This window comes from Ceratotherium simum, chromosome 1 (assembly GCF_057802395.1).
Source record: "Ceratotherium simum simum isolate JZ-2026a chromosome 1, ASM5780239v1, whole genome shotgun sequence".
NCBI lineage: Eukaryota > Metazoa > Chordata > Mammalia > Perissodactyla > Rhinocerotidae > Ceratotherium > Ceratotherium simum.
The window spans coordinates 62,259,516-62,400,011 of record NC_141900.1 but is presented as its reverse complement, the minus strand read 5'-3'; the positions used below and the strand labels follow the sequence as shown (position 1 = coordinate 62,400,011).

The following is a 140,496-nucleotide window of genomic DNA, read 5'->3' as shown; positions in this document are numbered from 1 at the left end:
GCACAGATCTCCCTTCTTACACGCAGCACCTTCTGCACACATCTCCTGCCCACTGCCCATCTCCACTGCCCACCTTTTGCACATGTCTCCCTCTGCACATGGCACCCCATCGCCAGCTTGGATCTTCCTGGTTTGGCTCGGTTCTGTGGTTTGCCATCTGACAACGTTCTGTCTCAATGTGTCACCTTAGTTCCTATAAGCAAGCATAACTTCAAAACAAAGTGCTAGGTATGGAAAGTTGTTTTAAGGACTTCCCAACTACTTTGGCGAACTATTAACTGCTAATGGGAATTTTGTTTTTTAAGCAACTCTTTAAGTAACTCTTTAAGCAACTCGGGGCAGTTAGCTGGTACAGTTTCTGGGAAGGAAAGCTTATCTTCAAAGGAGTACTGGTGTTGACGTCAGAGGAAGGGAGGCATTCATCCCTGTCTTCAAAGAGTGCATTCCTTGCTTTGGGATAGTGTGTAAAACCAATGTACAATGCGTGTTTGACAGGCCATAAATTAGGCTACTCTGGAAAAAACAAGTTCAGGCCAAATCAGGTGTAAACCAAAATGGCTTGCCCACATACCTCAATATGTGAAAATTTTCTTATTATTTTCATTACTAATGAAGGTTTAAGTGAGCTTCAGGACCCCTCATTTCGATGGGCTCTTTCAAGGCCCGGCAAGAGGCCCTAGCATTGTACACATATGGTCATATGTTTTTCTTTCTTTCTTTATTAAAGTTCTTTATTTGAGGAAATAAAATTTGCATTCACTGAAATGCACAGATCTTAAGTGTACAGTTCAATGGGTTTTGACAAAGGAGTACCCTCTTATAACCCATACCCCAATCAAGATAAAGATAAAGAACACCCCACCAAGTTCCCTCCTGTCTCTTCTTGGTTATCCCACCCCCCACAACCAGGCAACCACTATTCTGATTTCTTTCCTCTTAGATTAGTTTCTTCTCTTCTAGACCATGGTATAAATGGAATAATATAGTATGTACTCTGTGTCTGACTTCTTTCGTTGAGCATAATGTCTGTGAGATTAATCCATGTTGTTTGATGTATAAGTAATCCATTCTTTCTATTGCTTAGCAGTATCCCATTGTATGAATATGCCATAACTTGTTAATCTACTCACTAATTGATGAATATTTGAGTTGTTTCCTGTTCTGGGCTATTATGAATAAAGCTGCTGTAAATATTCCTATACATCTTTTTTTGTGGACATATGTTTTCATTTCCCTTGAGTAAATACCTAGGAGGGAATTGCTGGATCAAAAGGTAGATGTATATTTAGTTTTATTAGAAATTGCCACAGCTTTTTCCAATGTGGTTATACCATTTGCAATATATGAGATTCTAGTTGCTGCACACCCTTGTCAACATTTGAGGTTGCCAGTCTTTCAGATTTTAGCTATTCCAGTGGATGTAGTGGTATCTCATTGTGGTTTGTTTGTTTGTTTGTTTTTTGTGAGGAAGATCGGCCCTGAGCTAACATCCATGTGCATCTTCCTCCACTTTATATGGGACGTCGCCACAGCATGGCTTGACAAGCGGTGCGTCGGTGCGCGCCCAGGATCGGAACCTGCGAACCCCGGGCCGCCAAACAGAGCGCGCACACTTAACCACTTGCGCCACCGGGCCGGACCCATCATTATGGTTTTAAATTGCCTTTTACTGGATGACTAATGGTGTTGCATGTGTTTTTGTGGGATTACTGGCCATTTGTAAAACTTTTGTGAAGTGTGCGTTCAACTTTTTGGTTCATTTTTCATTGGGTTCTTCACTTTTAATATTGAGTTGTAGGAGTTTTACAAATTCTGGATACAAGTCCTTTGCCAGATATATGTTTCATGAATATTTTCTTCCAGTCTGTGGCTTGCTCATTCACTTTGTTAATCATTATTTTTGATAAGCAGAAAGTTTTTATTTTGATGAAGTCTAATTTATCAATTGATTTCTTCTGGGTCCTAAAAAATCTTTGCCTACACTCAGATCACAAAGATATCCTCCCACATTTTTGTGTTTGGTCTGTGATCCATCCTGAATTAATATTTGTGTACAGTTTGAAGTCAAAGTTCATATTTTTCCCACATAGATATCCAGTTGCTCCAGTACTATTCGTTGAAAAGAAGAAAGGCTTAAGATAAATTATTGATTTCACCATTGATCAAGTATGGTGCTTTTGTTGAAAATAAATTGACTATGTAAGTGTGGGTCTATTTCTGTGATCCCTATTCTGTCCCACTGATCCGTGTGTCTGTCAGTCTTTCTGCCAGTATCCCACTTCCTTGATTACTACTGCTTTATAGTAAGTCTTAAAGTCACGTAACGTACATTTTCCACCTTTTCTTCTTTTTCAAAATTGTTTTTGCCTATTTTAGGTCCTTTCCATTTCCACATAAATTTTAGAATTGACTTGTCAATTAAAAAAAAATACCTGTTGGGATTGTGAGTCTATAGAACAATTTGGGGAGAATTCATAGCTTAACAACACAGGCCTTGGATGTCTTTCGTTAAATTTATTCCTAAGTATTTTATTCTTTGACTCTGAGGGGTTTTTTTGTTTTCTTTTTTTTTACCACACACCTTGCCCAACTGACTCTGAGTTTTATTTTGTTTTTATTTTTATTTTGTTTTATTTATTTTTATTTTATTTTTTTCCCAATGGTTTGTTTCTAATGTATATAATTGATTTAGTATAGTGATCGTGAGTCCTGAGAGTTTCACTTATTAATTTTAGTAGTTGGTTTTTGTTGTTGTTGTAGATTCCTTGGGGTTTTCTACCTTAATAATCATGTCATTTGTATAGAGAATATTTTACTTTCACCTTTTTAATCTTTATGTTTTTTTTTACTTGCCTAGTTGTGTAGTCTAGGTCATCTTGCACAATACTGAATAGAAGTGGTGAGAGTGAACATCTTGCCTTGTTCCTGATCTTAGAGGGAAAGTGTTCACTGTTTCTCCATTGAGTATCATGTTAGATGTAGAATTTTTAGCAGATGCTTTTATCATGTTAAGGAAGTTCCTGCCTATGCCTAATTTGCTTAAAGATTTTGTCATGAATGGGTGTTGAACTTTGTAAAAATGCTCTGTATGCATCTATTAAGATTACCATAGGGTTTTTCTCCTTTATTCTCTCAATGTGGTGAATTAAATTGTTGGATTTTCAAATGTGATGTCAACCTTGCGTTGCTGGGACAAACCCCACTTGGTTTTATCCTTCTTATATTTTGTTGTATTTATTTGCTGATATTTTGATAAGGATTTTTGCCTCTATGTTCATGAGCAATATTAGCCTATAATTTTCTTTTCTCGCAATATCTTTGTAAGATCTTGGTATCAAGGTTAGGCTGGCTTTATAAAATGAGTTGGAAGAGTTTCTTTGTCCTCCATTTCCTGAAATACCAATCTTTGTAGGATTGGTATTATTTCTTCCATAACTGTTTGATAGAATTCACCTGTGAGTTTGTGACTAGGTCCTTTCATAGAAATAGAACTATCCATGCTTTCTATGTCATCTTTTGTCACTTTTGGTAAGTTTTGTTTTTCAAGGAATCTGGCCATTTTATATAAGTTATCAAACTTATTGGCATAAAGTTGTTCATAACATTCCAATATTATCCTTTAAATATATGTAAGATCTGGAGTAAAATCTCCTCTTTCATTCCTGATACCAGTAATTGGTTTTTTTCTCTTCCTCTTTTTTCTTGATCAGTCTTGCTAAACATTTATCAACTTATCAGTTTTTTCAAACATCCAACTTTTGGCTTTGTTAATATTCCCTATTGTTTTGTCCATTTTCTATTCCATTGATTTCTACTTTTATCTTTATAATTTTTTCTTTTTCCTTAATTTGGAGTTAGATTGCTCTTCTTTTTCTAGCTTCTCAAGGTAGAAACTTAGATAATTTACTGTAAGCCTTTCTTCTTTTCTAAAACAGACATTTAAATCTATAGATTTGCTGCTAAGTTCTGCTTTAGTTGAATCCCAACATTTTGGGTACATTATGTTTTCATTTAGTTCAAAATACTTTCTAATTTCCCTTATGATTTCTTCCTTGACCTATTAGTTATCTAGAAGAGTGTTGTTTAATTTCCAAATATTTGGGGCTTTTAAACTTATCCTGTTATTTTTATTATTGCTTTCTAGTTTAATTCCCATGTGGTCTGAGAAAAACTTTTGAAATTTATTGACTCATTTTATGACCCAACATATGGCATATTTTGGTGAATGTTCCACATGTACTCAAAAAGAAGGTGCATTATGCAGTTGTGGTGTGTAGTGTTTTATAAGTGTCAGTTAGACAAGGTGGTTGATAGCGTTGTTCAGATCTTCTATATGATTACTAATGTTTTGTCTAGTTGTTCTATCAATAACTGAGAGAGGATGTTAAAATCTCTATGATTGTGAATTTGTCAATTTCTCCCTTTAGTTCTGTCCCATTTGCTTCATGTATTTTGAATTTATTAGTCATATACACATTTATAATCGTTACATCTTCCTGATGAATGACATTTTTATTATTATGAAATGATCTTCTTCATCTCTAAATATCTTCTGTTCATTTCCATTGCTAAAATCCATGTTCAAGCATCATCATTTTTTCACAGAGACTACCGTAATAGCTACCTAACTGATTTCCAGCTTCTATCCCCCCATGTATTTTCTGCTGAACAGCTAGAGAATTTTTTTTCTCAAAAAAAAAGTTTTGCCTCAACTTCCAGCCTCCCTTAGCAAAGATTTGTTTCAGCCTCTGTCCTCCAAAAACAAAGAGGCAAGGTCCCTTGAAACCTGAGTGATAATGTCAATGGCTGAGGCAGGATAACTTATTATAACATTAATTTCTGTTGTGATTTTGCTGGTGTGGAAGCATCAGGAAGAAAGAGAAATGCTTTCCTTCCCTTCCACCCTTGATTCCCAGGGCATAGTTAGGAGAAGATTTTATCTTCTAAAACTGATAAATTAGGGGTTGAGGGGGAAGATGCCCACTCAGGGGCTTAGAAAGTGAGATGCAGAAGTGGCTGCAGAGGCAGGGTTTTCTCTGAGACAAGCAGTGGAGGTCTGTGGATCCTTGAAGAAATGGAGACCAGCAACTATTCTCAAACACCGTCTTGGCCACAATGCCAGGGTCTCAGTGAGGAAGGGTCATGTGGTCCCCTAGGGAGGCTGGATCTGAGGGCTGGGACTCCTAGCCTTTGGCAAGATTCCCGTGTTCCAAGTTGGCCACACAAGTGACCGTACTGTTGGCCTTCAAGGGACCTCTTAGGATTTGAACAGTGAATGTCACAGCAGTGAGGTAGTGTCCTCCCTGAATCTTCTGTGCTGCATAAAAGCCCTGGCACCAGTCACATAGTCATTCAATAAACATTTACCAAACACCTACTATGTGTCAGGCATTGTTGTAGGCACTGCAGGGACAGCAATCAACAAAACAGACAAACTTCCTGTTCACAAGGAGCTTACATTCTTTGGGACAAGACTGGTAATATAAAAATAAGCTAATTAATACATAGTTTCAGATAGTGATAAAGACTTGAAAATAATAGGACAGAGAAATTTGATAGAGTGTGGATGAGGGTGGTCTTTAGATAGGTGGTCAGGCCTCTCTGAGGAGGCAACATTTGACCTAGACGTGAAGATAGCAAGAAATCAGCCATGAGATCTTGGGTAATAGCATGTGAAAAGGTCCTGAGATACGAACCTACTTAGCCTATGTAAAGAACAATAAGAAAACCCACGTGCCTGGAATGTTGTGAGTGAAGAGGACAGAAGAATGAAATAACATCAGAGAGGTAAACAGAGTCCTGATCATAGGCTGTGGTAAAAATTTTTACATTTATTTTCAGTGCAATGGGAAGTCACTGAGGCATTTTAAGCCAGAGAGTGAATGGTCTGATGTCTGTTTTAAGATGATCATTCTGCCTGTGTGTGGAGATTGGGCTGGAATGAAACAAGAGTAGAGGTGGGGAGACCAGTTAAGAGGTTATTATAGCTACCCGTTAGATTGCCTGGATCAGAGTGGGAACAGTGGAGATCCTGAGAGGGGTAGGATTTAGGAACTATTTTCAAGGTAAAGCAAATCAGACATGCTGATGGATTAGTCGTTTTGGAGAGTCAGGAAAAGAAAATAATAAAGATTGACTCGTAGATATTGTGAGCCTGAGCAAATGGGTAGATTGTGGCGTCATTTCCTGATATGCAGAAAACTGAGCGAGGAGCAGGATCCCTGCCTCAGAGGGAAGGGATCCAAAAAAACATGGGATACAGATTAGACCTGAGGAAGAACATGGCGACGGAGGGCAGGAGGAGCTGGAGGAAGTGAGAGGCAGACGCTGCGTGAAGTAAAGGGACTTCCCTCCTTTCGGCGTCTGTTGTTCTGTGAAGGAGGAGGTAAAGTCGTTGGTGAATGTGAGGGGGAAGGTTGCAGGGCTGTAATGTTGAGGAGGGCGGAGAAGGTTTGGAAAAGCCCGTGTGAAGAACAGCTGAGCAAATCCACATTGGAGAAATGTGGAAAGGAGTCAGGTCATGCTGGAGGCCCAGCCGAGGGCGGAGACTGTTGTGGGTTGAATTGTGTCCCCCCAAAAGGCATGTTGAAATCCTAATCCCTGGTACCTCTAGACGAAATTAGCGAGTTCTGGGTTTACCCAGAGCATCTTTTGTTCAAACGAGTCTTGTCCATCCTCACCACCTGCACTAGGTGACTCCCACCAGAGCTGAAGTGGTCAGAACGCCAGGGAGTCGTCTCCTGTGTTGGCTGGGTCCCCAAGATGCAGACACCAAGACAGGATTAAGTGTGCAAGGATTTTCTTAGGAGAAACACCTGTGTGAAAGGATAGGTAGGGAGGAAGCCAGGGAGGCCAGGAGAACCACTGGACCACGATGCTAGTCTGACCCCGAGTGAAGGAGAGAGGGAGCGACAACTGGCTGAAGCAGCCTAGCGTGCCACATAGTCTAAGGAAGGTTCAGCAAAGCCACTGGGGAGTTCTGGCACCAAAGCTGGCAACATAAGAGTCCCCTGTCCTCGCAGGAACCACCCACCTTAGGATGTCAGCTGCACTCAGTCATTGCAGGGAGCAGCCTGTGGGGGGCGGGCTTTGGCACAAGCTGTCACAGATTTCAAAGACCAGTGGCTGGGGCCCCAGGGTCCATGACGCCCCCTGTAGTAGCAGGGCAGTGAGGTATATTCTTATGGTGCCACCATCAGATCAACATCTAACCCAGGTTTGGACTTAGTTTTTCCTGTCCTGTCTGGATCCTTTGAGTTCTGGCCAAAGGAACATCACGGAATTTGCTGTCCACCACTTCCTAGCCTGGCCTAGAAGAACTCCCACGTTCCATCCACCATGCACTTCCTTTTTCTGTGGACACGAGCAAAAAGTAAATTTCCATTGCGTTTGAGCCATGATACCTTCTGGTCTCTGTGTTAGAGCAGGAAGCTTGCCCTAACTACCATACCACTACTGGCCACATATGAGAACGATGGGAAGGGCATCTGGGACACAGGAGAAGGAGAGAGAGGGTAAAAAGAGCGTTTGATTTACAAAAGTTCTGTTTATATTTGCCTTTTTAGGAGTATGGGGTTAGGCAAAGCTGGGATCCTCGCACAGGCTGATGGGGCATTATCCAGAGTGAGTGGACTGTCTGGTGGTCCTGGGACTCTTGTCTGGGTCAGTATCTCTCCAGCTTTCTGATACTGCTACATGAAGTAAGGTACTCACCCCTTCTCCTTTGCCTCCTCCCTCTCCTGCTGTTTGTCCTCCAAGCTAAGGTGTGCGTAGATGCAGGAGCCCCACCTGGTTTTCTTCCAGCCCCCACCTTCGGGATCCTAAGGGTGCATCCCAGACTTAGTGGGGGAGGGAGATGGCACATGTCTAGTCCCAGCTCCTCCTCAACTCTCTGGGTGGTCTTAAGCAAGGCCTTTCCCCTCTCAGGCCTCAGTTTCCCCCTCTGAACAATGAGGGGGACTGGACCCGCTGACCTCTGGCCCCTTCCTGCTCTTACTCTGAGTTTGTGAACTTGTGATTTAGGGAAACAGAATCCCTAAGGAATGGAAGGAGAGCAGGTTTCCCTCTGTCCACCAGGGGGGAGCAGCTCCCCACAAACCAGCACAGAGGCAGAGAGGGCTGTGACAGGCATGGGCAGGCCCTGCCTTCCAGGGCCTTCGTGCAGGAAGTAGCCTCTGAGCCAGAGTTCCGAGCACAGGAGACCCTGGGCCAGAGGGTGAGCACAGGGAAGCCCCGCAAGCCCCTCTGAGCCTTTACCTAAGGCCCCCCCGCCCCCACCACCTCTCCTGCAGAGAGAGGGTGGGTCAGTCAGTAAACAACGGTGGGGCTCTGGCTTTGCCAGTGGTGGGAAGGAGGAAGCTTATGCAAGCTGGGAAGACAAGACACGCGAAAACAGACAGGTAAACCAAAGGCTCACCAAAGGTGGGTGTTACTCCCAGGTTGACAAGTCCCCAGCAGGAAGGGACCTCAGACTCCTGGTTAGGGTTTGAATTGTGTCCCCCTCACCTCAGAATGGGACTTTATTTGGAAATACTATCTTTGCAGATGTAAGTACTGTAATGAAGTTGAGTTTGTAATGGAGAAGGTGGACCTTTAATCCAATATGACTGGTGTCCTTATGTGAAGAGGGAAATCTGGACACAGCCATGCGAAGATGGAGGCAGAGACTAGAGTTGTGCTGCCGGAAGCTGAGTAACACCTGGGGCTGGAAGGACCCTCTCCTAGAGGCTTCAGAGAGAGCAGGGCCCTGCCAACACTTTGATCTTGGACTTCCAGCCTCCAGAGCTGGGAGACAATACATTTCTGTTGTTTAAGCCCCCCAGTTTGGGGCACTTTGTTATGGCAGCTCTAGCAAACTAATACATTTCGCTCCCACCTTCCTGGCAGGGTTTGCATGGACTCAACCCCACCTCTGCCGCAGGCTTTGTTCCAATTGCGCAGGGTTTGTTGCTGCTGCTGGTTTTAGTCTTGAATTTGCGTGCCTTTGGCTGGACAGCACCTGCTCATGCCTTCCTGCCTCCTGTGGGCGTTTGAGCTGTGGTCTCTGCTCCACACTTTCCCAGGGAGCTGGGAGGAGGAACCCCTCAGCATCCTCCCAAACTCCTCTCAGGATAGACTGTTTCATTCCCTCCCTGGGCTTCCTGTCCACACAGGGTAGGTCTGACCCAGAGAAAGTTCTTTATATTGGACAAAAATCTGCTTCCCTGCAGCTCCAGCCCGCCAGTCCTTGCTCTGTGCCAGAGGGCCACACAGAGCCCTCTGCTCCCTCTGCCTTTGGACGTTTGCACGCAGGAGTCTTATCCCCTAAAAAATTGCCTATCCCCAGGTCCCTCAGAACTTCCTCACCGGTATGTTTCCTGATGGTCACTTACCTGGACAAGCTCCATTTGTTAAACTCCCCCTTGTCGTCAGGGACCAAGACTGGACATGATACACCTGGGGTATGTTCTAACAAGAGTCAAGAGCATCACCTCCCTAGTTCTGAACTCAGTACCTTTGATTATGCAACCTGAGACCATCTGAAAAACTGTGACCATTGTGACTCCAGGAGAGGGATGAAAGGTGACAGGTTCTTCGGCCACTGGGAACACTTCCATGGGTACAGGGGTGTGATGAGGGGATGATAAACTGCCTGCTGGAGGAAGGAGTGGTATCCATCCAGGTGCTCAAGCCAGAATTCTTGATTCTGAACTTGACGTCTTTCTCTCCTTTACCCACCAAGTGCAGTTCTTGCCTATTTTATTTATCTCCAAGCCTCTGTAAAATCTGTTTCTCCTTTCCCCACTGCCTCCATCATTCCCTTATCTGGATTCCTGCAACAAGTTTCCTGTCTTCAGACTGGTTCCCTGCAATCCTTTCTCCTTGCTACATTAGTGTGAGCTTCCCCATTTGGAAATGGGATCATGTGACACACACACACACACATAAAACCTACCCACGACTCCCCAGATCCTTCGGGATAAAGTCCAGTCTCCTTGTGGCGATCTCTCGGCCTCACTCTAGCCAACCCCCCTCACACTCTATGATCCGCCTCTCTAACCTACAGGAAGTGTGGCCTCTGCACACACTCGTGCCTCTACCTGGAACGTTTTCTCTCATCTCCACCACCCCTTCTCCCCCATCGCACCCCTAATCTCAGTCCCTCCCACCCGGCTTATGCCTTATATGGGGGAGGGTTCTCGGAGACAAACAAGATCCCATTCAGGGTAGCCCAAGTGACAGGTCATCTATTGCAGGGACAGCAGGGAGGCCCCCAGAGTCAATGGGAGTCTGAACTCTGGCCAAGAAGCAGAGAGCGGTGTATTAGTTAGGAATTGCATTTGGTTGCAAGTAACAGAGACATGAAAAACAGAGGCCTAACAACGCAATGCTCTATTTCTCTCTCCTCTAGAAAGAAGCACAAAGTCGAGAAGTCCAGTGTGGGGACAAGGCTTAAGGATATTAGCCCTGAGTTCTTTGAGCTTCTCTCGGCTTTTCCCTCAAGGCTGGTTCAAGATGGCTGAGGAAGTGCCAACCACTAGGCTAACTTCTCAGGCAGGGAGGATGAGGAAGAAAGAATAGGACATGGACCAGCATAGCTGCCTCTCTCCTCAGAAGCCCTCCCAGAAGCCCCACTTGACAACTTCTGCCCACGTCTCACTGACCAGAACTGGGTCATGCAGGGTGATGATTAATTTTGTGTGTCACCTTGCCTAGGCCATGGTATTCAGATATTTGGTCAAACATGTCTAGATGTTGCTGTGAAGGAATTTTTTAGATGAGATTAACATTTAAATCAGTAGACTTGGAGTAAAGTAAACCTCCATAATGTGGGTGGCCCTCATCCAATCAGTTGAAGGCCTTAAGAAAAAGACTGAGGTCTCGGAGGATTTGGTCCCCAGGCTATGGTTTGGAAGCTCTTGTCTTAGGTTAGCAGCAGACAAGGAGGTAGGATAGCGCAGGAGGGGAGCAAAACTGAGAACTAAGGGGATACTGGAAAAATAGGAGCCCTTTAAATCTTCTAGGGACAAAAAGAAAGAAATTCTTTGATGTTATTCAACAGTTGACCTGCCTGTGAGTAAAGGGTGAAAATGTCTATGTGGCTAGAAAGGTGTCTCAGCCATCTCAGAGCTGGCCCGGCATCCATCCTGCAGGATTCTGCACGTCCTGCTGGCCAGATGCCAAAATGCAATCAGCTCAATGTTATTAGTTCCTCCTGAAGACAGCAGGTGGATAAATCGCTCTCTCAGTGCCATGGCAACCAGATTACATTCTCCTGTAACAAGAGGACCAGCGAGCGCACCCCTGCAGGGATTGATCCGTTAGTGTGCACTGAGCTCCTTTCAAGGCCAGGCTCTGTGCCAAGTGCTCGGAATACAAAGATGTGTAAACCCAAGTGCCTGCTTGAAAAGAGGCCACAGGCAGGAGGAGGAGACAAGCGTGCAAAGGCAACAGTGTAAGAAGTGACCCAAGGACAGAACACACCCAGTGCTTCGGGAGTGGCTCCTCCTCGCTGGGATCAAGGAGCTGACCTGCTGGGCCTCTCTGCAGAGCTGAGCTCGAGCTGAATTTTGCAGAATTGGTCAGAGTTGGTCAAGAGGATGAGCTGGGGAAGCTTGAGAGCTGTGGCACCTTCCGGGAAGGGCACGTCTGGCCGGAGCCCGGGGCTCTCCAGGGTGCTGGAGACGGACAGGGAGAGGCGCATGGGAGCTAACTCAGAGCCCTCTGCTGACACTGCTCTCACTGGGTCCCCACAACCTAGTGCCCAATCCAGGGGCTATTTCCCAGACCATTTTTTACCCCCTCCCTTCTCTTCAAACGTCCTCTCCTCATATCAGGATGATTGTGAGAGCTGATACCACCGTCTCCTGATGTTTCTGCTGCCGTCTGGCTGCCCTTTCTCCCCCTTCTGATTTACTCGCTCGCTTCCTTAAGTTCTAACCTTCTTCTCAGGCTGTGCTGCCTCTAGGTAGATTAGGAATTAGAAACCTCCCCATTTCTCATTTCCATCTCCATTTCTCTTCACATATTGGTCTCAGTTTCTCCTACCACAAGATAAGCCTCCTACACGTGTCTGGGAATGTGGCTGCAAGAACCCCAGCATAGCGATCTCCATGGAAAGATGTTTTCCCCATATCGATCTATCAATTGGGAAAGGATTCTGATTGGCATTGGTTGGGTCATGTGCCTGCCCCGGGGCCCATCACTATTACTAGATTGATGGGGGAATATGATTTATCATGAAGGAAATGAGGTTCCACACACGATTGGCCGGATTAAAGTCACATGGAGTGAGAGAAGATTCCCAAAGGCAGGTGTGTCAGTCAGGGCCCCAATCAGGAGATGGGAACTACACAATGGTAACAGGGAGTGTGGAATACAAATAATTACTAACTGATAACAGAGGGTTAACCACTAAGGGGTAAAGAGAACTCTACAGAATACAGGAACAGATGAATGGTTAACCAAAATGTATCTACATACCATGTAATATCATTCCACCACAAAAAGGAAGGAAATCCTGACACATGCAACAACGTGGATGAACCTTGAAAAAAGTATGTTAAGTAAAATAAAAAAGACACAAGAGGACAAATATTATACGATTCCACTTGTATGAGGTACCTGGAAAAGGCAAATTCATGGAGACAGAAAGCAGAATAGAGGTTACCAGGGGTTGGAGGAGGGGGGAATGGGAGTTACTGTTTAATGGGTATGGAGTTTCAGTTTGGGTGATGGAAAATTCTGGAAATAGATAGTGGTAATAGTTACCCAACATTGTGAATGTACTTAATGCCACTGAATTGTACACTTAAAAATGGTTAAAATGGTATGTATAGTTTACCACAATAGAAAAAAAGAATACAGGAATGGTGGATACGGGGAGCAGGCATGAGCTCCAGGACTGAAGCAGAAACCACCCAACAAAGAAACCACCTTGGAAAAGGCCTTCCCAAGGCTGAGATTCAGACCCCACTGGAGAGACATTCTGTGGCCCCTCCTCCCTCACACACAAAGACACAATCCAAGGGGCATAGGTCATTCCAGCTTGGGATTTGTTGTGAGATTTGGTTTGGCTCACCCTCACATTGGTTTGGTTAGGGAACATGAAAGATCACAGAGTCCTTGCAGCCTTGATTGCCATACATGCGTAGCCCAAGACGACTTGGGCATGGGGAAGCATGTGACTCTGTATCAGTCAGACAGAAACAGCTGCACCAGTCTGGTGTTTGAACAGTATGCGGGGTGCTACTGGCAGCATCAGGCATGGAAGAATACTTCAGAAGCGGCCATGTCGATGTGAATTTTCCTGTTTTCATAGCATGCGGGCCCGGATGACAAACCCCACAGAAGGGCAGGTTGTAGCAAGAGCTGCTGCCTGAGCCAGGCAGACTGTGTGACCGTGCCAGGTGTAGTGGGCAAGGAAGCATTCATTGCACCCCTGACCCCAAAACTCAATGCCTCCAGGGTCCCAGGTGTGCCTTCCCTAGCTGCTGGCGTTTTTGGTCTCCCTCCACTACCACACAATTGCACGTCTCCTTCCAGTTCCTGTACCTTCCTCTTTCCTTCAGTCATCCCCACAGCGTCCACAAGGGTCAAGCATGAGAGTGACAAGGGCATTTTTACAAACCTTCTAGAGACCCATCACGGTGCCATGGGGCCACTGCAGGCATGAGGTGGAAGATTTCAGTGAGCACGGCTCTCAACCAAGTAGCCATTCCCTTTGTGATCTAGGACCATCTCAAGCCAACAAGAAAATCCAGGCAGCTGAAACAGAATTAAGTTTGGGTTCCCTGGGTCTCTTTTTGGCTGGGCTGCCACCTAGAGGGTACACCCCAGCCTGGCCTGGTGTTGCTTTTAGGGGAAAGAAAGACACTTCATGCCCAGGAATGGTCAGGGTCAAATCCTAAATTTTCAGAAGAGGCTTTACATCGCTCACCACCCCTTTTGTCTTGATCATTACTCAGGAAGCACCAAGCAAAGATGATCCCTTTCTAGGCAGGGCCACATTCAGTGACTGTACTAGTCGGCTCCAGCTGCCATAACAAAATACCACAGGCTGGGGGGCTTAAACAACAGACATTTTCTCTCTCACAGTTCTGGAGGCTGGAAGTCCACGATCAAGGTGCTGTCAAGTTTGGTTTCAGATGACGTCCTCTTCCTGGCGTGTAGGCAGCCACCTTCTCACCGTGTGCTCACACGGCCTTTCTTTTGTGCGCGAGCACTTCTGGTGTCTCTTCCTCTTCTTATAAGGACACCAGTTCTATCGGCTCAGGGCCCCACCCTATGACCTCATTTAACCTTAATTACCTCCCTAAATGCCCTATCTCCTACTACGGTCATATTGGGGGTTAGGGCTTCAACCTACAAATTTGGGGTGAGGGGGCACAATTCAGTCCATAACAGTGACCACGCTAAGGAGGAGGCGACAGGGGCAACGTTAGAAGTCTTCGTAGGTTAAGTTTTGAGGATGCTGTTTAAATGCTGGATAACACCAGATGCCTGCAGATGGGCGGGAGCGTGAGAGGTCCACGGAAGACCTTGACTATGGGCCCTTTGTTGGGTGGCCTTTGCATTATTGACACTAGATTGTCTGGAAAGCTGAAAACAAGACAGCATTTGTTTCAAGGGCTGTAAGGGCCTGGCCGAGGTTGGTTATGGAGCTGCTGTATTCCTAGTTCCAGAACAGTGCCTGGCACATCAGAGGTGCTCAATAAATTAATAAATGTTGCCCATCTTTTGCCTATCTAATTCTTTTAAACTCTTTTATTTCCATTTGTTTTGCTGAGTTTTTGTCCTTTCTGCCCTCTATCTTCTTCAATATTTGCAGCAGTGTTTTTTCTCCCTTGGGCTAATTTCCATTTTCCTTTATTTTATTTTCTTTTTCCACTTTTTTCCAGTACTCTTTCTTCTTAGAGGCAATCCTTTCATTAAATTTTTTAAACGCCTGGTAATTGTTTGGTTACAGCTCTTGTCTGCTCTCGGGCAGCGTTTTCCCGGTGAGGGTTCCCCACCTGCCTCCAGCGTTTCCTGTCCCTTTCCTCTGCTGGGAGAGACCCTGCACAGCTTCCTGCTTGATGCCTCATCTTTGAATGAGTGGAGCTCTTCCCGGACCAGCTCTTTGCTGGAGCGCCATGTGGGAGGGGGCAGGGCAATATTCCCTGTTAGCTGGAAGTTTCCTTATGACCCAGGGTTTTAAATGTGAGCCTCCCAGCCCTCACTCCTCAGCTTAGCACATCTGGGCGTGTTTGGCAACCCAGAGATACTGGCCACTGCCAAGGAGCTTTGCGTGATTTGCTCTTCACTTATTTACTCACTTGTTGCCTGAATGATAAGAGGGGAAGTTTATGTCCCTGTGCCTGGGGGCAGAGACAGAGGGTGGGAAGATAGACTGTCTGCACCTCAGGCTCACACGGAGCAGGTCTGAGCAGTCTGCAGGGAGGAGCTGCAGGCAGCAGCAGACAGAGGTCTTCTGCTTCAGGGGCCAGATGCCTAGGTGAGATGCCAGAGCATGGCAGAGAGGACGAGAGCTTCTCCCCACTCCTGCCAGGATTGGGGGGCTCAGGAGCAGGGGTCAAAGGGAACACAACCCTGCATTGGCATCATGTCAACTGAAATCTTAGGTTACTGGGGACGGAAACCAGCCTGACCAACTGTGCAAGCAGCCAGCTTTCCTTTCTCCTTTCACCCTCCACATGCTCCTGATGTAACAGTCAGTGACAGGGCCACATCGTCACGTCTCACCACCCCTCACCACCTCCACCTGGGGCCTGGACCCAAGCTTGGCCTAGAAGCTTTTAAGACCCAGTTAGGAGTCTAATTGTTTGGACATGTTAATCAAAGAAGAATAATCTAGTGTAGATCACAGTGTCAAAGGAGAAATTGAATACCAGACTCTTTGTTGATGGGCCACTCTGGAGTTTCCATGTCTCTCAGGGGCCCTGCCTCAGTGTGGCTCAGCTGGAATCATCTTTGGACTCCCCTTCAGATTCAAATTCCCTGGAAAGAGAGAGTCTCATGTTTATCAACAACTTGAGGAAAGAACTAACATATATCAGCTGCCAAGGGCTAATGTCATCTATTTTGCTTTTGCTTTTATGGAAGAAACACGGGTGCAGTATCCATGCTTGGGCCTTTCCTCCCTAGAGGTTGTCTGACCATTTCATTGGTTCAAAGTTAAGGTCAGAGGAACCAAATGATAGCGAGAGTCAAGTTTAATCATCAATAGCCCTACCTCTTTACTGTGGGTAAAACCAACCACCCTCTTCACCACGGGTTTCAAGTTAAATATGATGCATCTCTGGAAACGTATATTTCCCTTTATAATCTCTGTATGTAATCTAGGTTACCATGGCCCTTGGGTCTTGGTTTAGCTCCTAAAAAGATCTGATCTCACCTGATAAATAAATGAAAAGCAATAGGATATATTGGAGTATATGAGGAAGCCATTCGGTGTAAAACTAATTTGGCCTGACCTTGTTTTTCCAAAAGGGCCTGACGTGGCCTGTTGAGCATTCATTGCACATCTGCTTTAAATATTTACTATGTCCCAAAGACAAGAATGATGCCCTTAAAGATAGGGATGTAACTTCCCCCCATATCAACATTTCCTTAAGAATAAGCATCTCTTCCTGGGAACTAAGGATTGATCACTGACCTGCTGTGCTCCCTTGTGACCACTGACCTGCTGATCACTGACCTGCTGTGCCAGCTAAGCATCTTGTCACAGTAGTAAAAGAGACATTCCTGTCATATGTGATATATGCTCTTTGTTCCAAGACGGTATATAACCACTCTGTACACCCCACTTCTTTGGTGCCCTTCCTTCCTTGGGGAAGGAAGGCCCTGGGCTATATAGTCCTCAAATTTGGCTCATAATAAACTTACCCCAGTTTTGACTTATAGATTGGTTATGGATTATTTCTGTCGACACACCTCAATGATCCCGTCCATATCCCCTCCTGGCATGAGTTATGTGGAGCTCACAACGTTTTCTGGAAACCTGCCTAAAACCAACTCAATAGTTCAAGAGGAATTCTGATGGGGAGAATTTGGAGAGGACTAAAGTTGGAGGGGATTCAGTTAAATTGGTAAACGGATTAGAAATTGGACCTGAGTAAGAAAAAAGAATTCATGGAGAAGAAAAAGATGTTTCATTACACTCAGCAATTAAAACCTGAAGCAATTAGCATTGGGATTTTCTTTAGGAAATGAGTATTGACTGACTACTGGGAGTCAAATGATGTATTTAATGTTAAAGACCCCAAAGTAGATAAGACAGAGGCCCAGACCTCCAGAGCACATTGAGCAGTGGAGAAAATATCTGAATGTTTCAAAGGAATCATCAGGAACTGGTGTCAACAATCTATTATATTTTAATTGCCTTTTTTTTTCCTGATTATAAAAACAATGCATGCTTACTGAAGAGAATTTGGAAAAAAAAGAAGAAATTAAAAATCATCTCTGATCCTGCCACCAGAAGTAATCATTATTGTTAATTTTATCTTTTTTTGTAGGTATATATGGTTATAATAAGCACTACCATTGATTAAATGCATTCCATGTGCCAGGGACTATGCTGGACTCTCATTTAATCTGCACATCAGCCCTGTGAAGTGGGTACCATCATCGTCCCCATTTTACAGATGACGAAAACACATTTTGAGGTTAATCTACTCAAAATCTCATAGTTAGGGATTGGCCGAGGTAGGACTCATCCGAGATCTGTCTTATTCCCAAGCTCTCAACCAGCCCAGGGACCAGAAGGACCCAGCAGCCAAGCCTTCCTCACCAGAGGGACGAGTCAACTCTGAATCAGCCCTGGGCTGTGACTCAGATGTGGCTTTCAGGGGATTAATGTCTGATTCCTATGGAGAGACAGGGGCTGAATGAGCCTCTAAAAATAAAAACAAAACAAAACAACTTGGTCTCTTTGGAAACTCTTTAATAGTAATGCAAGGGGCAGAAAAGGATTCTTTGTCACACTGGGAGGTGGGTTCTGTGCATCTTAGGCTGTGCCTGTTAATGTAGTGCTGCCACCTGGTGGAAGTGATGGTATAGGACACTGTGTCCAGCAAGACCAGCCCGGAGAGACAGACACGTCCTGGGATGGAGGAGAAATATCTGGAGAGAAATTTACAAGAAATTGGAAGTCTTGCTTTAGCAGGGAGAAGCAAGAGTTATGACAGCTACTGTGACCCCCTAATTCTTCCCACATCCTGACAAGGCTTGGAGAAACTCAGATTATGTCTATTTTCCTGTAATCATAAAAAAAGTTTTCTTCTATACTTTTTAATAGTAAAATTATCTCTGATGTTCACACACCTTAAATACTTAGTAGATATACTAGGTCATTTTCAGGAGCTGGTTGACTAGCATCTAACATCAAGAACAGGGCACAGAGTAAGTGATCAAAAAGTGTTATCTGTTGAGTGTGTCCACTTCACTCTCCCTAGGACAAGAGGATCTCAATTAATGCAGACCTCATGACAGCAAAAGTGCTCTCCTGCCCATGCACCCACATATGCGGATGACTTGACTCAATTGTCCTTGTTACTCCCTTTCTAACATAACTTAGAGAATTGTGATCATTGTTTTATATCTCTATTAATTAGACAAAATAATTTTTAAAAGATTTATGTCGAAAACTATAAAGTTTTTGTTATGTGGATCTTGTGTCAAAGACAGATGATAAGTCCTGCTCAGGATGTCTGTGGGACTAGATAGATGCTTAGGACACAGGTATTTAATCTTGAGTTCAGGGGCCACTTCAAGGAGTCTATATACTCCCTGAAATATTAGGCAAGATGCAATTTGTCTGAAAATGTGTGTCTTTTTCCTGGGGAAAGGATCAAGAGCTTTCATCGGCTTCTGAAAATGATACGTACCCAAAGAGAAGGTTCAAAATCATTGCCTGGGACCTCAGAGAGTCCTTCACATCATGGGGTCCTCTAATGTTGATCAGCGTCACATGCACTACTATTATAAATTATTATCAAGATAATTAGCTTTAAAACTAATTTGAAATACCTTGTTTTTATTTTATTTATTTTATTTTTTATAATTTTAATTGTTTATTTCTTTTCCCCCCAAAGTCCCAGTAGATAGTTGTATGTCATAGCTGCACATCCTTCTAGTTGCTGTATGTGGGACACGGCCATGAGGCCGGAGAAGCGGTGCGTCGGTGCGCGCCCGGGATCCGAACCCGGGCCGCCAGAAGCAGAGTGCGCGCACTTAACCGCTAAGCCACGGGGCCAGCCCCTGAAATACCTTGTTTTTAAATCAATGTTTTGATTTACACGACTTTGACTGAGGAATCACACTAGTGATGAAGATTTCACCCTGGATGCCTGTCCGGCCGGCTTTCCTCCTTTAGACCTGGGGGCCCAACTAAAGGTAATTAGAGGATGTGTGAGAGGGCGCTGGGCAGCAATAAGGGGATCCCCCATTCTGAGCTTGGCTCTGCCTATGAAAAGTTGGTGTCTTTGGGTACTTAATCCCCCTTGCCCACCTTACCTCAATAGTAAAAGTGTTTGATGATATAATTTTTAAGTTTTTTCCCATTATTAAAACTCAATGATTTAGGAGAATGGTTTTCAAACTTTTCAGCTTTAAACCCTGTTGTAGGTTTCTGAAGATCCCGTGGGGCTGCTCCAAGGATTTGATTTAAATTTGAAGTCCTAGGGGTTCTGAGGAGCACAGTGTGAATATTATTGTTTCAGGATAATCATGTTAAGTCATTGAATTGATACATGAAAAGGTAACTAACACTCTTAAAATAAAGTTTTGCCAAAAATTTGTGTTTAAATTGAATTTGGATGACCTAGTAAGATTTCCTACTGATTTAAATTAAATCTAAAATTAGAACTTCCTGTGTATTTCCTTTCTGACTGAATTTCTGATGGATAATCAATTAGCAGAGGCTTCTCACTTAGCATTTTGCATTTTTTGCTGTCCGGACCCACGTATCTAATGAAAGAAAATATTTAAAGATTATTGGGTTTAAATGAAATTCTAGAAAAAGCAAAATTAATCTACAGTGGAAAAATCAGAAGAATGGTGGTTGCCTCTGGGAAGAAGAGTGAGAGTGAGGATCAGTTGGGAAGGGGCATACTGGAACATTTGGGGATTATTTTGGATTATAAATTTGTCAAAACTTAGTGGATGTGCACTTGAGTTTCTTTTTCATTTCATTGAATTTAAATTTCACATTAAAAATTTTTGAATACATACAATGGAATATTATTCAGCCTTAAAAAGGAAGAAAATCTTGTCACTTGCTATAAAGGGGATGATCCTAGAGAATATTATGCTAAATGAAATAAGCCAGTCACAGGAGGACAAATACTGTATGATTCTACTTATATGAGGTTCCTAGAGTAGTCAAATTCATAGAGACAGAAACTAAAATGGTGGTTGCCAGTAGGAAAGGGAGGGTGATGGGAGATGTTTAATGGGTATAGAGTTGCAGTTTTGCAAAATGAAAAGGTTCTGGAGATTGGTTGCACAACAGTGTGAATGTAATTAACACTACTGGGCTGCAGTATGCTTAAAAATGGTTATGATGGTAAATTTTATGTTAGATTTTTTTTTTTTTTTGTGAGAAAGATCAGCCCTGAGCTAACATCTGTGCCCATCTTCCTCTATTTTGTATATGGGATGCCGCCACAGCATGGCTTGATGAGCGGTGTGTAGGTCCGTGCCCAGGATCTGAACCTGCAAACGCTGGACCGCTGAAGTGAAGTGCGTGAACTTAACCACTATGCCACCAGGCTGGCCATAATGTTAGATTTCTTTTACCACAATTTAAAAAAAATAAAATATTTGAGGAAATATCAAACTCTAGTAATAATATGCATGGTGAAGTATTTAAGAGGAGAGTGTACCACTGTCTGCAGTTTAGTTTGAAATGCTTCAAAGAAGTAAGATGGATGAACAGATGTGATTAACCAAGGACAAAAGGGGTAGAACACACATCACAGTAAAATTCTTTTATCTTTGCTATATTTTTGAAATTTTTTGTAATAAAATATTGGGGGAAAGTTTAAAAAAAGATTATTGGGGAATAAGTTGGCAACTTACATAAAGAACTCCTTGATTTCTCTTTTTATAAGTTCATTGGTTTCTTTAATATGCAGATTAAAACCACAATGATATACAACCATACCCTTCCCAGATAGCCAACGTTAGAAGAACTGATAATATCAAGCACTGACGAGAATGTGGAGCAACTAGAACTTTCATATATTGCTGGTGGGAGTGGAAATTGGTACAATTATTTTAGAAAATTGGCAGTATCTTCTAAGGGTAAAAATGTGTCCACCCTGTGTGACCCAGCAGTTCCACCTACGGGTGTAATTCCCAAGAGAAATGAGTGCTTGTGGTCACCAAAAGTAACATTTGAGAGAGTTCACAGCAGCTTTATACAAAATGGCCTCCAATCTGTTAACAACCCAAATGTCTATTAATGGTAGAATGGATAAATAAATTGTGATATATTTATCAACGACATTCCACACAGCAGTGAAAAACACCAACCACTGCTTCATGTGCTAACAGGGATGAATCTCAGCATAACGTTGAATAAGAGAAGCCAGACACAAAGGAGTACGTAGGGTGTAGTTTCTTTTACACGGAGTTCAAGAACAAGCAAAATTAATCCATCGTCAAAGAAGACAGATATTGGTTGCCCTTGGAGCGGGGTTGACTGGGAGAGGCACAAGAGAGCCTCCTGGGGTTCTGCAAATTTTGATATCTTCTTCTGAGTGGTGGTTACACAGGTGTATACATATGTAAAAACGTATTCACCTGCCTACTTAAGTTTCATGCACTTTGTGTAATTTATTAATCCACAAAAAAGTGGAAAGAAAATAATGTATAAAATCCATCAAGCTAATGAATGGTAAATATTCTGTGTCTTGGAAACGTCAAGCACAGTTTGTCGAGTGTTCTCTTTAGACGACACTGCCCTGCCTGGAGTCTTCTGCCCAGGAAAGCCACGAGGCGCTGTTCCTAGAGGAGGTGGGGTGGCAGCCACTGTGCCAGGCCTGCCAGGGCCGGAGATGGAGGCCGACCAGACGCCCTCTACTGGCTTTTGGGCAGCAGATTTGGGGCAGGTGGGGAGCAAGGAGAGGATGGGGCCAAAAGCAGCGGATGTGACCATTCAGGCCTGGGAGAAGCTCAGGGAAGGGGGTGGGCCAGAGTAGCTGTCTCTAGACTTGCTGGCCTGTGACAGCTTTCTCGCTCCAGGTCTTGTCCAGATGTAGCCATACGGCGTCTGCTCATGGCGACCTCACCATCTTTGATTTGTGCAACCAGGTGCTTAACACAGCAACCTTATCTAGGGGGGGACAGCTACATCAGTCAGGATCTGGCCGGAAACGGTGACTCACTCAAACAAGGTAACCGAGGAAAGTTTAACAAAAGGACCATTTATAGAGCTGTGAACAGGTTCAGGGGATGGCTCCTCTCCACCTGGATCCCACCCAGGTGTCCCCTTTCTATAAGCTCAGGCCCCCGTCCTCTCCCTACTCCATTCCAGTTCAGGTGGCCCATCTTTAGTCCTGTGAGTGGGAGGTATGGGCTACGCCAGTGGTTCACGGTCCCAGCTAGCAATAAACTCACCTGGGGAACCTTTAAAATACACCAATGCTTGGACCCCGCCCCCAGAAGTTCTAATTTAATGGGTCTCGGGTGGCATCGCTGCTGTTTAAAAGCTCCCAGGTGACTCCAGCAGGCCCAGATCAATTATTTCAGACTCTCAGGGGTGTAGGACCTGGGCACTGGCTCTTCTTCAATTTCCCTCATGCAGCCATAGCCAAGAAGCTCTGTTCTGTTTTCTTTCAAAATCTATTGTTTTGGCATAAACTTAGGGCTCTGTTCTCCTCAGACCTTCCTTTCAAAGTGGATTTCAAAAGTAAAATAATATAATTAAATTTTAAAACTAAACGTTGGCGCCAGCCCTGATGGCCTAATGGGTAAGATTTGGCACACTCTGCTTTGGCAGCCTGGGTTCGTTTCCCGGTCGCGGAACCACACCACTGGTCTGTTAGTTGCCATGCTGTGGTGATGGCTCCCACATAAGAACCAGAAGGACTTACAACTACAATGTACAACCATGCACGGGGCTTTGGGGAGAAGGAAAAAAAAAGAGGAAGATTCGCAACAGAGCTTAGCTCAGGGCCAATCCTTCCCTGCAAAAAAAAACAAAACCAAAAAACTAAATATTGATTATTTTCACCCTAATAACACTACTTGAGGTACTGTCAGTATCTCTAGCCAGAGCAGAGTCAAGAACAAGAGAATAAAGAAAAGAAAAGAAACATCCGTATTTCAGAGCAGCATTATTCACAACAGCCAAAAGGAGGAAGCAACACAAGTGTCCATTTACGGATGAGTGGATAAGCAAAATGTGGTACATATTCCTGAGGACATTATGCTAAGTGATATAAGCCAGTCACAAAAACACAAATACTGTTATGACTCCACTTATATGAGGTACATAAAATAGCCTAACTCATAGAGACAGCAAGTAGGATGGAAGTTGCCAGGGGCTGGGAGGGAGTTGTTTAATGGGCGTAGAGTTTCCATTTTGTAAGGTGAAGAGTCCTAGCGACTGGTTGCACAACCACGTGAATGTATTTAACACTACTGAACTATACACTTAAAAGTCACTAAGATGGTAAATTGTACGTGTATTTTACCATAGTTTAAAAAAATTAAAGCAGGAATCTTTCAAAAGTTCAAACTGTATCTTCATACACAAGTTTGACAAGAAAAACTCCCCGTCATCTTCCTCCTGCTCCACCCCCTGGGGTTTGCCCTGGATAATGGAGAGCAAATCTTATCGTCTCCCTTTCTTCTTAATCTGGCCTGGTGGGAAGACACAGCTGGGCCTGAGAATATGAACTGGAAATGAAAAACAGCTTTGCAGGCTCCTGCTAATTCTCCATGTCATGAGTGAGGGGGCCCAGAGCAAGGGGCTCAGCTGCGCGGAAGGGAGCCAGCAAGGACGCCGTTGTGGACAGGAAGACCTGGGGTGGATCGGGCAGTGGAGGATGAGGAAAGTGGAAGCAAAACTTCTCTGTGCAGTCAGGTAGAGGGAAGAGGACAGTTTTTTCCATTTATATGGGCAGAGGACATTTTTCTTCCAATTATGCTGCTTTAGGAGAATGTTCTTTTTCCGTGACATGGATCCCCACTGTACTGTCTCTGAGCATTGTTTATCACGTGAGCTGTGTGTGGGCTTCTGTCCAAGAGTCCCCCTCAGGGGGTTGCAAGTCTGTAGGGAACAGCAGGAGCTGTGACTTCACCTTGCCCTGGTGACAGAGCTCCAAGGGGCCAGCTGTGGGGTCCCAACACCTGCCTTGGACTCCTCTGTCCAAGCTCCTTGGTGACATGATTCTAAACTAAACTCCCCCCCAAGGGAAAGGGCTTCCTGTGGATTACCCGTGCTCACTGTGCTGTTCAGGTTAGAGGTACAGATGCCAGGCAAGGCCAGCCTGTGTGTGCTTCCCTACACAGCCTATGGAATTGAAGAGAAGGGTTAAATTTGAGAAACCCAAAGTGAGGCTAAAGCTAGTTGTTCCCATGAGACAAATCTTATGAAGTGTGTAACATTTTCCCAATTCTGGGAACAATATTTAGCATCTGGTTTAAAGAAACTTTTTCTACTGTGGAAATAAACAAAGACCAACCAAATGAGATCAAAGGCTGTTTATTCAAGGCTTCCTATAGCAATGGAGTCAGCCACCATCACTTATGTTTTGGCAGAGACTCAAAGGCAGGCAGAGGAGTGGGAAAGCTTTATAGTGGAAAAAGGGGAACGCTGCGGGTGTGCCCCGATGGGAGGCTGTTGGCACGGGAAGCTTTAGGCCGGCTGACTGGAAGTGGGGTTAGGAGTGCATATTTGCTTTCTCTGGAAGCAGGGGCAAAAATTAGGGAGGCTGTCAGTTATGAATAAAGTCCTGACCATTTGGGGCCAATTGTTACAGGGGTTATTCTTTGACTTCCTGGACAGGTGGTTAGAAACAGAGGTCTGACTTCCTACAAGTAGATTGGCTTCCTGGGCTGGTTGCTGCAGGTCGTGGGTCAGAGTTCTATTTTTATATATGGTCTGGCCACTGCCCATTTCTATGTTCAGTCTCACACTACCAACCCTTGAAGCGTTTCAGCCTGAAAGTCTAGTGATGGTGAAGCTGTAGGGGCATAAAAGGATGGGCAGCAAAGGGAAGGGCAGCTTTCTCTGCTCCTCCCTCTGCTCAGGCCAGTCTGGCGATGGCAATGTCAGATCAAGGGCGCACACTGGTCCAGACGTGCCAGGCACGACCACCGCCAAAGCACGAGAGGCAGGTCACGACGGGGAAGCCGCCGCTGCAGTGTGGACGTGCTCACGAGTCTTGCTGAGAACAGCCTTCTCCCAGATACGGCAGAGGAAGGTCACCTTGACAGCAGAAGGGAGCACTCCAGTTACACTGTCTGCATAAGTGGCGAGAACTCCCAGAGAGCGAAACCCTTTGATAAACTCTCTAATAGCCTTGACTGCTTATTTCAGAAATGGAGTTCGCCACTGAAAATTATTTAAAATCAGTCGGCGTTTCCTAGCATCAAATTTTGTCACAAATAATCAATAACCAATCTATAGATAAGAAAGGTAGAGTGATATTTTATTGAGCCAAGGACTAGCCCAGAAGCGCTCCCTTCCTCAGGGAGGAAAGCGCTCTGGGGAAGACTGGTCTACGGCATGGCTATATACTGTTTCAGAATAAAGAACATACATCAAGCATGGCGGGAATACAATCTTTTTTCCCAAAGGCACAGGGAGATGTTTTGCTGAAGTTTAGCACACACACAGTGGGTCAACTTGACCTTAGTTCTCTGGGAAGTAAAGCTTATCTTCAAAGAAGTACTAGAATCAGCGTCAGAGAGAGGAAGACATTACCTTCCTATCTTTAAAGAGGGCATACTTTGCTTCTGGAAAATGTTTGAAGCGGATGTACAATGCATGTTTGGAGGGCCATACGTCAGGCTGCTCTGGGAAAAACAAGTTTTAGGCCAAGTCAGATTTAAACCAGAATGGTTTCCCCATATACCTCAATATGTGAAAATTTATTATTATTCTTATTATTTTAATCAATTTGTAAACAGCTCCTTTGCTGCCCCTTCCCGACCATCACCTGCCCCCAACTCTCGCTGTAGAAATCTGTAGAGTTGTATCTAAGAATCATTGTCCCCCACCTGACCCCATAATATTTGGTTTATAATTCTGTTATGGCTTCTGGCTTGCTGTTTGTTTGTTTCTTTGTTTTTTGGGTTTTTTTTTTTTCCTGAGGAAGATTGGCCCTGAGCTAACATCTGTTGCCAATCTTCCTCTTTTTTTTTCTTTTTTCTCCCCAAAGCCCCCAGTATATAGTTGTATATCCTAGTTGTAGGTCCTTCTAGTTCTTTTATGTGGGACACCACCTCCACATGGCTTGATGAGTGGTGAGTAGGTCTGTGCCCAGGATCCGAACTGGTGAACCCTTGGCCGCCAAAGCAGAATGTGCAAACTTAACCACTGCGCCACTGGGCCAGCCCCTGCTGTTTGGTTTATAATATTCATATTTACTTCTCTTAACCTCCACCAAACTATAAACTCTCTTTTTTATCACCTGCAGTGCTGACACACACACTGAACAAACGCTTGCTGATCAGTGTCCCTCTGATGGATTCACCAAACACTTATTGAGAAGCTTCTTCCTGCCAAATCAGAAGATAGGTGCTGGAGAGTACAAAGACAAGACAACCACGGCCCACTGGCCTCAGGGTGAGAGAAGAGCAGCTACATCATTGCAATACGAGGTGTTAAGTTCTAAGTAATGGAATGGAAGTAAGTACAAAGTGCTTTGGGAACACAAATAAGGAAGTGACTTGCTTTGATGGGTAAATCAAGGGAGGCTTCACAGAAGAGGTAACATTTGCAGGATGAGTGGAGGTTTTCTTTGCAGAGAGGAGTGAAAGAGCATCCAGGTAGAGGGAGATGTGACCCAATGCAGAGCAGCTCGGGTGATGCCATCCAGGGGAGGGCGGGTGGGTGGAGGAGGGTGGTGGAGATGTGGCGGCCAGTGACCATAGCAGCTGGATTGTGAAGGGCCTTGTACATCTTTTTAATAAGGTGTTTGGACTTAACTCCACTGGCAACGTGGAGTCTATGCAAGCTAAACAGAGGCATGTCAAACATCTGTGTTTTCTTATGATAATTTTGGCATCAATGTGGCAGATGGATGGGGGCATCCAGTTAAGCAATTGCAGATAATAAGGACCTAACCTTGCAAGCTGTAGGGGAAGAAAAGGAGAGAATGGGTTTAGGAGGTTATTAAGGAAGCAGAATCAGTGGGACTGAGGGACCCAGTATGTAAGGTGTGAGTGAAACAGAAGAATTGAGGGTGATTAGGGTTTTAGCTTACACAACTGGATACGTGGTGAGAAATTATAAGCGGGAAATGGTTCAGTCCTGGTTTAAGGTGGAGATGCCTGGGGAAGGGCACCAGTGGCCATTACACAGAGGATAGCACACCAATGCACGCCAGAGCTGAAATTACAAAGTTTCTCTGAAAACCTAAAAATAACTGAAAGTCCCTTCTGCCTCTCTGGGGCAAACGGCTCTCCTTGGTAGTTTTCAGGCGATCAATCAGCTTGCACAGGGGCAAAATGCAAGTCTCACTGTTTCACCTACTGTATAGTTTTTGCTTTTATAAACCCTGCCCTGCCTTTATTCTATGATGATCTAGTCTTGATTAGCCTCTCGCATATATGAGTAAATATCAGCTCCGATAAATGTCTCTGAGTTATTCTTTGACGTGTCAATGCAAATAATCCATAATCAATCTATAAATCAAAATTGGGGTGAGTTTATTATGAGCCAAATTTGAGGGCCATATAGCCTGGGCCTTCCTTCCCCAAGGAAGGAAGGACACCAAAGTGGGGTGTACAGAGTGGTCATATACCATCAAAGAGCATGTGTCACATATGATTGCAATGTCCCTTTTACAACAGTCACGAGATTGCCCTGTCAGATTGCCCTGCCGGCACAGCGATTGATGGACACAGCAGGTAGCAGGTCTGCTGTCTCAATGGGCATGGCAGGTATTAGGTCTGTTGTCTCAAGTTGGGTGGTCACAGGATGAGCGCAGCAATCAAATCCTAGCCTAGGGAGAAATGCTTATCCTTAAGGAAATGTCAATGTGGGGGAAGTTGCATCCTTATCTTAAGGGCATTTGTTCTTGTCTTTGGGATGTGTTAATTGCTTAAAGCAGATATACAATGCATGTTCAAAGGCCACAGTCCCTTTTGAAAAAACAAGCTCAGGCTGAATTAGTTTTACACCAAATGGCTTCCTCATATGCTCAAATATATCCTATTGCTCGACATTTATTTATCAGATGGTTATTTCTGGAGTCTCCATTGAGATCTGCTAAACTTAGTCCCCTCATTGGAGTCTATATGTGGTGTGGGGGATCAGAATTGGCTACCCCAAAATGTGTCTCTTTGCCTTGATTATTTTTAAGGACAAAAGACTCTGAAAGAAACTTTGACCTTCCTCCTAACTGCCTAAAAGAATTTAAGATAGAAGGCCTGTTCCAGGAAGGAGCTAATACCATAAGATAACTATAGCATAATGTAAACCAGGTATGGTAGACAGGAAGGCATCTAGCAAGGGCAGTTTTATCAAAAGATCTCTTTGGAGTCCCATTGTCCATAGATGGCCCAGCAAACATTTGTTTATCAAACATTTGCCTTTCCATCTCCATGTAAATTGCCTTCCTCCCCTTTGAAGTCCCAAACCACTACCCCCAACATCTTCCTCTGTCTTTAGCTGAAGATGGTATTTAAGGTGGTGGCTTTGGCCATTCTGGTGAGTTACTCAGTTTTCCTGGGTTTCTCCCATGTATACATGTTATCAAACTTTGTTTGATTTTCTCCTGTTATTCTGTTTCATGTCAATTTAATTCTTAGACCAGCCAGACGGACCTAGGGGGTAGAGAACAGCTCTTCCTCCCTACAGTGGCATCTCTTCTGGACACCTTAAATTCTGAGTTGTCTTCCCTCGGCCCCTCTGGTGGGTCTCACTGGGTAATCATCAAGGTCTCTGACTCTTGCATGCTGAAAGGTTCCTGGACACTTCTGGCTTCACAGTGGCAGCTTATTTTTACAGATCATCTGGTCTCTGTGAAGTGGCAAACCACAGGGAATCTGATGGCTCTTTTTGTTTGTCTTTTTGGTTCTTGTTTGTCTTGAAGATTCTAGTATTTGGGAAACTAGTGTGTATGCCTTGAGATCACAATGGTTTAATCAGGCTGTTGCCAGGCTCAACTGTAAGGTTGAAAATTTAGTTATATCATATCCAACACTGCTGATTTATTGTATTTATCAACCATTGATAGAATGCCTTGTGTTCTTTGTCTTATGCTCTGTATTTGTTTTAGCCAGTTCTCTGAGCATCTGTAAATTAAAAAAGCCTTGCCTCTCCTTGCAAAAAAGAAGAAATATTTTCTTTTTAAAACAGTCTGTTAATAATTTAATTTCCTTTGTATTTGGGAAATCTTTTCAAACAGCTTTATTGAGATGTAATTAACATACTATATGACTCACCCATTTAAAGCATAAAATGTAGTGGGTTTTAGTATAGTCACAGAGTTGTGCAACCATCACCACAATCAATTTTAGAACATTTTAGAATACCCCAAGAAGAAACCCCATACTCATTGGCAGTCACTCCCCTTTTTTCCCAACAGCTGTGCCCCCCACCCCAAGCCCTAGGCAACCACTAACCTTTTTTCTATCTCTGTAGATTTGCCTATTCTGGACATTTCATATAAATGGATGTCGGGCCACGTGCCCAGTTGCACGAGCAATGTGGGACAGGTTGCAGAGAGACCAAAGAAAAGACCCAGAGACAGTGTATGAGACACAAAGGTCTACTGGGTCTTACTTACGGGGAATGTCCAGGAGTGGCCGGCTGGACGGAATTGTACACCTGAACCCACTATCATGAATAGAGAGGAGGTTGCCATATATGCAGGGGAACAAAGGGCTACATGCTTTCCAAGATGGCCTGTCTTTGCATGGCCAGCATTCCAAGGATCAGTAGCTCACATGGAAGGGCTCTGTGTTCCCTCAGAATGTGATGCTCTGTGAGAGAGACAGTTACAATACCAGATGGTTGGTGGCCTGCCCAGAAGGGGGCCAGAAGGACACATGGTTGAGACAGGGCACGTAGGCTAGTGCCCCTACACTCCACACCCATGCGTCTGGATGGCCCTCACAATCTTATTGCGCCATTCTTCTACAGAGTCCCTTGGGCCAGACACATAGAGGAGCATTGTAACCATATACCACAACGGTAATGAGGAGCACAGCAGGAAAATAACAGGAATAACAAAAAGGCAGTAACACCAAAGAACACCTTCTGCCATATGGAAGGAAAGGATTGAATCCAAGCAGAGACCGGGTCAGTAGACAATGTATCAATGACCTGTATATGGGTGCGTAAGGACACCATTGCAGAAGAAATGTTACGGGCATTGTCCAGTGTGTAGACACAACATGCTACCTTTATAGAGCACAAGATCCCCCTTGAGCAGCAGTGAGCATGTCAAGAGCCGTCTTATTTTGTAAAACTATTTTTTTCATTTGGGATGTTTTCTTATTTAACAGTGTGATGGCACGTCTGGTGTTATTTAGGGCTGGTGCCATATGTTGGACTAAAACAGACATTTGTCATTCTACATCAATGGCTGCAGCTGATGGAGAAAAGATGGCGAGGGGGTAAAACCATCCTGCAGTGCGTCACACACGATGGCGTGCAGACTGCCGCCTAATTAGAAGGAAGTTGTTGAAGGGAAGACAGGATACGTGTAGGGATATAGGGGCACCCCCATGTGTATCTGCCAGTCCAATTATAAGGAAGAAGGGCCAGCCATTAGCCCCACAAGCCCACAGTCACCCCCGAGGAGAGGCATAGGCTCCTTCTATGGTGTTGTTTTGTTTTCCTAGCCACATATCAGCAGTAATAACAATTATTTGATTACACATTGCTTTAGGTTGTCCACCCTACATTTTTTGACAGACTTTTATTTGGTGGTGTGGAGTTATTGCGACAGTCAATGCACCAGGGAAGGGAACCTCTTAATTCTATTTGTACAGCAGTTAACCATCCTACACCATCGTAGAGTATCCCATCTTTGGGGTTGCATTAACTTGCTCACGCACAAGTTTAAAGATATACTCTCGAGAGACAGTATAAGAGGTTACTCGGCAGGAGGAGAGTAAGAATGGGAAAGTGGGACGTGTTCCTCCAATCCCATAGGGCTCTCCAGTCAGAGGCATTGGCAACTTGGAGACGCCATGGTAACCCTATGGTCGAAGAGAAGGGTAGCTCACTGCATACCCAGCAGCTGGTGCAATTTTGTATGTCAGTAACAGTGTGTGCCCAATCAGCGAAGTGGTTGGCAGACGTTGTCCTAAGCATGAAAAGTAAGATGTTTAGAGGGAACTAAAATAGGAAGATGATGACCGTCCAACAAGACGCATGTGGTCGCAGTGTCTTGGGTGAGTATGGTACCTGTGGTTTTAGACCAGGGTGGCAATAACACACCGCTTGTCCAGTTGGGCTGGGCGCCACAGGGGCAGTGGTATAGGATAAGGGAGGAAGAATAACATTCCAGAGGGAAAGGATGAAAGGGCCTTGAGGAATTGGAGGCCCTGGATTAGTCAGTTTGGAGCTTTGGGGTGGTCGTCCCACAATAAAGGGTGTTACCATGATATCTCATTCTAAGCCTGTCCCCCAAGGGGCTAAGAGACCACACCAGAGGGCTCCACATGTCAGTCCCAAAGCCAAGTGACCATTTTGGTCCCGGTAGGGAGTTCCTGTGACAGAGGCAAAAGCAAATTGTTCTGAGTGCCCATCTGTGGTTGTAGTTTCTCTCCTTGATTGGTTCTTGTCTGTAGGCATACCGTAGTATCAGGTCCTTGTATCAACATCTGATATGCACTAGGTAGGGTACGTCTCTCTTGTTCATTTAGTCGGCGTATTGCAGTTGTCAGGCATCTCATCCGGTGGGCTAGGGTCCTTCTGTCCGTAACTGTTGTTTCAGTAAGCCATTCATCCATTCCACCAGCCCCACGGCTGTGAGGTTGTATGGTAGGTGAAAATGCCAATGTATGTCCATTTGACCAGCACAAGTTTGTATCTGGTGGCCAGTAAAATGTGTACCTTGGTCACTGTCAATGTCCGTGGGGACATCAAAAGCAGTGCAGAGGTGTTCTAGGCTTCTTATGGTGGTCTCTTGTGTCGCCCGTTTGCTGGGGTATGCCTGCAGCAGTCCTGTATACGTGTCCACACAAGTAAGAGCATACCAGCAGCCACCAGAAAGAGGCAAGGGTCTGATGTAGTCCACCTGCCAGCGTTGAGTGGTCTGGTTGTCTCTGGTGATTTGGCTTGTGTTGTCGGGAATGGCCCAGGGTCTCTGCAAGGAACAAGAAGGGCACGCCTGGCAGACCTCTACCACGTCAGTGCAGTGTAGCGGGAGGACCCAGGCCTTGGCAATAGCCCATAGGGTCCTTTGTCCTTTATGTCCAGTCTTCTTGTGCAGCCATTCTGCCACTCTCAGCTTGTACTTCCTCTAGGAGACGAATCCAGGCTAATTTGTCTGTTTGTTGGTTTCTTGGTAGTGTTGTCACCTGATGTGTGACACTATTATTGTCATCCCCTGGACTCCTTGTCACATATCATCTCAGAGCTCTGCCCCCCATGACAGGCGACCAATGATGGTCCAGTTTTGTCGTGTCCATTGAGCCATCCACAGGGTGAGCCCCTTATAGACTGCCCTACTGTCCGTACACAGACATATTGGATCAGGTTCTCGAGTTAGTATCATCCAGGCAGCCTGCAGTTCCCCCCACTGACTACTAACCCAGAGCCAGAATCCAACCACATGCTGTCAGTTGAAGGCCGGATGCCGACTGCCATCCAGTGTCGGGGGCTTCCCTTGCGGAGCCATCTATATACCAGGCCTCCACTGGGACTGCTCCTTTTCCTTCCCTTAGATTTGGCAGGGCTTCAGATATGGGCATTTTATCCAACTGAGTTGTTTCTTCTGTGGTATATGTTACTGGTCCCAGGATGGCATGCAGTTCTGTACTCAAGGAACTATTAGTAAGGGTTCCTCATTGTGGTAAGTATGCATGCCATTTTGCCAATAATCTGAGTGGGGCTTTTGGAAAGCATCCCGCAGCACCCCACAATGGGCAGAGGGGTATGGACTGTCACCGGCAGGGAATGGGTTGTGGGCTCCAATTGATGGAGGGCCAAGTAAGCAGCACATGATTTTTGCTCCAGGGCATTATGTTATCTTTCAGCCCCTTTTCACAATTGAGACCAGAAGCCAAGGGGCACTCATTTATTGCCTTGCCTCTGCCAGAGACCCCATCCGAACCCCTCTGGGTAACTGGAAACGTCCAATTCACATGGTTGTCCTTGTGTTAAAACACCAAGGACTGTATTTCTTTTACTGATACTTTGGCTTGGTCGAAGGCCTCCTGCTCGGTGGTCCCCCAATCCCAGATGATGCGCTTTCACACCAACTTATAAAAAGAATGGAGTAGTTGGGCTACATGAAGAATGAAAGGGCGCCAGTAACCTAATAGGCCCAGAAAGGTCTATAGTTGTTTTGGGGAGTTGGGTGAAGGGGAAGCCTGTATCTTATCTCTAACAGCAGCAGGCACCACTTTTGTCTTACCTGATCAGACAACACCCAAGTATCTGACAGATAACACGGGCCTCTGTGATTTGTTGTCGTTCACCACCCATCCTTGTCGGTGTGTGCGGGTGACAAGAGAGCAGGAGGCTTCCTGGAAGTCTGAAAAAGACTCAGAGGTTAACATGACATCATCAATATAATGAAACAAGGCAACATGGGGGGGTTTTGTCCACTGGGCCGAAGTTGGCCAAGTCGGCAGCCACAAGACCATGACAAATAGTGGGACTGGGGAGATATCCCTGAGGCAGAACATTGAAAGTCCATTGTGTGCCCTGCCAGGTGAAGGCAAATTGGTCTTGACTACCTTTATCCACAGGGATACTGAAAAAGGCATTAGCAAGGTCCAGAACAAAATGACATGTTCCCAAGGTGTCCCCTGTCTGTTCTAAGAGGGAGGCTATGCTGGGGATGGCAGTATACATAGGCGGCGTCACTCTGTTTAACACTTGATAGTCCATGGTCATTCGCCAGGAACCATTTGGCTTCTAGACATGCCACACTGGGCTATTGAATGGGCTATGTGTGTGTCTAATGATTTCCACTTTTGTCAATTTTTGTATAGTTCTTGTGATTTTATCTTGTCCCCCTGGGAGACGATATTGTTTCAGTGTCACCACACGATGTGGTTGGGGCAATTTGACAGGGGTTTCTTTGGCATGTCCCCTTATGACCGATTTCACCAAGTGAATCTAAAGGCAGAATTCTCCAGCAGTAGTCTGTAGAGTCAGGCCAGTGAGGACATCCATACCCAGGATGTATTCAGGTATGGGGGCAATATATGTCATATACCGTTTTGGCAAGAGACGCCCTATTTGCTGTACTAGTGGCATCAGTTTTATCTTAACTGTGTCCCCACCATAACATTGATGACAGAAATAGGGCCTTCAAAACAGGATGGATTCCTGTGAATGAGTGCATTCTCTGCTCCTGTATTACCAATACTGAGACTGTTAATTTAGTCTTAGCAGACCAATAATTTATTTCCACCTGTGGCTCCAGTCCCTCAGTACTCGAGCCACCTGCACAGCGTTGCAGTGGTGGGCCGGGGTCCCTTGGCCTGCCTCCTAGTTGAGGCGGCTAGGGTGGTTCTCAGGTTGTTTCCGGGGGTCTGTTGGTTTGGAGTGCTCTGTGAGTGGCCTTGTGAATCTTTGTTTTGGCTCCAGCTTCTGCCGCAAAGCCACCAGAACAGAGTTTGGTTGCCTGTGGATTTCTTCCAGAGGAGTACCTGCTGTTACTAGGCCGTGTCACATCTGTCTACATGTTATTCTAACAGGACCCCTGGTGGTCCTGTCTCCTCTGTAGCCTCTTTCTTTGGGGGACCTGGTAGCCCTCACTCCCCTTCACCTGACCTTATCTGTCTCCCCCAGGTCAGTGGCGGCTTGGGCCTCCCAGGACAACAGTTGACCTACCAAGGAGCTTAGGATGGAGACTGAAGACCCATACCATTGGCCTGGAGCCGTTTGTAACACAGTGTCTTTCATTCCTGCAGTGAACAGTTCATTGTCAGGCCCTCAGTAATGTTCAGCATAAATTGCATGTTTCATGCCTAATTCCCTTAACAGACCCTGTAATTCTCCCATGGTCTGCCACCGGGGAGGAGGCATGGGTATATCCTCCGAATTAGGCCAGGCCCCCTTACAGGAGCCATCAACCAAGTTAAGAAGGAGACTGCTCGATCCTCATTTACAGCGCTGGCGCTGTAGAGGCATTGGCACAGGGTGGAGTAAGAAGTGACAGAAGCCATCTTGCTCATCTTCACCCCTGACAGCAAAATGCCTTCTGCTCCAGTATTCCGAAGATGCAAAAGCCACCTGGGATGCTTTCCCTTCCCTTCTGCCTGAATTTGTTCCCCAGTTCCACCAGCTCGGCAGCGGTATAATCCCACATAGTAGAATGCATGTGCCAAACCAGTGGAGGCAGATCTGTTGGATCAACCCCTGCGCGATGGTGTTGCTCAGATTTCATTTTCTGCCAAGATGGGTACCTCTATGGGCTCATTCCATCTTGCAGCATCCTCACGTTCCTCACTACTAGATTCACAAGGGTCCCATTGCTTTGGGTTCTATTCTTGGCTCACAAGGGCTCACACCTTTGCCCATGGTAGCCCTTGTCCCTTGATTTCAGTGGAATGACAGGCTAGGGCCTCCATTTTCTCATCGGACTCCTGTAGGCAAGTAGACAGTGCCTCAGTTGTGTTGGCTTGCACCAACTGAGTCTTTCTTTCTAACTTCAGCTCCTCCTGCGACTGCCTTACTTTAGCTTTTGCTTCCATCTCCGCTTTTGTTGCGTGCCTTACTGTAGTGAGAAGGGACCACCCCACTGCCGCAGCAACCGCCTGGGCTCATTTCTTTTTCCCTACATCCATCATGTCCAGGACTTCCCCTAGGCCCTTTGGCACGTTTGGGGCAACCCTGTACTCACACAGTGGGCCCCATCCATCGAGGATGGTGGAGACCAGCCCCCCTATTGAGGACACGGGCCAACTTGGGATTTCCCCCACAGATTTCAGGATTGCCCCTGCTGATTTCCCCTCCCCGTTGCCCATAGTCTCTGTCTCCCAGGGGGTTTCCTCGGTCTCCTGGCTGGCTCACCAAGTGTCTGGCCATACACCCAGTTGTGCAAGCAGTGCGGGATAGGTTGTGGAGAGACTGAAGAAAAGACCCAAGAGATGGCATATGAGACACAAAGGTTTATTGGGTCTTCCTTACAGGGAATGTCCGGGAGCAGCCAGCTGGGCAGAGTTGTGCACCTGCACTCACTACTGTGAACGGGGTGGGGGGGCTTGCAATATAGGCAGGGAACAAAGGCTATGTGCTTGCCAAGAGGGACTGTCCTTGCATGGCCAGCATTCTAGGGATCACTAGCTCACCTGGAAGGGCTCTGTGTTCCCTCAGAATGTGATGTTCTGTGAGAGAAACAGTTACAATACCAGATGGTTGGTGGCCTGCCCAGAAGGGGGCCAGAAGGACACATGGTTGAGACAGGGCACATAGGCTAGTGCCCCTACTATGGAATCATACAATAGTTGGTCTTTTGTGACTGGCTTCTTCCACTTATGATAATATTTTCAAGGTTCATCCATGTTGTAGTATATATCAGTACTTCATTTCTTTTTACAGCCAAATGGCATTCCGTTGTACACCTATACCACATTTTTATTTATCCATTCATCTGTTGATAGACATTTGGGTTGTTTCCACTTTTGGGTTCTTATGAAAAATGATGCTATGAACATTTGTATACAAATTTTTGTGGTGACACATGTTTTCATTTCTCTTGGGTATATGCCAAGGAGTAGAATTGCTGGGTCATCTGGTAACTATGTTTAACATTTTGAGGAAACGCCAAACAGTTTTCCAAAGTGGCTGCACCATTTTACGTTTCCATCTGCAATGTATGAGGGTTCCAATTTCTCCGTATTTTCACCAACACATTATTATCTGTCTTTTCGATTATAATAACTTAGTGGTATGAAGTGGTATCTCATTGTATTTGTCATTTCTCTGATGACTACCTATGTTGAGCATCTTTTCATGTGCTTATTGGCCATTTGTATTTCATCTTTGGAGAAATGTCTATTCAAGTCCTTTGTCCATTTTGAAATTATTTATCTTATTATTATTGAGTTGTAATAGTTCTTTACATATTCTGGATACTAGTCCCTTATCAGATACAAGATTTGCAAATAGTTTCTCCCATTCTGTGGATTTTCTTTTCATTTTCTTGACGGTGTCCCTTGAAGCACAAAAGATTTTAATTTTGATGAAGTCCAGTTAGTATCTATTTTTTTATTTTTCACTTGTGCTTTTGATGTCACATTTAAGAAGGCTTTGTCTTCTTAGGTAATGAAGACTTACTCCTGTGTTTTTATCTAAGAATTTTATAGTTTTAGCCCTTACATTTAGGTCTGTGGCCATTTTGAGGTAATTTTTGTATATGATATGAGAAGGGAGTCCAACTTCATTCTTTTGCACGTGGATAACTAGTTGTCCCAGCACCATTTATTGAAAAATCTATTCTTTCCCCCATTATATTATCTTGGTACCCTCGTTGAAAGTCACTTGGCTATAACTACAAGGATTTGTTTCTGGACTCTCAATTCATTGATCTCTATGTTTTTCTTTGTGCCAGGACCACACTACCTTGTTGCTTTGTAGTAAGTTCTGAAAACGGGAAGTGTGAATCCTCCCACTTTGTTCTTCTTTTTCTAATTATTTTGGCTACTCACACCAGCACCCAAGAAGTTCCACCAGGCAGCTTTTTTTGATTAATTATTGGAGATTAACTAGCCACAGGAATTTGTCTTTTGTGAACACCATAGGTTATATCTAATTCAAACAGATATATCTGCTATCAAAGAGGAGGGAAATGTATACAAAGAAAAAAGAAACAATTGAAACTGGTTTTTCGTGACTTGAAAAATAAAGATTTCTAATTGTATAGCAATTGTATAATGTATTTGAACATGTGTTTTGGGAATGCAGATGGAATAGAAATGATTGCTTCTGGTTTATCCAGAGCTTCATGACATCCCAAGAAATTGAAAGTGTTCTGAGTACAAGGCTTTTCCTCCATTCTCTAGTAAAAGAAATAGGGAAGCTCCGTGGAAATATATGTAAGTGAGCAATGTCAAGATATTAGGGAAAGGTTTTGAGCCAATAGCAAGGTGTTAATAAACCTTAAAGCTGAGCCCTTAGCTCAACTCACACTGTGACTGAACAAGTATAGACAAATATAATAGCATATAATAAAATAGAGAAATTCAGCTCTAAACTCCTTCACAATTATCTAGCTTTCCTGAGAGTTTGATAAGATCTTTTCATTGTAAGCATATGTGATGGTTAATTTTGTGTCAACTTAGTGGGTGTTTTGACATGAAATTACCATTTAAATCTGGATTGCCCTCCATTATGTGGGTGGGCCTCATCTAATCAGTTGAAGACCTGAATAGAACAAAAAGACCAGCTTCCCCGAACAAGAGAGAATTCTCCAGCAGCCTGTCTTTGGACTTCAGCTACACCATCAACTCTCCTGCATCTCGAGCCTGCCGGCCCACAGTGCAGATTTGGACTTGCAGCCTCCATAATTGTGTGAGCCTATTCCTTATAATAAATCTCTGTCTATATACGTACACATCCCATTGGTTTGTTTCTCTGAAGAACTCTGATGAATTATTTACAGAATAAATAATTTCTAAACAAATAGATTGGCATATCTTTGTCTACCTCCAGAGAGAATTTACAAATTGCATTATAAAGCACCATAAAATTAAAGGAGATCCTGTTTTGATTGAATTATAGAAATAAATAATCTTTCATATAAATATAGGAGAATTCAAGAAAAGAAAAAGATTTAATTCCATGTGCTTTGAAGCTACTGGTTTGACAATTTTGATTTAAAAACAGTAATATGTCTTCTCTGTTTTTAATGAGTAAAAGGTAATGGTAGCTAATATTCTAGCTTTTGCAAGACCTGGATTTTGTTTATTCATGGAAAGCTTTATTAATCTGAACTTCCTAAATCTTTTGCTAGTCTTGCTCCTCAGATAAGCTTACAATTACTAATTGTTTAATAATATAAAAATGTTAAGAAATGCATATGTCCACTTAAACTGTTATAATTATAACTTTTCAAAGGATTTGCTCTTGCAAATTTCAGACAATGTTAAAAACTATTTAGAATTAGCTGCTCCACTTCCACTGTCTGTATAAATTTCATAATATCATCTCTCTCACAATCTTCTTGATATTAACAGTGACTGTATTATTCTATAGCATCAACGTAAATCATAATACCAAAGTCCTAAATTGACTTTGAGAACTTGGGTTAATTGAGTTAATTAATAAATAACCTTTGGCTACCCAGACAATTTCTTAGCAGATCATAATTTCAAAAGGTAGAGAATATAAAAACAAGCAAGCATAGTTTTAATATATCTGCCCTTGCCTCTTATTTTTATTCTTTAGTGAGTGACCATCAGTTGGCAGATTAATAAGAGACGTACAAATGCCTTTGGGTCATATTTACATACATGTTACCATTTGCCACGTTAAAGACACACAGAATGAACGAATGTGTAATGTGTGCTTACGGAACACAAGCAGGTATCACTGTAGAGCTCTGGTCTGCTAAGGTACTTGGGTATGTCAGATGCTTCTAAGTTACTTCCCTCCCATTTTCCCTGTGTCTGAGAGGGGACAGAATTTAGTTTCTTTGGTTAAAAGCTGTAACAAAATGGGTGTTCAAATAGTAGTTACAGAGAGATACAAATACGTAAGGTAATGGATATGCCTTATTGGGTTTTCAAGGAAATCGCTGTAGTTTTGTTTAGAGGGTAAATTCAAGGTGGTATATATTTTATCTTATATGATATGCTGATAAGGAATATTTTTAAAACTTGATTAAAAGCTATGAATTGACCGTTTAGCTATATGTATATGTCTCAACCTATACATATAAAAGCATATGAACTAGTAAACAAAGAAAGTTTGTGAATGATACGGTAGTTCAGAAAGAGACTGATCTTTGAATATCGTTTTTTTTTTTGCTTTTGCCATGCTTTTGCATCATTTTTAAACAAAAGTTCTTTACTTCTGAGAAAGTTAGGAATCTTCTTCTTTTCTTTTTTTTTAATTGTCCACCTGATGAAGATTTAATAATTTTCTTATCTTTAGGCATCTATTACTTATGCTGTTATTTTTATGTTATGTTCATATCTCATCTGACAACTGTTATTCTTCATTTTCCATATTCAAGCCTTAAATTCAAAATACTAGTAAAACTGTTAAGATACCTTTTGCAATCTTGACACTCCTCAGATGGCTACTGGGTAGCATCAATGTTTGTCTCCTCACCTTTTCAAGAAGGCACGCTAGAGAAATTAGATGTTTGGTTTTTCCGTACTTCTCTTAGCTCAGTCACTATAAGAGCTCCCTAAAACACACGTTTCCAAGCCCCACCCCTGTGAGGCAGACGCTAAATAGGCCTTTTCCTTTCCTAAGCAGACATTACAGCAACTCCTGACTTTGGGCAGCCTGACCATGCTAAACCCTTCACATTATTTGTACAGAAAAGGCAAATTGTGCTTTAAAATTGCTTATGCAAAAGCTAAAAACCCATCGCAAGCCTATGGCCTACCTTAGATAGGTTTATCTACCTTGTTTATTGCTGTGGCAGAGACAATTAAGCTAGCTGGTGCCTCAGCAGACATTGTTCTAGCTCCCTTTCTCACTCGCTGCCCTTATAAAATTTGCTGTTCAAACCTAATTGCTTCAAAACAATGCATGATGGTTATTCACATTTCACCTATGACGTTTTCTCGTTGTCTACTTCCCATGTAATTGTTAAACACCACTCCAACCTAAGTCATCCAACCTAAGAAAACCAATCTAACTCCCCCTCCTACCAACAGTGAGTCCCATGACAGCTGAACAGCTCTTCAGACTCTCAACATTCCCTGTCCTGCCTGATAGTCTCTTGGCCAATGCTGATATCCTATTTTTTCCTGGTTCTTATCTTAAAAATAATCAAAGAACATTCTGTGTTGTACAAGCTGTGTCTTCTGAACTCTCCGCCTCTTAACAAGAGCATGTCACCTTGTTAAAGATTTGAGAATTCAAAACCACTTGCTGATAGTAGATATGCCTTTGGATCATTCAAGATCTTAGCATGTTATGAAAGCAAATGAGTCTTCTAATTTCCTTGGGTATCTGAATCAAAAATGGAAAATGAGGGGCCAGCCCAGTGGCGTAGTGGTTAAGTTTACACGCTCCACATTGGTGGTCCAGGGTTTGTGGGTTCGGATCCCGGGGGTGCACCAATGCATTGCTTATCAAGCCATGCTGTGGTGGCTTCTCATATAAAGTAGAGGAAGATGAGCATGGATGTTAGCCCAGGGCCAATCTTCCTCAGCAAAAAGAGGAGGCTTGGCAACAGATGTTAGCTCAGGGCTAATCTTCCTCACAAAAGAAAAAAAAATGGAAAATGAATTAATGACTTATTAGAGACAAGACAACATCTGAAAGAAACATCGTTTTTTAAATACTGCTATAAATATATACTAATAATACTTTTGAAGCTAAAAGAAATACCCTAGCCTTCCACTAAGCAAAACAAACAGCCCTTACCACCAGTCTTCCCACGATTGTTATTATAAGAAGAGTTACTTAATATAATTTCCTCAATCCAGAAGGACTTATTCGAATACAACGATCTGCCTCTACAAAAGGGAAAAGATAGTGATGACATCAAAACTCCCATGCAGAGCTCTGCATTTGGACTTCCCAAGATGGCCGCCTGGTGGCTCCCAAGTCCATCTCCAGATCTTTATCACATGTGTTATATGGAAGCATCTACAATGCCAAGGATGAATGGGTCCAAAGTGCAAAAATATGGTTGCGGAAATTTTACCCAAAGCTCAACAGCTGACTGAAATTTCCCTTATCCATAAGTATCAAAATCTAGGGAAAACTATAAAGGGAGGGCAAGGCTCAGAATTCCACATCAAGATTCACCTGAACATTTACAAATGGATTTGTTCTATTGCCCAAGTGACAAAGCCTTAAATATGTTTCAGTAATAGCCTGCAATTTTTCTTGTTGGGACAAAAGCTTTCTTCTACTAAAAGGATAATGCTTTAACTGATTTTTTAAAAAAACAAACACTAGGGATTTTGTTTTTTCCATCTGGATAGAAGAACTCACTCTACAGTTTCCGTACTTAAGGAACGATGTAAAATCTTCAAATAAAACAGAAACTTCACTGTTCACATGATCCCTAACATTCTATAAAGGTAAAACAAACCAATGATATTTTAAAACCAAAACTGTCGAAATTTTTAGAAGAGCTTAATCTTTCTTGGCCTAAAGTTCTACTGTTTGCCCTAATGATAATGTGATGTACACTACAAAACTGTAAACTCTCACCATATGAAATTCATATAGGAAGACCTCTGAGGCTCAGATTTACTCCTTCTCTAACAGACTTTGCCTAGATACGTCCCGGTCTTGTCAGCTATTGTCAAAAGTAATACGTACACAATTACACGTCCAACAAGTGCAAACTATGCTTCAAGAGAGACAACATCAGACACATTCCTACATGACACAAACCAGGAAACTGGGTATGCTGAGAAGGACACCAAGACGTCAGCCCTGGAAAGATCACATCAAGTACTTCTAACAACAAATATTGCTCTTAAACTCTAGGGTATATACTCATGGATTTATGATTCCCAATGTAAACATGCTAAGGATTCCACAACCTGGACATCCAGTCCCACTGGACATACATAACCCTGAGGCTCAGTAAAAAGCTTTTAGAAGCACACGGCCCTGGAAATAGACAGCTACTCCAAGATTTATGGATCGAGATGACATGAAGTGTAGACAGCCAGTTTCTACCTAAGACTTTCAGATTAAGATCTGTGATTAGGACTTACACTTTATTATTTGTTTCCTCCTTTTATTATTTCTATACTTTCCTTGGTGTGGGTCAAGGTATTAGGTTGTAAAATGACTGCCATTGTCCTATTTGCCTTCCTCTCAGCTGTCTTCTTTCCCATAAACTCTTTAAATGCCCTATTCACCTATCTCAAATAGTTGTAATGGTTACAAATTTTTCCAATGAATGGATTTGCCATCTGGCTTTAGATCTCTCTAAAAAGACCTCCTAACATGTATATGTGTCTTAACTAAACCCTAGACCCCTAACCATTAGCTGCCGTTCCTAAAATCTACAAAAGCATCAATGGAATTCAAGGAATTTCAGGGATAAAAAGAGACATGAGAATTATTCTCCTGGTTTGGTCTAGGCCAACTAGAAAACTGGATACGAACTGAGTTCCAAATGTTTTTTATTATATTTGTGATTGTCCTCATACTTCTTGTGCTCCTCCATTGTCTGATATCCAACTGCTTAAAAATTATTATGAGCTGTTATCTCAAGCCAATATCTCAAGCCAAGCCAGTGGATGATACTGCATCCAGAAGACACTAAATTCTTCACGATCAACCATGGTCTTTGGTCTGAATTTGACTACAAGAGGGGAGTGAGTAATTATAATGAGAGGAATAGGGCAGTCCTAGCTTCACTATGGTATAGATACCATAGGACTAACATCAGCAGCCAATACCAAAGATGAACATGCCACTTGCCTACTCCACAGCTGAAATCACAGGATTTCTTGGAAAAATCCTGAGTCACTGAAATTGCCTACTCTGATAATAATGCAGTCTGCTTGTGTGCAAATTGCCCCCTTGATAGTTTTCAGCCAATCAGCACGCCCAAAGACAAAACAAAGCAAAAAGTTTTGTCATTGTTCCGCTGACTAAGGGTTTTTCCTCTATAAACCCTGTCTTGCCTATTTGGTGGCAATCTATATATACTGAGCTCCCTTATATACAAGTAAACGTGTTGTGCTTTAAACCGAATGTCTCTGAGATATTCTTTGACAATGTAATGTCAACACTCAAGATAGAGAATAAAAGCAGGAAATTTAGTTTGGAAAGGGGTTAAGATTTGGGACCTGCAGAGTTTGGGGTACTTGTAGGATACACAGGAGATCGGGAATTAATTAAAAGGAAAGATGCAGGCTGGAGTGGAAACTAGAATTATTAACAAAGAAGTGGCATGGAAGATTGTGTAATAGATCACCCAGTAGCGCATAAAGTAAAAAAGGTGAATCACCACCAAATTATCTATACCACCATCCGACGGTTGTCTGAGGAAGAGGAGCCAATGAAGAAGACAGAGTAGAGGTATCAGAGAGGAAGGAGGAAAACCTATTCATAGGGTTGCCTGCGGCACAAGAGTGGAGAGTTTCCAGGAGAAGGAACTGAGCTGTGGTATGAAATGAAAAAAGAAATAAAGAAATTTATTGTATCAAATACAAAGTGCTGTTGATTATAAGACATCCTGATTTCAGAAATGTTGAAAATTGTGTATTTTAGAACTGATGAGATATAGCAGAATGTGGGCTGAAAAGACAGCATCGGATTTGGAAATTAGGAAGTCATTTGTTGCCTTATTTAGAGAGATCCGTTTCACTAAATTGGTAAGTGCAGAACTGGATGGCTGTGAGTTGGAGCAAATGAAAGGTGTGGAAATAAGGACGGTATGCTGACCACTATTTTAAGAAATTTGTGGTGATAGGAAGATGTGATGAAGCTTGAGAAGATGCAGGAAAGCCTGAGATGAGGCAGAATTTAAAGGAAGGTAATTTTTATATGAGGAAGAATTGAGCCTATTTGAAAGTTAAGAAGCAGCTGATGGAGAGGTAGAGATTAAAGGTCCATATGAGGCAGTGCAGAATAGATTTGTGGAGGGGGGCACAGCTATAGAGTCAGTCAGGACTGGGTTTAAATAATAGCTTTTCTACTTACTAGTTATCTGACATTGGACATCTCATTTAGATCTTCTGGTCTCCTCATTTGTAAAAGTGGGGTAGTCATTCCACTACCTCATGGAGTTGTTTTATGTATTAACCGAGATTTTCCACATAAAGTGCTTGGCACAGTGGCCAGGACACGTTAAATGATCAGTAAATGGGATCTACTATTAAGAGATTAAGAGAGAGCATAAGTGATTAGCCAAATCTAGGTGAGAAGGGATGGGATCAAGTTCACAGGTGGAGGAACTAGCCCTAAAAAGGAAGAGAGATCCCTCTGTGGTGGTTCTAAAAGATATCCACAAATTCTTTGATACCCCTTCCTTCAAAAGATGGAGGCTAATTCTCCTCCTCTTGAGTGTGTGGTACTTAGTGACTCACCTCTAACTAATAGAATGTGGTGGAAACAACAATGTGCAACTTGGAGAGTAAGTTATAAAAGGCATTGCAACTTCTTCCGTGTTTATTCTCTTGGATCACTCAATCTGGGGGAAGCCCAGCTAACATTTCATGAGAACATACAAGCAACCCTATGGAGAGGCCCAGGTGGTAACAGATCAAGGCCTCCTGCCAACAGCCATGTGAGTGATCCATCTTAGAACTTGGTCTTCTAGCCGCAGTCAAGCTTTCAGATGAGTGCAGCCCCAGCTGATAGCTTGACTGCAACCTCGTGAGAGACCCTGAGCCAGGTTCTCCCAACTAAGCTACTTCCAAGTTCCTGACTCATGGAAACTGTGAGAAAAATGTTCTTTTAAGCTACTAAATTTGCAGGTAATTTGTTACACAGCAATAGAAAACTAATACACTCTCTCTGAGGCAGAAGTAAATTTCAAAATGACAGGTAAAGACATGCGTGGTATGGAAAGGAGAGAAGGTAGATGCCTGATGGTCTCTATTTTCTCTGTAAAATTAAAATACAAGACATGTTTGTTGACCATGAGGTGGCTTGACAAGACCGGGAAGGGACTGGGAGAGCCAATGCAGAAAATGGGAAAGGGAATCAAACAGGAACACCAGTAAGATTCATGGTTTTCTTTTGTGCCTATCTTCCTTTACGCCAAACCCAAACACAGAAATCACACTTGCTCAGACTCCACGTAATGAGCCTTCATCTCAAGTGTGAAATTCAGAGGCATTTCAGCCTGTCTGAGCCAGCCCCAGAGACTGCCTGTGTGGGCAAACTGCTGATGAGTGAGTTCAGGGCTGAGGATGGCTCAGGCTCATCTTGGAAAAGTACTCCCTGCTGTCAAAAATGATTTGCAACAGCTATCTAGAGTCTAGCACATTATTTATGAAGAGGGATAGCATATCAGAGGGAAGTATTATAAGAGAAAAATCAACAAGCCTTATGTATTCTGCAACAAGCATATTGCAGTAAGAGAAAAACCCAGTCCTTTAAACGTCATGTTTGCGTTATTCTTTCATCTTTGGTCCACTGCCCCATCTCTCTCTCCTCTCTCTCTCCCTCTCTCTCTTGGGCCCCTCTGGTTATTAGTGGAATTCTTCTGAGTTAGCCAGCCATCAATCTTTATCCCAGAACAGGGTGGGGCTTCAGCATATAGAAGGGACCAGGCTAGGACTAGCCCCACCCAAAATTATACCACTTTATAGTCCTGGTTTCTTTAAACCCCAAAGGCCCATCAGGAATTGAGTCACTGTGTCTCCTTGTAGAATGACAAATCCTGCTCTCCTGGGGAGCTTAACTTCTCTCTGCACTGATTCTGTTTGCACACTGGGAAACTAAAACTTCATGCCAAAACTGTTGCCTTTTCTACCTTACACCATAGAGTCCATTTATTCATTCATCCTGTCACTCACTCAGTCATTCAGTTATTTAGCAACTCATTATTGAGTGCCTACTCAATAATGAGATACGCATGTAGAATAAAAAGGTGAATATTATGGTCTTAAGGAGTAGCAAAATGGCCTGCTAGCACATAATAAACACTCAATATATATGTGTTGAGTGAATGATAATTCCTGCCCTCTATGGGCATCCTAGTCTAGTAGGGGAAGGAGGCATGACAACAAATAATTAAGATAAAATGGTTTTAAGTGCAGTAGTAAAGGAATCAATCAAGTACTATAAATATAGAAGACTGTAGGGGCCGGCCCTGTGGCTTGGTGGTTAAGTGCGCACGCTGCGATGCTGGTGGCCCGGGTTCGGATCCCGGGTGCGCATCGAGGCACCACTTCTCCGTTCATCCTGAGGCCGAGTCCCACATACAGCAACTAGAAGGATGTGCAGCTACGACACACAACTATCCACTGGGGCTTTGGGGGGAAAAATAAAATAAATAAAATCTTTAAAAAAAAAAGAAGACTGTATCTACCTGGAAGTTAGGGATGGTTTGATAGAGGAGGTAACATTTGTTTGATCTTGAAGAATAAATAAGAGTTTTCCAGGAAAGGAAAGTAGGAAGAGTCTTCACAGGCAGATGGAAACTACTCCCAGGTCTTATTTTTTGTGTGTGTGGGGAAGATCAGCCCTGAGCTAACATCTGCCAATCTTCCTCTTTTTTGCTGAGGAAGACTGGCCCTGGGCTAACATCCATGCCCATCTTCCTCCACTTTATATGGGACGCCACCACTGCATGGCTTACCAAGCAGTGTGTCTGTACACGCACGCCCGGGATCCGAACCAGCGAACCCCAGGCCACCGCAGCGGAGCATGCGCACTTAACTGCTTGCGCCACTGGGCTGGGACCCCAGGTCTTATTTTTAACAGGACTCTTTTCACTCCAGTTTAATCCTAATTTGGTAATACAGCATAAATATTAACCAATATTTTGCTGAGTTTCAGCCTTTTGAGTTTATTTATGCTTTTGGTCCCTAAGCAGTGATAGGTTGGCAAAGTTAGATGCAAAACAACTCTACAAAAGAGATTATTTTTGACAGATTGGATGATATTAATTAAAGAAAAAAAAGATCTGTTCTAAGTTTCTTCCTGAGAGAGATTTTAATTTTTTGTAATTTCTAAGCCAGATGGCAGATAGTCTTCCTAAAAACAGTCTCCCTATTACCTGTAAACCTTCATCTCTGGCACCTGACTGAGAACCCAGAAAACCCTCCTTGTTCCATGCCAGCCTGGTGTTGCCTGTTATTTGCTCACTTTCGAGCAGTTCAGGAGACCCATCAGATATTGTACGCACTAAACCAGATTGGCAGAAGGACTTAGATCAGCCAAATGCAGTAATCTAATTTGTCATTATCAATTCATTAGTGATTATATTTACTGAGAAAATTCTTAATTGCATGACAGCATGGAAAATCATATTACACCAGGGAGTAGAACTTGCTAAGCCAACAGATCCCTCCAAATTTGGAATTTAGAAAGAACTCTTATTTGCAGCAAGAAACATGAATCGATCCTGACACTTACTAAAATGTTTTAATCAGTGAGCTCAGCCATTTTGTTTCAAGAAGCTACTGGCCTAACAAGACTTGCCACTGTTACCAATGCTAATTAGGTACATTTCCATGAAGCTGTCCAACCTGTTCTGTTAAGCCTGTAAGCTGCTTTGACAATCTTAAAGGAACTAAGAAGAAACAAAGTAAGAAGGATGGGAAATAATAGAAAAAGCCAAGGAGCCAAGTCTCTTTCCAGTTCAATTGAGAATTTTGGACTCTATCTTTTGCTCTCGGCCTTGCAATCGAATTCTTATTTTCGCCAGCTTGAACCGTTACTACATTTAATAGAGGTTGATGGATGACGGTTATTTTTACACATAACCCTGCAGTTTCAAACTAATGATCAGGTATTTAACTAGCAAGGCCATGCAACATTTCCATGAGTCAATCCCATAATAAAAGGTTATCACCCGAGCGAGGCAGTGGCAAACCAGAACAGTACAAAGATTTGGACTCTTCCCTTTCTAGCTAACACACCAATGCTTGTCTTCAATTTTCTGGATAATTTAGAGCTCTATTTAATATGATTCTTCAAGAGCTGAACAATGTTCCTAAACAAATCAAGGCCAGCCTGTCACCATAGCAGTGTTTCCCACACTCTCAGTAACGTGCTTCCTACAGAAAGGGGTTCTACCAAAGAGGTTTGGGGAACTCAGGACTGAACAGAGGTCACCAGGCTTCTTTTCTCCAGGCATTCATATTCCTTCATGTGGTAACAGACCTTGTGAATCTCCAAGAGGAAATGAAGAATAGAGTGTTTTCCAGCTCATTTGACCACAGAAGCCAGTTTTGGATGGAGGACCATCCAGTGGGACCAATGTCCCACAGATCATACTTCGGGAAATATTGCTGTTCAAGTATAATTGTTATTCTCGAACACCCCAAATGGTTAATGGAGCACTGGACACTGTAGGAAGGAGGCTCCAGGGAAGGAGCAGCATATTAGTATGACCAATTTTCCCTTCCTACAGCATCCACCGAGCACCTACTGGGGGCAAAGGTTCTGGCACCATCCCTTTCAAAATAGTAAGGACCTCGCATTCCTTCAGTGCTGTGTACATGGGAATGGGAGTGGCCAGCCAGGGAGACATGTCAAATCTTTTAAACTCCTGACCCCCACTTCAAATCAAAGGAACTTGATGTCCAAGTTATTTATCAACATTCCACTGTTACTTCTCACAACCACTAGTCAGAAATCCTTGGAAATAAAGGTCTTTTTCTTTTTTGGAGGTGAAATTCACATAACACAAAACTAACCACTTCAAAGTGAACAATTCAGTGGCATGTAGTACATTCACAATGTTGTGCAACCACCACCTCTTTCTAGTTCCAAGACATTTTCATCATCCCAAAATAAAACCTCGTACTCATTAAGTAGGAACTCCCCCTCCCCGCAGCCCCTGGTAAGCACCAATCAGCTTTCTGTTTCTATGAGTTTACCTAGTCTGGATATTTCATATAAATGGAATCATACAATATGTGACCTTTTGCGTCTGGTTTCTTTCAATTACCAAAGTGTTTTTCAGGTTCATCCACATTGTAGCATGTATCAGTACTTCCTTTTTATGGCCAAATAATAATCCATTGTATGGATATACCACCTTTTGTTTATCCATTCATCTGCTGATGGACTTTGGGTTGTTTCCACCTTTGGCTATTATGAATAGTGCTGCTGTGAACATCCGTGCACAAGTATTTGCTCGAGTACCTGTTTTCAATTTGTTTGGGTACATACACACGAGGGGAGCTGTTGAGTCATGGAAATAAAATTTTGTCACTACAATTTTGTGGCATACTAAAGCAAATCAAATTGTTCATATGGTTTAGCTAGCTTGAGATATAGTTTTTAACACATCTGAAAAAGATGCATATAAAGTGCACTACCCTTGGGAAGCTCAGAGAATAACTTACTGAAGCAAGTTTCTTTTCTATACACAAAACATATCTATTTCTCCCATGAATAACTGCCATTTTCAGTGGGCCATCTGAGTTTCTGTTACTCAGCTCTATGGAGTTTCTGTTGTCTTCTCAGCCAATAAGCATTTAACAAAGACAATAAGTAGAGATGCCTTTTGGGAGCTCTATTATTGGGATGTATTGTATTCACGTGAAAGCAGAAAACGATGAAGAAGAGAAAAGGTTGACACCAGCACTACATCAGCTATTCTGGAAAGATTTCCAAACATCCAGAGTCATTTTACAGTCAAGTAAAGCACTTCATCTGAGTGTATGTCTCTGAGAAGAGCTAATTATTGATTACATATTGTTGAGTAGACTGAAAACATGAAACCCAAGCACATTAATAAAGCAGAGAATTCAAGCATTGTTCTCACTCTCCATAAATGTTTCCAAATGCTTAAACTAGGCCTCATTCCAAAGCCATTCTTCTTATCGGGACATTAAGAAAAACTTGGCTCTCATCTGCTTATTATACATGATATAAAGGATTTACTGAGTTTAAATTTCTTTCTAGGAAGAAAAGAATGAGGTCTATACCAAGGGAAATGTTGGGATTCTCACTTAAGTAAATCTTTATTCCAAAGTGTTGTTACTTACACTATTGCTATTATTGACAGGAGAAACATGCAGCAAAATATTTCTTTTACTTTTTAATTTCAACTGAATTTAGGGTATCGCAAATAACATCAACATACAAGCTGAGGAAGTGAATATATGAATTATGATGCAGTTGGTCAGACTTTAACGGTAGTAAATTTTGGGATTGGTATATCTCGATCTAATGTAGCTATGATAAGTGACATGGAGATAGCTGAATTGCTGTAGTTCCAGGACCTTCTGGAAGTGACTTGAGGTTCGCAGTAGGATCTAGTAGGTCACTGCCCTAGAACATGTGTGTGACTTTCTCCTAAGGAGACTAGGAGAATATTCTGGTTCTTGTATCCACTGACATCTCAAAGGGCAAAGAGGGAACATCCAGACAGGTACCACGATAGTCTGCAGCTGCAGGCCTCAGAGGATGAGCTGGTACCTTCCACAGAGCAAGGCTGACTTGATCTGACCTAATTATCTGATTGCTGTGTTGAGAGGCAGACCTACTTGGGAATGTGTTTGCTGCGTCTACTTTTCCTTTAGGCAATTTATTTAGTCATCACCCTCTTGATCCTCCTGGCATTAGATCTCCAGATATTGATCTAAAATTCCATAAGATATGAATTTAATAATAAATATATTTTAAATAATAAAAGTCATACAAAAATACATGCTCAAACATGCAAAAAATAGAGAATAAAAAAAGGAAAACTTCTTGTTCAACTTGCTCGCCTATCCCCACCCTTCCAATTCCATTTCCCTTCACACACGTAAGCACTGTTAACAGCTTGGTGTCTGCCTTTCCAAAGTGTACAGTTATAGATATAAACATAGATAGAGATATAGAGATAACAAAGGACACAACTTACGGAGCACTAAATAATAAACTATATTGGAACTACTCTCCATAGTTAATCTCAAAGGAAGAATACAGATTATCTGTCAAACATCCTGAGAAATTACTGCCTATAGGAATTTTAATATAGTCTTTTTTCCCCCAGAAGATTTCTGACTTAATATATTCTGGCATGCTTCCCTGTCATGTGCCAGACGATAAGCTGGGAGGACATATAAATATAAATACCACTATGGCTAATAAAATTTATGCAGAATCCCATATGCTAAAGCAATAATATAAATTTTAAAATCTTAAATCAGAGCCGAAGGACAAGTGCCTATGAGTAAATCAAAAAAAGTTGGAAAAAATCATAGAGAAAAAAGGATTTGGGAGCCTTGTGAAGAGCAGGGGAGATTTTGACTCTGGTTCAATTAATCAGCAAATATTTATTATTTGTCTACGCTGTGGTAAACACTGTAGGTATATGGAAATATAAGGTGTGGTCCCTGCCTCCCAAGGGTTTACCAGCAACTGAAAAATCAGACTGGCCAGACAAAATGGGATCAGATAATAAAGGCTTGCACAAGAGCTTGGACTGGATACAGTAATAAACAAGATAGCCTCTACAGGTTTCTGCACGAGGAGCGATAAAACAAAAGCAAACTAAAAAAAAGAAGAATATGTCTTCACTCTCCTCCATCCCCTCATTTCCACTCCATAAGTACTGCCCTAGCTCAGGCTTTCGTGGCCTTGCCTATCACAATGAACATGTATCCAGTGCTTGGCCACCTCCCCATCCTACTCCCTCCCAGGCCATCCTACACACAGCCACAAGAACGAGTTTGCGTAGGTGCAGGAGGGCCCCTGCTGCTCAAAAGTTAAAAATGTCTCCCCTTTGAGCACCAAATAGTCTAAACATTTTAGTGCAAAATTCAAGGCCCTCCTGTAAACTATGCTAATCTCCTTGCAGAAGTGGCTCCCATTTCCTGATACGAACCCATTGCTCTATTGAAGTGGAACTACTCACCGTTCCCCAAACCCACCTTTGTGCTGTCCTCATTGTGATTCCCACCCTTTTCCCCAACCTCCACAGGTAAGCAGAGTCAGGGAAACCAGCCAGGAAGGAGTGAGATGATGACACCAGGGAGAGGGTAGGGAGTGTGGGAATGCAGAGGAGGGCTGATACCAAGGGAGTAGGGTCTAGTCTACTACATACATTACTGTATGTAAATATACATTAACGACCTAAGGTATATATAGAAATCATCATCAAAATATTTTGCTATGCTTGTATTATTCTAAATAAAAATACACTAATGACCTAAGGTATAGAGAAATCATCATTAATTATATGTGGTCCCAGGTTACACAGCAGTATGAAATAAATATTAACCTCCAACTATAAGGATGTCAAATAAGCAGTTATTGAGAAATAATTCTATTTGCTGCCTAAACCTAAAATGAATTACCTTTGACTCATCTCTTTCCTTCAAACTCTACATCTAATCAGTTAAGTCTAGACTTCTCTACCATAAAAAAGCACCCCAAATCAATCCTCTTCTCTCTAACTTCACTCCCACTTCACTCCCATGACTGCCAGGCTAAACTCACACCTGAAGCCTTCTCTTGTGGATTTCTTTTCCTAGTGGAAGGAAATGCATTGATCAATGAGCACAAGTATCTGGTTTATCTGTTACAGTTCTCATTGTATATCAACAAATTGGCATTCTGATGTGTACGTCCATCTCTTATGAGTCTGGCTAATGTGAATCTACTCCCAGAGCCAAGATTGAATTTCTCAGTCCACAGAGCTAAGATAACAGATTCATGAGACCCAGTCCCTATCTGTCCCGCTCAAGTACTACTGCCCGAATGGCCTTGACTAAGCAGCCAGCTGGCCTCCCTCAGCAGACTGCCTTCTTACTATACAACTCTTCAACTTGCCATAATGTACAAATGTTTTGCCCTGAAGTGTTCTTTTAAAAATGATAATGTTGGGGCCAGCCTGGTGGCATAGTGGTTAAGTTTGTGCACTCTGCTTCAGCAGGCCAGAGTTCGCAGGTTCAGATCCCAGGCACGGACCTATGCACAGCTCATCAAGCCATGCTGTGCCAGCAACCCATATACAAAATAGAGGAAGACTGGCACAAGATGTTAGCTCAGGGCTAATCTTCCTCAGCAAAAAGAGGAAGTTTGGCAACGGATGTTAGCTCAGGGCCGATCTCCCTCACCACCCCCCCAAAAAAAATGATAATGCTAAAGTCCGTTACAACAATGGTATTCAAAGTGGATGAGCAAGCTGATCCACTGAGATGTGAAAACAATTAAAATTCTATTTTTATTTATTTTTAATCTAAAATATTAAAAAGAATTTTGCTTTACTATCCTTTACTATAGTAAATATAGTTGTGTACTAACATGAGAATTTTGCGGTAACACTAGAATCACAGTCAGTCAGTCACCATCTGTCTCATAAGAGATGTGAAGGGTCCTGGGGGACGAGTGGGAGTGCCTCCCTGAGGAGGGGTTGACGGACGTACTGGCCCCATTCATTCACTTTCTGTGTCTTGTGATTTACTGTAATTTACTCGTGCTTGGGTAAGCGGATTTACAGAGAACTAATTCTCACAAAAATATTTCTGCAAAGAACTGAACTGAAAGCTCTTATTAAAACTGCAAGCACAGGAAAAGAAAAAAGAAAGGGACAGAGCTGACATTTCTGACTTCTGGTACAAGCTCTTCATCACCTACATTATGGTGTAAAAATAATGATGATCTAATAAGATCCGACAGGGTCAGCCAAAAAATGGAAATTTGCAGGAAGACTATTCAAAATATGGATTTCTAACCACTATTTATAATTAACTTTGCCCTACATGTATGTTTTGCATTAACATATAAAAATAGTTATCTTTGGGCCAGCCTGGTGGCTTAGCAGTTAAGTGCACGCGCTCCGCTACTGGCGGCCTGGGTTCAGATCCCGGGCGCACACCGACGCACTGCTTCTCCGGCCATGCTGAGGCCGTGTCCCACATACAGCAACTAGAAGGATGTGCAACTATGACATAAAACTATCTACTGGGGCTTTGGGGTTAAAAAAAAAAGGAGGAGGATTGGCAATGGATTTTAGCTCAGAGCCGGTCTTCCTCAGCAAAAAGAGGAGGATTAGCATGGATGTTAGCTCAGGGCTGATCTTCCTCACAAAAAAATAAAAAAATAGTTATCTTTAAATTTCTATTTTGTGGGTATTATATCATAAATATTTATATGCTCAAAATTTTTAATGATACAATCAAAAACTTTAAAGACCACTGGATTAAAAGATGGCATTTGGAGACATCTGACCTCATTATCTTTATTATCAAGTGAAAGTTAGAATTATTATTTCATAATATCCTTATAGATAAGATAGAGATTGTACTTGAAAGTAGGTTATTAATAACCAGTTACGTCTAGATGACCAGGGCTTTACAAGTTCAGAAATTTGGGAAGCAGCACCCAGTATGACTCTAGAATCAGATTGCTTGGCTGTTAATCTCTGCTTCAGCCATGGCTAACTACAACCTGGGGCAAGTTAGTTAACCCACTGCACCACAGCTTCCTCAGATGTAAAATGAGAATAATGTTAGTACTTTCTGTGTAGGGCTATTTTCAGGATTAAATGAGCTAATATATATGAGAGTTTAGACTAGTGTCTGGCTCTCTACTGCCTCTTGCCGGCCAACAGGGGTCAGTACACCACAATCTACATGAGGAAGCTAAATAAAATGAATGTTTAATTGGAGAAAGAAAAGATTTTCAGTGTTTGAGGAAACATCAATGCTTAACTGCAGAAAATTTTTGCAAAATGGTGTTGAGAAAAATCAGTCACCATAAAATTAAGCAATCAGTGAGAAATATAGGAAGAGAAAAGACGTCAAATACCTTAAGAAATAATTAAATAATAAATACATTTTAAATATCTAAAAGCAATTTGAAATGCAGGAGGACATTTTAAATGGTGGTGCTCTGAAGCAGAGACCTTGAGAATTCATGGTGCAAGAGAGCACAATCTTTCCAAGAAAAGCAACCTTGAAATACCAAGGATGTATTTTGAGTTCTGCCTTGATGTTTAGCGGGTAGGAGAGGGTCTGAACCTTCCTATTTGCAGATTCTATAACAACAATGTTATTTTTTATCGAGTACTCACTATATGCCAAATGCTTTACACATATCACCCTTTTTATTTTTCTTTTTTGACTTTTTAACATGAAAATGTTCAAATACATAGAAAAGAATAGATAGAATAATTAAATGAACATCCATATACCCATCACTCAGTTTAACATTTAACATTTTCCATATTTTAATTTTTCTGAAGTATTTTAAAATAAATATAGATAGCAAACATTTTCCCCCTAAATACAACAATTTGTGTGTCTAAAAATAGGGACATTTTTCTACCTAAGCACAATGTCATTATCATACCTAATAAAAAACAATTATCGAATATCATCTAATGCCCTTGTCTGTATTCAAATTTCTCCAACTGTTCCCCATATCTCTTTTTTTTTTAGTGAGGAAGAGTGGCCTTGAGCAAACATCTGTTGCCAATCTTCCTCTCTTTTACTGAGGAATATTGGCTCTGAGCTAACATCTGTGCCCATCTTCCTCTATTTTGTATGTGGGATGCTGCCACAGCATGGCTTGATGAGCGGTGCATCAGTCTGCACCTGGGATTCAAAACTGCAAACCCTGGGCTGCCAAAGTGGAGTGTGCGAATCCAACCACTATACCACTGGGCCGGCCCCCTCCCCAAATATCTTTTATATCTGGTTTATTAAACCAGAACCAAGGACAAGCCATTGCATTTGGTTATTACGCCTCTTAGGTTTCTTCTAATCTAGAACAGTCCTCCCTCAGTCCTGCTTTTTTTTTTTTTTAATGACACTGACTTAAGAGCCATTTGTTCTGCAGGATGTCCCACCATTTGTCCTGGATTTTTCTGATTGTTTCCTCTTGGTGTCATTTTATTCTATCTTGGTAGTTCCTGCTTGATCATATTGAGGTTAAAGATTCTTGGAAACAATACTTCACAGATAACGCTGGTGCTTCATATTGTATGGCATCAGGAGACACATAACGTCAGGTTGGTCTACTTTTAGTGATGCTAAGATTGATGTGGCTGAGGTGAGAGGGGCCAGATTTCTCCCCTGTCATTATGTTTTTCCCCTGATTACTGGCAAGTACTCCCTGGGGGATAATTTGGCCGTATGTGAACATTCTGTTCCCTCTTTCACCAAATGGTCTCATTGATGATCCTGGCGTGAATCAATTATTTCATTAGGGGCTGCAAAATGGTGATTTTCTAATTTTATCGTTCATTTTACATTATTTAGCTGGCATACTTTTGTAAAGAGAACTGTTTCCTCATCGACTGGGGCTATTTGGTTACCCTGAAATACAGCTGCAACTAGAAAGGCAGATAAATATTTATTTTCTTAAATTACCACTTCTCAGAGTAAGGAGTTGGTGTAAGTCACCACCAATAGCATGGCAAACAAGGTTTTAAAAAATTGTTTTTTCGATTTGGCTTACTCTTTTTGGGGAATGACTTTAATATGTTTGACATTTTCAATCAATTGCAGTCATTATTTTTGATGCTCAGATTATTCTAACTTTGGCCAGTGGGCATTCCTTCAAGCAGGCTCCCAGGTGCTTTTGAAAGGATCTGGTTTTTGGATACCTCCTGACTTTCTGTCACAAGATGATCCCAGTGCTCCTGTTCATTCCCAGCTCTTGGCCTGGCATTAGCCATTTCTCCAAGGAGCCCTGGTACCTTTTAGTGGGGCATGGTATTTAGAGATCAAAATCGAGGTGCCAAGGATAGTCATTGCTTCCAGGCCCTGAGTTCATATTAATATCTTCATTTCAAAGTTAACAATACAGAGTTTTTACTTCATTGTTTTTATATTTGTCTTATTTTACAATGGAGTTTTTGCACCTAATAACATTAACACAATTACTCATTTAATACTTACACCAACCCTGTGAGATAGGGGAGCATACCTGATGTTATATAACTTGTGATCATAACTTATGTTATGGTGTCCATTTTAAAAGGAGGAACCAGAGACGCGAGGTGCCCCAGGTTACACCGCCCGCAAGCGGCAGCGTCGGGATTTGAACCCGGCACACTACTTCCACCGGAGAAGAGAGCCCCAGACATTCAGAGAGGCTTCTCCAGAGAGCAAAGGGTACTTCGAAAAGGTATCGGGGAGACGATCAGGGCTGGGGCTGCGGGAACCCGCGTGTGGGGTGAACAGACCGGTCCCGACCGACTCCTCCAAGCCGGGAGGGCAGGGCCAGGACGAGCTGCTGGGTGAGCGGCCTGTCGGGGTCGTGCCCAAGGCCGCTGCTCCACCTCAGGTCTGCCCAGAGCTCCATGAAGCGCACACGCGCCAGGGATCCACTCGCTCGCGACCCAAAGACGAGAAAACCCGGGCGCTCCTGGCGCGCCGTAACCCTCTCACGGAGCCCACCGGCTAGCCCCCGCGTAGCGCCCGCCCACCCGCCAATCAGAGGGAGCTTTGAGCACGGGGGCGGGACAACAGAGGAGTGTGTCCAATGAGGAATCAGCCCCCGGGTCGCCTCAGGACAGAGTATTTCACAGTCCAAGTGGAGAGTGGAGAGGAGGCGGTGGGCTTGGCCAATCAGAGGGAGCGATTCACATCGTTGGGCACCGGTAGCCAATCAGGAGAGCCCTTGCACCCGACTCGCCCGGCCCACGCTTCCCGCCTTTCCCTTAACTCCGGAGTCCACCGCGCGGCGGTCGCTGGGCAAGGGTCGTGGGCCGCCGCGCTGCGCTCGCTGTCCTGTCCTCGCACCCCTGCTCCCGACTCCAGGGCTGTGCAGGCGTCTGGTTGAGACATGGCGGACTCGGGCTGCGAGAACCTCCGCAGCCAGGAGGCAGGGAGTTTTCTCTACTTCGCCTACGGCAGCAACCTGCTGACGGAGCGGATCCACCTCCGAAACCCCTCGGCCGCGTTCGTCGGCGTGGCCCGCCTGCAGGTCAGTGCGCCCCGGCCAGCCCCTGCGACGTCGAGCCCCCTCCACAGGTGAGGTGAGGGACCCGGATTCCGAGAAGTCGCAGAACTGGGCCGGGAATGCAGCGCTTCCTGCTAAGAGAACATCAGGTTCTCCTGGGCAGGCCACCTCCTCCACGCCCCTCGGGCCCTGTGCTTGACCCCTGCTGAGCCCTGCTACCCCATCATCCGTGATCTCCAGGCCGCTGAGCTCCCCCTCCTAACCTCTCCGCTCCTTCTGCCCAGATCTGGCCGCCTCTCTCTTGTGCCCTAACTTAGGGCCAGAGTCCCTTCAGTCTGTACCCCTGAGAGGCCTTCTCTGACTCAAGTCAGGGATTCAGTTGCCTTCTCTTCTGTACATACCTTTGCTGCGGGACTTGTAAGCTGGTATTGTAAGAATCCGTTTACCTGTCTTTGCTCCTGATCTGAGAGGTCCTGAAAGCTGGAACCGTGTCTTATTTATAGTAAGGGCTGTGCTCAGTTAAGTCAGGGGTTGAACCCTATGGTCCATCAGGGATGAACCACAACCCAAGTTGGTAAAAATCATTGCTCTTCAGTACAGTCCATTCGTTCATTTAATACATATTCTCCCAGCCTTCCCTGGAAATGCAAAGATCATTGAGTAAATTTGGCTGCTTTGAGGACCTCCCAGTCTATAGAAGAGACATGCAAACAAATTATATACAAGACCTTTTGACGTGGTTGAGCTATACAAACATGGTCTCTGCTGTCGTCGTCAGGGTTCTTAGTTGCAAGCAACAGAAAGTGGCTGATTTAAGCAAAAAAAGAATGTGTTGAAAAGGCTTTGGAGAGCTCACAGAATGACCAGGAAGGTAGGACCACTAAGCTGACAAAACAGGCAGGCATAAAGGGAGGCGTAGCAACTGTAACACAGCGGGCACCACACGACAGAAGCAGCGCAGGAAGCCACTGCTGAACACGGACGCTGCTGCATTGTGCATCACCGAGACCACCTGCCCTGGACCCTGCCTGCTACTGTCACGACACCCCTGCAGTTCCTGAAACCCGGATGTGGCTGCCACCATCAGGGTGGAGCTTCTGCTGTCCCTGGGCGCTAGGTTCTAATTCAAAGCCCAGGTGGGTGTCCTGATTGGCTAAGTTTTGGCCATGTGCCCCTGCCCTGACTGCAAGCAAAGCTGGGAGAACCAACTTCTGGCATTCGAAGCTTCGAAAGTGGGAGTTGGGCTCTGGCACTCTCTACCCCTCAGACTCATAAGGTAGGGAATTCCCCAAATGTGGGAAAGAAGTTCAGATGCTTCTAGTCGGGATGAGGGGAAGGAATATCAAGCAAATGATTATTCAGTTACAGGTATGGTCAGTCTTAAAAAGGAGGCATGTTGTACCTTCCTCTCAATTTTGCTGTGAACCTAAAACCGCTCTAAAAAAAGTGAAATCTTTTTTTTTTTTTAAGGAGAGATACAGGGTGCTGTGGGAGTGTATGACTTGGGGACCTGACCTAACCAGGATGTTCAGGAAAATTTTTCCTGAAAATGTGGCTTTTAAGCTGAGACCTGAATGACTGGGGAGAGGGGAAGCCGATAAAACAGAAGGAACAGCATGTACAAAAGACCTCAGGAAAGAAGCAGCTGGATCTTCCAGCTAGTGTGGCTGGAGTTGAGTGTGTGACGAGGATGTAGCTTGAGGCCTGGAGAGATGGGGAAGGGCCTCATGTTACAGGACCAAAGAGGCCAAAGAAGACTGATCTTTATCTTGAGAGCCCTGAGAAGACCCACTGCAGAATTTCAGCAAATGAAAGATCAGATTTACATCTTTGAAAGCTCATTCTGGTTGCTATGGAAAATGGAGTGGAAGGAGGGGGCAACAGTGGCTGTGGGGAGCCCAGTTAGAAAGCTTTTATAGCAGTCCGTACTAGAGACAGTGGCACCTTGGACTAGAGTAGTAGCAGTGGAGGGTAGACGGACTTGGGAGATATTTAGGAGATAACAATGTTAGGCCTTGGTGATTGACTGTGAAGGGAGGAGGCGATAAATAGGGGTGACTAAGTTTTTTGGTGCAACAGGGTGGATGATGGTGATGTTTGCAAAGAGAAGAGGAGAATCAGGTTTGAGAGGGAAAATGAAGCTTAGTCTGAAGCTACTGAGTTTGAGATGCTTGTTATACCTCCACCTGAGCAGGAGAATATTAGAAGTACTCACCATGGGTGCTAGGCCCTGTTCTAAGCATTTTTGAAGATCAGAAGAGAGATCTGGGCTGGATTAAAAGATGATTGGAGTATTGGATGGTATTTGAAGCCACTGCAGGGAATGTGACTGTCTTGAGCAAACTGCTGAATGAACAGAGAAAAGGGCCTAAACTGAGCCCTTAGAAACCCCAACATTTAAAGACCAGGCAGTGGAGGACAAGTTGACAAAGGGAATTGAGGTCATGGAACAGCCTGAAAGTCAGGAAGGAAGCAGATCAAGACAGGGTGGTTAACTATGTTAGAAGCAGCTGAGAAGTGGAGCAAGATGAGGAATGGAAATTGTCTATTGGATTTAGCATTCGACAACCAGTTCCCAGTGTAGTTGTAACTTTTCTCAGATCTGCTGATGTCCTGCCAGGGGTACTTGGTCCTAGAACATCCAGTAAACTAATTGGAGGTACTGGTCACTCAGACTAGCCTTTTTCCTGAAATGTCTGACAAGGTTTTTAAGAAAATAAAGATGACAAGAGTAAAATACAAACCTTAGATTTATTATCTGGTCCGACTTTTTTAACTTTATTATTTAGTAAACTGAGCTCTGGAAAGATGGAAGGAAATCTTCCTAGACCAAATAGCCAAGTAAGGATTTTTAATCTTCCCCAGGACTCTGTCCTCTGATTACCCATCTCTGTGAGAGAAGAAGCTAAACTAGAAACCTGGCTCCATTACTTACTAGTTGTGAGACCTTAGGCAAGTTGCTTCATCTTTGTAAACCAGTTTTTCTTGCTATTAAATGGGTATAATAAAGTTATTGGCTGGATGAAAATAAAAGTCCATATAAAGCTCATAGCACAGTGTACAGAACCCACTAATTTTCCAGTGTTACCTGCTCTTATGATTATTATAGATATATTAGTACAATTCATGAATATGAGATTAATGTTCATAAGTATACAAATCACCCTCCATTCCTAGCTCCTTTAGGACATTGTGATGTATGCTAGTAGGATACTCTCTACGTACATAAAAGTAGGGAGAATGTTATAACCTCAATGTAGCCATCACCCAGCCTCAGCAATTATGTACACTATGATTGCCTCCAAGTTAAAATCTATGTGTATGTAAGTAGACTGGGAAGTAATTTTCAAAAATGAAAATAGTTGTGTTAAGGCTTTGGGATTATGGGGTTTTCCCCCCTTAAACCTTTCGTTTATGGTAAGATACGTGTACACATTCAGTATACATTTCATTTTTAAAGAAACATGAAAAAATACAGTCTTGAGATCTGGGTCCTCCTTTATCTTTGTATTTTCCACAGCTTCTTACGCATAGAAGGAACTCAAAGTTTATGTTTTAATTGCATGGAGTTCAAGGTAAATCTTTTTTTATTTTGAGGAGGGAAATTTTGGTTCAAGTGGATATTGATCATATCACTTTCGTTTCCTTTGTAGGATTTTAAGCTTGACTTTGGCAATTTCAAAGGCAAAACAAGTGAAACTTGGCATGGAGGTATAGCCACCATTTTTCAAAGTCCTGGCGATGAAGTATGGGGAGTAGTATGGAAAATGAACAAAAGCAATTTAAGTTCTCTGGATAAGTAGGTGGCTTCTAATTATAAGTTAAATAATTGCTAATTCAGAAAGTGGATTATATGCAAAGATGTGTATATATGTGCTGGTTTTTCAAAACCATATACTACAGACATATTCTTTACACTTTAGAGTTAACGTAAGTGGTATAATGTGCGTTTCCTAAAGAGAAAAGCCTAGAAGGGTCACACTTTCTGATTGAGATTTGGGAGGACATTGATGATCTCTTCTACAAAAGATGGAAGTCCTTATTTTCATTCTACTTGTCTTTTATAAAAATTTCTTTGTAGTTTCATATTGTGAAAAGTCATGAAGATTTTTGTAGTTGTTACATATTTTTGTTGATTTCAAAAGCAGTAGTTCAGTTTTTATTAGAGCCAGTTTTAAAAAAAAAATTCTTTAAGGTGGCAGTTGAATCGGTAAAAAGTAATAACTTGTAAAAACTTTAAAAACATATGAGAAATGCTTTGATACTTTTTACCACTGGAACTCTCAAGAGTTGTGTGGCGGAGTATTTAATCCAAAGAAAGTTGGCAGAAAAGAGCAGGACTTGAGAAGAGCAGGCTACCTGACATGCCTGATACTTTACCTCACTTGCAGAGAGAATAAGCCATCCTCTCTACTTTTTTCCGAGTGGATATTTTTTTGCTGTCAGAACACAGTCCATTTTTTGTAGCCTACAGTGCAATGTTTCAGGGGTATAAAGATTGAAATAACTCCAGTGAAGCATGTTTTTGGATAGGATAAATATAGAGATCTATTAGAAGTATACCAGGTCTCAGGTTTTCTAATTGAGATGCTAAGTTTACTTTTGATGTGGGTAGTATTTATAATATGTTCTACTTTATCCCAGAATCCTTGAGAAGCAAGTACATCCATATATAGTTAACTTTTTAATCTAGTAAACTAACTTAGCTATGTCAAGTATGGTTAAAATGTGGCTGTTCTGGTTTCAGTCAAGAAGGGGTTAAAAGTGGAACATATGACCCAATAGAAGTTAATGTTTACACTCAAGAAGGAAAAAAAATAACCTGTCGAAGTTATCAAATGAAAAGTTATGAGTGCGCTCCTCCATCGCCCCAGTATAAAAAGGTAAGCTACTTACAAAGATTTTTGGTGACACCTTTTTAATTTTCACTAAACTAAACTAAGATAAAGACTATGTTGTTTGTAAAATGCTTTGTGTGTTTTAAATTCTACATGAACAATTCATTTTAATCAAAATATTTTTAATACAAAAATGATAGTTATTTACTTAAAGTGCAAATTCAATAATGTTCAGATTTATTTGCAATGATAGAACTATGTTCCTAAAACTTTGTTTATTAAAGAAGAACTTTTAGAAACATGTGAGTCATAATTCTAGACATGTATTTTCTTTCTATAATTTTATTTATTTATTTATTTTTCCCCCAAAGCCCCGGTAGATAGTTGCATGTCATAGTTGCACATCCTTCTAGTTGCTGTATGTGGGACGCGGCCTCAGCATGGCCGCACAAGCGGTGCATTGGTGCGTGCCCGGGATCCGAACCTGGGCTGCCAGCAGCAGAGCGCGCGCACTTAACCACTAAGCCATGGGGCCGGCCCTGTGTTTTCTTTCTTAAAGTAGAAAATAACATGTGAATGTGTTTTTAGTAGATTTATTCTATACATATGCTTTTGTAATCTGTTTTTTTCCTCCACAAAACAGTGTTTGCTGAACACTAAGATTCATTTTTATAGGGAAAAAATATATTTCTTATTGCTGAAATGTTTTCCATCCCTAGATGGAGAAAAAAAGTCACACTGCCTTTCAACATCAGGGAAACCACTCCCACACACACAGGAAAAGGATGTGGGATAGAGACCCCAAAATCCCTTTTCAGAAACCCAAACTTAGGTACTTGTTGGCAGACCCAATCAGGACATGGCACCTGGAGTGGGTGACCCAGTTCCTGGGCCTATCTGGAATTTTCTAGTATGGAGCCTAGAGGAATTAGCCTGGTATGGATCTGGGAAGTACCACTGAACACAGTTACCATTTATTCCCTCATGTCTAATTCAGAGGTAGAGTAGACTCTGGGATTAAACTAAAATTGCTCCCTATAAACTTTAAATTTTTTTGAAGAATGATGTTTTTTCTTAAAAGATCATGCAAATTCTATACAATAAGTTTTTGTCTTAATATAAAAATATTTTAAATCACATTACTGAGTAAAATTGATATTCCTTGAGGATGTACCATGTGGCTTTGAAAACTCCCTGCACATTCATGCTCAATGTGAGAGGAATGACTCTCTCTCTATTTTGTTCTATAATTGTTTATTCTAGAGTTATCTGACAGCTAATAGTTCATACTTTGATACTGCAAGTAAAGCTGTGGTATACTAAATTAAATTATGTTGCTAAGAGGGATTTTTGTTGTTGTTTATTTTAACTATTTCTAGGTCATTTGCATGGGTGCAAAAGAGAATGGTTTACCACTGGAGTATCAAAAGAAGTTAAATGCAGTAGAACCAAATGACTACAAAGGAAAGGTCTCAGAAGAAATTGAAGACATTATCAAAAAGGGGGAAACAAAAACTCGTTAAGAACATAATAGAATATGTCTATGAATGTTTTCTCCATGTGCTAATATATTTTTAATGTTTAGAAAAGGGATCTGGGATATCTCTATGTTTATATATTTTCACCAGTCCTCTGAAGGGATATCTCACTTGGGTGATTCTTTGTTTTCAGACTATGAAAACAAACTGGCTTAGCAGTTAGACAATTGAAAAGCGGGCCTTGAACGCATGACAAATGGATGTGGATATTCCTTCTGTGAACACTGAGTTATTTTCTTGAGTTGATCTGAGGTGTATTCTTGCTCTGTGACAAAGGATAGATTTGCAACTTAATGATGGTGCTGTTGAATTGCTCTGCTCTGGGATGTTTTTTATCAGCTTAATAAGAGCAAGCAAACTTCAGAGACAGTTGATAATAAATTTTTTTTAATTTAAAAGATGGCATACATTTGTGACAACATGGATGGACATTGAGGGTATAATGCAAAGTGAAATAAGTCAGAGGGAGAAGGTCAAATACCGTATGATTTCCTTCATTAAGTAGTAGATAATAACAACAATAAACAAACACATAGGGACCGAGATTGGATTGGTGGTTACCAGAGGGGAAGGGGGGAGGGAGGAGGGTGAAAGGGATAATTCGGTACCTGTGTGTGGTGATGGGTTGTAATTAGTATTTTGGTGGTGAACATGATGTAATCTATGCAGAAATAGAAGTACAATGATGTACACCTGAAATTTTTACAATGTTATAAACCAATGTTACTGCAATAAACAAAAAATAATAAAAAAAAAAGAATAAATATTATCCTTGCTATTTAAAAAAAAAAAAAAAAGATGGCTTACTATTCTTAGAGGAATGAATGTATTTGTGGTTTAGCCTATAATCCCTACTAAAGTACTACATTTCATTTCATTAGAGAGACTCAAATCATCACACATCCTGGGTCTGGTCTTGGCTATACACAGTCTATACTAGAAGATTATTGCACAGATTTTGGAACCAGAGAGCCTAGGACCAATTGTCAGTTCCACCACTTTCTAACTGGGAGACTTTGGCTTATTTGACTTGGTGCCTCAGTTTCCTCACCTATAGAGGGAGGACAGCCAAAACACCTATGTCTTAGGATTGTTTTGAGGAGTAAATATATGTATGAGCTTAGAACAGAGCCTGACATATAATAAGTATTAGCAATCATTAATGTTCTTGTTAAAGAATTAAGTTTGTACAGGGCTGTCCTTGGAACAGGTTTTTAAAGTAGAAGAGTCAAGATTATGAGGGAAAAATGTTTTTTGGAAGCTACAACTTGATTTTTGCCTTATCAAGAAATGGTCACCTTCTTAAATTTATTTACTGAGTAAATGGAGGAGAGAAGAGTCATGAATAAAACAATACTGGTTATCAGAAAATCTCGTGTCTCTGTGCAATGCAGTGAGCTGGACCTTCGAAACAGGTTCCTGGAATGAGAGTGAACTAGTTGCAGGAGCATACAAGATTTGGTTTGTTCTCTTGGGAAGAATGACCAAGGGACTTTCCAGCTACAGCTGCAATTCCGTAGTGAAGCTGACCCATAAACTACAGTTAGACCGTGTTTTATAGCTGTTACCCCTCCCTATTTTCAAGTATACCCTCCAATATTCTAGTTTTCTCCAGTTCTTAACTCCTCCCAAGAAGAACCAAGTTTGTCAGCGACCCAGAACCCAGTTATGGTAATATAGTGAGCGAGGCTGAGTTTTGCTCTAGATACTAAAGATTGAATATTATTCTAATAATCTATCTCACTTACCTAAAATGACAGCTTTCATTAAGGAATTTAAAACAGAATAAACCTTCGTGCTTGGCCTTGTAACAAAAACCTGGTAATCACGAGGAATGCTGTTTTTCTAGTTGTTTTCAGGTAGTACTTCCAGATGTCATATGTAAGGGATTTCCATCTCACCAGTGATTTTGGCCCTCTAACCACAATACAACCAGCTACTGGATAAACTATAAGAAACATAGTTTTTGAAAAGCATTTCTGGGCTTGCAAGAAAATCTTCAAGGTGTACCAATCCCTCTCCTACAAAAGAAAAAAGAACACAAGCTGAGCTGAAAGGATAGACAGTACTGGGAAACAAATGGCCACAATGTCCTTGGGTACAAATGCCAATAATAACCCTGGAATTAGACTACTAACCCTTGAGCATCCTGCTGCAGGACAGGAAAACTGAACCTGACAATTCTGTGTGAAACCAGGACCCTTGAGGAGAACTAAAATGGTCCCCAGTTGGTAAGCCTGGTGGCACCCAGCAGAGGCAATGCAAATCTTCTCTGAAAAAAGCAATCCTAATTTAGGTCCTTAGGATTTCCACTTAAAATTTTAAAAGATAGTAATAAGGAAAATGACACATCATGAATGAGGACAGAAAAAGCAAATTTAGATCCCCAAGGTTTTAAGATACTGAAATGATCAAAAACAGGGTATAAAATAAGTAAATATGGAGACTTCGGCTTCTGGGAAGATAGAGTAAACATACTCTTCCCTATTCCTTTAGTTAAGTACAACTAAAATTCCTGAACATTATATATAACACAAACTGAAGACTGAAAGGTGGAGAGAAAGCAGACTAGCTAGGGATCTAGGGACCCGAGGCACGACATGGTGCTGAACTCCCCCGGGGTTTTCTCCTGCCTCCTGCATCTCAGACTTGTAGCTGAAGCCAGCAACCTGAAAGCACCCATGAGCACCGACCAAAAAAAACAGAAAACAAGAAAAGCCTGCTCTCTCTAACCAAAGGACTAGGAAAGGGACAATCTAGCAAGACAGAAAACTTCTAGAAAATAAATGCTCTACTCCAGCCAGTTGTGGACCTCCCACCTACACCCATGCCAGCAAAGGCCAAGAGGGAAGCCTAGGCTTTCACCCTCGCCAGGCTGTCACAAGGCACCCTAACCCTGTCCCTCACTGCCACCAGGGTAGTGTCAGAAAAGGCCAAGCAGGGAGCCACCCAGCAGTAACAAGCCCCCTCCCCACCCTCTGTAGTGAAAGTGGAGACCATGTGGGGAGCCTGGACTTAAACCCCCATCTGGCAGTGGCAAGGTGCCCCTCCCCCTCCCTTCTGGTTGGTGTCAGTGGAGGCCACATAGTGGGCAGTAATGAGGCATTCCTATTCCTCCTAGCCAAGGAGGTATCAGTGGGAGGCCTAGTGGGGAGTTGGAACTCCCACCTCCACTCAGCAGTAGGAAGGTGCACCCTCCCTTGGATGACAACAGAAGCTGAGTGGGAATCTGAACTTCTACCTTCATTTAGCAGTATTGAGGCACTGCCCCTTGCCTTCCTCTGCTGGCATGGTTTCAGAGTAAGCCAGCTAAAATAGATTTCAAAAAGATCCAGAGTCTCATAATATAATTTCCAGAATGTCTAGGTTTCAACTGAAAATCACTCATCATTCCAAGAAGCAGGAAGACCTCAAACTAAATGAAAAAAGACAATCAACAGATGCCAAAACAGACAGATTTTAAAGCAGCAGTCATAAAAATGCTTTAATGAGCAATGAGGATCATGCTTGAAACAAATGAAAACAGAAATTCTCAGCAAAGAAACAGAAGATACAAAGAAGAACCAAATGGAAATTTTAGAACTGAAAAATATAATAACTGAAATTAAAAACTCAGTGGTTGGGCTCAACAGCAGAATAGAGGGGACAGAGGAAAGAAACAGTGAACCGGAAGATAGAACGATGGAAATTACCTAGTCTGAACAGCAGAGAGAAAACAGACTGAAAAAAAAATTAACAGAGCCTCAGAGACTGTGAGACTATGACAGAAGATCTAACATCTGTGTCATGGAGTCTCAGAATGAGAGGAGAAAGGGCAGACTAAAAAAGTACCCAAAGAGATAATGGCTTAAATGTCCTGAATTTGCCAAAAGATATAAACCTGCAAATTCAAGAAGCTGAGTGAAGCCATGACAGTTTCATGTGGTTTAATCTAACAGATACCTAACTCCCAGGTTTGTGGGTGGGATTAGCAATAGGGTACATAAAATGCCCAGCACAATGCTTGGTATACAGCTGTTGCCTAATAAATAGTAGTTAACATTTTAAAAAAAAAGGAGCTGAATGAACCCCAAACATAAACCCAAAGAAATCCACACCAGACACATTATAGTCAAACTTCTGAAAACTAAAGTTTTCAAAAATTTCAAGAATTTCTCAAAAATTCTTGAGAGCAGTGAGTGAAAGATGACACCTTACCTACAGGAGGAAAACAATTCAAATGACACCAGATTTCTCATCAAAAACCATGGGGCCAGAAGGAAGTGGCATATTTTTCAAGTGCTGAAAGAAAAGAGCTGTCAACCCAGAATCCACTGAAAATAGTCTTTGAAAAAGAAGGGAAAAATCAAGACATTCTCAGATGAAGGAAAACTATGAAAATTTGTTGCCAGCAGACCTACTCTAAAAGAATGGCTGAAGGATATTCTCTAAACAAGAAGGAAATGAAAAAAGAAGGAACTTTGGAACATCAGAAAGGAAAAAAATAACATGGTAAGCAAAAACATGGGTAAAGACTGTAGATTTTCCTTCTCTTGAGTGTCTTAACATTGAAGCAAAAATTATAACACTGTCATTTGTGGTTCTAAATACATATAGATGTAATATTTAAAACAATTATAAAAAGAGGGAGAGTAAAGGGAAGTAAGTTTTCTACACTTCATTGAACTGGCAAAATGACACCAGCAGACTGAAAAATTATGCGTACATATAATGTAATACCTAGAGCGACAACTAAAACAGGTATACAAAGAAATACACTTAAAAACACTACATATAAATAAAAATGGAATTCTAAAATATGTTCAAGTAACCCACAGGAAGGCAGGAAAAAGAAAACAAACAACAAACAGAACAAACAGAAAACAATAAAATGGCAGACTTAAACCCTAACATATCAATAATTACATTCAATGTAAATGAGCTGAATACACCAATCAAAACACAGAAATTGGCAGAGTGGATTAAAAACATGACCCAACGTTATGCTTTCTACAAGAAACTCGATTCAACTATAATAACTATAACAATATAACAATATTGCTTATACCAATAAGCAGTTTGAAAGTACAAGGATGGAAAAAGATATATGATGCAAACATTAATCAAGGGAAAGAGTGAGTGGCTATATTAATATCAGATAAAGTAGATTTCAGAGCAAATAAAATTACCAGAGACAGAGAGACATTATGGTAGCCTTGACCAATTCATTTTTTGTAGCCAATATTACCCTGATCCCAAAACTAGATAAAGACAGTAGAAAAACCAAACAAAAAGAAACCTACAGACCAATATCCCTAATGAATATAGGTGCAAACATCCTTAATGAAATCCTAGCAAATAGAATTCAGCCATACGTTAAACAAGTATACACCATGACCAAGTGGGGTTTATTCCAGAGATGCAAGGCTGGTTCAACACTTGAAAATCAGTCAAAGTAATCCACTGTACTAACAAGCTAAAGAAGAAAAGTCATGTGATCATATCAATTGATGCAGAAAAGCATTTGGCACAATACAGCACCCATTCATGACAAAAAAAATTCTCAGAAAATAAGAACAGAGGGCAACTTCAACAACTTGATAAGAAGCATCTATAAAATACCTACAGCTAACATTATACTTAATAGTAACAGACTGAAAGCTTTCTCCCTAAAACTGGGAACAAGGCAAGAATAACTGCTCTTCTACTCTTATTCAACATAGTGCTGGAAGCTCTAGCCAGTGCAGTAAGGCGAGAAAAAGAAATGAAACGCATACAGATTGGAAAGGAATAAATGAAACACTCCCTCTTTGCAGAAGACATGATTGTCCCTGGGATTAATCTACAAAAAAGTATCCTTTAGAACCAATAAGTGAGTTCAGCAAGGTCACAGGATACAAGATAAACATACAAAAATCAATTGTATTTCTATTCACTAGAATACATGGACACCAAAATTAAAAATATAATACCACTTACAATTGCTTTTTTTAAACTGAAACTTTTTTTATTGAGATGAAATTCACATAACATAAAATTAGACATATTAAAGTAAACAATTCAGTGGCATTTAATACATTCACAAAGTTGTCCAACCACCACCTCTCTCTACTTCCAAAATATTTTCATCACCCCAAAAGGAAACCACATATCCATTAAGCAGTTACTCCCCATTCCTCCCTACCCCCATTCCCTGGCAACCACTAATCTGCTTTCTGTCTCTATGGATTTACCAATTCTGCATATTTCATATAAAAGAAATGATACAATATGTGACCTTTTGTGTCTAGCTTCTTTCATCTAGCATGTCTTTGAGGTTCATCAACATTGTAGCATATATTAGTACTTCATTCTTTTTTATGGCTGTATAGTATTCTATTGTATATGTATACCACAATTTGTTTATCCATCCATCCATTGATGGACATTTGGAGTGTCTTTACCTTTTGACTATTGTACATAATGCTGCTATGAACACATGTGCACATATATTTGTTTGAGTACCTCTTTTCAATTATTTTGGATTTATACCTAGGAGTGGAATTGCTCGATCATATTATAATTCTATGTTTAACTTTTTGAGAAACCACCAAACTGTTTCTCACATTGGCTGAACCATTTTACATTCCTACCAGCAGTGTATACAATTGCTTTTTTTTAAAAGGAAATATTAAGTATAAATCTTACAAAACATGTGTAAGACTTGTATGCTGAAAACTTCAAAACACTGATGAAAGAAATCAAAGATCTAAAATAAATGGAGAGGCATACCTTGTTCATGGATTGGAAGGCTCAACATAGTAAAGATGTCAATTCTCTCCAATATAGGTTTAACACGATTCCTATCAAAATCTAGGCAAAGTTATTTTTCTAAAATTTATGTGGAAAGTCAAAGGAACCAGAACAGGTAAAGCAATTTTGAAAAAGAATAAAATGGGAGGAATTGACCTACCCAATTTCAAGACTGTATGATAATGGCAAAAAGATAAACACACAGATCAATGAAACAGAACAGAGAATCCGGAAATAGACCTACACAAAAGTGTAAAGGTAATTTAATGGAGGAAAGATAGCCTTTTCAACAAATAGTACTGGAGCAGCAATTAGACATCCATAGGCAAAAAAAAAATTAACCCTACCTCAAGTCTCCTCTTATACAAAAATGAACTCAAAATGGATCATGGGTTTAAATGTCTGACATAAAACTGTAAAACTTTTAGGGGGAAAAAAGGAGAAAATCATTGAGATCTAGGGCTTGTCAAAAAGTTCTTAGACTTGATACCAAAAGCATGATTCGTACAAGGAAAAGTTGATAAACTGGACTTCATCAAATTAAAAATCTTTGCTCTGTGAAAGATCCTACTAAGAGAACTAAAAGGCACGATAGGAGTGGAAGAAAATATTTACAAACCACATATCTGACAAAGGGCTAGTATCTAGAATACATAAAGAATTCTCAAAAATCAACAGTAAAAGCAAACAATCCAATTAGAAAATGAACAAAAGACATGAAGAGACATTTCACCCAAGAGGAGATACAGATGCCAAATAGGCACATGAAAAGATGTTCAGCATCATTAGCAAATTAAAACCACAATGATATATCACTATCACTACAAACTGATCAGAATGGCTAACATAAAACATGGTGACAGGACCAAATACTGATGAGAATGCTATGCAACTGGATCACTCACACATTGCTGGTGGGAATGTAAGATGGTCCAGCCACTCTGGAAAACAGTTTGGCAATTTCTTAAGAAACTAAACATGCAACTACCATATGACCCAGCAGTTGCACTCCTGGGCATTTATTCCAAGGAAATGAAAACTTCTGTTCACATATAAACCTGTACATGAATGCCTATAGCAGCTTTATTCATAATAACCCAAACTGGAAATAATCCAAATGTCCTTCAATATGTGAAGGGTTAAACGAACTGTGGTTAATCCATACCATGGAATACTACACAGCAATAAAAAGGAAAGGACTACTGACACATGCAACGACTTGGATGAATCTCTAGAGAATTATGCTGAGTGAACAAAAACCAATCCCAAAACGTTACATACTGCATGTTTCCATTTACATAACATTCTTGAAATGACAAAGTATAGAAATGGGAAACAGATTAGTGTTTGCCAGGGGTTTAGGAGGGGGCGGTATGAGGGATCTTTGCAGCGATAGAAATGTTTTGTATCTTGACTTATCAATGCCAACATCATGGTTGTGATATTTCACCACAGTTCTGCAAGATATTACCATCAGGGGAGACTTGATTAAGTGTACAAGGATCTCTCTGCATTATTTCTTATAGCTGCATGTGAGTTTACAATGATCTCAAAATAAAGTTTAGTTAAAAACAAACAAAAAATAGCTATGTGTGAAATTTTTTTAATTTTATTGAGGTCATATTAGTTTATAACATTGCAAAATTTCAGTTGTACATTATTATTTGTCAGTCACCACATACATGTGCCCCTTTACCCCTTATGGTCACCCCCAACCCCCTTCCCCTCTGGTAACCACTACTCTGTTCTCTTTGTCCACGTATTTGTTTATCTTCCACATATGAGTGAAATCATATGGTATTTGTCTTTCTCTGTCTGGCTTATCTCGCTGAACATAATACCCTCAAGTTCCATCCAGATTGTTGCAAATGGGATGATTTTATCTTTTTTTATGGCTGAGTAGTATTATGAATTTTTTTTAATGACGAATCAGCAAAGAACAGGAGACTATTAAAAATGACCAAGAAAACGAGAAATAGAACCAAAAGACTTAGAAAGTAAATATGTTATTGTTGAAATTAAGAACTTAAATGGATGGTGCATTGGTTTCCTATTGCTGCTGTAACAACTTACCACAAACTTAGTGACTTAAAACAGCACAAATTTATGATTTTAGGGTTCTGGAGGTCAGAAGACTGAAATGGGTCTCACTGGACAAAAATGAGAGAGTCAGCAGGACTGTGTTCCTTCTGGAGGCTCTATGGGAGAATCCATTTCCTCGCCTTTTCCACTTTCTAGAAACCACCCCCATTCCTTAGCTCATAGCTCCATGCCTCCATCTTCAAAGCCAGCAACAACAGGCCAAGTCCTTCTCAGGCCTCCATCTTTTTGGTTCTTCTACTGCCTCCATCTTCCACATATAAGGACCCTCGTGATTACATTGGGCCCACACCAATAATCCACCATAATCTTTCCATCTCAAGGTTGGCTGATTAGCACCCTTAACTCCATCTGCTACCTTAATTCTCCTTTACCATATACACAGGGTCCAGGTGTAGGACAGGGGAGGGTACTATTCTGCCTACCACAGATGGTTTAAACAGAAGATTCAAATATCTACAAAATAATTGATGAATGGAGAGACAGAACTGAAGCAGTTACTCAGAACGCAGCCAGAGAAACGGGATATGGAAAAGATGAAACAGAGTTTAAAAGACATGGAAGATAAAATTCAGAATCCTATTAGAAAAGAAAAATTATCTAATTTTTCCACCAGTTTATATAGGAGTAAATTGGGGGAATCAGCATCCTTAGAATCTTCATTTTGGTGCTTACAAGTTTGCACACTGTATCCCATCAATTTTCTGTTTGCAAAGTTTCATTTTTGAGTTAGAAACATACTTTTCTTTTCTCGGAAGTCAGCTTTCATGGAAATTTAAATATTCATGAGCATATGTGGTCATACGATTGAATGCACTTTAGTGTGAAAAAGCGACAACTTTGTATAGCATCAATATGCCTTATGTAGGCCTTCCCTATTTAAAACAGTTAAAAAATATTTTATTGGGGAAATTTCTTAGCAGGTTAAAAACTTCTTTACAAGTCACTACAGCATAATGTATAGGATATAAAATGCACACTGCCAATAACAGATGTACCTATACTGCCAAGAACAGAAAGGAATTTTAAATTTTTAAATTTTTAAAAGTGTAAATCGAAGTATACGCTCTGTTGTAGAAAGTTTGATTACTTTGAGCTAGTTTTCATCGGGGAGCACGTGTCACCTTTTAACAAGAGTTTCACCATCATGCCCTGGCGTTGCCTCTGGTACAAGTGCTGGCTTGGCACTTTTAGGGGGACGAGCCTGGGCTCGCGGCGGCCGTGGCCGAGCTGGCGCCAGGAGTTCCCGAGTGTGTCACCCCTGGGGGAGCTCTCGGGCCGGCCTACTCGCCCCTGCGCAGGGTTTGGCCGCTGGTGCTCGGGCAGGGAGCGCCCCTTGGGGCCGCCCGAGGCCATTACTTGCGCGGCGTCTGCCGGCTTCCCACGCCCGGCCCGGGCGAGCGGCCGCCCCGCCGCCCCTGCCCCGTCCGCGCCCGCACGGCCTAGGCGTCTCCGCGCAGCGCGGCGAGGCTCGGGGCCGCGGCCGGAGGGGCGCGGCTGCCACTGCCGCCCGGCCAGTTCCCGTTCCGGCCGGCGAGGGGCCCGCTCCCGCCCTGCCCCTGGCGCAGCAGCGGGCACGGCGCGCGCCCGGGCCTCTCGCTCCCAGCTGCTGAGCGGTCTGCAAACGTGCCAGCCACGTAAGTCCCAGCGACGAGGGGTTCGCGCGGGGCAGGAGTTTCTGAGGTCCTGGGCGCCGCGATGGAGGAGGCGCAGGCAGGCGGGATCCCGCGTGCGGGCGGAATGAAAAGCTGCCCTGGAACGGCTCCAAGTGGAACAAGGCGGAGAAACCGGGGAGTTTGAGGAATGTAGCGAAAGTTCAGAGGGATGAACTTGAGCGTCAGCCGAATCGTGTATCCCGCGGTGGTCCAGGCAGGGCTTCGCAGTCCTGCCCGCCCCTCAGAATCACCCAGGGCTTTTTTAAAATCCAGATGCCCAGGCTGCATCCCAGACCAATTCCATCAGAATCGCTTGGGGTGGGACCCAGCCCTCTGTATTGTTTAAACTCCCCGGGTGATTCCAATGTGCAGCCAGGGTTGGGAACCAATGACCAAAGGGTGGCAGCCAAGAGAAGGTGGAAAGGCAGGTGGGGGGCCTTGATGGAGTCCAGCCCGTGGGATAAACGAATCCGGCTGTTTCCAGTGACCTGTGTGGCCCTGGGGACGGGGCAGTGGACTTCCCTCGGGCTTCCTGAGCCGCAAAGAAGGGGAATGAGACAATGCTTGGCAGGGTCGCCTGAGTAGCGTGTTCAAAAGAGCCTCAGATATTCACGTAGTGTTTGGCAGGTTGTGAAAAACGTACGAATGCCAGATTGCAGTGCCCTCTTGGTTCTGCTTTCTGGGAAATGCCTCTATTGTCGGCATTTGAAATTAAGTTGAGGGAACTAGCAAACTGATGGCCTTTACAACTTCTGGGTTTTCTCCTTTAAGGATGAAGCTGGATGTGCTTGCCACAGGGTCGGGTTTGTCCCTCCTTCTAAAAGCCCCCTATTTAAGATATACGGTGTCCAGGAACAGGAACTTCACCGTGGATATTAGAGAGGAGTGGATTTCGCAGGAGGGACCCTGTCCTCACCCCAGGGCAGATGCTGGGGGCGGGGAGCTGTAATCCCAGCAAGCAGGACCACTGAAGAGAGACAGACATATGCCCGCAGATAAGAAAGGTGGATTTAAAACAAACCGCAGCAGAGAAATAGAAGAGAGGACTTCCCAAAGGGTCTAAGAAGAATAGGTTTTATTTCTGTGGAGTGGAGAAATAAGTTCAAGCTTTGGAGCCCATCAAACTGGCCCAAATTCCGATTCTGTCACTTCTGTGATATGTGACCATGGGCAAGTTATATGACCTCTCTGAGCCCCTGTCTTCTTACCTGTAAAACGGGAATAAAAATAGTAACTCTGTCCTGGCGCTAATATAGTTAAATGAGATAATGTGTATCAACCTCGAGGCAGGGCAGGTGGCACATGGCAGGTGCTCTGTCAGTGGCAGTTGTTAGGCACAGTAGCGGTGATTTGTGTACAACAGTTGTTTATTTAGTACAGCCACAGTGAGGGAGAGTGCTTGTCCAGAAATTGTCTTCCTGAAACTCCATCTCCCTGCTCTTCTGTCCTGCTCAGAGGAGGGCTCTGTGGCTCCTTCCCCCGAGGGCCTCTGGGTACTTTGAGGTCTGGAATCTCAGGCCACCAGCTTCTCCGCCTAGATGGCTTATTAAGACAGTTTTACACCATGTGATAGGAATGAAATTTCTTGACAAAAGAAAGCGGTCCTTAATCTTGAGACTTCCTCCACCCACCGCCACATATATCAAAAAATGGTCTCCCAGGCCGGCCCCATGGCTTAGTGGTTAAGTGCGCGCGCTCCGCTGCTGGCCGCCTGGGGTTCCGATCCCGGGCGGGTAGCGACGCACCGCTTCTCCGGCCATGCTGAGGCTCCGTCCCACATACAGCAACTAGAAGGATGTGCAGCCAAGACATACAACTATCTACTGGGGCCTTGGGGGGGAAAAAAAACAATTTATTGAAAAAAAAAAATGGTCTCCCGAGAAAGCTGGGCTATCTCCAGGTCTCAGAATTGATGTGGGAACACACGTGGCTCTCCTGCTGGCAGCATCCTCAGGCCACATCCTGGCTGTTCCTGTTTTGCTCGGACTGTTGGCCTAGGGAGAATGAATCCTTCTTTGATGACCAAAAAGAGTCAGGAATTTGGGGAACAGGGGATCCACATCTTACGATTATTGATGCTGGTGTCCCAGCTCAACCTTTCACCCTGGTACCTGCTGTGCATGTCATTGACGATCATTTTGATGGTAACAGCAGCACTGTTAGATTAAACATTAGAAATATGAACAGCAACATAATGTAGGTATAAAGGTCAAGTGCTTTTACAGGGTATGTGCAATCTCTGATTTTTGCCTAAATGAGAGTATCAAAGTCTTGTCTCTTTTTATCCAAAGAAAAGGGTTCACTATTTCTTCAAAACCTAAGACATAAATCTACGATTTGAGGTTTAAGTTACCAGTTTCTTGTACGATTCTTCCTTTTTGGGGAGTTTAGGCAAGATGAAATTAGAAAAGCTAAAATTTGTACTTGTGCTGAATTTTTGTCATGCAGAAGCTGTAGGTATTTTGCAAGTTTCTGGAAGTCCTGTTTTCTTTTATCTTCTGGGCAAAGTCAGTTGCATCTCACACAGAAGCCTCCTTTCATCCATCCTCAAGGTCTGAACTTGTTTTGAGGAAAACTCTTTCGTGCATCAAATGATCATTGAGGGCAAATGTTTTTTCCAAACTTGACTCTTGTAGTAAGAAGTGAGTAATCACTGCCATTTCAGTTAATTGATGGTTTTTACCCAGTGCTAGAAAGTGTGACAAAGCAAGACTTCCTGGATGGAATTTTTACTCTTGTGTTTTATCTAGAACTGCCACAGACCAAACTGTGGGCAGAGATTATGATGCAGAGTTGGCCAAGGCAAGCTCGCCATCACCCCTCCCTTTTGCCATCCTCCCAGCCTCTGGAGCCAATGACCCAGCTAGGCTGGAGATGCTGTCACTCTGAGGGGATCTTGGCCTCTGATGGAGAGGAGTCCTCTAAAAAGGAATGCGCTTCTCTGGAGCCAGCAAGGAAATTTTGTGTAACATGTCATTAAAATCAATAGGGTACTGTCTAGTACACTGCCACTTTGAAATTTGTTTTGCTGAGTAGTCATTTTCCTCTAAATTATAGAAAACTATAGTTTGAAAGACTAATAAATAGTTCAACCTGAGGGCTCAGGTAATTGCAAAGTGAGCACCAGATTAGCACCAGGTTTTGGTAGGTTAATATTTTAATAAAACATGAAAAGTCACCACATCACTGTTATATCTCTGTTCAGGATGTTGATATCCCTTGCCCTTCTATGTGTCATCACTACCATACCAGGTTAGGGGCAGAAAAGAGTTGGGAGGATGTAGTGACTTGTGTTGGAGAGGGGGAAATTCCCCCCTCTACCCATCTTGTGTTCTTATGGCTGTACTGATAATAAAATTGACGCAAGACCAGATTAACAGGAGAAAAACCAATTTATTATGTCTGCACGGGAGATCAGAAAAAAATGATGCTCAGAGATTGAACAAAGCAGGAAGTTTATATATATTTTTACTCACAAAAAACAATAAATTTGTGCATAATTGACAGGACAAAGAAACTTAGGTTTGGGGTATGTAATTATTGAGGAATTTAAGCAGAGTTTAGGCTTGAGGTGATAAATTAGTAAAAGTAACAAGGTTTGTTTCTATAGACTTCTCCACCCTGAATTCTGTAGTTCTGGTGATAAGGATGTCTGTCTCCTGGCATGGGGAGGGTACCTTTCACATAGGACATTTATTTCCTGTTTTTGGGGGGAACAGAGAGAGGAGTATCAAAACTTTACCAAGTCAAAACAAGTAAACTTAATTCAAAATAACCAATATGCCATTGTGGGGTATTTTGGGGCAACCTGCCCTGGGCCCCTACACTTGGTAGATCTTTTCAGAGCCACATGTAACTGGGTAGGACAGTCACATATTGCTAAGGAAAATCTTTATATGGTAGAAGACCTGTGAGCAGATGATGATTTCCTTGAGAAAATATTTGTGTTGTTCTGACAAATATTTCCCAAAAGATAAAAGTCTAATGACTAAGAACTCCCCATGCTTTTTTTTAAACACATTCCCCAATTGCTGTCTAGGACCCCAAACCAAACCTTCTAGAAGAAACTGGATGGAAAGCTAGGCTTTCCTATCCTAACTCCTTATTCAGGACAACAGGTGGGCCCCCCAGCATGGAGAGGGCCATTCCTGGACTCCATTCAACAAGGCCATTGCTTTACATTTAGTATGAATTCAGGCACACTGATGATATCAAGTGAAAATACAAGATCTGTAACAAATACCAAAAAGGCAGGACTTTAATGGAAGAAACCATAGGTTTTGGTGTCAGAACTGGGCTTAAGCCCTTGCTTTATTCCTTAACTAACTGTGTGACCTTGGCCAAGATATTTAACCTTTTCAACCCTGTGTCGTCCTTTGTAACACAGTTATAATAATTCTTTCTTTATGGAGTGGTTTTGAGTATTTGATGAGATAATTGGTGTAAAGTACTTAGCACACCACCTGGCTTTCAGTAAACGGTAATTGCTATAAGGATAAGGATTATGATGATTACTTGAGTTCAAGCACTAGTCTTGCCATCTCCTAGCTGTGTGGCTTTGTGTAAGGTACTTAACCCTTACGAGCCTCCATTTTTATATCTGTAAAGTGGGGATGTAACTCTACCTATCTGGAAGGGTTGGTTTGAGGCTTGATGAAATGAAATAATGCGTCTGATCTGGTAGACTCTAAATGATAATAGCAAACACGTAGATTTACTATGTGCAACACTGGTCCAAGGGCTTTAGGTTTTGGGGGTGTTTTGGGCTCATTTAATCTTCCCAACAACTCTATGAAGTGGTTATCATTTCCCCCATTTTACAGATGAGACACCTGATGTTCAATGGATTAAATAACTAGCCCAAAGTCAATGAATAGTTAAGTGCTGCACCCAGGATTTGAAGCAGTGTCCTCATTCCTACCCACTGAACCAGTGCTCAGTGAGTACCCCTCCCTCTCTGCTCACCCCGCCTCCCCACACCTGCATTCTGTAAGTGACTTGCAGATGTGCTTATCTTCTTTCTAGAGCTGTATTTCTGGACACAGGGCCCCAGATTCCAAAGAACTACCTGCTTGTGAAGTGAAAGTGGGTCACCCCCCCACCTCAGATTTGCAACTTTTAAACCTCAACCATTGTTTATACTAGTTGATCTAATATCCACTGGATGAAGTGGGGGCACCCTGATACTGGTATTGACTAGCGTTATTAGAGTAGATTATGATGTTTGTTTTGAGATAAATGTCATCTCAGTGCACTTTTTTAGCCTGGGTGTGATAAAACATACCTTCATCCAGACAGGTGTGTAGCATATTTGGGAAGACAGAAACTAGGCCTGGAAGTTCCCAGGATGGGGCTCAGGTGGACATGACAGTATTTATCAATATCTCATCGAAAGTGCAGTGGCCTGTGCCAAGCACATTACCTTTTAGTAAATTCCTTACTCGTCTTCTCTCTTCTTTACACCCCAGCAGCTTTCGCCTCTTGGGGAGCTCTGGTAATCTTCCAAGAGGCCTGGGCCAGTGGAACTCAGGCCCAGGTAAGCAAATTCTCCGTTGAGTGAGTTGTGGATGCTTTAGCATTTCTTTTTTTTTTTTTTTTTCTTTTTTGTTTATTGCAGTAACATTGGTTTATAACATTGTAAAAATTTCAGGTGTACATCATTGTACTTCTATTTCTGCATAGATTACATCATGTTCACCACCAAAATACTAATTACAACCCATCACCACACACATGTACCCAATTATCCCTTTCACCCTCCTCCCTCCCCCCTTCCCCTCTGGTAACCACCAATCCAATCTCTGTCCCTATGTGTTTGTTTATTGTTGTTATTATCTACTACTTAAGCTTTAGCATTTCTGATAATGAGATGGCAATTGTTTTTCTGGCTTTCCCATGGGTACAAAGTGCTTTGCTGGCTCTAAAGCCTGGTGTTGAAGGCTATTAGAAAGCTATTTGTAGCTCCAGGTTCCTCCTGGCTCATTGGGGCTTCAATTCTTCAACACATTAATTCAACAAATACTATCAGAAAACCTTGCTGGTGCCAGGAGTCTACCAAGTATTTGGGATATGGCAATGAATGAAACAGACCCAGCGCCTGGCTAAATGGAATTTGCAGGCTATTCGAGGAGGAAGGGGGGTAAACACACAAATAGTTACACATTGGGGTAAGTGCGTAAGTGAAAACAGCAGTATGTTATGAGACAGGGTATCCGAGCTGTACTAGGATTAGGGGAGTCTGGGATATGCCCCTCTAAGAATGAGTCTTTTCAAGTAGGACTTGGGAATGAAGAGGAATTAGAGTATGCCAGATGCAGGGAACAGCGTGTTTGAAGGCTCAGAGGTGGGAAAGAACTGGGTGTGTTGAGAAGGGTGCAGAGAGAGCTAAAGAATGAACCAAGCTCAGGTCAAGCAGTCTCCTGGGCTGGGAAGGATTTGGAATTTTATTCTAAAAGGCAGTGGGAGGCCTTGAGGCGTCCCCCCTCCACCACCACCTTTTTTCTATGTTAGTAATTTACAAGAAAAAGATAATTAACGACCCCTATTTATTAAGCTTTATAAATCTTGTCTTAAGGTGTGAGACAGTTCTGGAGAGGGAAATTATGGTTTTCAGTTTCTAGATGAAGGAGCTGAAGGTCAGAACAAAGCAAAAGATGACAGACCCAGGATTTGGAGCCCACAGCACACGCTCCGTGATTTTCTGGGGTAGATGTGTGTTAATGCGTGTGGGCCTCCTAGGCGTCAGCATCCTTCAGCAGGAGCCTCGATGGATGGATGAGGGGGATTCCAGTCCTTCCTGGCTCCCCGGAAACAGGAGCAAAAGGCCCCAAAGAGCAGAGGCAGGTTGGGAGCGTGGGGGTCAGAGTGTCAGGGTCGCAGGTACAAAATGCTGGGAACCCCCTGACCGAGGGAAGGAGTGTCGGACAGTTTTTCATGCTAGTCTGTTCTGCTCCCTCTCGCTTTAGCCCAAAAGCCCTGAAAGGGGTGCTTTCCCCGCCCTGTTCATCTACCGGGGAATTTGCATGCAGTTAAAAGGCGCAGGGTTTGGAAAAAATAAATTCTTTATTTGGAGCTTTCAGGACACAGAAAAAGCCCCCAACTGTGTGGAGCCGAGACCTCACCCTTGCATGCCTGCTTGCTTTGGGGTGTCTGCACTACCCCCTTTCTCCTCACTCCTGTGAAGTTGTCATGAGGTCACAGAATGAGAGGTGATGGCTGGCTGGGTGGGCCTGCTCCCTAAGATAGGACCACACTGGGTGATGAGGGCTCTGGAGCGGCCCAGGCCCAGGGTGTGCCGCCTCTCGGGAGAACTTGGCATCTTCTCAACCTCTCAGCACCCTTCAGGGTCACCCCACACACATCCCAGGTACCCTCTAGCTGAGCTCCAGGGTACATTTGTGTCCCAGACAGTTGCTGACTGTGGATTCAAGTTCAAGTGGGGTGAAGGAAAGTCTCCAGCTAAGTCTTTTCTCTGGCAATCAGCAGAGTATTTACTCAAGGCCAGATTTCAAGTCTCAAGTCTCAAGGTGACTAACATATTTTGTTCTCATGGAATGCCTTTCATTTGAGAAGCCCCAGACACTTTCTGTGTCAGCCCTAAATGCCACCCCCAGATATCCTCCAGCTTTTGGAAGCATTTTCTTCCACATAAGCACTTAAACCCACTTACAGGGTTCCAGATCTGGGTTTCTGGTTCAAGGCTCTGTTGTCTTCTATTGACTTTCTTTATTAAGACATTTTTATTCACTGGCTCCTCAGAGATGAATACCAAGCAGGGTGTTCTTGGAACTTTGTTTTTCAAAGCCTGGATAACACCAGGAAAGTCGATCAATAATTGCGTATCATCCCCATAAAGCACTATGGGTGGCATTGTCACAAAGCAACAAGTGATTATATACCGAGAGAACATATAGACAGTGCTCTGGAAATTGAGAGCTGGGCTCTGGTTAAACTTTTTAAGGCAGCAACTAATATATAAACAACTGGAGCAATAGAAAATACTGGTGTCTGCAAATCTGAATTTTTCCACTAATAGATTTATCAAGTGACATTCCCTAAGTGAGTCTGTGAGTTTTGGAAATCTACATGTTGGTTCAATGAGCATTCATGAAGCACGTCCATAAGTGCACTGTGCCAGATTCATTCATTCGACAGTTTTTTATCTAGCATCCTCTATGTGCTGGAGATACAGTGACTAACCAGATGGACACCGTCCCTCATAGCCAAATGCTGGGCCTCAGAGATGAATCAGACAGAAGTCCTAGCCTAGCCCGCCCTCTCCTTGATCGTGATCAGTGCTTACAATGTGACCAGTGCTGTTCTCAACACCACATGTGCATTACCTCATTGAATCCTCACAGCACTGACCTATGAGGTCAGTGTTACTGTTATCTGCATTTTACAGAGAAAAACACTGGAGCACAGAAGGGTGGGGTGATTTGTTCAAAGCTAGTGATTGGAACCAGGTAGCCTGGTTTTAGAGTCTTGGCCCTTCACTGCCACCATCAATCAATGTGAAGGGAGAATTTAGGAAAGGAAAAAACTCAAGTGCCACCTCCTCTGAGAGAGGGAGGGATAAATTACCATGGGAATTCCCAGCGGGGAGAGAGGAGCTGAGGGGAAGAGCAGGGTGAGGTGGGGCCCCTGCCCTCCCCCCGTTCTGACAGGCATCAGTCAGAACTGCTGGTGGATGGGGTGAGACTCTTGGCTGCTGAGGGGGCTACTCTAACCAGAAGTAAACAAAAGAAGCATTCGCCTCTGTGCCAGGAGACCTGGGATCCAGTTGTGGTTGATCCAGAAAAATCTCTGCCCTGCCCAGGGCTTCAGTTTCCTCATCTCCAAAATGAGAGCATTGGACAATGTTCTACTCCATTCCAAAAGTCCATGTTTCAGCAGAGAAGGGAGGGGCTGGCTCTGCATGCATTCTCAACGGCTTTCTTGACCAGAAGAAGGAGATGCTTGGGTCTGAGTGGTATGGAGTCAGACATTTGACTTCCCAGAAGGCCCAGGCAGACTTCAAGGAAGTCTGCACTCCGTCATCTTCCACTCCTGAGGGCTTACGTCAGCTCTGTCTGCATTGCTTCCTTTGTAGGCACGGCAGCAGTGTCTGTATCTGGAGATCAAACTCTATGGTACTTGCACAAGAGAGAAAGAGAGAAAAGGGGGAGGAGGGAGAGAGGGAAAAAGACAGAGAGGAGATATTGAGAGAGACTGATTTTTGTATCTGCTTTGAAATTTGGAGGGATTAAGTGCTTTCAGATACTTAAAGTGAGTGTTAATGGAGCTTAAAGATTCAAATAATGATTGTAGCCTCATCCATCTGCTAAATTTTCTCCAGAGGGGGCTGTTAGTAGTTTTCTGGTCTGGCAGAAGCATACGGGATTGGGCTTGTTTCCCAGGTTAAGAAGTTGAAAACAAAACAAGAAAAATAAATAGACCAAAAAAAAGTACACGAGATAAGGTTCTATGGAGACCCATTAAGGAATGGTGGCTTGAGTTTATCTAGTTTCCGAAGCCTGGAAGCATAATTAGAGCTAATGTTTTTGTGGATTCTGTAGTAGGAAGTAGGACCCAGTTTGAGTTGACCCATCGTGTGTATTCTCTGTGCAGCTCTATCAATGTTGTATAAAAATGTGCTTGGTGTTAGCTTCCTGTTGGATTGCTGGTGGGCTGGGTTAGTCCACCCACCTCATCGTGGGGCAACTTGAAGAATGGCGGAGCCGTGCTGTTCACATCATCGCTTTGGATCCCTGAATATCCAAGTGGTTCACGTCAACAAACACGGTATAATTTTCTTCATCATTGTGAAATTGGTCTAAGGAGGCTGTGGATCCCATTCACCAAAATGAATCTTATTCAAGAGAAAAGTAGTTTCCTGGAGGAGAATCCAGATACAATCTTCAACGTTCGTGGTCATGTGTGTTCAAGTGTTGCTGGGGTTTACAGCCAGGTTGGTGGAGCCTACCCTATCGACATTTTGCAATCTGGGTAATACCATCTCTGAGGTAGGCAGGTACCTGTTTGTGGTAGGCAGGGAATGATGGCTTTATTTTACCTTGTCTCACATCTGAATTCAATAAATAAATATCAATTATCAATTCCGATTGTCTAGGACTATGGTAGACAGAATGTTTTAGAAACCCTATTGTGCATGGCTGGTTGTGGCTTGGCCAGAGATGGTATTTGCTGGTTAAGACCTTAGTGGTAGGATGTGCTTTCAACAGAAGGGGAGAAAGAATCCAGAATGGTTTCCTTGCTAATGATAACCATTTGGGTGGGGAGCAGATATTAGTGGGAAAGTGTGAGGTCCTTTTGGCATCATCCACCAAAATTAAAACATCAGTCAGGGTCAGAGTGTCACACAGAAGGCACTTGAGTCAATATTGGTTTGAAGTGTTCAGAGGCTTGTGTTACATGAAAGGAAGGGGAAATACAAGACAAAGGAAATGAAATACTTGGTAATCATGGAGCATTTCTTCAATATGGTATTGCTTGAGTCCCAAGATTTTAAAAATCTGCTTGAAAGTCAGTTTTGCTGCCTCTTTTGCTCTGTATTTTTTTTTTTTGTGGGAACTCACTTTTCGCTTTAGATTCCTTGTTTCAAACGAGGCTTTGTGGCAATATCCATGGGTTGACAGCCTCCTACTGAATTGAAGACAAAATAAAACTGTTCCCACCCACCATCCCATCAGCTTGATTGCAATGTTTCACCAAACGTGAAGAGCTTTTCATTTCTTTACAGGAGAGAGTCGTAACATCATCTGAGTTTGGGTTTTAGTGAACCGCCATTCAGTTCAACGGGGATTGACCATGTTTGCTCTCCGAGTGCAAAGTCAAAGTTCCCCAGAACTAGGTGATTGCTGTACCTGCCTCAAGGTGTCCTAAGATGCCCTGATGATTAAAAAGGCCCTAAAATAACTTTAAATTATACAAGTCTATATCCTTTTTATAAAAAATCAAGACATTACAAATAATGTAATGGTTTCATCATGGTTCCTACTGAGGATTCTGACAGAAGTGATGACAGTGGCCTGGGCTGAGATGGCCGTGGTTCTGGTGCAGGGGCACATAGCTGGGTGGAGGGAGACGACAAGATCTGGACCCACAACAAGCACGTGCAGCCACCTCACTACAAATCGAGAGTATGCATGGCTTAGTGGGCCTTTTTTTCTTTTTAATACATTTGCATTTTCTTTTATAGATTACTTCTAAGTCAGAGGTAGGCAGAGAATGATGCTTTAACTTATCTGAACTCTTAATTCAATAAATAAAGTGAGTTTTATGGTATCTGAAAAAAAAATTGTGGTGGCTTCTCTTTACCACAAGTGGTCCTTTGATGTCGTGGGTTTCTGTCCTGTAGAAACTGCTGTCTTGTGAAGGAAGGGAGAGGGCTGTGGGAAGCACCCAGGGCCAGACTCTTTAACAGTTCCTGCTCTGCCTCCAATCAGCTATCTGACAACTCACTTGGTCCCTCTGGGCCTCAGTTTCCTAGTATGCTGAATGCTTTTCTTGTCCAGAATTACGGTATCTGTCAGAATGGGCTAGGTGGTGCTGCAGTGACAGATAACTCTAAAATTTCAGTAGTTCAAACAACAAAGGTTGATTTCTTGCTCACACTCTATGTCCGTCTCAGGTTAGCAGGAGGCTCTCCTCATTGTTATTTGTGGGCCTGGGCAGACGGAGCAGCCACCACCTTGAATGTTGCTGGTCACAGTGCCAGAGGAAAAAGAGAGTTGCACACTGATAATTATGCCTTGATGCTGAAAGCTTCCTGCCCAGAGTAACTCATTCCACTTCTGCTTACATTTCATGAGTCAAAGCAAGTAACTTCAAGGGGGTGGGGAAGTGTAATCCTACCTGGTACCCAGGAGGAGAATCCAAACTATTTAATGAGCAGCATACCTCAATCACACGTGTTGTTTTTCAAGGAAGGGGTAGGAAAGCGTGCAGACACTGTCCAATGGTTCATAAAGTCATATCCTGTAAGCCAATCTTTCTCTCTCTAGAAAATCATTGACCTTTTCCCATGGCCTCCAAGGTTCCAGAGAGCAGCAGCCTGTTTGGGAACTCACATCTTGAGAAATGAACAGACTTGGGGAGGGTGGGTCAGGATAGAAGCAGAGGCTGACGGCCCTGGGCCAGCACCTGGGTGCCGCATAGCTGGCTTGGTTTTGTTTGTGTTTGTATTTGTCTCCAGCCTATATGCTGAAAGCGTTGGTGGCAGAAATACTTGAAGAATGGCCTGACTCCATAGGGGTCACGGGGTTGTAATTCTAAGTTAACATCTGATACATTGTTAAAGAATGTTTTAAGGCATAGGACTCAGATCTGTTAGGAATCTCATGTGCTGATATTGCAACACCAATTCGCAAAAAGCTGTGTCATTTATTTATATATATATATATATATATATATATATATATATACACACACACACACACACACACACACACAAAAGAGTGAATAATGATTCCCAATAATTGGGTGTCTAAGAAAAGAGTAAAACCGTGATGCCAGTGTGGATGACAGGAAATGATTTTCTTGGGGTTTCTGTTCTTGATCTAGCCCGGCTGTCAGTTGGGATGGAGACCAAACTCGGTCTGCTCATCCTGGGAGTTGACGTTCATATTCACACTGTGGGCGGGGTGACCTCTGTGCTCAGGCTCTGCTGGACGATTTTGCACAGTAAGAAGCCACTGCTGAATGGACGTGTTTGCTAGTGTCTTTCAGGGCACAGGGGCACACTGAGGTTACCTCTGCTCATGGGGTTTATTATTAGGATACATGAGACAAGGGATGGCATGCCTGGGTGGCCGTGGAGACTGTGTCCCTCAGCAGTGGGCAGCCTGGACCCACCACTCATGTGCTATGGGTTATTGGGACTCAGCGTCTCCATGGGTGTCTCAGATTCAAACTCCCTAAGAGAGAGGGGCTCTAACCCCTTCTCCCTGTCACCTTCCACTGCAAAGGGCGCCAGTGGGGCCCAGGGAAGTCTTCGGGAGAGCAACAGACTGCCCTGGCTCTCTCCGTTCATTTCTCATTCCACGTGCTTACCACACCTGTAATCCCTTGTTCTGTGTCCATCTGCTCTGCTGGATCATAAGCTCTGTGAGGGTGGGGAGCTGCTTCACCTCTGTGTGCCTCAGTTTCTTCATTTGTAAATTGCCCGTAACAATGACCTCTGCCACCTACATTGTCCTGAGGATTGAATGAGATAAGAGTAAAGATTAAATGAGGTGAGGATTACTGAGTATTTACTGTGTGCCAGCCCTGCTCTGGGCACTTGGTGAATATTAACTCAGCCCTTACAGCAACACTTGGAGGTAGAGACTCTCACTTGGAGGAAACCGAGGCACAGAGAGGATGGCTAACCTGCTAACGAGTGATGGAGTCTGGATTCACACTCAGCCCGGCTGACTCCAGAGACCCCACCCAGCCCTGTGTTATCCCGCCTCTTACAGTGAGTGGAGGCATTTGATCGATGCTGGCCCCCTAGTAAAGCACCTACTCTGTGTTAGTGATGGTCATTCTGTGCCCTGCTGGGGCCCCCCACACAGTACAGAGCTTGACCTTGGCTCTCTGGAGAAGGATGCATGAGGCCTCAGCATCCTGGAGTCTTTGCAGCATCCCCACACTGGCCCACCCCCGGCAGCCCTTCCTCTGGTCCGGTTGATGATAGCATGTTGTTGTGTGACTGGCAGCTGGTGGAGGCTGCTGGGCAAGGCATCCAGATGTGCCCTGGCAGTTCAGGCAGGCAGGGCCCGGCCACGGAAGGGGCTACCATTTGTCATCATCTTTAATCCTGTTTGGCATGTGGAATTTCTCAGGTAATGAGACTTAAAAGAGCAGAGAGTGGTGGGTGGCTCTTACTCTTCTTTATAAAATAAAAACCAGATAAGCAAAGCATCCATCCGAAACCAGCTTCTGCCCTCAAAAGAGGGCCTTGGTGGTTACAAAGAAACATGAGATCATGGTAAAGGTACACAAATACACCTGTATTCCCTTGTTCTGTGTCCATCTGCTCTGCTGGATCATAAGCTCTGTGAGGGTGGGGAGCTGCTTCACCTCTGTGTGCCTCAGTTTCTTCATTTGTAAATTGCCCGTAACAATGACCTCTGCCACCTACATTTGCTTTGTTTCCTCCGCTATCAGCCTCTTCCTTTCCTTCTGTTATTTTGTTTTCTTTGCATTTGGTGATCTGGTAGGTTCCCGTTGGCCACACTGTCTGTCTTGTCTGTAAGCCCCCGGAGGGCAGGGGTGCAGTTGGCTTTATTCGCTCTATGTCCCATACGCTCTATGTCCCAAATACATATAGCGTGATGCCAAATGTGTGAAAGATCCGTTTAGGCCTAGCGGCTCATGGAGAAAAGCAGACAGGGAATACTCCAAAATGCTAGTAGTGGGTGATAGGCGACTTGTTTTTTTCTCTAAACTTTCTTTTTTGCATTTCTCAAATTTTCCATAGTGAGCAGGCATGCTTTTGTACTTGGGGAAAGTTATTAAAATATAGAAAGGAACATCTATGAAGATGGAGAACATCTTTGTACAATGTTTTTTGTCTTAGCATCTCAGTTACAAGGAATGCACATTTCCTTTCAGGGTCCCCTGGGATAGTGGAAAGGAAAGAAAGAAGCAGGCCTAGGATAAATCCCTCTTTAGAAAATGAAACTGAGTATGGTTGGGGGGGGATGTGTGTGTGTGGTTTCTCTGGGGCCTGCCCGTGATTCTGGGACAGAGACAGGAGTAGAAGTCAGTCTGTGCTGGGGAGGCCCCGTTGCTCTCCAGAGGCAGGACTCCTTTCTCTGAGGTGTCCCGGCGACCTCATAGTGTGCATTCTGACAGCAGATTGGCCACAAGGCCTGTCTAATCCCGTGGCCTCACTTGTCTTCCCCAGACTTTTGGCTCACACAGACCTCCCTCTGTTCTAGAGGTCCAAGTTCACCTCATTCAGAAGTCTTTGCTTTGTTTCCTCCGCTATCAGCCTCTTCCTTTCCTTCTGTTATTTTGTTTTCTTTGCATTTGGTGATCTGGTAGGTTCCCGTTGGCCACACTGTCTGTCTTGTCTGTAAGCCCCCGGAGGGCAGGGGTGCAGTTGGCTTTATTCGCTCTATGTCCCATATGCTCCATAAATGCAGGAAGGGTGAAAATGAACAAATGAATGAACTCGAGGTCCTCCGCGCTCCCGGGGGCCTCTCCCCTTTGCTGTGCTCTCCTCCAGCTGAGAAGGCTCCACCCATGACACTTTTGCACTAAGACTGCCTTGAAGTAGTGCACTCCTGGAAGGTGTGGCTTTCTACCACTGCAGGCCCACTTCCCCTCCTGCTTCTGGTGGCTGGCCAGCAGAGGAGAATGTGGTGGCAGCCAGAGAACACAGGGACCTACGCTGCCCGAATGCTTGTTCTCATCTGCTTGTTGTTCTACACAAGTAAGCTAGTAGGATACAGACCTGGTCAACAGTACTGGCTGATGCAAGCTCCAAAACCAGTCAGAGTCTGCAGCAGCGTTTCTGATGATTAAACCCAAGCACCAAAATTATGGTTTGGGATGGGCTAAAATATTTACTCTTTTTCTCATTTTATAAATGAAATAGGCCTTATCAAAGATAATTTGAAATATGCCCCCCAAAATCTAAGTAATATAAATCGCCTGTAATCCCACTACTCAGAAATAATCACAATTAATGTTTTGGTGCATTTCCTTCTGATCTTTTTTTCTTAGTGTGTATGTGTATTTATATGAATATGTATAATGTATGTGTGCGTATATGTGTATAGAAACTGCTTGAACAGATTAGAATACTATCCATGTGATGAAATTTCCTGTATCCTTTCAAAACCTTTTCAAAGAATATTTATGACTAAGAGTAAATATCCATGGTAAAATAATAAATTAAAAGCATGATACAAAATGATAGACTTAATTTTTATTTTTCTCTTCTAGTATATACATATAAGGCTATAGATTTGATTTCTTTAATCATATCTCACAAATTTTGATATGTTGTATTTTCGTTATCATGCAGTTCAAAATATTTTCTAATTTCCATTTTTATTTCTTCTTTGACCTATGGGTTTGGGGATTTTCTAGATATTTTTAAATTTTTTACTTCTAGCTTAATTCCATCATAGTCAGAGAATATATTCTGAATGATTTCAGCCCATTAAAATTTGTTAAAAACTTGCTTTATGGTCTAGAATATGGTCAGTTTTGACAAACGTTCCACGAGCACTTAAAATGCTATTGCTGTTAGGTGTAGTGTTCTACAGACGTCAATTAAGAAACTTGTTAATTGTTTTGTTCGGATTCTTCATATTCTTACTGGATTTTTTGTTTGTTTGTTTGTTTTTGTGAGGAAGATTAGCCCTGAGCAAACATCCATGCCAATCCACCTGTTTTTGCTGAGGAAGACTGGCCCTGAGCTAACATCCATGCCCATTTTCCTCTACTTTATTTGGGACGCCACCATAGCATGGCCTGACAAGCAGTGCATTGGTGCGCGCCTGGGATCCGAACCCGGGCCACCAGCAGCCGAGTGCACTCACCCAACTGCTACGCTACGGGGCCGACCCCCTGGGTTTTTTTTTTTTGGATCTGTTTGTTCTTTCAGATATTTTGAGAAGTGTATTAAAGTCCCCCACTCTGACTGTGGATTTGTCTATTTCTCCTTTTATGTCTGTCAATTTTTGCTTTATATATTTTGAAAATATGTTACTAGGTGCATACAAATTAAAATTTTTGTATCGTCCTTTAGAATTGATCATTTTATCATTATGAAATGTTCCTCTGCCTCTAGTAACATTTCTTCCCTTAAATTCTACTTTAATTTTAATAGAGCTATGCCAGCTCTCTTTTGGTTAGTGTGTACCTAGTATTTCTTTTCCCATTTGGGGGAATGAATAAATGAATGAATGAGTTAAACTGTCATTTTATTTAAGATGTGTCTCTTTAAGGCGCATGTAGTTTTTTCTGTCAAATCTGCCAATCTACGTTTTATAATTGGTGTTATTTAGTCCATTTATATTTAATTGAATTGCAAATATACAGGAGTCCCCCCTTATCCGTGGTTTCAATTACCTCTATCAACAGGGGTCCTAAAATATTAAATGAAAAATTCCAGAAATAAACAGTTTGCGGGTTTTAAATTGTAAGCCCTTCTGAGTAGCATGATGAAATCTCGTGCAGTCCTGCTCCCTCCTACCCAGGACGTGAATTGTCTCTTCCTCCAGCATATCCACTCTGTGTATGCTACCTGCCCATTAGTCACTGAGTAGCCGTCTGGGTCATCAGATTGCCTGTCTCGGTGTTGCAGTGTTGTTTGTGTGCAAGTAACCCTTATTTTACTGAATAATGTCCCCAAAATGCAAGAGTAGTGATTCTGGCAATTCGGATATGCCAAAAAAAAGCCATAAAGTGCTTCCTGTAAGTGAAAAGATGAAAGTTCTCGACTTAAGGAAAGAAAAAAAATCATATGCTGAGGTTGCTAAGATTTATGGTAAGAATGAACATTCTATCCGTGAAATTGTGAAGAAGGAAAAAGAAATTCATGATAGTTTTGCTGTCACACCTCAAATATGTATGTGTAGGAAAAAACATAGTGTATGTCGGGTTCGGTACTATCCGCGGTTTCAGGCATCCACAGGGGGTCTTGGCACGTCTCCCCCGTGGATAAGGGGGGACGACTGTGTTTGGATTGATATCTGTTGTCTAGTTTTTATTTGTCTCACCTGTTTTGTGTACCTTTCTCTCCCTGCCTTCTTTTAGAATTAAGTGTATTTATTCTTCCATTTCTTCCTTTTATTGTCTTGTATTCTTTTACTATTTTTTTAGTGGTAAACTTAGAGATTAAAACCTGACTCTTTGAATTATTGCTAATATAAAGTAATACTTTTGCCTATTGCCAGAAAATGCTTTGACCTTAGAACACTTTAACTCTGTCTACTGCCTTCCACCTTTTGTGTTATTGCTGTTACACATGTTGCTTCTACGTATATTTTAGACCCCCTAAGATATCAATATTGTTCTGTTCGGTCAATACACTTTTATATTTACCCACATATTAAAACTTTCTGCTGCTCTCATTTTGTTTTTGTCTTGGGATCATTTTTCTTCAAGCTGACAAACTCTATTTAGTATTTATTTTAGTGTAGCTAGGCTGGCAACAAAGTCTCTCAGTTTTTATTTACCTGGAAATGTATTTTGCTTTGACTTAAAAAAAATCAACTTCATCCAAGTATAATTTTATACAATAACATTCACAGATTTTAAGTGCACAAGTTGATGATTTTTGACAAACCATATATATGTATATATGTACGTGTGTATATATGTATATAGGTATCCATATATATACATACACACACACATATATGTGATATATATATATAGCACTCCAGTCAAGATAAAGAACATTTCTGTCTCCCCAGAAATTTCTCTTATTCTTTTGTGCAGTCAATTTCTCCCCTGCTCCTTTCCCCCTTCCCAGAACACCACTGCTCTGATTTCTAGATCAGACTTCTAGAGTCATATGAATGGAATCATATACTATGTCCTCTTTTGAGTCTGGTTTCCCTCACTGAGCATAATATCTGTGATACTCATTTATGTTTTATTAGTATTTCATTCTTATTTATTGTTAAATAGTGCTCTCCTGTATGAATGTACCCCAATTTGTTGATCTGTTGACCTGTAGTTGGCCTCTACGGGAGCCAAAAGCTACTCTATCATAGCTAGAAGTGGAAGCCCCTTGTTTAAAACAACCCACAAAACTATCAGAACCTCTGAATCTTTTCAGAAGGCAGATTTCTAGAATGTGAAGTTACTAAATTAAAACTTTTCACAGGCTCTTGATACATACTGTCAAATGGGTTTCCAGAAGGTTTCCACCAATGTACATTCCTACTTGTGGTGTATGAGAGTCACTGTCTCACTATACTATCAATAGCATTTTTGTATCTTATTTTTTTGTCTTTGTAAGCATACAGAGCTGCAAAATTACATCTAGCAGTTGGAAGGAATTTTACCTCAACTCTAAACCAGTAGGTCCCCTACTTATTTTCTGAGTTTGAAGAATTATCAGTGACCTCACTTTTTTAACCACTCATGTCACTGACTTTCTGAGAAAGTCAATTCAGAGTCATTCCTGGCATCACTATTTCAGAAGGAAGAGGGGACAGGGCAGGAGCTCAGTGTCTCCCTCCCCCAGCCTGCAGTGATTCCTCTAGAGCTGCACTGTCCAGTACAGTAGCCACTGGCCACGTGTGGCTATTGAGTACTTGAAAAGTGGTTGGTCCAAATTGAGGTGGGCTGTCAGTATAAAATACACACCGAATTTCAAAGCCTTAGTATGAAAAAAATGAATGTAAAATATGTCACTGATATTATATTGATTACATATTGAAATAATATATTGAATACATTGGGTTAAATGAAATATATTTTTAAAATTAATTTCATTTGTTTGTTTTTACTTTATTAAGGTGGTTATTAGAAAATTTTAAATTATACATGTGGTTTATATTTTATTTCTATTCAACAGTCTGCTTTGTAGTCTTACAGAATTCTTCTCTCTCTACTTCGTTTTTCCTTTGACTGTCTTCCCTCCCCCAATCCGTGTTTCATTTTCTTCAGAGAAGCTTCCCTGGATCTTCTCTTTGAGGCTGTGCCAAATTTATATTTAGTTTAGAAGATCAAATTGCAAGATGGGACGTGGGCACAGATTTCCATAAGGAGCGTAAGGAGGTGGATTGACCCTGGGATTCTCTTACCTGGGAACCAAACCTCTCTGAGGGCAGATCAGAAAGCCAGGAAGAAGAGGAGTGGGTGGGGGTGCCCTCTAACCCCCTAGGCTCCCAAGGGGCCCCCTCCCTCCTCGCCAACAGGCTATACCCCACTTGCCTTTGACTCCCCTGATCTTTTTGACTTCGTCTCTCTGCTTGGTTTTCCATCTTTTCTTCTTCTGTGCATCTTGTTTTCTGGCCGCCTCCCCTGGCTTGATGTTGTCTTTGGTTGTTTCTTGGAGCTTCCCCACCAGGGTCTCCAACTTCAGTCCTCACTGCTCTGAAACACTGCCCCGGGAGAGCCCACCCATTAGAGCAGGCCCAGCTCCCCAAACCTGACTGTGGCCCAACCTTGGTCTCCTGTTTGCCTGAAAGTGCAGGTCAGACCCTCTTCACCAGCCAGACCTACCCTTTAGCAGGTGAGGAAAGGATCCCCCTCAGGGCCAAGAGATCCCTGGCTCTCTTTAGTGTTTCTCGTAACCAGATGCCCATAAACTGAATTTCTCTATGGTGTCCCATGACGTAGATCTGGTCCATCCCTGGATTCTGTTTTCTCTTCTGCCATCCACATCTTGTTAAATTCCTGCTGAATTGAGCTAACTGCAAATCTGATTAAATCTCAAACCAGGGCTTTGGAAGTTACAAAACAACAGCCTTCTTGCCAGCTGGCTGACGTGTAATTCTTTGCTTAGGTGGCCATAAATCAGGAGACTTTCCTTAAGTTTCTGCCTTTGATGGCAAGAAGTGGAGATGTCTGTGGGGGTATTATGGAGAAAGGCTGGGAAGAAAAGTCACTGGTTTTGTGGGAATCACAGGCTTGGAAGAGACAGGAGCTGTGACTAAAACGAGAACCTCATTGTAGACAGATGAGGATTAGGAGAGGAGGGATGAATTGTAACACCCTCCCACGCCCTCTAAATGGAGCCATGGCATGAAGAAACACTGAATCATGAAGTGGGAAGGTAGTTCCCTTGCCAGTTCTCTCGGATTTAGGATTATCTTAAAGAGAAAGTCTCAATTTTGTGCTACAATGTCTTTAACACTTCTCAAATGCTTCTAAGAGAAAACAGGCCTTGGACCTAGAACCTTTCCAGGCAGCACTGTGGGACTCACTTATGGCTAAAAAAAACCCAACCGTGACTATGTTGCCTGAATGACTGACATTTAGAACACACTGTCCTAGAGAAAGAAGGTACAGAGAGTACTCTGAGATTCTAGAGTCCTGGATTTAAAAATTATCCTCTTGCCAATTTCATTCATTTGTTCACCATTCGTTATAGTAGAATTTTCAAAGAAACCTTTCTTTTCTTTGATTTTCCAGAAAGAAATTGGAAACTGAATATTTAAGAAGTGAATGTTGTTTTAAAATATTCTGACTTACTTCAAAAAATGATACCAGAAACTTAAAAAGGTATTATTAACCACCGACTTAAATTTAATATTATCAACTAGTATCCCTTAACAGAACCAGTTTTCTAAAGCTATGGATCCTAAAGTGGATCATAGAATTGACCACAATAGAAAAGGCTGAATTAGCATCTAATAGATTAGCACAATTTTAGTGGAATAGTAACTAACCAACCATTTTCATCCCTTTAAATTCTGTTTGGTAAGGATCTCTTGCCCTTCTGTTTCTTAGAATGTTAAATTGTACTGTCTGTCTCTTGCTCAGTCACTCAGATCATAAAAGGAAAGTTATTGTATAGGGTCCCGCTGAGCATCTTTATACAGCTTGCAGTGTTTAGCAACTTGATGGGTAACAGAAGAAGAAATGGAAGCATGTCAAAGAGCAGGAGATTCATGTGTGACCTGGTGGAAAAAAGTATTGAGAACCACTGCGCTTGAATGTTAACAGACGTGGGCTTATGAAACACACATTAATGATGCTGACAGTGTTTAGAGGTCTATGAATATTTTTTTTTTGGAGCTCTACAAAAAAATTTTAAAACTATCTTTCTGGAACGTGTGGGTTTTCCCACCTAGGTGAAGGACTAAGTGGCCAGTTCAAGGCCTTTCTACTTCCAGAATTATGATCTATTTTATATACACAAGAATGACTGGAGAAGTGGCTCAAGGATCTTATGCTATATGAAAGCAATCAGTGCAATTTGGGGGTAACTCTGATGAACCCAAGCTATTGTTTATACCCACGTAAAATAGCTTGGGCCTCTGTTCCCACCCAGACGGGAAGTTCGGCACGTGCACAAGGCTTTCCAGGACTTCCAAGGAGGTGGCATCTCCTGGTCACCTACCGCTTGGAAGTCCACGTCACCTCCCCCTTCTGCTCTTGCCCCCCCTCTGTCCTGCTTCACGCCACACACGGCCAGCGCTCCTCCTTCATTCCCCAGGATGCTTGTATATAACAGACTTTGCCGAAGGTATAAGGAACAGTGGAGCGGGGCTTCCAGAATAGAGGATCATGACTGAGACGTCACTCTTCCCAGGTTCCTGGGCTCTGGCTACCACAGCAGACTTCATGCTGACTGCCTCTCTCCTCAGGCCATTTTGTGCTCAGACCCTCTCTCCTACCAACTCCCACAGTTCCTCTGCTCCCAATTCTGGCCCTCTCCCCTCTTAGGATATGCGGAAACCTCCAATCCCAATTAGCCTAATTATGCAAAATAATATATCTTTCCATCTCTATCCCAGTCTAGGGTTGAGGCACACTTTTGTTTTTTTAAAAAAATAATAATAATAATTAAGAAGTGTTGCTGAACAAAAGAGTTGTCTACCTCTGGTCGTCTACCCTAGCAATGTAACCCAGGAGCAGAAGCAATTAAATTAAGATTTTTTTCTTTACTGTATCTCAGATCAATGTCTTAAGCATGACCCCTTCCTGCTCTAACTAGAGAAATTCCAGGACCAAAGGGAGGGGGAGGAATGTTTCCATGGCTCTTATTTTGTTGATGATTTCATTTGTCTCTTCAGCGGCTGCACTGAGAGGCAGGGGCCTTGAGGGCCGGCCCTGGATCCTGACTGCCCTTCTGCCAGGAAGACACATGCAGCCAAAGATGAATTCGGGAAAAGTAGCGGCTTGCTCCTTTAACCATGGAAAAGCAGGGCTACGGTGAGATGGAAATTATCCCGTCAGAGTCTCAGTCCCACATTAACTTGTTGAAAATCAACCGGGAGCTTCTGGTCACTCACATCCGCAACACTCAGTGTCTGGTGGACAACTTGCTGAAGAATGACTACTTCTCGGCCGAGGACGCAGAGATCGTGGGTGCCTGCCCCACGCTGCCCGACAAGGTGCCAGGGCAGGGATCGGAACTGGCAGCATGCGAGCCTTCATAGCCAGAGGGGCTTCTCCCATGTGGCCTGAATAAGGCGCTTTGGGAGTTTAGTACATTGGGCAGAGTTTCCCATTGGGGTCATTGATAGAGTATAACACTTGAGTTACCAGCTATTTACACAGTTATGTATTTTACTTCTGTGTTCACGTCGAGAGCAAACTCCTCTTACCTCTCAGCTCTCCTTGCTGCATGTATTTGTTCCTAAACAACTCGTTTTTCAGTTCACTTTAAATTAGTAAGAGGGAAAAGAAAATGAGCATAAAACACTAGCAGCGCTATTCGTTCAGTGCCTTTAAACTCGAGAGCTGCCCCCTGCTGGCTCAGACTCTGGTTGGGGAATGACTGCATCCCAAGCTGGGTCCAGAAAAAGACTTTCCACCCCCCACTGTGGGAAGTCTCAACAGCCCGTAGTTTCATCTCAGCTATGTGTCATCTCCTGAAAAATAGAACTGGCGAGACCAACAACTCCTTGTTGGTTAGAGGTGTGACAGAGCTTGTTTGTAATGTGGTCCTGCTGGGCTCAGAGGAAACCTCCAGAAGGGTTTCTGGGGGAGGTGCTGCAGTAGCATACTCATGTGATCTTTTTCCTGCCTTTTTAATAACACATAAAGCCGTTTTTAAAGGATAACTTACATGGGGTCTGTTATCCCCTCGCTGTATGGCCCTGCACCCACCTCATTGTGCCTCAGGGGTGACTTTCTCCCCTCAGCACTCATTCCTGGAGAGCAGTAATATTAGGTTAAGAGGGAAAAGGAGACAGAGAATTCCAGGGGTGGGCACGGCTCTAGTTGTGAGTCTGCCCTTTTAATTTTTAGGGTCATGAAAGCCTCCTGGTTTCTTAGAGCTGTGTGGTTTTATTTCTTGCTAAGGCGGTCCATTGCACAGCTCTGGGCCTTCAATGTGTAGCATCTCATGCCAGGTGGGTGGACAGTCAAGCTTGAGGCTGTAGTTAGAGCTCAGAGCCCTGCGTGCGGGCCCTTCTGGTGGGAGGACACCCCTAGTGCCACCTAACACCCTCATGCTTGTGTCACCACCAGGTCCGCAAAATTCTGGACCTGGTACAGAGCAAGGGCGAGGAGGTGTCCGAGTTCTTCCTGTACGTGCTGCAGCAACTCGCAGATGCATATGTGGACCTCAGGCCTTGGCTGTCGGAGATCGGCTTCTCCCCTTCCGAGCTCATTCAGAGCAAAGCTGTTGTCAACACCGACCCAGGTCAGTCAGCCCCAGGGGGACTGCAGCCACCAAGCAAGCAAGGCCCTGGGGTTTGGAAATGCGGTAGTGTGTGGGCCCAGCAGGGCACAAAAGCATGGCCCACCATGGCCGGCCCTGCATTCCACCTCAGGCAGCAGGCCCAGGTGCTATGTTCCTTTTGGAAAAGGAGAGCTCGTCCCTGTTACCTAAGTGTAGCCCAGGGGCCTGTGATTGTACTGACCACATGTACCTGGTCTGATGTATATAGGCGCCCGTGGAAGTGTGGGAATAGTCTCTGTTCTGACCTCTTGCTTACTTCCTATTCTGACATAAGTAGACATTTCAATGGTTGCACAAATTCAAGGTTACATTTTTTTTTCCTTTTTAAAATCTTACCAAATTTGATTCTAGGCAAAGTATTTTTCTATCAGCCCTGGATGCCAGTCGTTATTTCCAAAGCACCAGGGCACCCCATGAGCTGACTGATTAGTTCAACAGGTACTTATGATGTACCCACCATATGCCAAGGCACCGTGCTGGATGCCAGGGGTGCATTGGGGACCCAGATATTATTCCTGCCCTCAGGGAGGTCAGAGGCTAATGCAGGAGCCCAACAGTAAAGAATCATATGAATATATAATTGCACGTGGTGATAAGGAGAATGCAGTTCAAGATGCTGTGAGTGCACGTCACTGGGGCCACGATCTGGTCTGGGGGCCGGCAGTCTTCTATCTGCTTGAGCTCCCTCCACTCTGTGGGCAACATACCAGCCCCAAGGTCACAAACTCTGATTTTTAAAGAATCCAGTTTGACCTTGAAAACAGAAACAAAGGACAGTGTCCCAGCTAGTCAGGTGTGTATTTAGAGGAGACCCGGCCAACTGGCAGTGTGAGGGCCCAGCTCTCGCTCCTGCGGCCCCAGCAGACACCCGCCGGCCTTTGTTAGCTTCTTGCTCTTGCTGCTTCTTCCCGCCACACTGTTTCCTTCCCCCATAAAAAGGAAAATATTCCCACAATGGATAGTTCTTTCAAAAGACTTCCCCACTGGTTCCTTCAGCCAGCTGCTTTAATAGCCTTTAAAGTATAATTCACTCTACGAGAAGCCAGGTGTGAAATACTACGTATTGTATGATTCCATTTACATGAAATGTCCAGAAAAAGCAAATTGATGGAGGGGCCAGCCTGGTGGCGTAGTGGTTAAGTTCACTTGCTCTGCTTTGGCGGCCCGGGGTGCACAGGTTCGGATCCCGGGTGCAGACCTATGCACCACTTGTCAACCATGCTGTGGCAGGTGTCCCATATAAAGTAGAGGAAGGTGGGCATGGATGTTAGCCCAGGGCCAGTCTTCCTCAGCAAAAAGAGGAGGATTGGCAATAGATGTTAGCTCAGGGCTAATGTTTCTCACAAAATAAATAAATAAAAGCAAATTTACAGAGACCGAAAGCAGATGAGCAGCTGCATAGGCCAGGGGTAGGGGCAGGGATTGGCTGCAAATGTGCTTATGATGGAGACGTTCTAGAACTAGATTGTAGTGATGTTTGGGTAACTTTGTAAATTTACTAAAAGTCATTGACTAGTACACAATGTCTATTATGAAATAGCTGAATTTTATAGTATGTAAATTATGCCTTAATAAAATGGTAAAAAATATAATCAACTTTACAACTTGTAAGCAGACAACCAGATTGGACTAAGTTGATGGGAAAGGGTTATAGATGAATCTGGAAATGTGCATGTGTGTCTAATTTTTGTTAATTGAATTATAATTAAAATCCAGAAATGATTGTAAAGGAGTTCATAGAACCTCTTTTGCTTGGGGAAGGACCACCTCCCTTCCATTTTGTAGCTCAGGTTTGCTGAGGGTGTGGCGCCCACGTAAGCACGGTAATGCGTTAATGCCCCTGCACGCAGGCACAGAGCTCAGCCTGGGCCATGTGCTAAGCAACAGTGATCCCCAGGCCTCAGCTTGGGAGCAGGGCTGGTGTGCTCTGCAGAGTATAAGAAGGCTGGTTTTCATCTTAGTTTACTCAGTTGTGGTGTTTTAGATGAGGCAGGTTGATGTCGAATGTTGTATCTTATCGCCAAGAGGCAGGTTAATGTCGAATGTTGTATCTTATCGCCAAGAGACTACCTGTTGCTTTAAGAGCAGTGTAATAAGCAAAAGAAAGGTTAGGGCCGTTTCCTTCTCAGCAATACGCAGTTCAGTGGGAACTGGCTCCAGCTATTTGGTTTTGTTTGTTTGTTTGTTTGTTTGTTTTTGTGAGGAAGATCAGCCCTGAGCTAACATCCGTGCTAATCCTCCTCTTTTTGCTGAGGAAGACCAGCTCTGAGCTAACATCTATTGCCAATCCTCCTCCTTTTTTTTTTTTTCTCCCCCAAAGCCCCAGTAGATAGTTGTATGTCATAGTTGCACATCCTTCTAGTTGCTGTATGTGGGACGCAGCCTCAGCATGGCCAGAGAAGCGGTGCGTCAGTGCGCGCCTGGGATCTGAACCCGGGCTGCCAGTAGCGGAGCGCACGCACTTAACTTCTAAGCCCCGGGGCCGGCCCTGGCTCGAGCTATTTGAACAGGACCCTGGGGTGGTGGTGGGGCAGCAAGGTGGGGCAGCACCTGGCCCTCAAGTTTGAGGGGGCTTCAGTTTATAGCTGGAGCTCAATGACAACAGAGGAATAAGGGAGCCTGTCTCAGACGCTGATCTCAGTGAAGTTTGTTGCCCTCTGGCTGGTCAGACAGAGGGGTGGAGGCCCGAGGACCCGCAGATTCTGGAGTGCTGGCCCTTTGCATTTGAGGAGTCATTGACCTTGGCCTCAGAGTCCAGGCAGTGGATGTGTTTGTCTGTGTGCTTGCTTCTCCTCCTGAGACCTCCCTGTTTGATGCCGTTTCTGCCTCTGCCTCTGCCTCTCTCTCTCTGCCTCCACCTCTCACCCGGCTCTTCACTCCCTGGACCCCGCCATTACTCTCCCTCCAGTGAGCAGGTACACCCAGAAGCTTCGACACCAACTGGGCCGCGACTCCAGGTTCATCCTGTGCTACGCCCAGAAGGAGGAGCTGCTGCTGGAGGAGATGTACACGGACACCATCATGGAGCTGGTTGGCTTCTGCAACGAGAGCCTGGGCAGGCTGGGCAGCCTGGCCTGCCTCCTGGACCACACCACGGGAATCCTCAATGAGCAGGGCGAGACCATCTTTGTCTTTGGCGACGCCGGCGTGGGCAAGTCCATGCTGCTGCAGCGGCTGCAGGGCCTCTGGGCCACCGGCCAGCTGGACGCGGGGTTCAAGTTCTTCTTCCACTTCCGCTGCCGCATGTTCAGCTGCTTCAAGGAGAGCGACACACTGTGTCTGCAGGACCTGCTCTTCAAGCATTACTGCTACCCGGAGCAGGACCCCGAGGAGGTGTTCGCCTTCCTGCTGCGCTTTCCCCACACGGCCCTCTTCACCTTCGACGGCCTGGACGAGCTCCACTCAGACTTTGACCTGAGCAGCGTGCCTGACTCCTCCTCCCCCTGGGCGCCTGCCCACCCCCTGGTCCTGCTGGCCAGCTTGCTCAGTGGGAAGCTGCTCAAGGGGGCCAGCAAGCTGCTCACGGCCCGCACGGGCATCGAGATCCCGCGCCAGCTCCTTCGGAAGAAGGTGCTTCTGCTGGGCTTCTCCCCCAGCCACCTGCGGGCCTACGCCAAGAGGATGTTCCCCGACCGGGCCATGCAGGACCACCTGTTGGAACAGCTGGAAGCCAACCCCAACCTCTGCAGCCTGTGCGCCGTGCCCCTCTTTTGCTGGATCATCTTCCGGTGTTTCCAGCACTTCCACAGTGCCTTCGACAGCTCCCTGCAGCTGCCTGACTGCACGGTGACGCTGACGGACATCTTCCTGCTGGTCACTGAGGTCCACCTGAACCGGACACAGCCCACCAGCCTGGTGCAGCGGAACACGCGGAGCCAGTCAGAGGCCTTCCACGCTGGCCGGGGCACCCTGCACTCGCTGGGGCAAGTGGCCCACTGGGGCATGGAGAAGAACCTCTTTGTCTTCAGCCAGGAGGAGGTGCAGGCCTCCGAAATGCAGGAGGGAGACCTGCAGCTGGGCTTCCTGCGGGCGGTGCCAGAGCTGGGCCTCGGAGGCGACCGGCAGTCCTACGAGTTTTTCCACATCACCCTCCAGTCCTTCTTTACTGCCTTCTTTCTCGTGGTGGACGACAGGGTGGGCACTCGGGAGCTGCTCAGGTTCTTCCAGGAGTGGGCGCCTCCTGGGGAGGCAGCAGCGTCCTGCTACACCCCCTTCCTCCCTTTCCAGTGCCTGGGGGGTAGCGGCTTGGTGGGGGAAGACCCCTTCAAGAACAAGGACCACTTTCACTTCACCAACCTCTTCCTGTGCGGGCTGTTGTCCAAAGCCAAACAGAAGCTCCTGCGGCACCTGGTGCCCACCGCCGTCCTGCGGAGAAAGCGCAAGGCCCTGTGCGCACACCTGTTCGCCAGCCTGCGGTCCCACCTGAAGAACCTGCCCCGCCTTCAGAGTGGGGGCTTCAACCAGGTGCAGGCCATGCCCACCTTCATCTGGATGCTGCGCTGCATCTATGAGACGCAGAGCGAGAAGGTGGGGCGGCTGGCGGCCAGGGGCATCTGTGCCAACTACCTCAAGCTGACCTACTGCAACGCCTGCTCGGCCGACTGCAGCGCCCTCTCCTTTGTCCTGCACCACTTCCGCAAGCGGCTGGCCCTCGACCTGGACAACAACAATCTCAACGACTACGGCGTGCGGGAACTGCAGCCCTGCTTCAGCCGTCTCACCATCCTCAGGTGAGGCCGCCAGGCTCAGGGAGCAGCCAGCGGGGCCAGGGTGGGCCAGGCTCGGGGCACTCCAGCACTAGCATCGTGGAGCGGGATCTCCTGGATTACCCCAGGACTTGTGACCACTGGTCTTGGAACATCCAACCTTCTTTCTCAGGGTGGCAGAGGGCAAGGAACAAACCTTCAAAGTCAGGCAGACCTGGATCAGCCCCAGCTGAGTGTCCTCAAATAAGTTGCTTAACCTCTCTGAGCCTCAGTGTCCTCATCTGGAAAAAGGAGACGTTCATATCCTAGCAATTACAGTAATAACAACCAGCATTTATTGAGAATGGGTGATATGCAATACAAATATTACCTGATTTAATCCCCTTACCAACCCTGTAAGGCAGGTACTGTTATTATCTCCATTTTGGCAAATGAGGAAGTGGAGGCACAGAGAAGTTAATAAGTTGCTCAAGGTCACCCAGCTGGGCCATGGTGGATCCAGAATCATAAAGAACCTACCTTTTGAAATTCATGTGAGGCTCAGAGATAGCCCATGAAAAGTTTCTGGTACATAGAAGTTTTAATGACTGCAGAAAAAGCAGACTTTGTGCTAATTAGTGTGGGGGAGGAAGAAATTTTACTTTACCCTTTTAGGTTCTTCTGTCTGGTCTAAGAATTAAATTGACATGAGACAGATTAACAGGAGAAAATCAAATTTAACTTCGTATGTACAGGAACCCCACATACATGAGAGGGTCAGAGACAAAAAGGTAAAGTGAGGTATTTATACCATCTTGAGCTAAGGAATGGGATAGGGGTCTGAAGCTTCAGAGGGGAGGAAGATAAGTCACAGGACAATAAAAAGAGCAGAGGTTCAGTAATTAGAGGTTTGCCCTGCCATACAGATAGGTCATAAAAATTTATTTCTGGTAATAACTCTTATTATGGGCAAGGCCCCAAATTTAAATTCTCTAAGGGAGAGGTAAAAGTTTCTCTTGAGCCCACAGGGTATCAGTTGCCTTTAGCTCAAAATATTCCACATGCCAAAGTGGCACATCTTGGGGACGCCTGTTCTGAAGCCCTTCATTGGCATTAGTTTCCATGATCAAAGCCAGCAGCCCTGAGCTGCCAGGGATCTCAGTAAAGAATGCTGACTCTTATTTAGTTTCCTGTTTGATGGTTTAGAGGAACGAGAGGCCAGTCTGCTTTCTTCTATTAGCATTTCCTGTATAAAGTATACCTTGTAAATCTTTACGGGGGTTTCAGTTCTCCCTTACTTGGCTCATGCATTTCTGAAGAGCAGAGGGGATTTAAAACTGATTCTAGGTACCCGTTACACCAGTGCCAGAGTGTGAATTGTGTGGCGACAGTGGAATGTAGGGAGCCCCAGGCTGCCCTAGCCTAGGCGTTAGAAAGCCTGGAGTCTATTCTCTGGGCTCTCAGCCAGCACCTCTCCGTCCGCGGCCTTGGGCAGTCTCACTCTCAGTGACTCCCTGTGCTCGTCTCATAGGATGGAGTACACCAATGTGGTGGTCCTGCCCCAGCCAGCTCTCCCCAAGGGAAGTTTTCCTCCCCACCAGTGAAGGAGAAAGCAGGAGGAAATGGGCGTTTTGAGCTCCCTGAGAACATCAGTTAGGATTAGTTTCAGCTGAGAGTTAGAGCAAACTTAAAATATTGGTGGCTTAGATAAGTTACAAGCTTATTTGTCTCTCATGCAAAAGTCTAGAGGAGGGCAGTTCAGGGCCGTTGTGGTGCCTCCATGCCCATCAGAGCCCAGGCTCTCTTCTGCCTTGCTGCCCTGCTGTCCTCTCTACCTGACTTCCACTTCTTGGCTCAAGATGGCTACTCAAGCTCCAGCCATTCAGTTGACATTTTAGCCACCAGGAAGAAGGAAGGGCAAAGAAGGACACACTCCATTCTTTTAAGAAGACTTCTCAGCTATTGCTAATAAGACTTCTGCTTAGATTTCACTGGGCAGAACTTAATTACACATGCCCAACTGAAAAATGGGGGATTCTATTTCTAAGCGAGTATAGATATTGAGAGTGACTAGTAGCCTCTGCCACCCTAGGATGGCCATACAGTGTATGTACACACTGTGCCCCAGCACCAAGGTGAGTACTGTGGGGGCAGGGGTCCAGAGTGTCTGACTTGATCATTTTGATGTGGCCTAAAAATCAAGCTTTTGCCTGTTCAGCCTTTTACTTATTACAGAGGTCAGCTTGTGGGCCCAATTTGGCCCACGGCTTATATTTATAGGTAAAGTTTTATTGGAACACAGCCACACTCATTCGTTTACATATTGGCTGCTTCCCACAAGAGTTGAGTAGTTGCAGTAGAGACCCTATGGCCCACAGAGCCTAAAATATTTGCTATCTAGCCCTTTACAGGAAAAGTTTGCTGACCCCTGGTCCATTACCTCACCCAACCCGTGACCCTCGCCTCATCCCTCACGCCCATCCATCCTGAGCCTTATGCTGTCCTGCAGCTTCACCTAAATGACGGAGTGGAGGATTGAGATGATCAGAGTAGTTTGTTATAGAGATTACTTAGTGGTAAAGAATCATTTCACATTTTAGCCACATCAAAATATCCCGCTAGTGCAGGGATCTCACAACACAATTCCAGCGTGCAGCTGGCCTGGTCCAGGAGGTCTCCATCAGCCCGAGGCCCTCTTTCCCTGCCCCGCTCTCTAAGCCCGGCCTGCTGAGGCGGTATTTGCATTACAGAGGAGCTGGAGAGTATGGTTGCCGAGATCTGCCTCCTCTGCTCATGGCTGGTCATTTCTCCATTGCCCATGGCACTTTCCCACACAGAGCCACACCACGTGAGCAGTCTCCCTTGACACCTTTTCAGGTGGCAAGTCAGGTTTAGCCCGTTTCCAGATGGGGAGGCTGTTGGCATCGCGTGTGGGACATTTCGTGTGGGGACTGTCCTGCCTTTTGCAGGACACCTAACATCTCTGGTCTGATGGTGGAGCGTTCCTTCCCCCAGCCTCGTAACCACTAAAATGAACTCCACGTTTCCAGATCCCATGGCCCCCGCTGTGCAGTGGGAATCACACAGAGGTCTGGCTGACATGCAGGCCACCCACAAATGCAGAATATCAGAGGTGGCTGTCCTCACGTGTCCTTCATGTGTCCCTCATAGCTGTTGTGTTGAATCAGGGCCATGCTGTAGTCTCACCCATGGGCTGGTTCTGGGTGGGTCTGTCGGCCCCATGCTGACCAGGCTTTTTAGGGGCTGTTTGGCTGACTGCCATGGCCATTCTCCCAGGGAGCATCTATAGCAAGGAAAACTCCAGGACCTGTAGGCTTCTGGATCCTTGTGGAATTAATGCTCCTTCGTAGTGAGCAGCTGCTCTGATTTGTATCTTTCTTTGCTGTTTTGTTTCAGACTCAGCGTAAACCAGATCACTGACAGTGGAGTAAAGGTGCTACAGGAAGAGCTGACCAAATACAAAATTTTGACGTATTTAGGGTACGTATTTCTCAAGAACGCAGGGCCTGCTACGTGGTGATAACACAGGGCAGCAGGAAATTGCCGTGCATGTGGGTCACTGGGTGGTTGAGACCGATGGCCAGGGGCACCAGGAAGAGCACTGGACTGGGAGCCAGGCAGGAGTCCTGGGTTCTACTCTTGGCTCGGCCAGCAACCCACTCTTTGTACAGTCAGGAAATGTTGCCAGCCTCAGCCTCCTCACTGTGTAACTGGGATCCTAGTGTAGGCAAGTAGTTTTACAAGTGGTGACTGGAGGAGGCAGGGAGAGACTGTGGGGATGTGTTTATAAACGTTAGAATACTGTTTATATATTAGACTTCACGACTGTGGGTCCATGGCCCCTCCTCCAGAACCCTTAGGGCAAGACATGGATCAGAATTCAGTGTACGTGCTACATTGTAGTGACATGACCCATGGGGTCTAGGGCAATGGCCCATTTTCAAACACTTTACTGTTTCTGCAGCAAAGTGTATGAATATTCAAAGCAAGTGGGATAAAGAACATAAATAGCTGCACATCAGTTGCTAACATAGTTATGAGAAAGTTGGGGTTTTCAGAGCCTTGGGGATTTTGGAGTTTGAGGTAAGGGATTGTGGGCCCAGCCAGCCAGCCCCGCGACCACTCTTGACTCTGTAAGCGGGAGCCAGTCGGTCAGCTTCTTTGGGCCTCAGTTTCCACAGCTGTGAAAGGAGGACAGTGAAGCACATGATCGCAGGCTGCGCTTCAGCTCGGGAGCAGCACGTGACAGCGGGACGCTCGGAACCTCAGTCTAGTTACCGCTTTCAACTTCTTCCTGCCTTGTCGTTGCATTGGTATCGAGTGGTAAAATGATTAGAAGGTGGACACTGAGGAGGTTCCAATACTCAGAAAGAAACATTTCCCTCAAGATGCTGATCGTAATCTTAATCCCCAAATCCCCATCACCTGCTGGTTATCGAGCATTGTGTGCGAGGGTCGGGAATGATCTCACACAATCCTCATGACAACCCTGTACGGGAGGGAACTGTAATTCTTACCCTGCGGTTACAGAGGAAGAAAGGGAGGCACAGAGAGGTTAAGTAACTTGTCCCAGGTCATAAAGCTGGGAAAGTGGTGGAGGTGGCTTTGAACCCAGCCTGTGAGACCCTGGAACCCCAAAGTCTGGTCCATGTGCCCTTCCTTTCTCCTTTCAACCCAGACTTCAGAAATCAGCAGGCAGCGCATTCTCACTTAACAAAAGTGGTCATTAAGGTGACATCGGGAGTCATCAAGTCTCATGGCTGTGCTTTCTCTCGAAGCTTATACAAAAACCAGATCACGGATGTGGGAGCCAGGTACATCGCCAGAATCCTGGATGAATGCAAAGGCCTCATGTACCTTAAGTAAGTGGGGCTGGGCGTGGCAGTGTCCTTGGTAGCGTCTCTGGGTCACCCTTCATTATTCAAAGAACAAGTGTTGCCTAAAGAGCTCTCACCCTAACACCTTCTTCTGCTCGCCCCAGGGCATGTGTGTCAAGTTAGGAGGCCTGTGTGTGGAAGGTGAGCTGTGGGTGAGGCTTGGATTTTGGAAGGGCCACCTACTATTGGTGGGGGGAACGCTGGGCATTTTGATTTCATTAACTGTTGACAGAAGGAAGGCCACAGCTATCCTCTTTCTGGAGGTCTTCCCCTCCCCACCCCCGAGGAAGTTCTCCATTGTCTTAGTCCATTCGGGCTTCTATAACAAAATACCGTAAACCAGGCTGCTTATAAACGCTGGACATTGGTCTCTCACAGCTCTGGAGGCTGGGACAAGGTGCTGGCAGATTCGGTGTCCGGTGAGGGCCTGATGCCTTGTTCACAGATGCGGCCTTCTCACTGTGTCCTCACCCGGTGGGAAAGGGGGCAAAGGAGCTTTCTAAGTTCTCTTTTAGAAGGGCACTGGTCGCATTCCTGAGAACTCCGCCTCCGTGACCTCAGCACCTCCCAGAGGCCCCGCCTCCTAGTAAAATCGCCTTGCGGTTAGGATTTCAACATATGGATTTTGGGGAGGACACAAACGTTCACACCATAGCACCCATCTAGTTGCAAGCAAGAGCTTGATCCTTGGTACTGGCATAGAAGTGCCCTGCCAGCGGTGACAGAGCATCAGGCTTAAAGGCCCTGGTGCTGCCCTGGCGATGGGAACGCACACCTTGGCCTCCCTGGTCTGTTGATGGAAATGACTGATGCTCCAGAGGTCATTTAGAGAACGCCCAGGAAAGCTCAGGTCCCTGAATTTCTGCAGAGATTGTGACCATCCCCTGGAGAGGAATCCCACCTGGCTCTCCTCAGGGCTTCAGGTCCCTCCCTGAGGAAGCCCAGGCCCTGGCTGCTGTGGGACCCAGGAGACTGACGACACCTCCCAAGAGGGGCCAGAGGGGCTCTGTGCCGGGGACTGGGGTGGGGGCTGACGTTGGAGTCCCTCAGCTGGAGGCTGATGTATGCACGGCTCTCTCTGCAGACTGGGAGAAAACAAAATAACGAGCGAAGGGGGAAAGTGTCTCGCGCTGGCTGTGAAGAACAGCAAATCCATCTTTGAAGTGGGGTGAGTCGAGGCGAACGCACGTAGGTGTGCATGATACAACCTGTTCTGTGTCCGTGAGCGCCTGGTGGTCTTTTTCTACATAAACAGACCAAAAGGCCTGCCGGGCAAGCTGTGGGGCAGAGGCCAACGACAGCTTTTGTCACTGATGCCCTAGGGGCCCCACTGGCTTCTGCACGGGAAACATTGTGGGAAGTCCCAGTTGACTGCAGCTTCAGTTGCACAGACTTTTATGTAATTCATGCAAAAATCAGCATTATCACCGTCAGCAAATGGAGGGAGCTGTTCTAGCCCCGTGTGGTAAGTTTCCACGGGCAGATGTTCTTCGTTTTAAGAATTTTACATATTCTCTGGAGGGTTTTTTTCATTCCATTTTTTTTATTGTGGTAAAATGCACATAACATAAAAGTTACCATCTTAACCATTTTTAAGTGTACAGTTCAGTGGCATTAAGTACATTCATCTAGTTGTGTAACCATCACCACCATCCACCTCCAGAACTCTTCATCTTGGGAAACTGAAACCCTGTGCCCATTAAACAACAATTTCCCATTGTCCCCTCACCCCAGTCCCCTGCAGCCACCCTTCTGCTTTCTGTCCCTATGAATTTGACTACTCTATGTCCCTCACATAAATGGAGTAATATGGTATTTGTCTTTTTGTGACTGGCTTATTTCATTTAGCATAATGTCCTCAAGGTTCATCCAGGTTGCACTATGTGTCAGAATTTCCTTCCTTTTTAAGGCTGAATAATAGTCCATTGTATGTATATACCACATTTTGCTTATCCATTCATCTGTTGGTGGACACTTCGTTGTTTCCACCTTTTAGCGATTGTTAGTAATGCTGCTATGAACACGGGTGTACAAATATCTCTTCCAGACCTTGCTTTCAAGTCTTTTGGCTGTATACCCAGAAGTGGAATTGCTGCATCAGACAGTAATTCTATTTTTAATTTTTCTTTCTTTTTTTTTTTTTTTTTGGTGAGGAAGATTAGCCCTGAGCTAACATCTGTTGCCAATCCTCCTCTCTTTGCTGAGGAAGATTGGCCCTGGGCTAACATCCGGGCCCATCTTCTTCTACTTTATCTGGGACGCTGCCACAGCATGGCTCGATAAGCGGTGCATAAGTCCGCGCCCAGGATTCAAACCTACGAAACCCAGGCCACTGAAGTGGAGCGAGGCACTTGACCACTACGCCACTGTTTTCCATGGTGGCTGTGCTGTTTCACATTCCCACCACCAGTGCAGTTCCAGGTTCACCACATTCTTACCGATGCTTGTGATTGTCTGTGTTTTGATAGTAACCATCCTAATGGGTGTGAGGGGTTATCTCGTAGTTTTGATTCTGGAGGCTTTTTAAAGCTTTTTATATTGTTATATTTTTTTGTCTGATTGTAAAAGAAACACTCATAATTTTGTTTATAAACTAAAATATGAAAAACATAATAAAAATCATCCTTTCAGAAATAATTATTGTCAACATTTGAGGTCAGTTAAGCTTTCTTGCTCTCTCTCACACCTGTGTGTGCTCTCCCTCTACTATGTGTTTAATGTAGTACAGGTCAAACTATATGTACAGAATTTTATTCTACCTTTTTCACTTAATTTCATGGCACGAGTAGTTTTTTACTTGATTAAAAATGTGACACCATTCAATTGTATAGTACACACACTTTTTACGCAAAACATTGAAAACTCTCATTCCAGGGTTTTAACAAGCCATCCCAGGGGCGATGTAGGCGGGTCGCTGGCTTGGTGAGAGCGTGTTGCTGAGGCAGCCCCAGTCCGTGGTGATGGGCCCGGCACACCTGCTGTGCTTTCTGTAGACAGTGCCCTCAGCCTATTAGGAACAGGCCAAGGGCTGTTCTGAGTGTGCTGCATATATTAACTCACCTAATCCTCACAACAACTCTACGAGTGAGTGCTCTTATCATCCCCATTTTACAGACAAGGAGACTAAGACTCAAGAGATTCCGTAATTCGCCCAAGCATGCCCAGGTGCTAGGTGGCAGAGCCTGGATGTGAGCCCAGCATCTTACCATGCAGACCCTCATTTTAGCCAGACCCTCTCAGGTTATCTGCTCTGGGGGAGAGAGTACAGCTTTGTTATTGCAAGTCCCCGTGAAAACCACAGCAGTCCTCACAGTTCAGTTTGGTAACATGCTGTTTACACAAAGGGAGCATTGCTGATAAGGTTTCTGATTGTGCTTTCTGATCTTTGCTTCGTGGGAGACCACCTCTGTCTCCATGAACGTCTCTGACCCCTGCACAGAGTTGAACAGATGGTGGGAGTCCAGCCCCTCCACAGGCCTTGCTCTCAGGCGGCTGCAGACCTGTGTACTCTGTGGGTGACGTTTCTGGAACATGATGAGCTCGGGCTCTCTGACTGACAGCTCTCCGAAAGCTCAGGGGTGAGATTTGGCCTCTAATTGTGCAACTTGCTGATGGACTTCTGCTGCCCCTTATCCTTACATTTCCCTTTGAATTCGAAATCCAGAGCAGCTCACTGAGGGGCTGGTGTAGGAATTCATGTCTAGGCCACAGCTCCAGGGACAGAGCAAAAACATCTGCCCCCTGAGTATACAGTCAAGTTTTGGCCCCCAGCAGAAAATAAGGGGTGAGCGTGAGCTAACTTTTACTGTCTTGCCTCTCCCTCAGGATGTGGGGCAACAGAATTGGTGATGAAGGAGCAAAGGCCTTCGCGGAGGCTCTGAGGAACCACCCCAGCTTGACCAACCTGAGGTGAGCGCAGCCTTCTAAGACTAGCTGTCCGGCGCCTCTTGTTTGCCAGGGAGGAGCCCAGGGGAAGAGGGGGGTTGGCATTCCTACTGGGGGAGTATTTGTGTGTGTGATTTTTCCTTTTCTTTGTTAAATGTTTTTATTGACATATGAGAGGCACAGAGGAAAGTCCATTACTCTCAAATGTTCAGCTCGGCGATTTGGTATATGCACATACCAATGTCAATCACCACCCAGATCAAGACACAGGACATCACCAGCCCCTCGGCAGTCTCCCCATGCCCCTTGGGGGTCGGGGAGGAATTCTTAAGTGCAGATAAAACTGAAAGGGACACTAGGCAGCAGAGTCCTGTCCCTTCCTCATTCTCAGGATGGCACTGGGACAAGAGGGGACCCTTCATCTCTGTAGACAGACGTGCTCCTCCTGGCCCTCCTTTAGGTCTCTGGCCAAATCTCTGAGACTTGTGTGTCTCCCTATTGCCCATATCCTTCCTGCCACTGAAAGAGAATCCAAGATGGTGGGGGCAGTAGCAGAGTTCCTTCTTTGTGAGAACAGAGGAAACTTCTTCAGATCTCATTGATGGGCACCTTGAAATGTCAGCCCTCGGAAGCAGAGCTCACCAGCACTCCTCAGCCTGCAGTCTGCACTGTGACCAGGTCTCGCCCATGTTCCGTTTCCTGTCTGGCCTCTCCTTGAGCAGCCTGTGCCTGTCCTCATGTTCTGAGCGTGGGCTCTGGAGCAACAAAGCCTGGGCAGCGACTGGCGAGGCCGAGCACTTCTGCTTCCTGCCTCAAGTCGGCCTGGGCAGGGGCCACCTCCAGGAGGAGTCGTCCTGGCTGTTTTGGTTGCTGAAATGTAGCCACATGTAGATCTGTCTCTAATAATCTACCCCAAGTGTTTTCCTTCCTAGTCTTGCATTCAACGGCATCTCTACAGAAGGAGGAAAGAGCCTCGCGTGGGCCCTGCAGCAGAACGCGTCTCTGAGAATATTCTGGTAATGACCAGTCATTTTGAAAGGTTGGGTCTCAGGGATCATTCCAAAGATGGCACACAGCCTGCACTCTTAAGTGAAAAGCTGCCTCTCAATTGAAAGGGCTCTAGGCCTTTCCTCAAAGTTTGGCTGATAATTTAATTTTCTTCTAGAGGAGAAAATAGCCATTCCCAGAGGCACAAACAGGTACAGAAGGGGGAAGTGGGCCCCAGGAGCGTGAGTTCGAGGCCTTAGCCTTCTTTGCCAACCTAGGCCTCAGGAAAACCAGAAGGCTGGGCATTCTAACTGTTAGTAGCATCCTCAGAACACCCTCAGACAGGCCTTGCAGAGTCCAACTTTCATGTTGTGGCTCAAAACTTTCTCCCTTCCTCCTCTTAAACCGCCTTCCTCTCTATGCTGCCTCCTCCTTCCCCAGGCAGCCACATCAGGATTTGGCTGTCCTGCCCCAGCTCACCTGTCACCTGTCACAGGAAGCCCACCGTCCTCACCCCCCCTCTCTGCACCCCAGGGGTCTAATTAAGGGAATGTTGCCTTATGACAGTGCTCTTTTTTTTGGTTCCTTTTTCTTTTGGTCATTTACACTGTTTTGATTTTATTTATTTGTATTTTGTTTACTTGCCTATATTTTAAATTGGGTGAGGAAATTGTATTATACATCTCTGTATCCTCCTCTTGCAGCTCAGTGCTCATGAGCTATTGGCTAAATTAGGTCATGAAAATAATGAAAATGTCCTCATTATGAGAGTTCTGGTACCAGACCTGCTGGCCAGTAAATGCATTTTTAATTCCTCTCCCTCAAAAAACCTTAAGAATATGTGCTTGTTTGAAAAAATGTAAGAGACTGAAGTCTGAAAAGTAGGAAGTGAAAGTACCTCCTCCCTTGTGTTTTCCAAATATAACTTTTTTCTTCTAGCCTTTGAAAGTATATTCTAGCCTTCTAGCAATTGAATGTATATTCAAATATCTATCTATCTATATAGATATAGATATATCCCTTTTCTTACAAAATAGAATAGCATTTAGCAATTGGCTTTAAAAAATACCTTAACCATATACTGTCCATATTTTACATGTCCCTTTATGTCAGGGTTTCTCAGTCTCAACCCTGTTGACATTTTGGCCCAAATAATTCTTTTTTGTGAGGGGCTGTCCTGTGCATTGTAGGATGTTTAGCAGAATCCCTGGCCTCTATCCATTATGTACCAATAGTTCCCCCCAGTTGTGATGATCAAAAATGTCTCCAGAGGGCAGGCCCTGTGGCCTAGTGGTTAAGTTTGGTGCACTCCGCTTCAGCAGCCCAGGTTTGGTTCCCAGGCACAGACCACTTGTCAGCAGCCATGTTATGGTGGCAACCTACATACAAAAAAAAAAAAATAGTGGGGCTGGCCCGGTAGCATAGTGGTTAAGTTCGCGCACTCTGCTTCGGTGGCTGGGGTTTGCGGGTTCAGATCCTGGGCGCAGACTGATGCATCGCTTATCAAGCCATGCTGTGGTGGTGTCCCATATAAAGTAGAGGAAGATGGGCATGGATGTTAGCTCAGGGTTAATCTTCCTCACACACACACAAAAAAAAATAGAGCAAGATTGGCACAGATGTTAGCTCAGGGTGAATCTTCTTCAGCAATAAAAAAAAAAAAAGTCTCTATACATTTGCAAATGTCCCCAGGAAGGGGAAATCACCCCGGCTGAGAACTAATACTCTACATGGATAATAATAATGTCAATACCCAGCATTTCTTGAGTGCTGACTGTATGCCACACGTTATTCTCAGCCGTTTACATGTATTAACTCACTCACTCTCACACGTACCCTATAAGGTCTATACCATTACTGTTCACATTTACCAGTGAGAAAACTCAGGTCCAGAGAAGTTAAACCACCTGCGTGATGTCGCCCTGCTAGTAGGTGATACACACCCGGCACGTCTGTCCCCAGAGCGCCCTTACCCACCATGCTCTTCTGCCTCGTTCTTTGTGCTACCTCATTCTCTCTAAGGGCTGCACAACATCCCATCGAATGTACAGTCACAGTTTATTTTGCCAGTCGCCTCTATAGACAGATATTTAAATTTATTCACATTACCTTATGACCAATAATACCGCGGTCAACACTGCCTGTGTAGATCCTTGTGTGTACATCTTTGCACACTGTAGGGTCAATTTTTAGAAGTCTGATCATTGGCTCAAAGTGTAACCATCTAAAATTTGGATGGACACTACCAAATTGCCCTCCAAGGAATGATTTTTAATGTTCTTTCTAGTCCGTTTTTCTTATTCATTCTTTCACCCACTGGCACAACAGGGTTTAGTCCTATTTCCATCCAGAGTTTCTAGCCCTCTGCTTTATCCAGAGCACTTCTGGTTTTAAGGACAATTGAGAGACTTCCTGAACTTTCAGTCACTGAACTTGGGTCCTTCTCAAGAGGCCTCAGAGCAAAGCGCTGAACACATTTTAACGTGCAGTCGGCAGACTTTTCTAGGTCTTCATTCAACTGACTTTGGTAACACGCTGTCAGTGGCGTTCAAGGGATCTCGGGGGCTGGAGGAGACCGAGAAGCAGGCATGTGCACCCCTGTCTTCTGTGAGATCTGAGGGCTCAGCAAGGATGGAGAGCGAGTACGGGCTCCTCTGCAGCAGCAGGACTAAGAAGTAGGAGCTTGGGTAAAGGATTTGCACCAGAAATGATTCACTGTTTATTTTCTGGGGCTCAGAGGCTGGGCTTGGAGCATGGCTGTTTGCTGAGTTCTCAGCAAGCGGTTAGCAGCGTAAGCTGGAGAGACCTGGGCTGGAATCCCGCTTCTGTGAACTCATTAGAAAATGTGTGCCATGTAGGGCTCTCCTGAGTAAACACTTCTTTCTTTTCTAGGCTCACCAAAAATGAACTCAATGATGAAGTGGCAGAGAGCTTGGCAGAGATGTTGCAAGTCAACCAGACACTGAAACATTTATGGTAACTCAGAGAACCTTAGAATTTCAGACTGTGCTCCTTTTTAAAAATATTTTTTGAGATAAAAGGCACCTACCATAAAATTCACCCTTTTAAAGTGTACAATTCATTGGTTTTTAGTATATTCACAAGATTGTGGAATCCTCACCACTGTCTAATTCTAGAACATTTTACCTATTCACCTCCATGACCCCCCAAAACCTGTATGCATTAAGCACTCTTTCCCCATCCTTCTCCCCCAGTCCCTGGCAACCACTAAGCTACTTTTTGTCTCTATGGATTTGCCTATTCTGGGCATTTCGTAGAAATGGAGTAAGACTACATGTGGTCTTTTGTCTCTATTCCTTCACTAGCGTACATTTTCCAGGTTCACCTACATTATAGCATGTATCAATTTTTCATTGCTTTTTGTGGCTGAATGATACTCCATTTTATGGATATTCCACATTTTGTTCTTCCATTCATCACTTGGTGGACATTTGGGTTGTTTCTACTTTTTGACTATTATGAATAATGCTACTGTGAACATTCATGTACGTGTCTGAGTTTGAACAAACATTTTCATTTCTCTAGGGTATATGCTTAGGCATAGAATTGCCGGGTCATATGGTCACCCTACGTTAACTTTGCAAGGAACTGCCAAACTATTTTCCAAAGTGGCTGCGCTACGTGACATTCCCACCAGTAACGTATGAGGGTTCCCATTTCTGCACATCCTCGCCAGCACTTGTTATGCTCCATCATTTTGAATCTTGCCATCTCATTGTGGTTCTGCTTTGCGTTTCCCTGATGACTAACAATGCTGGGCGTCTTTTCCTGTGCCTGTTGGCCATTTGTGTATCTCCTTTGGAGAAATGTCTCCGCATCCTTTGCCCATTTTTAAATTGAGTTTTTTGCCTTTTTATTGCTGAGTTTTTAGAGTTCTTTATATATTCTGGGTACTAGACATTTACTAGATGTATGATTTGCAAATATTTCCTCTCATTCTGTTTTTCGCTTTCTCGATAGTGACCTTTGAAGCACAAAAGTTTTAATTTTGATGAAGTCCTATTTATCTGTTTTTTCTTTGGTTGCTTGTGCTTTAAGTATCTTACTGAGAAATCACTGCCTAATCCAAGGTCACGAAGATTAAACCTAAGTTTTCTTTTGAGTGTTATAGTTTTGTTACCGCCCAGCGTGGGGCCTTCTGCTCGCCACAAGACATGCCAATAGTCCAGAGGCAAGGTGGTAGGAGAAAAAGGACTTTTTTATTACAGCTTGCTAGCAAGAGGGAAGATGGCTGACTCACGTCCAAAAGAACCATCTTTAGGGGGCACAAAATCTTACAGCAGTTATATAGGCCACTGGGTTATTGGGGAGGGGGTTAGGAATGTTGACCTTCTGGTGTTACACACTGGGAGTGCCACACCAGATCTTTCAGTTTTCATTGATGGTGGCTATCAGCATAGACTCTCTGTTCGGGGGTCATCACATTCCTAAGGAACTCAAAAGAACAAAGTTATCATCTTATCGCAGCTGGGAGGTACATGCACAAGCAGGGGTCGTAAAATCTACAGAGCTGTTAGATCTCCTGGAGGGTGCATATCCAGCTGGGTTAGTTTGTCAGAGGTCATTCAAAGTTACAATAGAGTTTTTCTTTTCTACAATATAGCTTCCCTATGTCAACCTTGTCTTGAGCCAGTATCAGTTCCCCCCCTTTGCTGTTTAACCCCTCAATCTTGAGGGATATCCTGTTGTTCCATCTTATTGAACCAGTCTCTTAGTAAGATGGTGATGCAGGTGGGCTCCCAAAGTGAGGCCTTTATTGTGGAAGCAAACAACCAGGTAATTAATAAGACAAAAAGAAAAACAAAGTTAATGGCGGGAGAAAATTATAAACCAGTTTCTGAATCCAGGGGACAGCCAGTCGAGAAGATTTCTAGATGTCAGCGCCAAAGCATCTTTGCAGCTTAAATGTCCCTGATGATGTCATTGGGTATTCAGGTGCTTTTCTGAGTGGCTTACACAGCAACAGACATGAATCTCTCTTAAGTTTATATCAAGTCCACCAGTTTCAGTTTGCAAGGCTTCAGGGAAAAGGGCAGGCTCAGTTCTCAGTGATTCCAAGTGAAAATGATGGAAAAAAATTGAAACATTAGTTTGGAGATTTGTAGCCAGATATTTCAAGAGACTATAAGAATTCAGGATCCAGTCTAGTGAATGGATATAAAACAGAAACCTCAAAGACAATTATCAGAACTAGAACCTAATATCCATGAATGTGTACTATAGTTTCTATTGAAACATATATTTTCCTCTCTAAAATCATCCTCATTTTATCAAAGATAGCCAAATTAAAACTAACCGGTTTGCAAAATAAAATAAACTTGGCCCAATTATTTACATAAGTACAGCAAGAATAGCCACTGATCATATAGGCTCTTTTAAATCTGCTTTGCTGGAACTCTTTATAAACAATCTCAGATTGAACTTTAAAGGCCTCTCAAGGCCAGGAAAGCCAAGCCAAGGACTTTGTCATCAGCCTTTGCCTGCAATACCTACAGATTTGGGTGAATTCCTCTCTTCTCAAGGTCCCCCGAAATATTTCAAGGTTCCTTGTACCTGCCAGATAAGTGACATTCCTTACTTATCCAGTAAATGCTGCTTGGAACACTGAACATAAGGTACCAGGCCAATACTTCCATGTGGCTTTATTCCATAAAGTCCAATCTTTGTCTCTCAGAAGCTGTCTTATCACATTCCAGTCAAAGCTTTGGTAATATAATAGATGTTTCACAATCTTATGCAAATAACTATATTGCCATGAAAACAAGAATACTCCCTTACTAAGAGTTTCAAAATCCTGGAGGGATCAGGCAGGGAGAAAAAGATAAGTGTTTCAATTCTGCTTACAAAGGTATAATTTACCAAATTGCCATAAGTCATAGCTATCTCAGGAGAAAAGAGAAAAAGTTTTCCTTAAATCTAAAAAAACAAAACATTTAAAAAAATAAGCAATATTGCAAAAAAAAAGTCATAAAATTATAATCATCTCCATCAGTTAATTCAGTCCAGTGTAATTGATTCTTCATCTTAATCTTCTGTTGGCAGTTTCATGAAGTCCACAGTTTCTCTGTTAGAGTCCTGTTATTTCTTACCCAGTTCAGTTTTCTAATCTGCAGGTTCATCAGAAACCTGTATGCTGGAGTAAGCGCCAGAGTCCTTTCCATGAATTTCTCTGAAGATGAAACATATTTTGCAAAAGCATCAAACAATAACTGTCTGTAAACAACAAGACCCCAAAATAGCAATTGACAAAGAAATATGGTTAATTTTGTGACATACAATACTTTAAAATAATAACCAGAACCAGACTGATAACTAGGACAGATCAGAATTTCAGTAGCGTTATACAATTTCAAAGCACCTATATCAATAACATTCACCCACACAGTATCACCTAAGAAGGTTTATCATCACTTATTTGACAATGCTTCCCATGTAATTTAACATACCGAATAAGCCTAATAAGTTTAGTATCTTCCTCCTTGTAGGAGGAGAGCAAATATCTTTGAGAAGTTCCAGGGGCCATTTGAAAATTCTCAAAGAAAAAAAGTCAAAAGAAAGACTTTATTTAAGATATGAATTTTGGGGAGCTTGTCAAAAAAAAATATCAAAAGGTTTTAAGACATTTGATCAAATAGGAAATAATGCTCACTGCGAAACAATGCTCAGTAAGCATTTAAACAGTCAAGGGCAAACAGAGAGTTAAAATAGTCAAAAAAAAAAAAACAATAGAGAAACCTCAGTCCTTTTGAACATAGGAAATTATTTCAACACAGTTTTTCTGTCTTTTAGGTAGGCTTACTCAAAGGTAAAGAAAATCTTTTATAACCTCTTTATCAAGTTCAAGAAAATTATCCGTTTAAGAGAAAAGACCAAATTTTAATGTTGTACCAGCTTACTTTTGATATTAAAACTCATTTACTTAATTAAATTCATTTTAATCTCAGCCAACTTGACCATGCATAAAACTCTTTTTCCAGAATTCCTCTTCCACAAATCTTCTATAACTTTCTTTTTACACTCAGAATTTGTCCCATGCCTTCCTGTCTTCCTTTCTAGTACTTTGGGACAAATTTATCTTTCTTAACCAACCAAACAAAATCTTTCCATTCTTTGTACCTTCTTTACTATACACATCTTACTTTCTTTGTATACAGAGCTGTTTTCTTTATTAATTTTTAGTAACTTTAATCACATATATTAATTAGAATTTTTTTTTTAACCCTTATAGACTTTGACTTCTAAGTAAAAACTAAGTAAGCAGTTATAAACTTTCTTTTATGTTAGCATTCTGTGGCTTGGCAAATTTATTTCTTGGCAAATTATTGGCAACACTTTTCATAATTTCTGGAAACATGTTACTTTATAGTACATTCTTTTAATAAAACACAAGTGTTTACTAATAGACCCAAAACACCTTTTCTGTAATAAGCCAAAAGTAGATAAACTTAGATATGTTTAGCAATAATGTTTCAGTATTTTATCTTATTTGAAAATGACCCAGATAGTCAATGAACTTGTATCAAAAACTCTAAAGTTTTAAGTTACCAAAAGGAATTTTGGAAGCTGTTTTTCCCAAGTATGCAGACCACAAAACATAATTATTGTACCTAAAAACTCTTATTTTCCTCTATCTAAATCATTTGTTTCCAACAATTGTCAATCAAACCAACAAACTTAAACCAGCTTTCATTTACCAAAGATTAATTTATATCATGTTAACTTGAAAGACATTTGGGTTAACTGCATTTAGAAATAATTTTTTTTAAGTGCCTACTTCAAGTTAATGAAGAGAGCTCTTAATTTTGACCATACCATCCAGAGGTAATATATCACATATAGGAAACATACATATACACACATACACAGAGACTGCACAGCTATTACTGCCATGAATCAGGTACAAGACTCCCCAGTTATGAATTCAAATGTTTGTTTTAAGCCTTTTTTTCTAATATTCATGGAGAAGACACTCGAGATGCTAGATTTTTGGCCAGGTGCGCTCCTATGGCCATTTTTGGCCTTTTTACTCTTTTTTTCCCCTTCAGTCTTAGAAATTGGTGATGAGCTAGATAACACTTCCCAGAGAGGGACGAGGCGATAATCCTTTTCGAGATAAAGGAACTGGGTGGACTCTGAACTGCCTCTGGAGCTGCTTTTCCAGTCGTACAAGGATTTTTTTAGGACACTTGCTCTTAATTTCTCAGAAATTGGGTTGTAACTGAAATGACATTATAGATTGATCTACCTGTCCAACTACATCATAAAGGCACAGAGGAGCCACTCAAGTTTTCCCCAAGTTGGAGTTTCTGGGGAATATCTGCCTTGTCAGTTTTTAATATCCCAATAGCTACAAGCATTTATGGCTTAACTATGGACATGAGGCGTCCCCAAAAGAGACTGCAAAAGGAGTAGCCCTCACAGGATCCAGAAAATTCACTCCAAAAAAAAAACAGCCCAAGAAAGCAAAAGCCTTTGCTTGAGAGGTGGTAGTGCACCAACAAACAACAAAGATTGAGACAACAAAGGTCCCTGATGGACTGGGACCCCCTCATGACCAAAGAAATCACAAAGCCAAGTTCTCACGATATAGCAAGAGACAAAGAGAGAAAGTAACCTCATCCTATATGCACATTAACAGCTTTAGCTATGCTTTGGGTCTCTTGGAGCCAGACTAATACCTAGGGGGGAGGTGCTGCGGGGTTGGGGACTATGTATGCTTTACAGAGTGCCTCGTCATTGCACAGACATTTTCTTGAAGTTGGCAGGGGACCTGTGTCATCTACCCCGTTCCATGACCCAACTTATCCTTTCACGGGAGACTTCTTGAGGTGGTGACCACTCTAATGGCTTTTAACTGCTCGAGCCGCACCCACCCATATTGCAGCTCTTTTGGCTTCCAAGATGCCCTGTTAGCAATAGCTTCCACCTTATGCACACACTCCACAGGCGGGGCCCTGCGGCAAAGTCTACTGCGGCCACCCAGACAACAGGCTTATGGAGCTGCCTGCATCTTGCTCTAAGGGTTTTCCTTTATGACAAATGACACAAAAAACAGAAACAAGGGAAAATAGTGACTGTCTCCGGGAGGAGAAGGATCAATAAACCAATGAATATTCAGTAGCTCCCTACTGCTTACCTGTAGCTGAAAGTCGCCCAATTCAGGAGAATGCAGCCTAAGGGGTTTCAGGTGGGGATCAAATTAGTGTTTCCCATTGTTTCAGAATTTAGACATGACTGGTGAAAAGTATATTTATGCTGCAACTACAATCAGATTGCGAAAATTTAAAGCATCCCTACAATCAAGAACTTTACAATGAATGCCCAGACAAGGCTTTCTTCAGATAGCCAATATAATTCCCCTGAGGCTGACGGCAGTTTGGTAGGATTCTTAGCCACAAACAGGAGTACAACCCGCATTTCTGTCCAACTATTTCTGACTGCAAAATGAGGTGCACCCTATTTTCGTCTAACCGTATTTTGGGATCCCCCCACAACCTGACAGTTATCAAGCCAAGCCCTCCGGACACAAAACAGGCTCGGTGAGATTCTGCGGTCCTCTGTAAACATTTACACCTTTTGGAAACTTTTGGTGGAAAGGTGGAGGCCTTGACTCTTTAAAGATTAAAGATTTTTCCTTGTTCCTTGGTTTGGAGGCTCCAAAAGATCCCAAAATGGCCACTGTAATTTTAAATTATCCCGGGTTATCTTGCCAGCTATTCACAGTTATCTCCCTTTTAGAGGGGGCTTTATCAAGGTGGCCACAACAAACAAGGTCTGATAGTGAGGTAGTGGGAGCAGCGCCCGCAAGAATAATCAAGGGGTCGGCTCTTTCCCTTATGTGTCCCGGCACCCACAAAGTTCAGGTGATGTAAGCCCCGGACGAGCTGCCACTGCCGATTGCCTCACCATGAACAATGAGGGCCCAGTAAGATACGTTCTTCAGGAGGGGTCCCTATGAGGCCGTTGCACATCATGGGCAGACAGCCTGACACCTCTGTAAAGTCCCCAGTCACCTGGGAACGTCCCAAAGGACGAGAGGGAACAGTGCCTCCTTCTTCCGAATCAGAAGACTCTCATAAGATTAGTCTAAAAGGCAGTTTGTTACCGTCATGGAGAAACTCAGTCCCCAAGCAGCCAATTTTAACAAATAACACAGTCAAACATAGACAAACATGAACAGATAAAGAAATCCAATCTCTGGGACTCTAACCCAGGGTACTCGGGGACCCTACCCTGGGGTTCGGGACTCTAACCCGATCCTTTTGAGCCCCAACGGCTGTAACCTTTATATTGTCTTCCACAATCCTAGCCTTGGGATTTTAACCCAGCAACCAAATCTCATCAGTGGGGCCTCTAACCCACAATCCTGACAAGATATTAGACAATTTTAGGCAGAGGCGCATCTTAACAAGGTCATTCACCCGAATCCAAAAGACGTCTGATCCTGGAGCTCTTTACAGACACAAACACAGACACAGACAAACTAGACACTGGTTCCTAGATTCTGGGTGAAGTCCTATGCCTCTTCCCACTCTGGCAGGGCACCCTATTTACCAGATAGTCTCCCTTCTCAAAGAGGGGACCCCAGATGGAGGGGAAGGAAAGTTCTCAGTGGTGGACCCCTGAGGTGACTTACCCTACTCCAGATGTGAGCCCGTCAACCCACCAGATGTAGCCATTTCTCATCCTACCACATCAGCGTTAGGAGGCAGCCGGTGTCGGTACGGGAGAGCAGATAGGGCAGATCCCCAAGACAAAGAGAGCCTCGGCAGCCACTAGGGACTCACCCATCAGGCCGCCCATCCGAGGTCGGCTGGCCAGGAGCAGGACTTAACGTCCCATCTGGGGTACCAAATTGTTACTGCCCAACGTGGGGCCTTCTGCTGGCCACAAGACATGCCAATAGTCAAGAGGCAAGGTGGTAGGAGAAAAAGGACTTTTTTATTACAGCTTGCTAGCAAGAGGGAAGATGGCTGACTCATGTCCAAAAGAACCATCTTAAGGGGGCACAAAATCTTACAGCAGTTATATAGGCCACTGGGTTATTGGGGAGGGGGTTAGGAATGTTGACCTTCTGGTGTTACAGACTGGGAGTCACCACACCAGATCTTTCAGTTTTCATTGATGGTGGCTATCAGCATAGACTCTCTGTTCGGGGGTCATCACATTCCTAAGGAACTCAAAAGAACAAAGTTATCATCTTATTGCAGCTGGGAGGTACATGCGCAAGCAGGGGTCGTAATATCTACAGAGCAGCTAGCTCTCCTGGAGGGTGCATATCCACCTGGGTTAGTTTGTCAGAGGTCATTCAAAGTTACAATAGGGTTTCTCTTTTCTGCAATATAGCTTCCCTTATGTCGACCTTGTCTTGAGCCAGTATCAGTTTCACGCTTACACGTAGATCTTTGATCCACTTGGAGTTAATTTTTGTGTATGGTAAGAGGTGTCGGGCTCCACCTCCGTTCTTCTGCATGTGGATATCCAGTTTCCCAGCACCACTTGTTAAAAACACTCTCTTTCCCTTCTGAGTGGATCTCACACTTTTGCCAAAAATCGGTTGACCATAAATGTATGGGTTTATTTCTGGACTTTCTATTCCAGTCCATTGGTCCATATGTTTATCCTTATGCCAGGACCACACTGTCCTGATTATTGTAACTTTGTAGTAAGTTTTGAAGTCCGGAAGTGTGAGTCTTCCTGCTTTGTTCTTCTTTCTCAAGATTGTTTTGGCTACTCTGGGTCTCTTGCATTTCCGTATATGAACGTTAGATCACCTTGTTAATTTCTGTAAAAAAGCCAGACTGTGCTACTTTTACATCTGGTTTTTTTGTTTTCTTTCTGGCCTGTAGATTTTCTTTTATGCCCTTCCCTAGGTGCCAGGCCAGCCCCTCCAGGGAGACAGAGCTAGAACAGCGCTGGAGAGTGAGTCTTGGCTGCTTCGTGCATGCACAGACCACACTGGCCCCAGTGAAGGTAGCCCCAGCGGGCGCTTGTGGCTGAGCACTGCCAGGCTTCTTAGCTCTCCGCCTACCCGGCCTCTTGCCAAGTCTTGGCTGGAGGTAGTTCACCCTGTCCTCAGCAAGGCGGAGGTGGCGCCGGTGGTAGCAACCGTGAAGGTGATTAGAAAACAGCAGAGTTTAACTGAATGCAGAACTCTGTGCCCACTTCCAGATTCTGTTTCTGCTCTTTTTGCAAAAATGTCCAAGTTACACTGTGGTTGTGCTTACCAGGTCACCACCTCTGCCACTGAGCCCAGGGGTCCCAGCTGCTGCACAGCCATGCAGTCCTGTGTGATTGGGCAGTCATGGTGACAAGAGCGCCCTTCCACCCGGCACCATGGCAGAGACTGTGAGAACCACTTCACACATATCCTTCCATTAAAACCTCACACACCCAGGGTCGGGGGGGAGTTCTCTTATAGTTATTCCCATTTTACAGATCAGGCAACCGAGGCACAGATAGCTTAAGCTTATTTCTTTAAGGATCTGAGTTGAAAAGTGGGGAATGGTATGTGCAGATGAGGAGAGATTTTAACCACTATGCTCTGCTGCCCCTTTAAGGTGTGGGCCCCTTCATGCTTAATTTCTATCATTTCATCAATCACAACAGCATAGGCCCTCATCTTCCTGGTAGGGCTGCCTTCTTGGGTCAGTGCCCAGGATTTCTCAGGGTCAAGTTCAGCAGAAGCCTTATTCTACAAATAGCCAGGAGTGAGGAGTGAGCCTGCGATGAAGTGTAGACACATCACTGCCTTGTGCTGCATTTATTCCTGGTTGAGTTGGAAGCATAGCTGCCCAGGGGAGCATTTCAGGAATCGCCCAGTCTTCCTAGCTGTATCTGAAAGCTTTCTTTCATTAGGATGACTACTACCCAACATATTTGGGTTACTCTCAGAGGCCCCATTATTGATGCTTTCCCACGGGACCCATGAGTGGCGGCAGAACTGTTTCTCCTCCCTCCCTCTAGGGTGTTGGAGAGGACATGGGACCATCTTAGAAGCCTTTGTTTCCCCCAAAGAAGAGAATGGCCAGTTGGTAGCTACTTAACTTTAAAGATTTTATTTATTTTTTGCCCCCAAAGCCCCAGTAGATAGTTGTATGTCACAGCTGCACACCCTTCTAGTTGCTGTATGTGGGACTCGGCCTCAGGATGGACAGAGAAGTGGTGCCTCGATGCGCACCCGGGATCCGAACCCGGGCCGCCAGCATCGCAGCGCACGCACTTAACCACCAAGCCACAGGGCCGGCCCCGCTACTTAACTTTAAAAACTCCCTTGCCTTTCCCTAGCCGCCTGGAAGGAGACATCAGACTGTCTGTTCCCCAGATGTGTTTCTTAGACTTTGTTGTTCAGACTGGTGGTCTCCAAACATTTTTTATTCGACATGCCTGTAATGAAAAATGTCAAGCACACACATGCACATATATATATTCATGTAGTAAACTATCTATATATGAATATACAGGTATATTATGCTCACTATAAAAATATACAAAAAAATTAAACATTTTATAGGATGTCCTTTATTCTGGTGGATCTGATCTAAACAATCTTAGCCAGATTAAAAGTCAGTTCTTCCCCTGACCCTGTCTCTTATCCCACCATACCCTTACAACTCTCTGACAACTCCCTAACCAAGGAGGCAGGTTTAATCCAGTATTATGTATTTGGTAAATATACGTTCTTCTCGCAGGCTTATCCAGAACCAGATCACAGCCAAGGGAGTTGCCCAGCTGGCGGATGCATTACAGAAGAACACTGGCATAATGGAGATTTGGTAAGACCCGTTCACCACTTGCTGTAATAATAGTACCAACAATGATTACTTAGTCAGGACCATTGACTGTGTGCCAGTCACAATGTAGGGCAATTTCCATTTATTCCTCGTCTTTCCAACAATCCTGTAAAGTAGGTGGTATTATCTCCACTTCACAGATGTAGAAACTGAGGCCCGGACTGGGGAAGTGAAACTTGCCCAAGGTCACAGCTAAGAGGAGATGCTGGAATTGGGCCCAGACCGCTGACTGCAGAGTTTGTGCTCTCCTGCCCAGCACCCTGTCCCGTCTACCACCTGGGCTTGCGTGGGGGCAAACAGCCCCGGAAAGAGATTCTCACTGGAAGTGAATCACTCTGGGACTCACGAGACTGAGAGATGGACGTGCTGGTCCGGAATCTGGGGCTCGTTCTTCCCCGTCTCTGGGCTTCCCGGGCTGCAGGAGACACTTCCAGGCTGGATTTGAGCTGATTTGTTCTCTTTCTCGACTTCCTGTTTCTGCTTTGAGGACTCACTCACGGGAGTGGAAGGAAACCACGTCAGCTGCTTTACGACGACACCGAGCCCCATTCCACTTTCCTTCCAAGACACAGCCCCGAGGTGGGGCTGGCCTGGAGACTGTGCAGGGGTTTTCTGTCGGTAGCTACAGTTACAGCAGCGGTGTAGGTGCCGGGGACGTGGCAGTTAACCGGACAGAAAGGGCCCTGACTGCTTGAGCGTCCTGAGGAAACCCACTGAGAACAGAGGGCCCTGTGTCCCTGAACCCAGGCTCCCAGGTGCTCTGGAATTTGTTCTCTACCTCCGCCTGGCCGGAGACAGCCCTGCAGAGCATGAGGCTCTGACCCATGTGGAGAACTCAGCAGGGGGCAGAGCCGGGCCCCTTGAGGACACAGACCACAGGAGCTCACGCTCCCACTGTGACTCCCTGAGATCGGCGGAGCAGCCTCACTGTGAACCCAGACGCTCAGCTTGGGGGGTAGTTACTCATTAACTACTTTCTTTCTTATGGCTGGGGAGAAGAATTTTACAGCTAAAAAAAAATCAATCGAGGTCCAGCTCCCTGAGCTCGGTGCCTAGAACAGTGTTTTCTAAACTTTGCTTTGGAACTTGTTAGTGGATGATGAAATCACTTTGGGGGGGTTGCAACCAGCATTAGTTAAAAAATGAGATTGAAAAGAACAGAATAGCAGAGCACACTGTGCAAAGTATGAAGTATGATTTCATACTCTTATTTCAGGTGTGCGTGTGTGTGTGTGTGTGCGTAGATGCTGGTTCACAATGTAAAACGTAACTCGTATTTGGGAGTCACAGGTCAAAAAAACTTGAAAAACACTGTCCTAGAGAAGAAGACTGATGGAGGATACTGTGGTATGTGTGCAGCGAAGCCGAGCCCCTCCTCAGCTGGGAAGGCAGTGGGGAGCTCGCAGGATTTCAGTTTGCATTCATCTCCAGCCACCTTCACCTCTATGATCCCCTCCCTAGAAGCACTCCATTTCCTGCTGATCCTGTTGTTTGAGGACAGCAGAGCGGGAGGGAAGGGGGCGGGCCAGGCTGCAGGACGGTTTGCAGGCGACAGTTGGCCTCCACTTTTCTCAGAGGTGGGTTAGGGCAGTCGTAAGGCCACGTAGCTGCTTTAATTCTGTCAAGCTTGAAAATGCATTTGCGGCCTCCCAAGGACCACTGTTCCTACCTACACAAGCTGCTGTTTGTGCAGCGCCAGGGGTCTGGCTTCAAGGCGTGCTATCCAGAGCCTGAAGGAGGCACTTGTGTCGGGGGTGGACTCAGAGAGAGGGCAAGGGCAAGGGCTCAGGTGCTGGCCCAGGAGCGTCTTCACTTCAGGCCATGGCTTGTCCCATGTGTGTGACTTCATGGGACCAGGCTCTGCAGGGGTCCTGGCCATGTCGGCCCTGTCCGGGGGCTGCCACACCAGGCAGCAGGGCTGTTGTGGTCGAGCTGGCAGGGGAGCAGGGAGGAGCTCTGCCTGATGGACCATCTCCATGGACTCATTATCTGTACTGACATTTATTTCTACCTCGTCCCTATCCAAAAAGAACGTGAAGTCTGAAGTCCCTTAGTGAGTTCTGCCTTCAAAGACAGAAAGTAGAAGTGGTGAATGACCTGGCATTGTAAGTTACAGCATTTATCACACTCCATTGTAACAGCTTTCCTGAGGCTGTCTCCTCCAGACTGGAGCTCCTTGAGGGTAGGTCCTGTGTCCCGGTCACTGCTGTGTCTCCAGGGACTAGCGCTGCATCTTCATCCATTTGTTGAATAACCAAGTGCTTGAGTGCCAGGCACTGTGCCAGCACCGAGAACCCCGTGGTGAACACAACGGACCTGCCCTCATGGGCTTACCATGTAGTGAGGGAGACACACGGTAAAGAAAACAATCATTCAAGTTAATATTAATTATAATCGTGATGAGTGCTGTAAAGGGGAAGCTAAGAAGGGAACCTAATACAGATGAGGTTCAGGGAAGGTCTCCCTAAGGAAGTGGCATTTCAACTAAGCCATGAAGGATGAATAGGAGTTAGTCAGCTGGGGTGGGAGGGAAAGTGTTCCAGGTAGGGGGAAGCACATGCAAAGGCTCTGAGGCAGGCAGTAGCATGGTGTCCTTGAAGAACAGCAAGAAGCTGATGTGCCCTGGAGTTCAGACAGTGTGGAAGAGGGGGCAACAGGAGGTGGAGGAGATGGGCAGAGACGAGACCATAAAAGATCTGTGGGTCACGTTACATATTTTGGTCTTTATCCTGAAAGCAATGGAAAAGTCATTGAAGGGTTTGAAGCAAAGTGGGAAGTGATCAGATTTGCATTATAAAAAGACCTCTCTGGCTCCCCTAAGAAAATGGGTTTGAGGAGGCCAGAGTACATGTAAAGGGAGCAGTCAGTAGGACATTGCAGAGATCCAGAGATGAGATGATGGTTGCTCAGACCAGGATGTGGTGGTGAAGATATGGAGAGGTTCCAAGGAGGCCTTCTAGGGATGTTTAGGGAGTAAAATACAACTTTGTGATAGAACTTTGGAATATGGAGATGAGAAGGAAGGTGTCAAGGTTGATCCCCAGGTTAGTAACTTGCACAACTGGATGAAGAGTGGTACCCCTCAGAGACCTAGGGAACCCTGGGGAGATGTGGCCACTTTGAGGTGCCTGGGACACGTCCAAGTGAAGATGTCAGGTAGGTCAGTGGCTCCTGAGCAGAGAGGTCTGGGCTGCAGGTCACTGACGTAAGGATGAGGCCAAAGCATAGATGACGTCACCTGGAGGGAATCCATTATTTAGAGGTCACATGGAGGAGAATATGGTGAAGGAGACTGAGATGGAGTGGCCAGATTTAGGAGAAAAACCAGGGAGCATAAGATCAAGTCAGGGGAAGGTAGTGTTTCAAGAAGGAGGGAGAGGGCTGGACAGCCTGTGAAGGTCAAGAAAGACAAGGCCTAAAAGATGTCATTAAATCCAGGTTCATAGAGGCTATTGTTGACCTTAGTGAGACCTGGTTCATAGGGTGATGGTAGCTGGAAAGGATTAATATTAATATCAGACAAGTATTCAAATAGAGCGCCTCCCTTCATTTCAGGGTCGTGTGAAGCACAAGAGGGTGTTAGGAACACAAGCTGGGAAGAACGTACGGCAGTCCCTAACATTTTACTTGTGTTCTTTTTTTTCCAACAGCCTAAATGGAAACTTGATAAAGCCAGAAGAAGCCAAAGTCTTTGAAGATGAGAAACGGATTGTCTGTTTCTGAGAGGATGTTGTCCTGTTCGTGGGTCTCGGCCCTGGGAGGCTCCCTGGCAGCAGACTCCACTATGCAATCACCTGTCTTGGCTGTCTGAAAGGGCTCTGCTGAGACGGGACCCTCAGGAGCCCACTGTCTTCGTGATGCAAATCACCCTCCATGCGGACGCTCTGATTGGCCAACTCTGAGCAGCTGTTACAATTTTGCAGGAAAAGCGTGTGCCTTGTGCGCCGTTTTAGTTCCTGTCAGTATACTAGGAGAGACGTTAATGCACATCCATGCTTATTTTAATCTGAAACTGGAGGAATAAGACTTTGAGCTCATACAAACACCTGCCCTAAGGGCCAGCGGGCGTGAGTTGGTCACAGCTGTCTTCATTGAAGAGTTGAGGACGTGGTGCAAAGTTGGTGCCAATCTTCTTGGAGAAAAAGTGCTCAACGAACAGGAAGTGTTTTACCTAAAATAGTCTCTTCTTCCTCAGTACTTCCCCATGTGTTATTATTCCCACTTTACAGCTGTAGATACTGAGGTGTTACAGTGTGGGGATTTCACTTACGGGAGGTTTTATAGGGAGATGGTGTTGAGAAAAGGACTCATCACAGGCTTTTTAGTCCTGGAGTCTCATTGTCTGCTGACAGCGATCACTGGATGCCCTCTTAGCCAGTCTAAGAGAAAGGACGATGCCTTCGTAATGTCGAGTTTCCACTCAGGGCTTTCGCCTGGCTAGGCTGACCTCCTCCTGAAGGCTAATACATGGGCAAAGGGGCTCTGCCCTGAAGGAAGAATTAATGCCCGTCCTCCAGAAGGAATAAGGCATAGCTTGCCCTTGTGGCCCTGGCATCCAAACAGAAGCTTCTCTCTCTCTCCTGCCTTCTTGAGGAAGGGCAGTCTCTTCCTGCTGCTGAGTAGTTGTGAGGGTGACTGAGTTGGAGCCAAGACTCAGGCTCCAGCTGAGAACCTGGCTAGCACGCGTGATGGACACCTACTACCACAGTGGGCACGTGGATGCTAAAGGGGGAAGGGTGGTGATATTACCAGATAACTTGTTCTTTTGCCAATTCATTTGTTAATAAAATACTGAAAACACTCACTATTTCTAATTGCCTGAGTCTGGGGTTTTTCAAATCACGCTCTGATCCCAGAACCCCATGCTTGACTCCCTTGGGAGGCACGCACTGCATTGGGTGGGGCCCTGGGGTGACGTGCTGTGGGGAGATCCTGATGAAGGAAGGCCACAGGCATCGTCAGTTTGATCCTTTGCAGGCCTCTCCACCTAGCAAGGGACCAAAAAAAGCCGAGGAAGCAACTGAAGCCTCTCCATCTGATCTCCGAATCCATACAGGTGGCTTCTCACAGGAAACGAACCGGGGTGGCTTGGGCCAGGATACGCTGGCATGGGCCAAATTTCAGGACCCTTCCACTGTGCCATGGTAGGTCCCGGCAGGCCAAGTTCAATGTCCACTACCCTCCTTGGCTGTTTGTTGCTGAGTGGAGGACCCAGGTGGGCCTGTCACCCACTGTGGCAAGAGGCACCAAGCTGATAGAGGCCGAACTTGAGGGGGGAAGAGGGGAGGGGACCCTCCAACTGTACCTCAGAGTCCTCGGACGTCCAGCCTGGGTTTGTACAGCAGCCCCTGTGAGGAAGAGTGCAATGCAGGAGGTAGCCCTGAAGGTTAAGGGGAAAATCCTATACAGTCATTCAGCCACAGGGCGGCCATTCCCCTAAGGCACTGCTTTGGGGGTTCCTACCCACCCCTCCCCTCACCCCAGATCTGGGGATTCACCTAACAGTCACCCCCTGAAGCAGCAACTCTCTCCCTACCAGAGAATCTGGGCAGCAAACATGCCCAGAAAGCACAAAGGAATGAATGGGGTAAGCTGAAGGCCAAGGGTGCTAGGACAGGCTTCAGACTTACCAGGTGAGAGACCCACACTTCTCAGCTGACAAATTCATATTTTATTAAACTGCTAAAACTAAACTTTTGAGAGCCTAAGATTTACTCAGAAACTACTAAATATTACTGCTTTTAGAGACTATCAAAATTAAAACTGCTGCCTCTGAGGGAATTAGAATTTGTGTGGTGGCATTGGCTTCAATTCTATTTGGAAATAGTTTTGTCTTCTAGATGGTGAACGCTAGACTTTTTAGTTCCTTATAAAGATGAAATCAGGCTCCCCATTTACTGGAAAGGTTCTCCTTTATCCACAGGTAAGCTCCTGTGCAGAGAAGTGGAGACTTTTCCTAATCAAGAAAAAGACAATTGAAAATTGAAAGAAAAGATAAAGAATCCCACAAACTTGGGATATGACTGTTTCTTCCCATGGATATCTTGGTTGGTTTTGGGAAAGAAACTACTGCTCCCATATTTCAGACCTGCATTTCTGACATGTCCATGCTGATTTGGAACCTATGAAAAAAGCCACGTCGGGGCCGGCCCCGTGGCATAGTGGTTAAGTGCACGTGCTCCGCTGCTGGCGGCCCGGGGTTCGGATCCCGGGCGCGCACCGATTCACTGCTTGTCAGGCCATGCTGTGGTGGTGTCCCATATAAAGTGGAGGAAAATGGGCACAGATTTTAGCTCGGGGCCAGTCTTCCTCAGCAAAAAGAGGAGGATTGGCATGGATGTTAGCTCAGGGCTGATCTTCCTCACACACACACAAAAAAAGCCATGTCAAGTCAGTGTGTGGCTTTGGGCCAGGTCCTAAGACTGTCAGAATCTCAATTTCCTCCTTGAAAAATGGGAATCCTAGAGGACTGACTCACAGGCTTGTTGTGAGGATTAAAGGAGCTGATGCATGGAAAGCTGTGCCCAGCACAGGGCCACTGCTCCATATCCGACAGTTATTATGAAACCCACGTTTCTCATCTCTGCTCACAGTGGAACCCCCAGGTGGCTCTATTCTCACACTCAGGCCTAGGGAACTTCCCAACAAGGTCAAATATGAGACTAGAAGTTCTCAAAGTCAAGTCCAAAAATATTCACTTTGGGGGCTGGCCAGGTGGCGTAGTGGCTGGGGTTGCATGCTCTGCTTTGGCGGCCCAAGGTTTGTGGGTTTGGATCCTGGGTGTGGACCTACGCACTGCTCATCAAGCCACGCTGTGGTGGCATCCCATATATAAAGTAGAAGAAGATTGGCACAGATGTTAGCCAATCTTCCTCACAAAAAAAAAAAAAATTTCACTTTGTCAGTAAAAAGCATAGCTGTCTGTTGTCATCATTCTTACCACAGAGCCCTACCATTTAAGCGTTCCTCATTAACCAGAGGGAGCACGTCCATGTCTTCACGGCACAGTACAGAACAGAGCAGGAGCCAGCACCAGCATACAAGCTGAGGCCCATGAGCCTCTGCCAGGTGTCCTTGTCAACTCCTGAACTTGGTAAGGAGCATTTGGCTCCTTGATATTTTGATCCTCTTCCAGGTGTGGCACATGTTTATTTCCAGTAACTAATTCCTCACTTACAAAAAAAAACCTTGCTGTGGAGCTGAAAGGCAAAACCATGACCATTATCCCAGGTCCACAGAGAGGAATGTTAATGGAAGTGGAATTAGCTCGTGAGGAGGCCGCGGTTCACGTGGCCACACAGATGGGCTTGTAGCAGAGCTGCAGGGCCCAGGGCCCATCCCTGCACGATTCTCCCAGCCTGAGAATTGAATTAACTGCACCCAAGACCAGCTTAAAACTTTTAGAGCACTAAGCACTGGAAAGGTTATAGGCCCCCACTGATCGATAATAAAAAAAAAATTTAAACTGTAATAAATTATAAAATAAAATAAGTGCAAGGATGTTAAACAAGCTCCTGATTTTTTCCTGTGACTACTTGGGTGCTTTTTTGGGCAAATAAATATCAAAATATCTCTAAATTTTTTCTGTCACAGTGCTTTTTGTTATAAAAGCAATATAACAATATTAAAGAAAGTTTTAAAAATAATGCTTATAATAACACAATGCTAACGGAGCTAATTTAATTTTTGCATGTCATCTTTCCATGTTTTGCCTACTTTGAGACATTTTTCTCCCAATTTTTTTTTATTGTGGTAAAATACACATAACATATTTACCATCTTAACCATTTGTAAGTGAACATTTCAGAGGTATGAAATACACTCATGAAAAAACACATTCAGAGCCAGCTCTGATGGCCTAGTGGTTCAAGTTCGGCACGCTCCGCTTCAGCGGTCTGGGTCTGCCTCCAAGGCTCGGAACCACAGTACTTGTCTGTCAGTTGCCATGCTGTGGTGGCCGCTCAGACAGAAGAACTAGAAGGACTTACAACTAGAATATACAACTATGTACTGGGCCTTTGGGGAGGGGAAAAAAAAAAAAGAGGAAGATTGGCAACAGATGTTAACTCAGGGCAAATCTTCCCAGCAAAGAAAACCCCAAAACAAAATGAAAATACACTCTTAATCTTCTGTAACCATCACCACCACCCATCTCCAGAACTCTTTTCTTGTAAAAACTGCAACTCTGTACCCATTAAATAACTGCCAACCCTCCCCTCCCCCCAGGCCCCTGGCAACCATGCTTCTACTTTCTGTCTCTGAATCCCACCACTCTAGGTACCTCACATAAGTGGAAGCACACAGTATTTGTCTTTTTGTGACTGGCTTATTTTACTTAGCATCAAGTCCTCAAGGTTCATCCATGTTGTAGCATGTGTCAGAATTTTCTTCTCTTCCAGGGCAGAAGAATATTTTGAAACATCTTTTTACATAGTTTTAATCACAGTATATGTTTGCAGTTTCTTTCAATCAGACATTTTCCCACATTGTTACATAGTCTTTAACTTATCATTTATATTCTATTAGTTTGAGAATTTGCTTAATTATGTTCCAAATGTTAGCCATTCAGGCTTCCAGATTGGTTGTAGTGGTGGTGGTGATTATTACAGACATTTCTATGGAAGTAAAAAATTCTTTAGGATGATTTCTTTGGAGTGGGACTATCAAGTCAAAGATTCTTGCTATGAGATTTTCTTTCTTTTTCAACCTACGTTAGCCCATAAAGTTTAGGGGTGTCATAAATGGTTTGGAAGCAGCCGGAAGTGAGGAAACAATGTAATGTGAAGCCAGCAGTGTCTCCTTTGAATAGGAATAAACTTCCCGCCCTGGACCCTCACCCTAAACAGTGTTCCAGCACCACCCCCCAAGCCCCCACCGCATTATAGCTAGAGACCGACACTGGTAGTAACTACAACTGCAGGGAAGAATGAATAATCCCCAAATCAACATGTTTGAAAGTGGGACTGTGCAAGGTAACCACTTATTACTGCAGGCGTCAGCATCTTCAAAATCAGTTTTCCTTGATTTAAAAAATTTCTATTTGTGTGTATGTGTCCTTGCTTTGCCTAAACAAACTCAGTCTGCCTGAACTCATCAACACTGGGTCAAATGGAAACTATTTCTTCCCAACAACCCTGTGAGGTAGGAATTATTTCATGAATGAAGAAACTGACAACTAGGAGTATGGATATGTATTTTGTCTCACTAATCAGCATTCGTATATTAAAATGGAAAGAAAAAAAAAGCAAAACCCTACAAGAAAGGGATTTGGCAAATGTAGAAAGTTGCGCTTGGCAATATCTAAGATTTTGTGCTCACTTAGCTCAATCCCCTCACTCTACCAGTGAGGAAGCTGGGGTTGGAGAGCAAAAGCAACTTGCCCCACGTCACCCACTTGATCACTGGTTGAGCACGACTAGAACGCAGGCCTCTGGCTGGTCTTATTTTCTCTCTGTTCTGATAGAGCTCGTGACCTTTAGTTCATTCTGCAACTGACTTTTCTGCCAAGTCTATTAAACCTGGTCACTCCACTAGGGCAAGTTAAACAAAATGAATCTCTGCCCAAGGACGCAGATGGGGTCTCCTTAGTGTTCCTGGGATTCTTCAGGAAGCCTGATCTTTTCTCCTATATCCCTGGTGCTAAACGTTACAGGACTCTGGAGTCATGTGTACAGGCCTCATGGTCTGAGAGCCGCAAGGCTAGGAACACCCTGGAGAATGTCGGGTGGTGTGAGTCTGACTCTGCAGAGCCAACAGCTTCCTCACTGGCCACACATCCTCCATCCCCCAACCATGGAACTGGACCAAAGGAAGTAGATGCATTCCAGAGGGCTGGAGAAGGTCATAGGCGGATGATTTTCATCACAAGAGGGCAGCATGTGTCCAGCAATTAATCCGTTACATAAGTGGCCCAAGGATTCAACTGTGCAGGGGGCCTGGTGGCTGACACATTGTTCTAGTCAAGTAAGACTCAATCCAAAGTACATGGTGTTGAAAGCAATTTCATCTTAAACCCATTCATCTGTGAGTTCAAAGACTGGTAGAGGGAGAGTTGGCCCTAAGACACACTAAAGAGCAGTATTACTGTAAGTTCTCTGGGTCCTGAGGATCTGGGTTCAAATCCCAGTGCTGCCAGTGGCTGTGTGACCTTAGACAAGTGACTTAGTTTTTCTGCTCCTGAGTTTCCCATCCGTAATAATAGTGCTCCCCTCGCAGGGCTGTTTTGTTATGAGGAGTAAATTAATTAATATATGTAAAGCACTTGGGGCCGGCCTGGTGGAGCAAGCAGTTAAGTGTGCGCGCTCCACTGTGGTGGCCCAGGGTTTGCAGGTTCAGATCCCGGGCGTGCACCTACGCACCGCTTGTTTAAGTCATGCTGTGGCGGCGTCCCATATAAAGTAGAGGAAGGTGGGCATGGATGTTAGCTCAGGGCCAATCTTCCTCAAGTAAAAAGGGGAGGATTGGCATCAAATGTTAGCTCAGGGCTAGTCCTCCTCTCACTCACACACACACACACACACACACACTATATATATATATGTAAAGCACTTAAAACAGTACTGACAGTGGTAAGGGCTCCAGAAACAGTAACTCTTGTTATCTAATCAGACCTTCTCCCTCCAGCACTGCCTTAATGAGCATCAGGGATAAAGCAAGAGAAGAGAGAGTCTGTGCTGGGCCATCCTTCCTATTCTTAAGAGCCCCTCCAAAACAACATCGCCATTTTCAAACTGACAGCAAACTCTAGACTTTTAAGCAGCCCAGAGACCAGAAGCCATTTCCAAGGCTGACTACCTGTGGGATAAGAGCTAACCATTCGCTATACTTGCAGTTGTCTTCATTTTTATTTTGTTAAGGAACTGCATATCCAGAAGCATGGATTAGGAAAGCCAAAAACATATTTGCATTTTGATTTGATTTTGCAGATATTAGAGTGTATTGTCTGGCTTTCCACACTAAAGTCATGTGGCTGAAGGTCATTTCTTTGATGTCAGCATGTGGCTCTCTGTTTCTAGCCTTCTGTTCTTTCACTCTTTAACATTGCTAATGATTTCCCTGCCTGTAACAGAAAAATAATGTCGGGAGTCTTGAGAGCGAGCAGGACAGGAGAGTAGGGAGGGAGATAGATGAGAACAGAAGAAAACAAAACAAATCAGGAGGGGGTGAGGTGGGTGGGTTAACTCCTGGAATCCTGACTTCCACTCTGCTCCAGACCTTCCTATTGCCGTGTCCAAGAACCTGCCCAGTACGTCTGGGGCCATCAGCCTGGCATCCCAGGCACTGAAATTCTGTGGAGCCAGCAGCTCATCACCTACTGAGCAGCTGTGGCGGTTGTCCCAGCTGCCCGCTGCTGCTTGTAGATTTCTCAATGGATACTCACTAGGCGATGTGTAAGATCTCCTTCCTTCTGCTGAGACAATGCACTTGTCTCCAACTCATTTTCCCAGGAGGACGCATTGGTGGTCAACAAAATCCTTCCATTTGAATCATCTGGTCCAGTGTTTCCCAATCTTTTTCTCATTATTGCCCCTTTAAGGAAACTTTTTAGACATTTTTTTCCTAATCCCCCCTCCTACCATGAATACCAGATATACTGTATTTCTCTTTATATACAGTGGCCCTTTGGAGGGCCACAAACCATTGAATATCCAAGTTCCTTTTTGTCCCCTAAGAACCAATTTTCACCCGCTTAGGGATGATATATTCCCTGTTGAGAATGCCTGATCTAGTCAAACCGTAGATAATTCTTGTCACCCTTGCCATCTCCGAGAACCCCCGTTACCCTGAAGGCCGTTCGCCTTTCTACACGTTATTCAGCTTCTAATTCAATATATCTTAATAGTTATAAATTTAATATTCTCATTCTTTCTCTTTACTCTTTTATCTGTCCTGAAAACAATTTTAATCTATGTGCAAAAACTTTGCTTATGGTATTAAAAAAAAATGCTGTTTGCAAAAGGGAACAGTCCGTGCTAACTGGGACAGTTAGTGGAAGCTTCCTGGCGCCAGCAGCTTCAGA

At 44.0% G+C, this 140,496-nt stretch overlaps 2 protein-coding genes across 3 annotated transcripts; both read left to right on the top strand.

Annotated features, from left to right (window-relative positions):
* Positions 1–58,777: 58,777 nt before the first annotated feature.
* Positions 58,778–65,418, top strand: GGCT (gamma-glutamylcyclotransferase). The gene is made up of 4 exons (XM_014786021.2): positions 58,778–59,011; positions 62,641–62,786; positions 63,735–63,870; positions 65,205–65,418. The coding sequence occupies exons 1-4, from the start codon at positions 58,871–58,873 to the stop codon at positions 65,346–65,348; spliced, it is 567 nt and encodes a 188-aa protein (XP_014641507.1). The 5' UTR covers positions 58,778–58,870; the 3' UTR covers positions 65,349–65,418.
* A 10,223-nt stretch (positions 65,419–75,641) lies between these two features.
* NOD1 (nucleotide binding oligomerization domain containing 1) lies at positions 75,642–133,283 on the top strand. Of its 2 annotated transcripts, none has more exons than XM_087429179.1 (12): positions 75,642–75,871; positions 98,593–98,913; positions 99,995–100,169; positions 103,117–104,938; positions 108,311–108,394; positions 109,693–109,776; positions 110,876–110,959; positions 113,617–113,700; positions 114,609–114,692; positions 117,556–117,639; positions 128,376–128,459; positions 132,128–133,283. In XM_087429179.1, exons 2-12 carry the CDS (start codon positions 98,713–98,715, stop codon positions 132,198–132,200), a joined length of 2,859 nt encoding a protein of 952 aa, XP_087285305.1. In that variant the 5' UTR covers positions 75,642–75,871; positions 98,593–98,712; the 3' UTR covers positions 132,201–133,283. The 2 variants fall into 2 exon arrangements, with proteins under 2 accessions (XP_087285305.1, XP_087285312.1); XM_087429186.1 differs by lacking the exon at positions 132,128–133,283 and adding an exon at positions 128,618–129,643.
* The last annotated feature ends 7,213 nt before the right edge of the window (positions 133,284–140,496 follow it).

Bases quoted from the DNA above. Each gene is read 5' to 3' on its own strand.
- GGCT (XM_014786021.2), top strand. From the start codon at position 58,871: ATGGCGGACTCGGGCTGCGAGAACCTCCGCAGCCAGGAGGCAGGGAGT. The intron at 59,012-62,640 runs GTCAGTGCGCCC...TTTCCTTTGTAG, and splicing joins TCGGCGTGGCCCGCCTGCAG to GATTTTAAGCTTGACTTTGG. The intron at 63,871-65,204 runs GTAAGCTACTTA...AACTATTTCTAG, and splicing joins CATCGCCCCAGTATAAAAAG to GTCATTTGCATGGGTGCAAA.
- NOD1 (XM_087429179.1), top strand. From the start codon at position 98,713: ATGGAAAAGCAGGGCTACGGTGAGATGGAAATTATCCCGTCAGAGTCT. The intron at 100,170-103,116 runs GTCAGTCAGCCC...CTCTCCCTCCAG, and splicing joins TGTTGTCAACACCGACCCAG to TGAGCAGGTACACCCAGAAG. The intron at 113,701-114,608 runs GTGAGCGCAGCC...TTTCCTTCCTAG, and splicing joins CCCAGCTTGACCAACCTGAG to TCTTGCATTCAACGGCATCT.